This window comes from Falco rusticolus, chromosome 17 (genome assembly GCF_015220075.1).
Source record: "Falco rusticolus isolate bFalRus1 chromosome 17, bFalRus1.pri, whole genome shotgun sequence".
Lineage (NCBI taxonomy): Eukaryota > Metazoa > Chordata > Aves > Falconiformes > Falconidae > Falco > Falco rusticolus.
This window is the reverse complement of record NC_051203.1, coordinates 3436015-3553348: the sequence shown is the minus strand read 5'-3', so window position 1 is coordinate 3553348 and position 117334 is coordinate 3436015. Positions and strand designations below refer to the sequence as shown.

The 117334-nt window shown below is 55.8% G+C and overlaps 1 protein-coding gene across 3 annotated transcripts; it reads right to left on the bottom strand.

Moving 5' to 3' along the window:
* Nucleotides 1–3767: 3767 nt before the first annotated feature.
* FOXP4 (forkhead box P4) lies at nt 3768–65783 on the bottom strand. Of its 3 annotated transcripts, none has more exons than XM_037410614.1 (17): nt 65697–65783; nt 43313–43529; nt 34375–34464; nt 25926–26048; nt 23890–23976; nt 17897–18044; nt 17149–17353; nt 16780–16884; nt 14178–14265; nt 12064–12147; nt 11077–11278; nt 10897–10973; nt 10574–10675; nt 5998–6119; nt 5804–5870; nt 5511–5677; nt 3768–5281 (listed from the first exon to the last, which is right to left on the bottom strand). In XM_037410614.1, exons 2-17 carry the CDS (start codon nt 43511–43513, stop codon nt 5137–5139), a joined length of 2013 nt encoding a protein of 670 aa, XP_037266511.1. In that variant the 5' UTR covers nt 43514–43529; nt 65697–65783; the 3' UTR covers nt 3768–5136. The 3 variants fall into 3 exon arrangements, with proteins under 3 accessions (XP_037266511.1, XP_037266512.1, XP_037266513.1); XM_037410615.1 differs by lacking the exon at nt 65697–65783 and adding an exon at nt 64558–64745; XM_037410616.1 differs by lacking the exon at nt 34375–34464.
* Nucleotides 65784–117334: the final 51551 nt, after the last annotated feature.

Genomic DNA, 117334 nt, shown 5'->3' with positions numbered 1-117334 from the left:
TGCATTTTATAATGCCATTGTCCATACAGATTACATGCAGCTAGATCTACTGTACAAGGGTTTACCGTCTGCCAAAGCAGACACACGGAAGTTCAGAGTACAAATACACAGCAATGCTATTTCCTTTTATACAGCACGAGGGATGTGGCAGCGAAGGCGGCGGCGGGAGAGAAAGGGTCACTTTATACACATCCTCCCTCCCCTCCACCCTCCGGCCCCCTCTTGGAGCTCGTCCCACCTCATCCCACCTCCCCAGCATCACCTTCCCACCCAGCGCCAAAGAGGATGGGGGGGGGGAGGGCGGGGGGGGGGGGGAAAGGACAAGGTTGTGGCAGGGCTGGCACTTGCCTGGAGCAGCCAGGGGACAGGGATGCTCCCAGCCTGGGTACCCACCTGGGTTCCCCCCGGGCCATCACCTGGGAGCGGAGGGTCCCTGAGCCCCTGGCTCTGGCCTGTCCCTACCTTCCCCAGTGCTTCCAGGACAAAAACCTAGATCCAGGGAGAGCCTCCCGGGCAGTGGGGCTGGCCAGGCGTGTAAACAAAGCAAAGAAACCCTTTGGTTTAACGCAGGTTCGGCTGCTGCTCTCCCTTCGCCTCCGCTGGCCTCCCCAGCAGCTCCCAGTGCTCCCAGCACTCCTTCCCTTTGAGCACTGGTTTCTGATCCTCCCCAGCTCTACCTATTCTAGCTATTCAGGGAGAGGGGATCATTGAGGGGAATAAAAAAAAAAAAAAAAAAGAAAAACATGGAAAAATGAGTAATTCCTTCAGTGGGAGATACCCAGAAAAATGCCTTTACTTACAGAGAGGTGCCCACGCCTTCCCCTCACAGAACTGCCCCAGGGCAGAAAGAAACAAGAAATAAAAAATAATAAAAAAAACAAAAAAACAACCAGAAAACCCCCCAAAAGAACAATTTGTGTTGGTAGGTTTAAACCCAGTATATATATATCTCAATATATACAGACATACAATTCTGCCACACATCGCGTTTGGTCCTTTATCCTTCCTTCTCTCCCTTCCCCCCCGCCCCCGCCTCCGGCGTGTTTGAGGTAAATCCCGCAGAATTTTGTAACATTCAAACCAGCAAAAAATAAACCAGAGGGGCGAGAGGGGCAGGCGCAGGCGAGGCTGGGAGAGGACACAGTACCTGGGTTCGGATGGGACCCTGCAGAGGCAGCCGGGCCAGGCAGGGGGTAAGAGAATGAATTAAATTTACCCCTGAGTATCAAACCGGGCGCGTTTCCCGTGAAAACACCCACCAGGATTCCCGTTTCAGCAACAGCCGGGGAAGAGGCATCACCTGGAGCCACAGGACTTTCCAAACCTGTGCATTTGTTTAAAGAAAAAAAAAAACTCCTTTATATTTATATATTTATTTATATATATATATAATATATATAGAGAGTGCTCTTCGGAGCCAGGCTGGCGGCTAAAGACCTATAGGAATATACAGCGCGGAGGGGAAGGCGCCAGGTTGTCCTCGTGGGGGGTGGGGGTGATGGCATGATGGTGTACAGGGGTTTTGGCTGGACCCCTGGGGATCTGGAGGCATGCGGCTCACCCTGGCCCTGGGAAGCATTTCGGGGATGTCTGTACCTCTGGAAAAGCTTAAAAAAAACCCCAAAAAACATCACACCCCCTGCCCCGAGCAGGAACTGCAGCAGGCGCTGGAGGGCTTGCCAATGCCAGGGGCACTTCGTGCCTGGACCACCCTGGATTTTGCTGACCCATATGTGGAACTAGGGGGTTGCAGAGCTGCTAAAAACTGGAATTTGAAGAGCACAAGGAAGGCAAAGGGAAAGGACCCAGGAAAAGCAAACGAAGGGGAGCAGCTACTGAAACACCCCCCTGAAACAGCGAGGGGGGGGTCTGAACCCAGGCAGAGCTCATGGCCCTGTGGATGGGGGGAAGGACCCCCACGCAGAACACCTCCCGCAGTGGGGGGGAGCTGGGGCCAGCAGCACCCACCGCCCGCAGCCCTCCCCGCGCCCATGCAATAGTGGTGAATGCACCAGGCTGCAAAACCTCCCCCTCCTGAGGAAAAAACAAATTAAATCAGTACGAGGCCAGGTTATTCCCTCCTCAGGGACACTGGGCTGTCACAGACACGTTGGAGCAGCACAGGGATGACACCGGGTGCTGGCACTGCCCTAAGAGCCACAGTTGCCTCCCCCACCCCCCCCCGGCTGGGGAGATGCAAACCAAAAACCCAAAAGCCTGGAGGGAGGCAGGCGATCCCCTGCCAAGGGTGAACCGTGGTGGAGCAGCAGCGGAGGGGGTCCAGGGGCTGCACCCCAACATCCAGCCCCTCCATCCCTCCCTGGTCCTTCATACAAGTGAAGTAGCGACGTGTAATGCCAGCCTCCCTCCAGCAACACCCGCCTGCGGCAGCTGTAAACTTGTTTTAAATAATAACTTAAGATCAAAAAACTGAAAAAAAAAAATGAAAAAAAGAAAAGAAAGGGAAAAAAAAAAAGAAAAAATGAGAGAGGAAAAACAAAAGAAAAAAGAAGAAAAAAGAAAAACAAATCATGGAAAAATATGGGAAAATACGCAACACCTCTGGCCTTGCAGCTCCTTTGGAGATACATGGGGGGCCAGGGCTGCACCCACACTGCAAGAGATGGGGTTCAGTCCGCACCCCCCCAGCCCCAGCAGGGTCTTTGGTGTCTGGCGGAGCCAGCAGCGGCAGGGATGAGCCGGGAGAGGCCGGAGGACTTGGGGAAGGGGCTGGCAAACCTCCTGGCCAGGGTGTTTTGGCAGCAGCGAGGGAGCAAGCGAGGCTGCGGCGTGGAGAGAAACACGGGTCGAGTGGAGACACCTAGCGAAGGCCGGCACGGCACGGCACGGCACGGCACGGCACGGCACGGCCAGCACCCACGCAACTGCACGGGCACCCACGCCAGGGGCTGGCCAGGGTGGGTTTTGCAGGATTTTCAGGGTTTTTCAGAAGGTTCAAGGGCGCCTCTACAACACCCGCCGGGGGATGCTGCTGACCCCCATCAACAGCCCCCCCGGGCTGTGCCTCCCCCCGGGTGGCTGCTGCTTCCCGAGGGGCTCGGCATCCCCTGGATGGTGCCAGGGTGGCACTGGGAACAAGGCTGGGGGGGGCGCTCAGCCTCACCGATGGCTGCAGGGGGGAGCCAGGGCCAGCCCCCCGCCATCTCTGCAGCCACCTGGGTACCCAGGATGGACCAGGCAGCAAAGAAGATGATCTGAGGTACAGGCTTGCCCCAGGGACACATGCCACAGGGCCAAGAGCCCCTCTGCGATGTCACAGAGGTGATGGATGCATGGGGACACACGAGCACACATCCCCCTGACCCACAGCTGTGTGTTGCATTTTCAACCCAAACCACAGCTCCCGGCGTGCCGGCGCCAGGACCCCGCATGGGGCTGGGGGCCACGTGCTGGAGCAGCGATGCAGCCCCCACCGCCGAAGTCTCAACCCAGGGTACCAGGGACAGGGAGGGATGGAGCAGCGCTCGGCGTTGCTTCGGGAGAGCCCAGAGCTGGGCTCGAAAACGGGAGCAGCTCCACATCCATCACGGCAAATCCCCCAAGACCCTGCTGCATGCCAGGACAGCCAGTGCCAGCCCGGCCGTGCTGGGGAAGGTGCTGGTCCCCGAGAAAGGTGCTGGTCCCTGAGGCCAGCACAGGGCACCGAGGTGGCCGCAGCTGCCTGCCGGGAGGAGCCTGGCGCTGGGTACCCACATCACCACCACAGAAAGAAAGAGCAGTGAGAAGAGGGGTGTTTGGTTGTGTTGTTCTCGTTATTATTAATTTTTTTTTTTTTTTTGGCATTATTACCATCTGTTCACCTGAACTACGGACCTTCTGTCTCTAGAAATCTTTTGGTATCTTCCCATCTGGACGCACACGCACACAAAAGGATAACAAAAAGAGACGATGAAAGCGGGAGCGCCGGTGGCAGCAGGCTCGGCACACCGGCCACAGCCAGGTTTGCCCACCACCGGCTTTCACCGGGGGCCACGGCCAGGTTTGCCCACCACTGGTTTTCACCGGGGGCGGCTTTGCTGCCAGCGGCATGGCTGGGAGGCAGCTCAGCGCCGGGCTCTGCCCATGCCAGCCCCTCCGGAGGAGGCTCGGCGGTGGCGGGTGCTGCATCCCTGTGCCACTGCCCATCCTCGGAGTCCCTGCCCCGGCTTGGCAGGAGGAACCGGGTGCGCAAGGGGACGGGAGACGTTCCCCAACGGCGAGGTCGGGCCACTGGCCGTCCCTGCATGGGCTGGGAGAGGTGTCACCTGCTGCAGCCGGTGTCGAGAAGGAAGCAGGGAGCCGTGTCCTCGCTGCCCGGCGCTGGTGGCTGGCTGGGGATGGTCATCACCGCTGGGTGCCACCAGCCCCCCCACCAGTGGGGACAGGGGCCAACCCAGGGCGGCTGCTCTGCTCGCCGGGCAGTTTAGCAACCTGCCAGAGGTGACAAGGCAAAGGGGACACGGTCCCACCGACGCGCTGGTCCTCATCCTTCCCCAGCCACGAGCCAACGCTGCAAGCCCGACATCCAGACCACGGCAGGGGACTCGCCCCCGTTTCTGCCGTTTCTTCCCCCAAGGCCGGGTGGAGGCAGCACGTGGGCAGGGTCCACGGTCCCTCCTAGTGCAAAACCCACTGGGAGACGGAGAGATGACAGCGGGTTCCTGCCACCGCCTTCCCTCCCCAGGGTGGTCACTGGTGGAGGCTTGAGCATCACCGGGCAGAACACCGGAGGGGAAAAGGGGACGGAGGTGCCTTCCCTGTGCCCACCGTGCCCGGGGAAGGAAAAAGGGACCATTTCGGACAGAAACAACCTACCATCCTCGTTCACCAGTCACTAATCAAGGGAGGAGGGGAGAAAAAGTCCAGCTCTTGGGTTTTTGCTTCTCGTGTCATGGGATGTCCCCTGCGGCAGGGGTCGGTCAGTCACCGGGTCTGCAGCATGGGGCGGTGGGGAGCGTGAGGGACGAGCCATCAGCGACAGGTTGTTGCACCAAGGAAACCCTTTTGCTTTGTGGAAGTGCCTTTAAAAAACAGGTTAACGCCGAAGGTCACCTTGGGGAGGTGGGAGCCGTCGCTTGGTCTCCAGTCGGGAGGGTGGAAAGGGTTTGCCCCTCGGTGGGGAGGAGGCAGGGGTCCTTAGGACAAGTCTTCCACCGGCAGCTCCTCCTCCAGGTCCCTGTCGTCAGGAATCGTCACATTCTGGTTGGTGGTGGCCATCAGCGAGACAGGTCTGCTGTCATCTTCTGCCTCAGCTGGTTCCTCCTTCACGTGCACTGGATGGCTGCGGGGAGGGAAGCCTTCAGCCTCGGGGAGCTGGTCCCACTCGCCACAACCCCACGAAATTCCTGGTCCAACCCCTGCTCCTCATGCTGGGGGGGGGAAGGAGCCGTGGGAGGCAACAAGCAGCTCTGGGTGCCCCACGTGCCACCGTCCCTTAGCTCCAAAGCCTCCGCAGCCCAGTGACCCCCACCAGCCCTGTCCCTCACCCCCTCACCCTTGGCCGGGCTGACCTGTACTGCTGCGGGGACAGGCGCGGGCTGTTGCTGCCGTTGCTGTTGACCTGCTCCACGGTGCTGCTCACATCGTCGTGGCCCACGTGCAGCATGCCGCTGGCGGAGCTGGTGTTGATCATGGTGGGGCTGTTCAGCAGCGGGAAGCTGCTCTCCGCCAGCGCTGCCTGCAACAGAAAGCGGCAGCGGCTTGAGGCATGGAGGATGTGAGACCGTGACGGAAAACAGGACTACGGAGGGGTGATGGTTCAGTGCCCCCCGCATCCCTGCCGGGGACGAGACTGGGTCCTTACCTGGTAACTTGCATTAAGTGCTCCGTAACCGAGTCCTGAAATCATGTTTTTGACTAAAGTCGGACTCCTGCAGAAAGAGAAAAAGCAGAACAATGCATGGCTGAGCGCTCCCGGCGCGGCAACCAGGGCGCTGGCAGCAGGGGCAGGTGGGAGCGCGGGTGCTGGGCTGACCCCCATGGGCAAGAAGGACCCACCCTGTCATCTTTGGTGGCCTTCGCTTTTGGTACTCGTGCTCATCGACGGTCCAGACGGCTCCCTTGACGTTCTCCACGCGCACAAAGCACTTGTGCAGGCTCAGGTTGTGGCGGACGGCATTCTGCAGGCAGAGCGGGCAGGAGAGCTCAGTGGCACGGCCCCTCACCCCGCCGCCCGGAGCCCTCCTCTTCCTCGCCATTCTCCTCCTCGCCCAGCCCCTGCAGGTCCCCACATCGCCTGGCTGTCCTGGCCACGCTCGGCGTGTCTACAGCCAAACGCTCTGCAAAGCCACCCATGGGTGCTGCGAACACTCGCTCGCCCCGTCGGCACCGGGAGGGTTTAGGAGTTGAGCCCCGGAGCTGCACGTTGGACACGACTCCGTTTCACAGACCTTGGCCAGGTGCCGAGGAAGATGGGGACAGCGTGGGACAAGGAACAAGTCACACCAGCAAGAACCCAGGAGCTGAGCCACCCTCTCCACTGCAGCTCACTCAGGGAAGCTTGGCAAAGCCAGCTAATCTTTTTCATTCTTTTTCTTTCCCCCCACCCTCCCTTTTTGGTCCTTTCCCTCCCTTTCTTCTTTACATCGACCATCTTTACATTTCTAAATGTAAAATAAAGAGACACACACGTAGGCAGACAGCACAGCCCCGAGAGATACCAGCTCCCATTTCCCCTTCCAACTCCCTGCCATTTGCTACTGCCCCTATTTCATTACCAATTTTAATTTGCCTCTAATTAAATCCTGTGTATTTTTCCGACTCACTTGCTAATCCATGAGGGAGGCAGGAGGCTGGAGTGGAATCTCTCCGAGCTATAATTACAAAGGGCCTAATCACGCCGGGGCTCTGCCTTTGAATAAATTTCCTTGCATTAAGGTTCTCAGATTCTCTGCCTTGCAAATGAGAATGACCCCAATTTCAGGAAGTTGGCCTCGGAGGTTTTTTTTTTTCTTTTTTTTTTTTTTTATTTCGAGTCCTGATTCGTGATGAGAGACTAATTCGTTACGCTAAAACATTAACAGCAATTTAAAAGGTCGAACGGGGGCTGTATAAACAAAGAAGCTGGCCAACACAACAAGGCAAAAGGAGACACAAGGACTGAACCCCCCCACCCTGGAAAGTGTGAAGAGTTCCCAGAAACTCATCGAATTGCACTGTTGCCTCCTTCTTTTTAATTTAAGGACAAAAATAAACAAAGCTGGGCTCCTTCCCTGGTTATCCATCCATCCATCCATCCATCCATCCATCATCTGTCCATCCATTCATCCATCCTCTGGTCACTGCCCTGTGCCCACTGCTCACCGGCCACCCCAGTGTGCCCAGTGCTGCCGCAATGGCCCCAGTGGGAGCCAGGTGGCGGTGGTCCTGGGGACAGAGATTTGGGCAGTCAAGTGCTGTTTGATGTGATTTTTTGGAGGGAACCCCTGAGTCACACCAGGAACCAGCCCAGCTCCTCGTGCGATGCTGGGTGCGGTGCAGAGCCAGGTCCCTGGGTCCCAGCTCGGTGCCGTCGCCGCTCGCACCCAAGGGGATACGCTCCATTTGAGACATGCCCTGCCCCAGGGGCCTCAGCATCTCTCATCCTCAAACCCCGTGCTGGCATCACCCAGAGAGGAGGCTCGGGCTGCACTCAGCACCATGCAGACACCCTGGGGAGCTGGTAATCCCAGGGGGACCCCAGACATCACTGTGCTCCTGGACCAGCATGGCAGCAGGATGAACCGCGGCTCTGTCCTTGCACCGTCTCTGCGAATACCCTGCACCCTGCCTGCAACCAGGGGTCTGAGGTCTGGCCGGGGCCGGGTCCTGCTGCTGCCCTTGAGCCCCTTCCCCTGGCGAGCAAACACAGGACTTCCTCCCCTCGCTGGGGCCGGATCCTGCCCGTGCTCCCCTTCCTCCTTCCTGTGCACGCAGGGGACTCCTCATCCAAACAAAGCCCTGATTAAAGGCAAGAAGCGTGGCAAAGCCGAAACCTTTCCTGCACGTGGAGGCGCAGCCGCAGCCCAGCAGTGCCCATGTCCCCCCTCTCCCTCTGGTGACACCCCCCTGCGTCGAGGCACTGGCGGGTATGTGTTTGCAAAAGCCAAAATGGAAATAAAATAAATCCTGGCACTGGGCAGGATGCGATTCAGCATCACCGGAGCCTGGGATGCCCTGTTCCCTGTGCTGGGCGTCAGGCAGGGTGCTGGCCCCAGGACATGGAAGAGGTGCCAGGCGAGACCCCCGCCACGGGAATCCTCCCACCTCGTGTCGGGATGGGTCCCCTGCCTCATCCTAACGTGGCTGTTGTATTTCAGTCGAGTATTTGTTCAGTGCCAGACTTGGCTGCTCTGTTTGCTTCTCATCTTTGTCTTTTCTAATGATGTTTGCTTTACACCCCTGGCCCTGCCCCCCGTGCCGTGCCGTGCCGGGGGTCCCCCTGTGGGCCCCCACATCATGCCGGGGCTCTGCCCCCCTGTGGGGATGGGGTACCCACCTTGGCCCCCAGCACCCGTGCCCCATCCCATGGGGAAGCTGCAGCAGCAGATGAGGGAGAAGCTGCAGCAGAAACGGTGGCTTTCTGAAGGGTGGAAATACATTATTTTTTCCTGTGTATCCCGCTCCTTCAAAAGAAGCCTGGCCTTGGACACTGGAATTTGGGAAGGGAATCATCCCCCCCTGGTAGCTCTTTTTAATCCCCTGCCATCCCTTCTGGTGGTGGAATGGGAAAAAATAAAGAGCAGCAAGAAGGGAACCATGCCCTTGTCCAAGACATCAGCTCTGCCCTTGGATAACACGGGGTGCGAAGAAGCTGCAAAGCAAAAAACCCAAAATATTTACTCCTTTCAGCCAGTAAAAAGGCAAGAAAAAGGCATTTTCACCTGCTGCTGTCTCATTCCACAGATGGGAAAACTGTAAAAACGGGTGGAGTGCTGCCCTGGGGACAGCCCCTGCTCTGCCCTGGCCGGCGAGACACCGTCCTGGGAGCAGGGACGGCCACCGCGGGCTCTGCCCCAGTGCTCCCCATCACTGCCCACACTGTCCCCGCAGCTGGGGGTGTCCCCAGCTCGCGACAGCAGCGGCAGCGACCAGCGGTGGATGCTCCCCACGATGCTCCCCGGCTTGCAGTGCTGCGCGCGTGCCGTGAGGGGGACTCCAGCCTGACGCAGGGACACGGCCAGGACCAGAAATGGCCCAGGCACCTGGGACCCCTCCAGCCCCGCTCCTTCCCACTGCCACCCTCCCTGCTGGGGTGTGGGGATGCTCAGGGTGGGCTGTGCCCAAGCCAGCGGCCACCCATAGCGCTTTGGAGCCCAAACGCCCGTTAGTTCGCTGTTGGAATCTGCAGCAGCAACACACGGGGGCCCTGGGCTCCAGGAGAACCGATTCCTCCTTTAACCCTTTCAAAATGCACCGTCTCGCTTGTGCCTCGTTTATTCAAATTTTTTTTAAGTGTAACTTTCCCTCTGCCCCTTTATTTCTTGCTGCCCTAAGCAGGAGGATGCTGCGTCTCAGTAAACGCACGCAGCAGGAAACAAGAAATAAATCTTCCCCCGTCAGGGCAGTAACTGCTCCTTCTCACAACCACCCCATTCCTCCACAACACGTTTTCTCAGTTCTCCAGTTCTAAATAACCAAGGGGGGAGCAGCCCCAGCACCTGCGCGCTGCCCCAGAACTGATGCCCATCAGCCTAGTCCTGACAAACGGCTGCTCAGCACCAAAAACTGCGAGTACCTGCCTGTACAGCAACAAGCACCAAGCAGGGGCGCACCACGGGTGCTTCTGCTTGCCAGCCGTCCCCCCAGCCATCCCCACTCTCCCTCCAACCCCATGGACCATCCCCACTCTCCCTCCATACCCATGGACCAGCATCTGCACCCTACTGTGCCTCGCTGCCCTGCGTTACCGTTACCCTGATCTGCTGTTTCGAGGGTGTCTCGCTTTTATCTGCCCTTCTCTCATAGTGGGCAGCTCTGCTCCAGCCCCAGCTCCGCAAAAAGCCCCAGCTTTCTACAGTGCAGCCCTCTGCTGTATCCTACTGCATGGATGATGTGCTCCCAGAGACCAGGGATATGTTTTGGGGGGAGAAATGTGAGATTTGTCCACAAAATCACTTTCCTGCATCACCTCAGAGCTGTGCAATAAACCGGTCCTTTACCACAGCTGCCCATATAAGCTGGAGCATCCCCCGTGGCAGGTAGCTCTGGGTGGGATGGGATGAGCCTTTGGGGGGAGAAATGTGGGATTTATCCACAAAATCAGTTTTCCTGCACCATCTCAGAGCTGTGCCATAAACTGGTCCTTTACCACAGCTGCCCATATAAGCTGGAGCATCCCCTGTGGCAGGTAGCTCTGGGTGGGATGGGATGAGCCTTTGGGGGGAGAAATGTGGGATTTATCCACAAAATCAGTTTTCCTGCACCATCTCAGAGCTGTGCCATAAACTGGTCCTTTACCACAGGTGCCCATTTAAGCTGGAGCATCCCCCATGGCAGGCAGCTCTGGCTGGGACAGGGCGAGCCCTGGGTGGGATTGGGTGAGCCCTGGGTGGGATGGGGTGAGCCCCCCGGCGCTGAGCAGAGCTGCTCTCACCTTCCAGGTGGCCGTGTTCCTTCGGAAGTAGGCGAACATCCGCGTGAACCAGTTATAGATTTCGTTCAACGTTAGCTGCCTGTCGGGGGTCTCCAGGATGGCCTGGGAAACCAGAGAGGGGACAAGAGCATCACCCGTGATGCCCTGGTGGGGCTTGACACCCATCCCGTAGGGAGGCACCGGGGGGAGACATGGGGGTTCAGCGCGTGCAGGGGCTCCCCCAGGACTGAGATAAATGGGGGAGAGCGGGGCTTTGCCCAAGGTGCCCCACAGGCAGGTCTCGGGGTGCAGAGCTGAAGCCCACGGCACGGGGAGCCACTCACCTGCCGAATGAGCGAGGCGTACGTGAAGGGTGGCCGGACATCTGCGTTTTTGTAAAACTCGTGATTCTGTGCAAGTTCTGGAGAGGGGATAAGAAATTTGGAGGTGGGGGGGTGAAGGGATCAGCTTGGGGACCTGGGAACCGCGTGCTGGAGGGTGCTGAGCCCCATCCCAATGCTCACCTGAAGATATTGGGGTGCAGAACTTCTCCGAGTTTCTCCTGCGGATGGGCCCCACGTTGTGTAAAGTGGAAGAGCTGATGACGGAGGGGCCCTGCCGCAGGGGGGTGATGGGCGCCGTGGCGGAGGTGGGGGGATGAGGTAAGCCGTCGGGGAACGTGTCGGAAGTGCTCTTGGAGAGGGTGGCACTGGAGACCAGGTTCAGCTGCACGGACAGGCGGGAGGGAGGACGGGTGGTTGGGCACCGGCACGGGGAAGGACGGGTGGGGAGAGCCCCCCGGCACACTGGCAGCTCGGCACGGAAAAGCAGGCAGCAAAGGCATGCAACCACGGGATGGGGATGCAACCATGGGATGGGATGCAGCTGCAGAAGAGGTTGCAACCACGGGATGGGGATGCAGCCACGGGATGGGATGTGACTGCAGGAGAGGTTGCAGCCACTGGATGGGGATGCATCCACGGGATGGGATGCAGCTGCAGAAGAGGTTGCAGCCACGGGATGGGGATGCATCCACGGGATGGGATGCGACTGCAGGAGAGGTTGCAACCACAGGATGGGCATGCAACCACGGGATGGGATGCAGCTGCAGAAGAGGTTGCAGCCACAGGATGGGGATGCAACCACGGGATGGGATGCGACTGCAGGAGAGGTTGCAACCACAGGATGGGGATGCAACCACGGGATGGGATGCAGCTGCAGGAGAGGTTGCAGCCACAGGATGGGATGGGATTGGGATGCAACCATTACATGTCCAAACTGGCGGAACAGCACAACATTCTGACGCAGGTTGCATTTCACTCCTGCTTGATGCCTTGCACCAGCACAAGGGACCAGACTATGTGTGCCGGAGCACGGTCAAGGCATGGCCACCCCAAGAAGCCCGTCCAGCTGGGCCACGCAGGGCTGTGGTGACCGTGCACAGGACAGGGAGGGGATGGCAGCCAGCGGCTGCGGGGATGTACAAGGGCAGGAGGGGGACGCACGCTTACAGGCTGGCTGAAAGGCTTTGGCTCTGAAGGTCTCATGTGAAGATGGGCCATCATTGCTTGGAGACGCTCACTTTCCTTTGCCAGCTGCAGGAGGCAAGAAGCAGAAGGGAGATGGTCAGGCAGTGCCGGCAGCCACTGCAGAGGTGCCCCCAGCCCTGGCTCTGGGCAGGCAGCATCCTCCAGCATCCCCACAGGAGCCACCTCCTGCCTGACGCTGAGCCCTCCCAAGAGCACCAGCGGGGCCACGGCTCTGTGGCAGGCTGTGGCATGCATTGTGGGGGGCACAGGGGCTACTGCTGCTCCAGCTCCATGTGTGCAGTCAGGTGAAAAATGTAGGATGAAATGGAGTTGTTTCCCGTGCCTTCTGGCTGCCATCCAACAGCATGGCCCCGTCCCAGCCACCCACTGCAGCCTCACCCTCCTGCCCAGGTGCTCTTGTCCCTGTCCCCTTCGCCCTCCTCCAGCCTCTGCTGCCTCCCGCTCACCAGCAGCTCCCTGTCCGTCCACCCATCCCTCCGTCCGTCCATCCACCCATCCCTCTGTCCGTCCATCCACCCATCCCTCCGTCCATCCATCCATCCACCCGGACGCACAACATCGCTTTAATTGCGCGCTCTCGCCTGTTTACTCCCCCGAGTGCGGAGAAGGGTGAAATATTCACTGTGGCACCAGGAGAGATTTTGAGCCCGGCGGAGGCGATGGGATCTGACACCCTCTCTCTCCCCGTCACCTCCCCTTTCCACCGCGACCCCTCAAGCTCAGGGGTCGGCCACATTACCACGTGCTGCCAGCTCCCTGCCAGCCAAGCCCCCTCCCCAGGCAGGCTCTGGAGCCGGGAGTCAGGCGAGGAAGGAGTTAAAGGCAGGAGCCAGAGTAGAGTTTGCTGCAAGTTTGGAGCAGCTCAGATGCTTTCGTGCTGTCGTGGTGCTCATTAGAGCTGACAGGTCTCCCCTCGTGATGCAGGCGCTCTCCGCTGGCACAGCGGGAGCTCCGCGCTGAAAACTTTATAATTGGTAGCTCTGGTGGCAGGTTCTCCTCTCTGCACATGCAGCTTTCTGCTCGCCCTTCAGCTTTTTTTTCTTCCCCTTCCTTTCCCTCCCCTCTTCAAGCCCCAGTAATTGCTTTCAACCTCTCCCTTTAGCTGGGGCTGGGGAGCAGGATGCGCTCGCACGCCTTCGCCCAGGCGGCTTCGCAGCCTCCCCACCCGGGAAGGTTTTGCTGCATCCCCCCCCCGCCTCCACAGCCCCCATTATGGTAACTCTGGGCAGAGGCTCCCAAGGCTGCTGTCCCCCCCCGGGGCTGGTGTCCCCCGTGGTGACACCCACCGCCCCGCATGGCGATGGGCACAAACTGCCTTGAGCTGCTGCCAGCCCCCACCACACACCCGGGCACTGTCATGCCGTGGGGGGCTCGGTGAGCAACCCTCCGACAGAGACCACTGCCCTGTCTCAATTTCCTCCTCAACCACTTTTAAGTCCCAAGATGACAACCCTCCGCTTCCTCCCATTCCTCCCCCACCCCCACCCCTTTTCGATTAACCGAATTACGCACGACACATCGGGGAGTCGGAGACGCTGGGAAAGGCACTATTTAAAGAACTGGCTTTCCAAAAATAGCACCCCGAAGTTGGGCTCCAAAGACCGTGTTCAGCCACCAAAATAAGTGGCCTGATTTCCCAGGCACCCAGCAGCCCCGTGGCTCTCACTGCAGTGGCACGGCTGGGCACAAGGGCAGGGGCACAGCTCGTGTCTAGGGGCACGTACCCCCCCAGGCAGCATGTGTCTTCCAGGTCTGTGGCATCCCCTTGTACCCACAGGGACACTTTGGGCAGAAGGGATGACTTATCCCTTCTAATTGTGCAGGGATGCTGTTGTCAGAAGGGGAATTAGTTGGAGGGTCCCCCAGGCCTTGATCTCCATCAGGATGTGGCCCAGGGCCAGCACCCCTATTTGGGAAGGATGCTTAAAATGAGCCCCGGGGGTGGCTGGTTATCTCACTACCGTCCCCAACCTTGCTAACCCCCTCTTGCAGAGAGCAGCCAAGACACGGCGTGCAGAGTTGGAAAGGAAACAGCTTTTTAAACCTGTGTTCTTGGGGGCTGGGGTGGTACCCACCTGTATTTCCAGCTGCTGTACCACTTGCATCTGAACTCGACACTGGGCCGTGCTTCGGTCATCAAGTGCATGTTCTGTATTGAGGTGTCTGGGGAGGAGAACACGGGCGTTTATGCCCGGACGTGCCCAAAATGTGGCCCCTCCACCTGGGCCACACCTGGGATCAGCCCTGACCTGCAAACCGTCTGTACCGCAGCAACGCCCAAGGATGCCCGTGAGGCGCTGCCTGTGCTGGGGATGCTCTGGCACCGCTGCCCACAGCGTGACGAGCAGAAGGGAGACTGAGGCACGAAGGCACCAAGCAAACTGGGCTGGAGGGTGGCTGTAGACAACCAGCCCTGCCCGTGGCAGCGCTGGGGCAGCCCTGCAGTGCTTATGACCACCCACTGGTTGATGGAAAGTCCTGGAGAAGGCTGCTGGCAGCAGGTGCCCAGGAGGACCTGAGGAGCAGGTTTCCAGGACAAAGGTGGCATTATGGAGGTTTACTTACACCCTCTAAGGAAACCCCTGAAGGCAAAAGGTGACGTTTCCAGGGTGCTCCTCATTCTACCGCTTTCATGCCTGATGTTTATACGGCTACTTTATGTTTATAAAGCACGAGGCCGTTTGGTCCTTCCTGCCCTCCCTCCCTCATGGGGAAGGGAAGGGCTCCTGGCAGAGGCAAGCAGTCGATGATGGGGACGCCACTTGCCACAGAGCCAGGGATATCACCTTCTGGGGGTCCCTGCCCCCAGACCCAGCAAAGCAGCAGCTTGGGGACACATCCAGCACCAGAGATGTCACATAGCCAGGCCAATTCCTTGCTGGGGAGGGTGCAAACCCCGGGGTTCCTCACTGGAGGAGTGGGACAGGTTGGAGGGGGAGATGCTGGGCAGCAGGGCAAACTGTACCAGGGCCACCCCAGGAACACCCCAAAAGGTGGCATCTGACGCTGGGAAACACACAGGTGTCCCAGGGTTGGGGGCCAATGCTCTCCAGGACCGAGGCTGGGATATTTCTGCTGGGACATCCCAGGAGAAGGTGCCCCAGGACTATCTACCCTCAGTCCAGAGGCAGAAGACAGCAGGAGTCTCACCCGGCTCTTTGCGAGACTTCCAGCCCCAACTTGCAAAAACAAGTTAGGTAACTGGGACCGGCTGCCAAGCCTGTACGTGAGCAAACCCCACCGGTGTCCCAACCCCACTCCACAGGGCTGCAGCTGGACCGAGCCATCCGCTCCTCTCCCCACGCAGCAGACCGAGGGCACAGCTGTTTCCCCAGGGAAAAAGCTATCGAGAGCCAAAGCTGTGCTGGCCGGGAACAGATACGCCTCCCCCTGACCCTCACAGGTTTTTTATAAACCACTGCTCAAAGGATCTGCTGCCCCTTTCCACCCCCACTGCTGAGGCCTTCCGAGCTACTCCATGGAGGTGATGCTCAGAGGAGGCTTGAAGCTGGTGCCCAGACTCCAAGCAAGGTCCCTGCTGCAGGTGGGCTCAGCCTTTGGGAGCTGGAGGTCTTCGTTCCATCCATCCCTCACCCCGACATATGCTCATGTTGGCGGAGAGGGGACAGAAACACCTCACTAGTGCTGCCGGCGAGGCTGCCCCTCGGGGAGCTTGCTCCTGCAAGCCCTAGGTCTGCTTGGGGGGGCAGGCAGGTGGGACGGGGGAGTGCAAGGACCCTAGAGCCCTGGCTGGCACAGCAAGGCTCTCTCGGCACCACAGCCTAGCCCTGGCCAACCCCAGCTCCAGCTTCCAAAGCGGAGCTTGCTCATCTGCCCCGTGCCGTGTACACATGCCCCAGAGGTGGGAGGAGATGCCTCATCATTCACCCGCTCCGTCGCCACCAGGCAGGGCTCCCCCAGCATCCGCAGGCTGCCTTTGCACCTCCTCATCCTCCTTTGCAAGGCCTCCGCCCGGCTCCTTCCCTACCAACAAGGAGGCTGGTGTGGTCCAAGGGATGCTCCCAGTGGAGCCGGCCCTGAGTGCGTGGCAGCAGACAGGACAGGTCTGTAAAACCCCCAGATCTCCCTGATGGAGAGCAAAGCACGCGTCGGTGCGTCTCGGCCACCGCGCTGAGCAGACAGCCGGAGAGGCGGGGGGGGGGGGGGGGGGGGGGGGGGGGGGGGGGGGGGGCGGGTTGGAAGGAGCAAGCAAGCCCGTCAGTTCCTTCTGATGTCTTTGCTAAAAATCCCGGCTACAAAGAGATCTAATTGCAAATGAACTAATTAAGTAAACCTCTGACGAAGCGTGAAAACAATTTGTTTGACCCTGACGCTAGCAGAGGGCTCTTCGACAGCGGAGTTAATCAGTCAGCGCCGGAGCCCACAAGCAGTGTCAGCGGGTGCCGCGCTGCCATCTGCTCCCTCCCCTCCCCTCGCCCCCCAGGAGGGGAGCTGCAGACCCCTCGCCCGCTGCCTGGGCCTGCCCAGTTCTCCTCCAGCAGCAAACCCTGCTGGGTTTTTGCCTTTTGCACGGGGCCCCCCTATCTCTGGGCAGACAGATTTTAGGGGGTCCGGACCTATTTCTGGGGTCTCCCCCTCCAGCAGCACCATGCTGTTCCACCCTGAGCGCCTGGGCTCTCCCCTCCTCCAGGAAAACCTCCCCCCAAAGTCACTTACTTGACAAACTGTCCCAAGTCCTCACAGAGGGTTTCGCAGCCGGGCCACTTGCACTCTCCGTGGCCGTACAGTGGGTGGGAGCCGGGGGTCTCTTCGTGGGAAGAGCTGCAGAAGAGGGAAAGGGACCATCAGACGGGGCAGCTGTGATGCTCCAGCGTTCCCGTGCACGGGACCAGCCCTCGGGGACCCACGGGACACCCCGCAGCGGTGGTTCCCAGTCCTCCATGGGCACAGCAAAACAGGAGTAGGATTGTTTTGGGGGCAGGCAGAAAACCCCCGACCCTCCCAACCCTGCCGCCAGCCCTGTGGGTGATGGATCCCAGCCCCTTCCACCTCTCCAGGGGTAAAACCCAAATGCCAGGGCTGTACCTGTCCCTTCTCGGTGTGTGCATGGTGCTCTGTCCATTGGGCAGAGGGTGATGGGAAATGGGAGGCGAGACCTTGGCGGCCGAAAACGAGGTAGAGTTGGAGGTGTTGGTGGTGAGGTCGAGACCTTCTTGCTTAATGCTGTCCTCGACAGGCTGGGTGGCCGTGACCTCCTTCCAGAGCTGCTGGAGGTCCGAGGGGCACACAGCTGCGGCGCAGGGAGAAAGCACCCGCTGTCAGCGGGGAGGAGCAGCACCCACTGGCACCCATGCACCGGGCTGGCTCGGGACCCCTCGGATTCCCCCCTCTACCGGCACAGCTTGGCTCCCCAAAGCTCGGGCAGCCCAGCATGGACCATGCACCACCAAATCATCTCCTGAAGCCGGGCAGAGCCCCCTGTGCCGGTAGCTGTGCCGGGAGGCTGCACAGCACCCTCGGGAAGCCCAAAACGAGGTGCCCGCAGCACCCACGGAGCCCTGCAGAGCTGTGACCAGAGGAAAGGAGACCCCGGCCCCCCACACCCTGGCACCCCTCAGCAAGAGGAAGCTGGGGACCCAATCCTGCACCCAGCCCTGCTCAAACACTCCCAAAGCTGCTCCGGCCATGAATACAACCAGATCCCAAACTTTAAATGGGTACATTAGAAAAAGCAATGCCCCAGCCCCCTCCCCAGCCCTCCATCACTCGGAGCAGGGAGAAGCTGCAGCCACGGGGACTCCCCCCAACGCTCTGCCTGGGCGGGGGTCCTTACCTTGGGGCAGGGTCTGCAGGGGCACGGTGCCCTGCCCCGGTGGGAGGCTCACCAGCCCCTGGCGCTGCAGGTTTAACAGGTGCTGCTGCTGGAGCTGCTGCATCTGCAGGAGCTGCTGCTGGAAGGCCAGCTGCTTGTTCCCTAACGGCTGCCAGGAGACAAAAGGGAGAAATCAAAGCGTGTTATTTCCAGCCTTGCAGCAGAAGCCTCGCAGGGGCCCGGCGGCGGCCGTGAGGGATGCCCGCAGCCGTGGTGCCGCGGCCCTGTGTGCCTCCATCCTGCTGCTGGGCGCTGAGCCTGCTCAGCTGGTGGCTGAGCCGGACGGAGGCTTTGATCTGTCGGAAGAGGAGGAGAAGAAAGGGAAAGGGGAAGGGAAAAATAAAGCACCGAGAAGAGAGGGAGTGAGCAGAGCTGGGGTCTTGCTCAGAGCAGAGACCCAGCTCTGCCTGCGAGGTGGGCGAACCCGCAAACGAAAGCTGTGGGGTCCCACAGGGGAAGGCTCAGCTGCAGGGTGAGCTCCCACAGGCACCCAGCATCACCCAAAGGGGGCTCCCAGCACCCAAAAGGCACCCTGGCTGCACAGGACCCTCCTTGAAGCAGGGAAATGGTCCCTATTTGCCAAAAATGACCATTACAAGCCCCTTCTTGACAGGGGGCAGAAAACAACTGTCCGCAGGGGAGCTGGTGCCCTGTGCCAGGATGGGTGCCCCCACCATGGCCAGGAGCACCCCCCAGGTAGGCAACTCTCCCACCCACCCCCAGGAGCCCGCCGTGCTCTGACCAACCCAGCCAAGCCCTAAACTAGTTAGGCAGGATGGGTCCCTGGGGAGGCACCAAGAAATCCATGAGAATTAACTGAAGGGGAGAGAATTCAATTAGGGATGGGGACAGGCAGCTGCTAATCCGAGCCGGCCACGAAAGGGGAGCTGCCCTGGGCCTGCCCGGCCTCATTAGCGGGGCAGGCGTCTCCGTAACCCCTTGAACCCCTCGAACCCCTCTGTTTGTGCAGACATTGTTTGCAGGTTGCACGGAGCCGGGCTGCAGGCAGCCTGAGCCGGCTGTGCCGCGCCACCCAGCCCCAGCAGCAGCCCAGCCCCTCCATGGCAGCTCCGTTATCCTCGGCGAGAGAAGCATCGGGACCCCTCTCGGCAGAGCAAGCCCCCTCCTCGGCGGAGCACGGCCAAGGCACTTTGCAACCCCAAAAAGAAGTATTTCCACAGCCATGCTCTTACTGATGAGCGCAAGAGCTTTGCAAAAGGAAATATCCCTTTATCTTCTGGCTGGGTCTGAGCATCGTGGGGACTCAGGCTCCTGCTGCACTGGGGACTTCAGGGACCTGGCACAGCCGCACCTCCCTTGCTTGATGATCCCCGAGGCTGCATCCCGCTCTCTGCTCAACAGGGAACAGCAGATGCTCTCCACGGCAAACCCAGTTCAGAACCAGCGCACGCTGCTGTACCCGAAAGCACCCCTGGGATACAGGTGGTCCCCTGGAGATGCTTGGCCCTGGCTTTGTGAAATGAAGGGCGAGGATAGGGCTCCAGGCATGGTCCTGCAAATCCTCCACAGTCTGCAATGTCAGGCACGACTGTGAGTCCCGTCTAGGTCACAGAAAGAGTTTAAGTCTGGTTTCTCAGCCTCAGAGGGATGTGCAGACTCTTCCCTGTCCTGTCCACCTCTTGGCCATGGCAGGATTGACCCCCAGCGTCAGGTCCAGACCCTCTCTGGCTTTGCCTCAGTCCTGCACCTCTGATGCTTGAAGATAACAGCACAAATCAAAGTGATTTCTGCTCAGTGAAGAGAAATCTGTGCTTGCCCTGGCTCCTGAGCAAGGTGCTGAGCCAGGAGGGAGCAGGCCATGGACCGCAGGATCATGATGGAGGAAAAAAACCCCCAAGGACAAGGCTGCGCACCCGAGGGCCTTAACAGAGGCAGCACCGTCCCTGTCCCCTGCCAGGGGAAGCTCTGCCACCACGTGGGATGGACTTGCGTGCCCTCGCCTGCGTTAGAACAGCAGCTGGGATGGGTTGGGATGGGACTGGGATGGGATTGGGATGGGATGGGCGGCTTCTCCTCCTCTTCCCGTCTCTGCTGCTGCCCTCCCCAGGGACCCCAGGGCAAGCCCTGGCTCCGCATGAACACAGCCTCATTCATGTCACTTCCAGGCTGCAGGGCAGGAGGAAACTGGAGTGAATGAAGTCACGAGGATCCCCGGGGCACGTCACCTGCACCTCGTAGCCCAGCTGGGCTCTCCTGACCTGGCCTCACCGGAGCTGCGGCCGGTGGAGTCAGACCCCCCCTGCCCCACGGGACCGGGCAGCCCTGACCCATGCACGGGCTCTGGCAGGGACGATGCTGTCCACATTGAACCCGCACCTTCCCGTGCTTCGAATCCGCATGTGCATCCTTCCAGCTTCACCAGACCACCAACGTAAGGACCAGCCCTGGGAATACAAGTCCTGGTGCCTGGCGGATGCACAAATGCCTGGGCTGAGCCAGAACAAGGATCACTTCTCCCTGGGGAAGCCAACCTGCCAGTCCCCAGGGAGCAACTGCTGCACTGCGGAGCCAATAAACTGCACAGGCTCAAACCCACCCAGCGTGATGGGTGAGGATGCGCACCCACGTGCACACCCACCCACCAGCACCCACCAGCCCGGGGTCTTGCAGTCAAGTCTGCCCTGGAGAAGGCAGGGCGGCGAGAATCTGACTTTCAGCCCCAACCTTACAGAAAACCTCTTCCCTGCCATCGCTCTGTGCGTTTCGCTCGGCTCCTCTCCTCTCACCAAGCCCCAACCTGGCAAATGCTGGCTGAGCCCCTCCCGGAGGGGACCCCCCAGCACTCCTCGGAGAAGCTTGCTCTGTGTTAGGGTCAGATCCTGCCCCCCCCCCCTCCAGTCCTGCCTCCCATCCCAGCGCAGGGGCTTGGGGTCCAGAGCTGCGCCTGTGCTCGGCGTACATTAGACGCAGATGACTGGATGCAGCTACTGGGGTAAGAGCCGCCGTCACTTTGATTTATGAGCACATCAGGAGGAGTTTCGGCGTGACACGCGGGACTGACAGGAGCAGTTCATTAAGCTGACACCGAGGTTAGGCAGCAGGCAACCCCCCCCCCTGCGCCAGCCCCCTCCTCTGCCCCACCAGACTCGGGAGAGGGACAACCCACGTCCCCCCCCAGCAGCTTTAGGGGGACAGGGAGATCCACTGGCCTCGTCCCCAGGGGATACTGGGGTCTCTGCACCCGGACGCTGCTTGCAGGAGCAGGGCTTGGAGAGGCAAAGCAGCCAGGGAAAGAGCGGGATGGCAGCCACTGGCTTCACTGCCTCTTGCCATGAGGGCGAGGGGCTGCCCAGAGCCGTCCCAGCCCTGCGCCGCAGGTCCTTGCTCCCCCCGTGCCCAGGATGCTGCTGGGGGCCGGCGGTTCGCCCGTACACCCTAGCACAGGAAAAGGCTCCAGGAAGGGCTGGGAGCTGCTGCAGCTCAGCCCCATCCCGGCAAGACGTGTGGATGCACGGATCAGCCGTCTTCCTCAGCCCCTTCCTCGCACCCCCCGCCGCCACGCAGCTCCTTGCAGACCACGGACACAAAGCATCCCCCCCGCATCCTCTGGGACAGGATGCTGCCGACAGGCGCTTCCGACACGTTTCCATCCTCCGCGCTCCCTCTGTTCCTGTTCTCCCCTTCCCCGCACCCGCCAGGGGACCTCCAGCCACGCCGCTCCTCCTGGGGAGATCTGAGACGCTCCTCCATGGGATGCTGCTACCTGCTCCCGGCACCTTCCTCGGCGCGGTGGCGGTGGTGGTGGCGGCACAAAGCCTTTCCCACCTGCTGATCCTCCTCCGCGCTCGCAGACGAGCCGCTGACTTAACAATTACACCGAGGCGAGTCCTTGAAATCAAGCAGAGGGAAAGCAGAAGGCGCTCGGTTTACAAACCTTGCAGCGGGGCCGTAATTAAATACCGCTGTGGATTTCCATGAAGGAGCCGACGTCGGCCAAGAGCGGCTCTGCAGCGGCATCCCAGACACGCCAGCTATTCCCTGCGCCGTCGGGGGAAGCAACGGCACCGCCGCTGCCGGCAGGCACACGCCGCTGCCGAACGCATGCTTTATTAATAGCAGCTGCCCAAATTCACGGAATGAAGCTGACCCCACAAAGCCCGGCTAGGGGTTTGGGGAGTGGAAACACTACGATATCCATTCGTGGGGAACCCCTGGCTGGTTTTCCCAGCCATGGGGTGGTGATGCTGCCAGGAGCTGGACACACACCCCTATAGCAGCATCTAATGCCTCCTCCCCCCTGCCAGCCACTCAAGACTTTCTTAGCTGATAAATTTCTCGTCTCCTCTGTACCATTTAATTAAAAGTTAACATGCGCTTTTTGAAACCAGGAGCCCACTAAGCAAGCCCTTTGTTAGAGCTTAATTATATCCCCGTTCGTTGCTGCAATATAACATCACCACGGCCAAGAGGAAAGCCCTTGAGGAAGCTCAGATTTATGCCTCCCCCGTTCCTGGAGCACCAGCAGCTACTCCAGCTCCTGCAGATGGCTCTGATAAAGCCTGACCCCACGCACGCCGCGTAAATACGCCCACAGCCCGCAATGAAAGCCTGGGTCAAAGTCTATTGAAAGCTTGAGTGGGTGCCGGTGTGACCCCGAGCATTCCTGTTCCCCCAGCACCGGCATGTCCTTTGCCATCAAGCCCCCACCCCAATATGTAGCCTGGGCTTATATGCTTTCTTCCCCAAAAGCAAGCTGAATTTTTTAAGTGCTGAGAACAGGTGAGTGTAAATCAACGTGCTGGATTCCACGAAGGGGGATTGCAATGAATGGCCCCAGCACCCATTTCCCTGCTTGCTACTGATGCTCAGCCGGGGACAGGGACCAAATGGCTCAGCTCCATGTCCGTCTGGTGCTGGGAGCCCAAGGAAGGATGCCCGAGGGAGAGGGCAGTGATGCCAGGCATACAACAGCACATGCAACGCAAAATACCCCCCAATGGTACCAAGTGCACCGATCTAGGAAGAGAAAAGGGCAAAAATATGTAAGAAAAAGGAAGGGAGCAGTGCTACCTGCCCGCTGCCCGTCAGGGTCAACCCCCAGCATCCGTGCAACCGGCACATCCCCAAACCCGAGCATTGCTGATAAAGCTACAACGCCTTGGAGTGCATTACTCCGAAAAACGGCAGCAGAACCTGTTGTGTAAAGGGAGTTACACAAGACTGACGCAATCACACCAGCATAAACAATTCTCCCTCAGCCAACCACCTCCCCAGCAAAGGGCCCATCACTGCCAACCTGGTCCCTGGTCACGGGGGTGCTGACAGCATCCCCTACCTGAGCATCTCTCACTGGAAAAGCCCTTCGCCAGCATCACGGCTATTTCATGCAGTGCTTAGGTTTTGTGGAACCACCTTTCCTGGCAGGAAAAGCCTTGGTTTGGGCTCCCACCTGACCAGCCCTGCCTGCCTACTTGCCAGGGTGCTGCCATGCCAGCTCAACCAGGACTGGGCTGCCCGAGCCGTGCTGAGAGCCTGGCAGGGTCAGCGCATCGGGCAAGGGCTGAGCCCAGCCTCGCCTGCCCCCCTCCCACCAGGAGGATTTGGGGAGCCCTTGCTCTGTGCTGGGGGGGCAGCGACCCACCCCTCCTGCTGAGGGTCCAGCGGCTTCGCCAGAGCTGCCAGCCCGCACCCACTGACTTCACCGCTCCTCACACCCACCCCGGAGTTTCTAGATACACCGACAAGGATGCGGTGCCAAGAACGATGTAGCTCGGTGCATGTGCCAGATCGCGGCTAGGGAGGAGGAGGAGGAACTCCCAGCACCCGGACCGGCCACCCTGGCACCCCCCAGAGCAGGACACCCCGTGTCCATCCCTGCCAGCTCCTAGCCGGCTGCCCTGGGTGCTGGGATCCACGCACACCTTGTTTTGTGCTGGTCCCCCTTTTATTTGCTGCCAGATCTGATGGCCCAGAACCCATCTGCATGAGCTCACCTCTTTGGGTTGCTGCTTTCCGGCTTGCTGCTGTGTCAATAGCTGCAGGTGAAGCTGCTCCTGTTGCTTCTTGTAGTATTCCTGCAACTGGGAGGGAGGGAGGGACGGGAGGGGAGAGAGCAGCCTAGATTAGCAGCAGAAACACCTCGTTTGCATCTCCCTGCCTGGCGCTACCCCGTGCCCAGCGCTGGGCTTTGCCACAGCCATGCCAGCTCCTGGCACCGCGCCGTCAGGGCAGGCTCTTGGCTGCGGGTTAAGAGGAAAAGCACCCGCCGAAGGAGTCACGGCTGCAGAAGAAACCTTGAGCACACGCTCCTAAGGGCTCTGGATCTTCACAGCAAGCGAAAGCCCCAAACAACCCCAATGCCAAACCTGCTGTTCGTCTTAATGCCAACCGGCTGCCCTGGCTTTCTGCCACCGGCTGGTCCAGGTCCGCCTTGCCCGGCCCCGGGGAGGAGAGCCACAACCCCCCCCCCCCCTGCCCCGGCTCACTAAATTCTCTGTATCCTGGGGATTTTGTGGCTGTGCTGAGGGGGGATTTTGTTTGATGTGAAGATCTGGAATGCCAGGAGATGGGTGAACCCCTTTAAAGAAGCGAGCCCAGGCGCTCTGGCACATATTGCGATGTTTCAGCGGTGCAGAAACCCCACTTTCAGTACGGTGGGACCCCAAAACACCCCTGGGAAGTATTGTGAGAGCCGGTGGGCTCCCAGTTGGGAAGGGGCAAGGATCAGCCACAGCTCCTGGACTGACCGGTGCAACCGTGTGAGCACCAGGGGCTCAGACCTGCATCCCCCCCTCGCAAGCACCACGGACAAGTGCAGGCAACCCAGCTTCTCACTGGAGGAGCCCTTTGGTGGGCCAGTAAAAGACAGAAAAACAGCCCCAGCACCACCATGAGCCACTGGAGAGGGTCCCTGCCTGCAGGAGCCAGCCCCACGACCTGCTGGCGTTGATGCCAGCTCTCGCCCCAGCCCCTAAAATAAACTGTTGGTGATGGATTTGCTGCGCAGGAGGGGAGCAGAGGCACGGGGAGGTCAGCGAGACCCAGCAGCCCCCTCCCACCCAGCCCGTACCCCCGCACAGGGGCAACGGCAGCAGCTCAGGAATGCCCCTTTGGATGCCGGGAAGCCTTTATCAGCTCGGGGCTGACAGCGCTGACAGCAGCAACTTTGCTTTTTCTGTCGGCAAACAGGTTTGGAAAGCCTGGGTGTTTACCCGCAAGCCAGTCAAAGCCAGGTCTCTGCAGCATGGTCGAGCGCGGCTGCAGGAACATTGGGTCAGGGGTGAGAGGTGTGATGTTTGGTTTTCTTCTGGTGGAGAATGCGAGCTATTCCGGCCTGGGTTGTTTAATTTGCAGTCAAACGTGTTTCTTTATCCGGCTCCAAAGAGGCTTGTGGAAGGACCCACCCAGGGTAGTGTTTACCCTTTGTTCTTTCCCTGGGGCCAATCTTGAATCCTTATCAGCCTGTTTGGAGTAAACAGGTACGGAGGCAGGAGGAAGGGCGTGGAGGATGCTTGTGGCATTTCTCCTTCTCTCCCTCCCGCAGGCAGGAGGTGTTTACCCAAGCAGACCTGTTTTGTTTTGGAGTTGAGGTTTGTTTTTTTCTCTTCTCCTCCTTTTTCTTCCCTTCCCATTCATTTTACATTTGACAGAGCGCTCCGGAAAAGCCGAGTGGGGCCGTGAGAAACAAACCCATGCACTCAGGTCTGCAGCCAGACCCAGGCTCCTGCCCCAAAGCCCTGGCCATGGGGGTTCCATGTGGGGTCGGTGGAGCCAGGATCATCCACCCTGTCCCCAGCTGTCCCCAAGAGCTGGGCAGCCCCAAACCTGCACTGTTAGCACCTGCGGCTCTTTTCATCCCTTGGTGCTGGACACACTGGGAATCCCCAAGGAAATACGTGGGGAACGCAGGAGCCCCAGGAGGAAAGGACCAATTTGTCTGCCCTCAATAAGCTCCAGCACCCACGGACACCTGTGAGAAATGGCTTGGCCAGATCCAGCCCACGCACAGCCAGCCCAGCACCAGCGTTACCTGTTGCAGCATTATCGCCTGCTGCTGCTGCAGGAGGGCCTGGAGCTGGGGCGGCGAGAGGATCTGCTGCATTTGCTGTGGGGTGATCATCTGCGGGGACATCATGGCCACGGACACGGGGACCTGCGGAGAGCGAGGACACGTCACCACTCCCAATTCCAGCCCTGGAAAACCCTTCCCAAATGCCAACAGCCTGTGAGTGCCCCCCACCCCCAGGCTCTCCCGGGGCATCCTCCGTGTCCCCCCATCCCTGCATCACCTTGGGGGAAAGCCCTTGGCCACCAGTCTGTCCTGGCATGCCAAAGCCAGCACTGGGGACGTGGCGATGGCAGGGAGATGCCCTGTGGTGCAGCTGGCACCAGGGTGAAGCTTCCTACGCCACCAGCTGCCCCCCCCCACCCCCACGAGGGCAGGATGCTCTCTGCCCGCAGGGTCTTCTTTTAACGAAATTTAACCGGGGGAATCAGGCAGCAAGAGGAGGCAGCAGCACATGGGCAGTCAGCTCCAAACCACAGCTCCCTCCCCTCCTGCGAGCACGGGAAAGGTGCCGGGCACCGCTCCCTTCCTTGGGGTCCCGGAGGATGCAGGGAGGAGGGAAACGCCAAGGGAAGTGGGGAAGATACCGATCACCCAAATAATTTTGCAAAGCAGCGCACGGAGGAAGAGGTTACCAGGTTTTCCACAGACACATCAAAGCTTTACCTCCAGTTGACACCAGTAACTCACCTAATTACCGTGCCAAGTGGAGGGAGGGCTAAGAAAACCTGCCAACCCCCTGCCTTTGGTTATCATAACATGGGTCCACACCCCCGCGGCAAAGCGCCGGAGAAGGTGTTGGTGATGGAACCCAGCTCCGCTGGTTCTCCCAGGTGGAGCGACGCTGCCTTCCCAACCACAGCCGTCCAGTGCTGCCTGGTCCCAGCCCTCCGCGGATCCCACCAGCCCAAAGCCCATCCCAAGGCTCTGGGCAGGGTTAGGGCTCTGCTGTAATCCAATAACCCTTCCCAGATGCTCCCTTTTCCTAGGAAAGCAGATGGCTGCTGCTGGCTGGGAGCAGGAGAGCGGGTGAGCCAGCAGCAGCCTCGGGGTCTTTGAGGGGACCCCAGGAGGAGGCGACTCCTCGGCACGTGGGATGCGGCAGAGCCCCACCAGGCCGCCGGCGCAAGCCAAGGACCCCGGTTTGATCCAAAGTAGATGACTTCTCATGCCAGAGTCTCAGGAGCTCACAGACCAAGTGACAGAGAAACAAAGCAACCGGCTTCAGATCACCCAGACAACTCTAAATGAGAGCCCAGGACCCGCCAGTCCCTCCTGCTCAGGACCCCAGCGATGCCCAGACTCCCCAGTCTGGACCTGCTTCCCACCCTGGGGGCTGCCTCCCCTCTCCAGCCACCCCAGTGGGACACAGAGTGGGGCTGGGACCCCGGGGGCAGCCCCATGCAGTCCCGTCCCGTCCCCCGCCCCCGTCCATGGTGGGCAGCAGGCCGGGCTGGAGCGCGCTGACCTTCAAGGGAGATTGCGAAGGCTTATCTATTTACTCAGGCATTTTGCTGGAGGGAGGCGTTGCAAGTGGGCTGAGTTTCATTTGTCACCGGCAATCCCCCCCCCCCAGCCGCCTTCGTGTCAGAGTTATTAATTAATTGCTGCATGCTCACACCCAAGGGCTGGGGCGCCTCCGACTGCCCCGGCTCGGCTGGCGGTGGAGGGCTCGGGATGCAGGAGCATCCCCAGCAATGAGCTGCAATGCCCTGCGAGGGCTCTGGCACCTGTGGGAGAGCTGGGAGAACCCCTAGCATCCCCCCCCCCAGCACCAGGGAAGAGCTGCTGTTTCGGCAGACAGGTGCTGGCAGCCAGCTGTGCAAAGCCCTCGGTGAACATCTGGGAAGGAGGGAAGCTCGCGAGGACGGCAAGACGAGAGCGAGCAGGGTGCGCGCCCGCTCGCTGGGAGCTAAGCATCCTGCTAATTTCCCTTTGCCAATTCATCAGCTGGCAACGTGCTTGGAATGAGAGCCCCTAATTAATTGCTCATCCGCATCCCCCATCCGGGCGGCCTCCCCGCCCCCACCGCCGCTGTGCGGCCTCTCGTACACGTTTGCTGGCATTTTCAAATCGGAGGCATCCTAATTACCGGAGAGTTATAACACCTTCCATTTCTCGCCCAGCGGACTGACACCCTGTCAAGAGCAAAGAGAATTGCCAGAGGTTTTGACAACACTAATTGCCCCTATAATCTAAAAACACAAAGGAGAGGCGATTAGTCGAGAGGGCCCCAGCTCTCGATCCGACACGAGGTTTTCACAATGTTACAAGAAAACAAAAGTGACGCTTTTTAGAGTTTGATGGCTGCTAACAAAAGCAGAATTATATTTTCATACAACCTTTGTCTGCATTAAATGGCTTTTTCTTCCGTGCTGGGATGCAGAGCTGACACGGGGAAATGGCGTCGGCTTCGCCAGGGGGTGAGGTGCAAACGGGGCAAACTGGTGCTGGCTCCTGCAAGGAGCATCCAGGCTCCACCACCTTTCAGAGCCCTGACAGATGCCGAAGCCACAGGAATAATTCCCACCCGCAGCGTGGAAAACATCCCCCTGCTGGCTAAGGTTTCCAGGGAGGGCAGGAACTTTTGTTCGCAAAAGGAGAAATTCCCATTTACAGGAAGTTTTGCTCTCACCGTGGCCGTCCATCACCTACCGGTGCTGGGAGCCGGGACCTCAGCGCAGGGCAGCAAACCGTGGTGCTGCGCTTTTCTGCCCCGAGCTCCGGTGCCAGCCCCTGCTGCCTCTGTTGGGGACGGTGACAGCTGCTGCCCCAGCAAAACGAGATGGGGACGGCAACGTCCACCCCTGGTCTGGCCGAGAGCCCCACTGGGGTCTGATCTGCTAACGGGGAGGGGGACAGCACAGTGCAGCCCCTTCACCTGCAGCCCGGTGACCGCCGGCGTGTAAGCTTCCCGGTGGCAGGGGATGAGGCCAGCCCAGCACCTCTGGATAATGGGGGTCTTATGGCAACAGCTGCCTAAAAGCTGGGATCCAGGCGGTCACAGCAGCCAGTGACGCAAGCGAGAGCCAGCGGGCACTGAGCAGAGGGGCGCAGGGTGTCTGGGGTGTGCCCAGCTGCCTCCTCTCCATCCCACCCTCCCCAGGTACCGGAGTGGCCGGGGACCATCCTCGCCCGCAACGGTTGCACCGCACCCAGCATCCCTCGGGATGCAGGGCCCCGCAGGCAGCCCCACAGCAGCGGCTGGTCCCCGGCCGCCGTGTCACGAGCTGGCATCTGCCAGACACCGAGTCAGGAAGGGTTTGACTCACTCCTTGGCCGGCTGCCACGCCGCAAAACTGCTTACTAACAGCTCCGGCTGCCTCCCAGAAAGCCCCGGCGCTGCGGCTCCGAGCGGCGAGCGGGATCTCGAGGGGGTGGTTTTCCAGGCGGTCCTGGTTGTAATCCCTCCGTGCCAGAGGATGAGGTGGATGCAGATCATCAGGCAGCGGGTGGAAAATGAGACAGGTATTACAGAGGAAACTCGGCGCTCAGCGTTAAGCGTGGAGCAACTCCTGCCAAAGCCGGCGGAACGAAACAGGATTTGGCCGGGTGTAACGCAGCAGGATGGGGGAATGATGCTTTTATTTAAATTTTTCTGAGAATACTTTTTTTTTTTTTTTTTTTTTTTTTTACGGGAAGCAGATTGCAACTCCCAGCCACGAGGCAGAGCGGGGAAAGCCACAGCCCGACGGCCGGTGTTGGCTCTCAGCGCTGCGGGGCTGCCATCAGAGGGACAGCCGCCCTCCTGACCCCTGGGACAGTTGGCTTGGCACAGCACAAAGAGCCGGGACATCCCCCATCAGCCCGCGGGTGTGTGAGCAAGCCTGCGGTTTGCTCAGCCTCCAAGCATCCCTGCACCGACCTTCACCTCCCAGCCGCTCCGTCACCCACGTCGGGAGGCTGCCGCAGAAGCCACCGTGTCCCCGGGGAGCCGGGGGCAGCACGCCACCGCCGCTACGGGAAAGAGCATCTCCAGGTCCACACCTAAAACCACACATCCAAGCTCCCACGCCAGGGCAGGCACAGCCCAGACCTTGTCCCCCTCAGTCCCTGCGGACCCGGGATGGGGGGCTCTGGGGATGAGCAACCCACTCCCTGTGGTGGGTGCACACCAGCTACCTGGGGTGTTTGGTGCTCCCCACCGAGCCCACAGCACTGCACATCCTGGTCTCTGATCTAATCTCAGGTTTTAACTCCCAATTAGAAACAACAGCAAACGTGTTTGTGCCGTTTCATTTTTTTGTTTGTTGTTACTTTATTTTTTTTAAAAAACACCCTTTTCAAATCCAAAACCAACAGAAACAAACCAAAGAGGTCGGCGAGGGAGGCTGGGAGCCGGGAACAGAAGTGGGGAAACAACCACCACCAAGAGCAGCTTGAAGTCTGCTGTTTGTGGGGGCAGGGGATGAGCAACACCCCCCTCCAGAGCACCCACTTCTCGCTGCCACAGCTGGAGAAGAGCAAACCTCTCACTCCGAGCCCAGCCAAAGCACGCAGGCACATCCACACATCCCCTCCTGCGCGCAGCATCCCCGGGCAAGCTGCGAGATTCAGCTGGCTCAGACCATCTGCAAGAGCTTCCAGCGCCTGGGGCCAGGCAGTGATGCCGCTCACATCGCCGCCGTCACCCCAGCCATCCTTTCTGTACCCTGACGGATGGCACAGGGCCACCCAAACACTTCTCCACCCTGCCTCTGCTCGCACTGCGCTGCGTCTAGACCCTACCAAGGTGGGACAGAGACCCAAATCTACCCAGGGTCAGAGGAGAAAGCAAACCCAGGTCCGCAAAGGAGCTCCAGCTCCATGTGCCAGGCTGGAGTCTGAGGCTGCAGGGTTATCTGACGGACACATTGAACAGCCCTAGCACCAAAGGATTAATTGCCTTGGGGCGACAGGAGGAGGGCAGCAGAGCATGGCGAGCAGGTGAGGGGGCACCACTGTAGCTGCATGGAGAACCACCAGCCTCTGATGCTCAGCTGCACGCGACGGAAAGGAAGAATCAATCCCCTGCGTGTTCAACCCAACATGCATCCTCGTTAGCGCGGCGTGCCCCGCCGGGGAGGCACTAATCGCACGTAGCTGGGCTGTGAGCCACTGGAAGTTGAAAGGGAGCTGGCTGGGGGATGCTGGTGGTGACGGTGCACCGGAGCCTTGCAGCCTGGCAGCCCCTTCCTTGGCTCGCAGTGAGCTGCTGCCCCCGAGCATCACCCAGGCAGGGTCCCTGGGGGGCCACCTCTCCTCCAAGGGCACATCATGCTGATGAATCCACAGGGACTGAAGCAACTCCTTTGCTCCCCTGTTAATCCAAACTGCTGCTGCTGCGGTCACAGCATCAGGGACAGTGGAGCGGGATGGAGGGGGTGGCAGGGGCTCCGGGCTGGCAGAGCCAGGGGCTCCGGGGAGGAGGAGGGGGAGCAGGGATGAATGGCACTGCTGCAAGTTCAAATGGAAAAATCTAGCGCTGTGCGAGCCGAGACGGACGGGCTGCTGTATTTTTTCCTGGAGAGGGAACGCAGAAGGGCTGGTATTGATCTGTCTTCATTACCCATTTCACTCAAGTTTCAAATCAACAAAATACACTTTTCCGCTCTGCTGCCCTCCCTGCTGCAGCAGACAAAAGAAAAGCAATTTCCCGCAGTTTGCTCCAAACTCCTCTCCCCTTCCTCAGCGCCCTTCAGCCCCTCTCCCATTTCAGAGGCTCTTTAACCTCAGCAAGTTGCTCCTGTCGGAGGCTGGGAGACCCCTGGCTCCAGGGGCCAAGCTGGGGAAGGGACCCCAAAGAGGGTACTCTGTGATTCAGTGGTGCCTCTGAGCCAGAAACACCCCAGCACCGAAAACACGGGGTGTTGCCTTTCCAAACGTGCTCCAGCACCTCGTACCATGGGCTTTTACCAGACACCGGCAGCATCTCCCCGTGCCAACAAGATCCCGGGGAGGGGGGAACCACTGCTCCCACCCAGCCTTGCACAAGAGCAGAGCATCCTGCGGACCAGCTGCAGCAAAACTCCTCAAATGCAACACTTTGTCGGCATCTGCCAAGTTTCTAAGAGTTTTCAAGTTGCAAAGAAATAAAACCATTTTAAAATGTTTCAGGGGGTGGGTTGTTTTGGCAGTTTTTTTAGATGCAGCTGTACTTTTGAGTGTCAGCTGTGAGGCTTTCCACACATACCTCCAGGCATCTGGGGCGAGAGAGGGTTCATACTCCAAAAAAAAAAAGAAAAAAACAAAAAAAGAAAAAAACAACCCGAGATCCCTTTTAAGCCCAGCAACTCCTTGTTTTTAAGAGCACGCTGCTGCCGACTGACATTAATATTCCCGCTGACTTGGTGTCCCATAATCGTTCCGTCCCCATCAGCAAGGTGGCAGGGGGTGCTCGCTGCAAACACAAGGGCATGGTGATGGTGAGCACGGGGAATCCGCAGCGGTGCTGGGTGCTGGCTCCTGCTCTCTCTGCCCGACGCTGCGAACCCTCCTGCTCGCTTCATCCAAAATACCCACGCGATGTGGAAACCCAGCCCCCAGCTGTGGGGTCTGCGGGGCAGCAAAGCCCGCGGGGGCCCTGGTTGGCACACCCAGGGCACCCCGGTCCCCAAATGCTGCAGTGAACCCCCCAGTCCTGCCATGCTCCCTGCTCCCTGCCCAGCCAGGGGCTGCGGCACTGGGATCCAGCCTTCCTCCTCCTCCTCCCGCCGTCCTGGCCAGTCTCACCCACACCACTCTGCCGTTAGATAAACTTCCTTTCAAAGGAGTCTGCTTAATCCTCTATCTCCCCTCGGTCAGATCCCGCTCCAGCTGCCGGCCCGGCCGGAGGGGGAGGAAGAGGCCGCTCGCTGCTGAGTTATGAGCTATTTCTGACTCACGTCTACAACTTTCACAAGTCCTTTTGCAACACCAACAGGGAGGAGGGGAGAGGAAGGCAGATCCAGCTCACTCTGGCAAAGCCGCTGGCCAGATGGGCAGGGAGGGGAGGCGAGGGGAAGCTGCGGAGAAGGGGAGAACGGGCGAACGGGATGCTAAGCGAGCGGAGAAGAGGAGAATGGGATGCTAAGCGAGCGGCGAGCCAGCGAAGCATGCGTGCATCGCAGCCGAGGGACAGGCAGAGGAAGAAGTGCAGGCAGGAGTGCAGGCAGGAGCTCCGCAGGGACACGCACCCACGGAGGGGAGCGAGGCGCCGGTTACCGGAATCTGACTTCACCCTCGCTGCCTTTGTCCTTTGCAGACATTTTCCATGCAGTGACTGCATTTCCTTCCTGCAAGCACCGCTGGAAAAAGCCGCCTGTTTGTGCCGCAGAAGCCCTGACTAATTCCTGCTTCTCATACCCAGCTGCTGCTTCCCAACTCGGAGGGGCTCCAGGCTCCCCCGGCCCCTGCCAGCCCACCCTGGGACTGGCAGCACTGGGACTGGGACCTGCTGGTGCCACTCGCTGCTGGCTGAGGTTCAGCCATGCCCTGGCTCACCAAGCCGGGAGAGGAGCCGGGAATTGCCCATCCCAGCCCTGGCTCTCGCCGCCCTCCCGCTGCCGTGCTGGCTCAGCCTGGCATAGGCAGGACCTCCAGCTCTGAGAGCGTTTGTGCTAATTACTTTCCTTTGTTAATTAAACCCACGTGGCTCTAATAAGGTAACCTGCTGTTCTCCGATAAATTTAATTAGCCTGAAGGGATGGCCCCTCCGCACAGCTATTTAAATTGTCACTTCCCATCGCTTGGGCTTTGCTTCTTTCTGCCTCCCCCTCTCTCCGGGATCACACCCTCTTCTGCCCCTTTCCTTCCCAGTTTTTGCCCCTTTCCTTTGGCAGAGGAGGGCAGCAGGGGAGAAAAGGGGAGATCCTCAATCTCCTATGGGAACAGGATGCCACCCGAGGGTGCTGCGCCCACCCAAAGCCCCCTTTTCCTGCCAGTGCCACAAAGACCCCATCCCAGATGGGCCCGTGTCTCATGCCAGTGGCTGTCCCACACCAGAGGACTTGCCTTGGCTCCAGCCCCAAAGGACTGTCCCTTGTCCAGACCTTGCACCCTGCTCACAGCACCTGGCATCAATCCTGGGGTGCCCCGATCCTGGGAAACTCTGCACCTCCCTATCGGAAACGCTGTCCCAACGTATGGTGGCACACGGTGACCTTCTCTCCCCGGTCCTTACCCTGCCTGGAGCCAGCCCTTCCCTTGCATCGCCCTTTCCCACCATCAGCACACACCGGGGACCAACCCCCCACCCCCCAAAAAAATAACCCTAAGAAATTTCTGGAGGTTTACAGGGGATTTCCCTCTTCGAGGGCTCCTGGTGTTGCTCTAGCCACCCCAGAGATGGGGACGATGGGTGTTTGCACGTGCGCTTGCCCACAGCGTTAAGTTTGCAGCCGAGCCCTTCCTGAATAGGGAGGGATGGGGGGACACACACGTCCTGGGGGCTCACCTGCACCGCTGGCTGCTTGCCCTCATTGCTGCTGGGGGAGCTCAGCCCCGTGGCCTGCTGCAGCAGGAACTGGCGTGCCACCTGGAGAGCCTGCAAAAGAGACACAGCGGGGTGGGCAGGAGGAAGGATGCCTTCTTCCTCCTCCCTCCTCCGGGCACGCTCCCCCTCCAGGTCCCCAGAGCAGCGCCCAGACGCGGGGCCGGCCGGACTGGTTCTCCGCAGGTTTGATTCATGGGGTGCAAGTGATGCACGAGGAGGGCACGACCCCCCCGACGCTCCCTCCTGCCACACCAGTACAACCAGTATATCCCAACTGCTGTCCCTACCCTGTGGAGCCACAGAAGGCCATGGGGACAATCCGATCCTCTTCCAAAAACCCCCTGCCCCATCTTCAGCGAGTCACCAGGTCCCGCATCTTTGTGCCTCTGGCAGATTCTCACGCGCATCATCCGCAGCCTCCCCAAGTCCCAGCCCCGGCACAACCAGCACCTGATGGATTTATCCCACCCTTGCGGAGCCACCACTACCTTCCCGCTGCAGCTGACAACCTGTGTGTCAAAAGCGACTGTATATAGTTAATTTTACATCTGACTGTCAGGCTGGAGCAGCAAAAAGTCCCAGTCATCGCCCAGATTCGGGTCAGGCCGAGTGCAGGATTACACCCTGAATTAATAATCCACAAACACATCCACACGGAGTTTATGGTGACGCAGGAGTTTTCAGCAACTCGCACAAGTGACCAAGACAAAACCTGCTTATTTTTACGGGTGTTTGCCTAGAAAGAGCTACAGGTTTCCTTAACTTGTTTGCAGGGATGAAGGTGTCTCATTAGGGAGTTGCCCAACAGGCAAAAGAGGGAGAAGTCAATGTAAATCGATAAAAAACACTTGTGGAAACACATGCCGGCACAAACAACCATGAGCGAGCCATGCACGGCAGCGCTGGCAGTCGAAGAAAGTAGGTGAAATTAAGGAAAATCCTGCGAAGAGACAAGGAGGAGAGAGGAGCAAGTGCGAACCGGCAGAAGTCACAGGTGAGCACGGCCGAGGGTGAGCACCAGCGTGTGCCAGCCGAGAAAAGGCGCTTCATTCAGGAGCTGAGCACCAGGAGAGGGAATAAAGCTCTAAGGAAAACAACCCGGTGGTACCCGCTGCTGCTCCCAGACCTGCTTCCTCATACGCTCCTTATTTTTGCTTTTAAAGAATTTTTTTTTTTTCTCCTTTTTTTTTGGGGGGGGAGGTGTGTCCGTTTCTGAACAAGCAAGGCATTGTAGCCCTGCCTGCAGGACAGGTTTGCATTACAGCCCGGCACGGGGTCAGAGCCCGGCTCGGCGGTGCCACACGGGTTCCCCCGGCTGTCATCGCCCCGGCCGTAAATCACCGTCCCGGCTTCCAGCAGGCAGCTGTGCCCCCCGAGAAAGGGCTGCTTGTTAATTCTCTGTGTTTCCAGCTATAAAGAAGAAAGCCCCCAGCCCGTGCACCGCCTCTCCGTCCCTCCCTGCCAAAATCCACGTGCAACCCGGAGCAGCACTGCCCGTGGCTCCGCTCGCCTGTTTACTTCACCTCTAACTAAACCAAGGAGCACCCACCGCACCCTTCAATGGAGCACCCATACAGACCCACTACCTGCATTTCAGGCCCCCTTTCACACCCCTCTGCTAGAGGTTGCTTGGGAAGAGGGTACACAACAGATGTAAAGCAAAGGATGTCCGAGTTGTGCCGTATTTTTTTTTTGTTCGTGGATAAATCCATCCGACCCACTCCTTGCACACGGACAGGCGTCAGAAGTGCACTTGCGCAATGAGACATAATTTTAAAGTTGCTGCTGAACCTGGAAGCTGTGAGCAGAGGGTTTCGCAGATGCAGCCTTACTTATTTTATTAAAACCCATCACAATTTCAGCACAAGGGACCCAAACCCAACAACTGTGCTCCAGACGCGGCGCAGGGCACCCCCTGCCCTGCCTGGCTGTGTTTGTCTCCACGTGTATGAACCAAATAGCCTCGAGAAAGCCAAAAGCCCAGGAGTTTCAAAAGCAGACAGGATCCTAATGTCACGCTCCTACCATGAACTGCACCCCAGGGTGTAGCCAGGAGCCCGGCGTGCCCAGCGTGGGTGCAGCCAGAGCTGCCCCGTGCCCACCGCCTCTTCCCGAGCATCCCTGGCCGGCTGCTGGGAATGAACAAAAACCGCATGCCCACAAACCTGCAAACTCACTTTATCCAAATGATTAAAAACGTAAAATCCTTGAGGACAAACATGGCAATTTGCTGCCGGGAATGGCACGAGCCCGCGGTCCAACTCCCGGCGCCGATGCAGCCTCAGCACAAGGCACGTTTCTCCACGGGCATGTTATTTCCCTGTTATTAACAGTAATAGATGTGCATCGGTAATGTGAACACAAAAACCATGTGACAGTTATGACAGCTCAAGGTCTGATATTTTAATTACTTTTTGAAATGAAAACAGTAATTCCCGTTAAAAGCCAAGGGTGGAGGAATTCAATCGACGGCTGCTCAGCACCAGCACGCAGCAGGGCTGGCAGGTCCAAGGCACCTACCCAAGGATGGGTGCTGGACCACTGGCTGCATCCCGTGCGTATACCAGCTGCCTCAGCTTTATCTATTTTTCTGGGTGTCCGTTTGACAGAGGTTTGTATGGATCTGCTTTCTCCACCCCGTGTTTGTAAGCACCGTCTCAGAGGTGATCGGTGAGGCAAATCCCTGCCCCAGCCCAACAAAAATCAGCGCAGCAGGTATGGAAAATGCAACAAAGAGAGGAAAACAGAAGAGACGTAACGCCAGCACTCAGGAAAAGTGCTAGGCAGGACTTCTCCCAGAATCTCTCTTTCTAAACCCAAATCCTGGCTGGCCTGTGGGTGCCACTGAGCCCCCAGCACCCGGCTGGCTCAGCCCTGCTGCTGGCTGCCCACCCCGCGCCGCCTCTCAGGGGGGAATTTAATTCACTCCCTGCTGGCTCTCTCACTTTGTTGTGCTCTGAAGCACGAAATTACAAGATTTACAGGGGAAAAAAAAAAAAATATGACATGGCCTTACAATTGCACACAGGGGCCTCTCTGCCAGTGTCCCAGAGCTGCCCCCTCCCTCCTTCCCCACCACTCGGCAGCGATTTCTCCACTTCAGCCCAAGTTCAGCTCAGCCTGCAAACGAAGGATGCTCTGGCTGGCAGCACCTGGCTCCGCAAACCTGTTGCACAGCTGGAGGAGCCCTGAGAACTAGATGTTGGGATGCAGAGCCCTGCATTACCTGCATCTCTGCTACCCCCAGGGCAGAAGGACCAGCCCAGCTGCCCGTGGGATAAAGCCTTTCCCACGGGATGAGTGAGGAAGGTGCTGCCCACAACTTCTTAGAGCTGAGGAGATGTGAAAGCAGAAGGAAAAAGCCTCCCCTGAAGGAGCGGATGGGGTTCCACCTCCTGGCTCTGTGAACCAGAGGAAAACTGATTTCTTTTAAAAATTGTATCCTGCTGCATGGTGTTATTCAAGAGTCATTAGCACGTTACCCGTAATTAGGAACGAATGGGTTGTGTCAAATTCATCATGCTCCTGGATGGCTCCCTTTGATCAGCAAATTATCCCATAAAAAAAGTTCGACGTGGCTCAGACACTTTTACATCAGGAGCTGATGCTGTGTGGCTCTGCCCTCCCCAAGAGCAGCAGCAGCTGCATGGTGCTGGGCTGAGGAAGAGGAGGGTGACCCCGACTTTGCCGGGGGTGGCCCATAGCCACGGGCACGTAACACACCAGATTTTGGCAGGGAGAGACGAGAGAGATGCTGGAAGGTACGTGCTGGGATGGGGAAGGGGTCTATAAATAAACCGTGCCTGGAATGAATCCCACACCCTGCCAGGACCAGCTCCGAGCTGCTCCTGTGGCAGCTGAGGTTTCTCCACCATGGAAAGGGGCTCTGGGGGTACCCAGCCCACGGGGATGCTCGTCTCTCCCTGGAGACACCAAATCCCTCCAGTCTGCTGGATAAACCGAAGCTGGATCCTCCCTGACTTCAGGCAAAAGCACCTCATGCTCCAGCAGGGAAGCAGCCCGTTATCCCGGCTTCCACCCAACGTACCTGGGGATTATCAGTAATTCCTCCCCCAACGGCTCATGCTGGGGCCAGTGGGACTCCACACCTCCAGCCTGTACATGGTGGAGGCTCCCCAGGGCGGCAGGAGGGCCAGCTTTCGGCTGCCTTCCCACAGCAAACACCACAAACTCCCCCTTCTCCCACGGGAACACCAGGTCCCAGCTGGCCGCAGCAATGGAAGAGCCGGGAGAGAGGAGACGGCGACCCCCATCCCGTTCAGGGTGGCTGACACACACTTCAGCCCCCACCTTCACCCCTCATCCCTGCTTTTTTCTCCCCAAATCTTGCCTGGGCTGAGCCTCTCCGAGGCTTCCCGCTGCCTGGTCAAATTGGGAAGAAATAGGTCAAGAGGTTCAAAACAGTTTGGCGAGGATGGAGACACGGATGGCTCTTGCCAAAAGCACAAGCCCCAACTCCACCATCACCACCCATGTCCCCCCCTCCGAAAAAAAAAAAAATCAAACAGTGCAATGGAAAATCTTGCCCAGGGTATTTTTAAACTACCTTATTCTACCAGGTATTTCATTTTACGAGGGTGTAGTTTTTAATTACACCCAGTGGTGCCCGGATGCTCCAGCTGCCGGAGCCAAAAGCAGCGTGCCGGCTGCCTGCCGCGCAGGGGGGAGCGGGTTTGCCCGGCCTGCGATGGGAACCGCTGCCCAAAAATAGCCGAGGGATTTTCCACCTGGATGGGATCAAAGTTGTGCATGGGGTTTTAACCTCCGATGAGTGAAAAGCCACCCTAAAAATTTATCTTCAACCAAGAATTTTGCAAGGAAGGGCGCAGGAAGAACATCTATAAAGAGAGTCTTGTATCTTCCCTTCTCCCTCCTTTCCTTTTGGAGGGTAGAAATTGGGAAGGGATGAAAAAAACGTGTTTTTTTTTTTTAAAAAAGTAAAATTCTTACACTAACCTCATAAAAATGACATCGCCACATTCCAGAATTAGAGCCATTAAAACAACACACACACACGGATATTTTTAGATGGATATTAACGGTAAATGATGCCATATTGAGAAGCACTTCCACCCAGCCCAGCCCTGGTCTTGCTTAACCAGAACCAAATGGCTCAAAGAGATCAAAATTAACAAAAATGACACAATTCTTCACAGGGGAGGGGGGGGGGGGGGAAGTCCTTTTTACAAGCCGGCTCTGTGCCTCTCGCTCAGCCCCAGCTGTTCTCCCTTTCGCTGCACACGCTAATGCTCCTGGACTTTATTCCTCCGCTCTTGACTCCTCAGTCCTGGCAGGCGAGGGGTTAAACCCATTTCCACTAATGAAGAACACAAGGAACAAGCTCCCGACAATCCCACCCCATGGAGGAAAAAAATTATTAAAAAAAAAAAAAAAAAAAAAGGGGTGGGGGGCGGGGGGAAGGAGAGGAAAACCCCTCCTGCATTTGTACTCAGAAAAATATGAAATATAAATCAAGGAACCTAACAGAGATGAGTTTCACTTAAGTGCTCTGGTCTCGTTTTTATCTTAAATACCCTAATAATAGCGGATTACACAATATATTTGAGATGTGATCACATGTTTTATGGAATGGTATCTTTCCTATGGCAGAGAAGTGCCTCTCCTCCCCCCTCCACACCCTTCTTTAACTACCAAAAAAGTCTCATTTGCTGCTTCTTTTTCAAAAAAAAGTCTTATTTTTGTTTAATAACTTAACATTTCTTGGACATGTGTCTGCAATAAACTGCAAAATTTTTTTTCGATTTTTTTTTTTCGTCATAAAAAACCACCAAACAACGCTAGAGCAGCTGGATTTTCCAGATGGCTCCTTTTCCATGGAATTGCAAGTTGGAAAAAGCTACCGTGGGGCCACCGGGCTCGGGGACTTTCCCCATGACATCCCTGCTCCAAGCACCTCTGCGCTTTCACCCTGCCACCCCCTGCACCCCCAAGCTGCAACGACCCCCGAGACCCTGTCACTCCACACCCCACAGATTCAACCCCCAGCTCTGGGGTAAGACTTGGAGACCCGGAATTCTTCGCAGGAATTCAAGGAAACCCTGGAGGAACCCAAACCATCGGGGAGCAGCGCCCGCTCGGCACCCAGCCCTGTGCAATGCCCACCCGGGGGTCTCCCCGCACCCCCCTGCTCCCGTGGGGTGCAGCCCTGCACCCTGACAGCCAAACTGGGGCATCCCCCATCCTCCTCCCGCCGCCGGGATGGGACACCCCATCACCCCACTGCCCCCGTTTCCTGCCCAGTTTTCCTCCGCTGAGGATTACCGGGGAGGAGGGCTGGCGTGGCAGGGGGCGAGGGGCTGGCCCCCGCGTTAAAAACTCATTAATGCGCAAAGGCGGCGGGGCCCTTTGGAGCCCCGTTAGAGGATGTCAGTGCGCTGGAGGTCTCGCCACGTTCCCACAGCAACGGCGGTGGGAGACCCCGGCCGGCGGGCAGCCCTCCCATGCCCCGGGCCGACCTCTCCCCTCCGCCAACCCCGGCACAATGCAGGCGCGCGCTATTCAAGCTTTTCAGCCGAATCCTGCCATTGAAATCCAAGGATTTAACCTGCACACCATCCCCTGGGCTGGGGGGAGAGGGAAAGAGGGAGGGAAAGGAGGGGGATGCCCTTTCCCCACCCCATTCCACTCTCCCTCCGGATTCTCCGGACCATGGGATGCTCTGCATGGATTGGGGTGGGCAGGTGGACCAGGCACAGCCGAGGATGCGACAGAGAGCTGTGCTCCGTGCTGGAGCAGAGCCGGCACCGTGGCTGGCAGCCCCCATCTCGGCAAAGCCGGGCTGGTGCAATCAAACACCCACGTCCCCTTGCTCTGGGGACCCCCCAGCAGCTACAGAACAGCCCTGGGGGGGTCCCCAAGCACCCTCCCATACACACACCTCCCCTCAAGCTCCCACCCAGGGTACTCCCCTCCAGACAGCATCCTCAGAGAAGAGTTTTAACCTGAGAAGTCCCTGCCAACAAGCCCCAGGGCTGTCCGGGTTCACCCTTTCAAAAGGCTGGAAGCAGAGAGATGGCCCCCCAGAAGGTCAAAACCAGCTCGTTTTGCCAAAAACTGCAAAACCAGCCAAAAACGAGAGGGCACAGCACGTGTCCCCAGTGAGCTGCATCACCCAGGCAAACCCCAATGGACGTGGAGTTTTAATCCACCGACGGCCCTTCCAACCCAGGCTGGGTGGGTTTCCACCCCTCCAGGCTTCCTAAAATGTCTTGGGGATTCATACTGGTTAAATCAGGATGGAGTGCTGACATTTCGGGAGCTGCAGCGGAGCCGGGACGGAGGAGCTGTCAGACGGGAATAGCCTAGTGGTCCAAGAGCCTGCCTGTGACAAGGGGCGAACGCTGGATGCTCCCGAGGATGGTGTAAAGCCTTCATAAAGCACCTAATTGTGCAAAACTCTCTATATGGGGACATTTATTCCTGACCCCAGCTGGTGCTCAGCCTGCTCCCTGAAGCATGAAGATTGATAGTCCTCGGGATGGTTTCTTTCCCCCCCCCCCCTCCCGCCCCCAAAGTGCTGTCATTGCAGATGTCATTTGTTTTTGGAAGTTTACCAAATCCTCTGCCTTAATAATTCCACGTGCCGGTGAGTTTCCCAGTGTAATTACACCGGGAATCCGAAAGAAGAAATGCAAAAGGGTGGAAATAAACGTGGGCTGTGCTTTGGGCAGGGCAGGATTTACCGGGTGAGCACCATCCACAGGGACGAGCCTGCAGCAGCAGCGCTCCGCATTGCCCAAACCCCCCCTTTTCTTTTTTTTTTTTTCTTCCCCCCCTTTCTTTTCTGGAGGAAATAACCCCATTTCATCACAACCCTCCAACTCGCACTGTTTCGGCTGGGCAGGAACGAGCATCTCCTTCCCACCCCTGGCTCCAGCTGCCGCGTGCGGTGAAATTCGGGGCTGGGGAGGGGAGCGAGCGACGGCTCCTTCGGCAGGGGTGACTTGCAGCGGCATTACACGCATGATTAGCCTTCAGATCAGGGGAACAGGGGCTTAACTGCGTGAGAAACGGCTGTTATTCAGGTAATGGATTTACAGCACTCACTACTAAAGTATCAGACACAGCAATTTTTTACAGCTTTCACGCTGGAATTTATGGCTCAGGGAGGCGATCTCCATACGAGGCAGGGATCATTGCCTTATTTAGTATCCGAGAAGGAAAATTTATGTTTTTGCCAAAGTTTGTTTTGAAAGGTAACCTGCAGGCATGCACACACATCCCCCCCCCCTCCCCACAGCCGCCTGGGCGGGCACAGTGCAAGGGGAGGCGTGTGCCACGCAGCTCCCCAAGGTGCACACACGTGTGCTCAAGGGCAGAGCTGTTGCACGCACTTGTGGCGGTCACACGTGTTTCTGGCCACGCGTGTGAGGTTCGTGCTTCAGCTCAAGGCACCGGGAGCACCAGAGAAGGGGCGAGCACCCACCTGGATAACCAAACACAGACCCAGAGAAAACCTGCTCCTTATTTTATAGCCAGCAGGTCTGCACGCTGCTCTCTCAGCCCTCCTCCTTTTGCAGCACCATTTTCCCTGTACCGATGGGGAACCGAGCAGGCAGACCCCACCAGCACAGGCAGGACCTCCCACCAAAACGCAGCCCCCCCCCGCGGGGCAGCAGGCACCAGCCCACCAGCTGCACGGATGGGTGGACTCCATCTCCCGAGGGATGCGCACCCCAAAACAGAGGCACCTGCACCCCAGCTCCAACAGGGATGACCAAGCCTGGTGCAACCCACCTCCTGGCCCAGCCCTGGGGATGAAGGGAGGGTAAAATCCGGTGGTGCCCCCACCCCAAATCCTCAAAGGACCCAGTCCCGCGTTGCCTTGCGTAGGGTGGAAGCGGGGCATCCCTCCTACCTGCTGCTGCTGGAAGTGCAGGAGCTCCACGGGGCTCATCTCGCCGTTGGTCTCCCCGCTCGCAGCTCCTTCGCGCCCGCCGCCCCCTCCGCCGCCGCCTGCGCCGCCCCCGCCACCATCGGGCTGGTTGCTGAGGCTGCTGACCCCGTTTTGGCTGGAGGGAGTGGACCGTATCGTCTCCGAGGCAGATTCAACCATCATGACTTGCTAGCAGGACCTGAGGAGGAGGAGAGAACAGAGGCTGAGAAGACAGTCTGAACCCCCCGGCTGGCCATCCCCCACTCCGCTGCCCCGTCCCCCAGCCTCGCCGTGCCCTGCCTCCGATCCCCGCAAGGTCTGGTGGCAAGATGCAGGGATGGGATGTCAAACCCCGGCCAGTTTTACCTGCGTCCAATTTATTCCAAAAAAATAAATGTGCAGCAGCAGCAGAAGCTGCCATGAATGCGCCGCCAGCCCTATAAAGCACTGGGGCAAAGCAAGTCCAAGCTGTCCCTTAGGAAAACACCACATTTTCAGCTTGCTCCCAGCCTTGTACAAGACACAAACCCCCAGGAATCCGGGTGTTTTTCAGAGAATTCCAAAATATTTCATTTTGAGACGGCGGAGACGGCAAAGCTGAAGCTTCAGCGAGGCTACACACCAAGCACGTGGAGCCTGTGCCATGCATTTCACCACAAAAATCTCAACAAAGTTGTCACGTTTCCACAAAGCACTTCAACTCCCAACAAACCAGCCCTTCCCAGCAGGAAAAAACACCCAGCAGAAAGTTTGCCACCAGGCGAAGGAAGCCCAAAGGTACCGTGGAGCTGGGATGCAACGAAACGAGAGCAGGGTAGCACTCCAGAAAACATGGGTCGGAAAATCCTCCCAGATGCTGCCGAGCATCCCGCCCTCCTGCTGTACCCCTTGGATCCCCTCGAAGGACCAAGCTGGGCGCTTCGCCCTCCACCACAAAGCGCAGGGGCGACAACACCCACCACATTCCCAGCCCCGCATGAGCCCCAGCTCTTGCACTTCACCTCCTGCAACCACAGGTTTCCCTCTCACCAGGCAACAGCGCGATGCTTTACCCCCATGGATGGGTTTTATCCCTGGAAACTCATCCCGTGACACCCGGGGCACGAGGGCAGAACGCCCGAAGCTCCCGGCTCTTCCCCGGCTGCAGGGCTCGCCGTGGCAAGGGAGCCTGCGGCAATGCCGGGAGCCGAGCCGTGGGATGCGGGCAGCTCAGGGCATCCATCCGCAGCTCTGCTCAGCAAATCCAGGCTCCTGAGCCACGGAGCCGAGCTGGGGGAAACCACCGGGCTAGTCACAGGCTGCAAAAGCCGCCTGCACCCCAACACACAGCCGGGTGCTGGGTGCTAAGTGCATCCCTTCCCCCCCAGCTCTTAAATGCTGTATAAATTAAGGCAAAGGGGCTACGGAGGTGGGACATGACCCCCAGGAGTTACAGGGCTTGGCTTCGAAGAGTCTTGGCTCGTCTGGGTGTGATTAGCGGGCAGGTCGTTAGCTATGAACCCGAGGGTTCCCTTTTCTAGGAGAAACTCCTGGATCCGGGCTGGCACTAGAGGAAAACACCACCGCCGCATCCAGCACCAAACCCTGCAGCCCTGCCACAGGCACGGGAGCCCCGCTGGAGCCCGAGGGCTCTCCCTCTCCTTCCCAACACACGCTTTGCTCCGTGGAAAAGCAGAGGACGCAGTTTTCCCTCCTTCAGTCCCACTCCTTCCCCACTGGTGGGTGCCGGAGCGGGATTCAGCATCCACCCACCGTCGCTCGCAGCCGGCCGGCGAGTTTGAAACAGGAGGGGAATAAAGAAAGAGGGATGGGGAGAAGAAATACTGTTTCTCTCTTTTTCTTCTCTTTTTTTTTCCTCATCTCCCCCTGCCCCAGCCCCAAAAGACAGAAAGACAAACCGTGAACAACATAATTGCTGAAATGTGGCGTGTAATAATAGCTATTCAGAAGCTGATCATTCATATTAAACAGGGTGAAGCAAGCTTCTCATTTGCATGTTTGAGATTATATGCATTTCAAAAGTCATTTCCGCAGGGTATATGACTGACATTAATTCCCATGTGGAGCTGCTGGCTCCCTCCCGCCGTCCCGGTGCTACCAAACCTGGGCAGGGTGACACACCGGTGGCTGTGGGAGAGTTCAAGGTTAACGGGATTACCGGGCTTTGGTTTTGTTTGAAGCACAGGAGCTGGGATGCCGGGGCGAGAGCGTGGCACGCTCCCAGCAGCTTCCCCAGGAAGGATCGGGAAAGGCTGGGATGCTCACCTACAGATGCTGCATTAGGAGCAAAAAAAGCTGGAAGACAGAAAACACCTTTTGCCCTCGAAAAGGACGTTTGCTCCTTTCCCCTCCCAAACGCCAAATAAGAGACTGCAGGAATATTAAATTATTGCTGTTTCTTTTCTCATTTTCCTTCTGAAATCCGCTGCCTGCTCCGTGTTTCAACCAGGCAAGTGGCCCCACGGGGAAAGCCAGGCTCTGCCCGTGTCCGGCAGTCACAAGGCATCACCATGGCCAGAAACTCGGCAGGACTCAAAAAGGGATTTGACTTTTATACGGAGAACAAGAATATCCAGAGTTACAACAGGAAGTATTAAAAAAGGAAAAAAAAAAAAAAAGTTTTTGGAAAGGATATAAAACTTTCCTGGCTTCGGGGCATAAATTGAAGCTTAACTATTGGGAATTAGGAGGAAATTTCTGCTGGTGGAGGAGCTGTAACCGTGGGCTTGCTCTGTCATCCCTGGTCCCTGCCAGAGGCGGTATGCTGGAGCCGATGAACCGGCGCTGGGGTCCAGCCGGGTGATTCCCGAAGCCCGGGACACCAGGCCAGTTGGGTTCCCTCTCCAAGTCTAGTAAAACTCAACTTCCCGTTCACAAACCCTACTGGGATGCTGGTGCGTCTGGGTTCCCAACACTGCAAGGGAAGTAATAAAGAAAGTAATAATAATAATGAAAATATTTCCATTCATATAAAAGTTTTACAAAACCTTAAAGAAAAAAAAAAAATGAAGCCAGTGTCTGCAACGTTATGAAGTTGATTTAAATTAGGAACGAGCATTTTTCCAGCCAGGACTGATCCTGGACGATTGAAGCCGTGTTGGGAAGAGCAAAACCCGGCTGCAGGACCGGCTGTGAGCGCCGAAGCACACGTGCATCCCCGCACACAGACGGGAAGGCTCTGCAGCATCCCAGCTCCTGCTTTTCATCTCTTTTACTTCAAACGCAACCAATATTTTAGGGATTCTCCACACACTGCTATCCAGAGGGTCTAATCAGGATCAGACCTTCCCCCAGGCAGAAAGGCAGGGACCCTGTCCAGACAGTCATCACCGAAGATACAACACCCAGATAAAGTAGAAAAGGATGGTTTTACTTAAAAGGGGAGGGGAGGAGACCCCTCTAATGGCAAGGAGCACCAGAAGCTGCGCAAATGGATTGCTAATTACCATTTCAGACTCAAAATCACTTCACTGAATAAGCACTCTGCCTCTTTATTATTTTTCCCCCCCCCTCCTTTTACTTAAACACGCACCTTTCGCAGGACAAAGAAAAGGAAACAGAGAATTACAACTGGAGTAAAGAATCCCCCTGCCTTTAGCAGTACCATATGGCAATGAGAGTATATTAATTACCGTTGATTTTTAATTAACAATTGCTTCATCTGAGCAGTAACATTTCCTTGACATCCCCTGACTTGCTGCTAACCTGTAAAGTGCACGCGCCATGCCAAGTCATCAATTCAATTTTATTGACATTCCCCCCCACCCCGCCCTGCAAACAGGCACGATACCAGGGTTTTCCAATTAACACCTCCACACTCTCTAATTAGCACAATTAACAGACTGATGGATGCCCAGAGCTTCCCTGCAAGGGAGGGTACAGATCAGCTGGCCGGGCTGTTGGACACGGAGCTGTGTGTGTGCCCAACACGCGTGTGCCACGCTGCCTGGGATCTCATGGGAGCATCACGTGTGCACCACGCTCCCGGGGTCCCACGGGAGCACCACATGTGTGCATGCCACGGAGCCCAGCATCCCCACGGATCCCCGCATCCCCACCAGACAGAGGAGGCTCAACGCGGAGACGAGCGAGCCAGCGGACTCAAAGCAAAGATCTGCACCAAAGGACGTGGGGGCAGGAAGAGATGAAGCATTAACAAAGTGGTTTCTTCCCAAAAAGCTCCCAACAAATTTTGGGGCACCCAGACCCAACTGAAGCATGGCCACTTCTCCACTTGATTCAGCTCCACGGACGTGAAAATTAAACCGGCGCTTCTCAGCCCACGGGACCGGCAGGAACAGGTACAGCCAAGACCACAAGCTCCTCAGAAACAACTGCCTGAACACTTATTTTAGCAGCTTCTCCTATTTTTAAGTATCCTCAATACCGCAGCCATCAGGGGCTCTCTAACTTTGGGCTGCCCTTCGCGGGCTGCCGGCAGGACCAGGGCTGCGTACGGCCCCAGCCCCGTGGCCAGCGGGTCCCCGTCCTCGAGCTGTCCCCATCCTCGCTCTGTCTCCCCAGATGCAAACCCAGAAAGCTCAAACCCACCACCTGGGAGGGATGAGGATGAACAGTGGGAAACACTGGTGGGAAAAGGCTCCTCGCCACATCTCGGTGACCCCAGCACATTGCTGGTGCTGCACCGCATTTTGCAAGGGACGGCACAGGTGGTACCACACATTTACAAGTGGCCTGCTACTGTGATGCTCCGGAGGCTTTTTCCACCCTTTCTGCCACTTCCCAGCTCCAAAGCGGTTTTCCAGACCTTTCCTCCTTGCTCCAGCCTTGCCAGCACCCGGAATGGAGCAGGGGCTGCCCCACGGCACCGCGAGGGCTCTCGCTCCGGCACGCCAGCTGCCCCTTCGGCAGGAGCATGGACCAAGCAAATACTCATTGCCAAGTCCTGCAGGATGCTCCTCGGCACGGATGGGAAGAGATGAGGATGAGGGCTCGATCCCAGGCACCGGATCTGCTCTGAGCTCTGGAAAGTTGAGCAACCTGCCCATCCGGATCCAGCACCGCCGAGGCTTTAGGAAGTGGCTCGCTAATCTTGAAAGGCTTTGGCTTAAAGAGAAGCAGCAGCCAGGATTGCTTGGAGAGTGGCTTTTTACCCTTTAATTAACACATAAACACATGGAAATGTGGAAAGGGGATTAAAATAAAAGTCTGGGGGAGCTGAAACGAATCTAGAGCATTACTGTAAATTAGAAGAGATTTAAGGAACCAAGGACTGGCTAAGCCCGGGCACCGCTTTAATGGGATCTCACCTCTGGGCACTTTCATCTCCCACTTTCATCTCGCTCCCAGCAACTTCTTTGGGAAGAACCAACCTCTGGGCGCTTGCCCTGGCTGACGGGCAGACCTTCATCCCCTGCCACTCTCCCTGCCTGCCCGCCCTGGTGCCATCGCTGCCCCGGTGACCGTCAGGCAGCGGAATCCAGCAAGAACGACCACAGGAAAGTTTTTCTCCCCAAAAAGGTGGGTCATCTCACTTGGAGAGCCGGAAGTGTGAGCATCGCTATCCGGGGAAGCCCCCGGGACCGTGCCACACCGGTCAGCGGGATGTGGCACAACTCCTGCTGAATCGTAGCGAGCCCACCTGCCTCCAAAACACGTCTCCCTCGGAGCATCCTTTGCTCTCCGGAGCTTGCACCCACCAGCTCTCCAGCAGCGAGGACACCCTGACCGCAGCCGGGAGACCCTCCACCCAGTGCCCACCACAGCGAGCCATCCCGCACGGGGATACGGGGCATCCCCGGAGACACCGACTGGCTGGCTGGCACATCTCCCATTCCCTGCCAGGCTTCAAGGAAAATAAAATCCCATCCATGGCGGATGCGGGGCTGGCTGGACCAGTGCCGGGCAGCTCCGGTGCTGGGCACGTGCCGGGCGCTGGGGATGCTGCTCCATCCTGCGCTTCCCTTGCTGTGCTCTTGAAAAGATTAAAAAAAAAAAAAAAAAAAAAAAAGAGCCCCACTCCATCTCATTAAGAAAGTAAACACAAGAGCCGTCTAAGTGTCTAATTAAGCTTCTAATTAGTCCCTGCTTGTTACTAATGCAAATTAGATTATGCCGCTTAACTACAGCATGTCCACAACACCCTTGTTAATTGCGGCCTTTTGAAATTAAATTACTCCCTAATTAGCATATCAAAGCCATTGATTCGGAGCCAGGAAAGATGAGGGCAGGAGGAAGCCGAACGCCAAGTTTTGTTAATCAGGGACGTCTAATTAAATAGTGACGTGGTGCACGGGGGCTCCTGCCTCGCTGCTCAGGAGCCACATGTGTGGGCCCAGGGGGACCCCGAGCGGGGCAGGACCCTCGGTGGGTGCCAGCTGGGTGGGTGCCGGTGCCCTGCACCCAGCGTGAGTCACCACTGCCATGCCGGAGCATCCCGGCAGGTTGGGATGCTGGCCGGTACCTGCATCCCGGCGGGTTGGGATGCTGCCCGGTACCTGCATTCTGGCAGATGCATGCATGCGAGCGAGGCTTGGGGGCAAAGGCCAAGCTTCAGGATCCCCCCCTGGAGCCAGGATCTGGCCCTGGCAGCAGGGAGGGAGGTTAAAGCACCCCCTGATTTCTCATTCCGCCAAAACACTTGCTTTCTTTCTGCCCAATACGTTCCAAATGGGAATTCAAAGGATAAACACCCCGAAGCGCAGACACCACCCTGCAGCCCCCTATGCCATGGGGACAGAGCACCCCCGAAATCCTCAGCAACCAACACAGAGCACCCCCAAGCGAGGACAGGCAGGGCTGGCAACAGGCAACGGCATTTCTCACCAGAGGACCCCAAATCCAGCTTGGCACAACATCCCCTCACCACGATGGGATGGAACAGCGCATGGCACAGGGGGGATGCGCACACTGGGGGCCCTGGCACCAAATCACCCCTCGCCCAGGGCACCGGACCAGGGGGGCACATGCCCTCAGCAGCCATGGGGAGCCCGTGAGGAAAACATCCCCCACCCCCGCATCCCACAGCACTTCGGAGAAAACAAGAGCACCTCCCCAGCCCCAAGCTGGGATGCCCTGGGCACTCACTGGAGTTAGCACCAAACTCCCCCAAAACCCCCAGCCCCAAATTCACAACGGGACATAAATAACCAGGGAAGAGTGAATCTATAAGTAACCAGATAGATTCACCCCAAGGAGAGCACAAATGAAGCGAACGCCTATTTTTTTAACTTACTTCAATAACTTCCTGAATGACCCACTTCTTTAAATTTTGTAACTTTTCCTCTCTCTCTTTTTTTTTTTTTTTTGTCTAAAGAGGTGGGAAGGGGAAAAAAAATAAAGGGATGAAGATTGGAAAAGTTTAATAGAGGGAGAAAAAGTCTATTAAAAAAAAAATGCAGGCAGCCTGTCTCCGGGGAAGAGTTGAAATGTTGAAGAAAGGAAAATCGCTTCTCCGGCTGCCGAGACAGAGGAGGAGAATAGAGCGGCTTTAAGAGAAGGAGCTGTGCACTTTTAATTGAAAAGAGGGAGATTCAAATGAAATATCCAATATCCACCGTTAAAGAAAGGAAGAAAGATGGACCCTGGCCGCTTTACTATGCCGAGAAATTGCTAAAGCCCCAACTTTCTTTCTTTCCCCCTGCCTCGGAAGTTATAGGAAAGAGGGATGAGAGAAAGGAAGGGAAAAAAAAAAAAAAAAAAAAAAAAAAGGGTCTTTCATACAAGAGGAACTCAAGGGAATGGGGGAGGAAGGCGGGAAGAGAGAGCAAGTTTTATTCATTTATTTTATTTTATGAGATGAGTAAAAATAATATATATTTTAAAAAAAGGCAGAGTTTTATAATGTCACTGTTTGGAAGCAGCAGCAGAAGGGAGAAGAGAGGGGGGGAAAGCAACTAAGAACAGAAGGGCCAGCTCCAACCACCCGCCGTACAAGCCTCTCTCCCAACGAGATTCAATTAATTGATAACAAGAGGCATCAAATTAATTTTTCAAGGATGTTAGATTTTGATGAAGGAAAAAATCTCTCTGATTTTAATCGGGGCGGTGTTTAAAAGGCATAAATGAATATCCCTTTCTAATCATCTGAGGCGCTGAGGAAGCACCAAGCGGTTAACGTGAAAATTCAAATCGTTTAATTAGGGGGGGCCGAGGGGAGGTGGCCGTGGTGGGGGAAGGGGACCTGGCTTTTTCTTTTTAAAGAGCTTTATGAAGAAATTATTTTGAAAATTATTTCTTTCAAGCATCTTCTCTCCTCCCCCTCCCCTGAAATGCACACACACACACTTGGAGAAACATCTCTCAGTGGTTCTTCTTTTGAATAGAGACCATTCCCCAGCACAATCTAATTAACAAAAATTATAATGAATAGGGTGGGGAAAAAATTCATGGGGAACAAAAAAAAAATATATTCCAAACTACTAGGAAAAAAAAAAAACCAACCCCAAAACCAAACCCCAAAACACACACTGGGCAGGTGATTTCCCAACATGCACAACTTGCTGTCGAGAAACGCTCTGCACTTCCACATGGGATGAGGGGTTTCAAATACGGGGTATTTTCCACGCAAACACCTTCTCCCCCCCCCAAACCTATTACAATAATTAAAACCACCTCCCATCGCCAGTGTGACATGGGATGCACCTGCAGCCAGAGCGGAGCCCCAGCCCAACGGCAGCGGCTGCAGGGGCATCAGCGCAGAATACGGTGCACGTTGGTGCACGCACACGCGTGTGCACACACACTCGTGCAACCACACTCTCGTGCTCACGAAGTTGCTCCCCAGCATCGCTCCGCAGCCTGCTCCATCCCCACCAGTCGCCGGGACACAGCCAGCTTCACACCAGCGTTTTGGAGAGGCACCTCCAGCATCTCCCCGCAAACCCCGGCTCGGGTTTAAGCCTCTGCCCACACGCCTAGCTCACACCATTATTTTTATTATTATTTATTATTTTTTTAATTTATTTATTATTCTTGCCCCATCGGTGACACGCAGCCATGGTGTGCATCTCCCCCAGCCTTTCTGCTGCAGCACCCCGCAAGCCCAGCCGGGGCACACGCAACACCCCACGCACACACAACACGCCTTGCACAGGCAACATGCCCTGCACATGCAAAATCACCTCCATCCCTCTCGCTCACCGAACGTGGTCCTGCGCTCGCGGGTGTCCCCATCGAGGCACCTGCCTACCAGGGCTCTTCCTCTGGGATAGAGCCACGAAGGACATCGCCCCCCATGAGCCGAGGAAGAGGAGGGCCATGGGGAAGCATCCTGACTTGCCAGAGGCACAGGACCACAGCCCTGGGAACGGCGAGCTCAGCGCCGGGTGGAGGAAGGCTCCCAGCAAGGGTGGAAGCTCTTCCACAAAAATAAAAATCAAGCCACGGGGGCTCCCCCCGCCCCATCTCTTCAGGGGAGGCTGCAAAGGGCAAGGGCAGAGCCAGGGAGGAAGAAAATGACCTGGAGCAGGTGAGGGACAAACTGGACCAGGGCGAGGAGCGATGGCAGGGCCACTGGCGCGAGGGACCTGGCGCTGGGACACGAGCTGCCATATCAGACCCCCAAGCGAAATTTTCCAGCTGAGTTTGTGTGAAGTCAGACTGGACGTTGCTAAAAGTCTCTTCTGGCCTTTAAATAATCCAGAGGGGAGGAAAAAAAAGTCATGGTGCCTATCGAGCAGGAGGGAGGAACTCGGACGCTGCAAGTTTTCCCAGACTTCGTCATGTATGTGCAAAAATTCATCCAGAAAACGCTCTATTTAATGCGCTCCCTGCTGCACACTGATGCTTTCCATGGCAAATCCCATTTCTATGCAGGAAGAGGCCTGGTCTCCATCCAGAAATTATGCTGCTCACGAGGAGGGAGAAGAAAAAAGGCAGTGGGGGGGAGAACTATCCTTGGGCATTTTCAAACTCCTGGTCTGAAGTCCATTTTTTTTGCGTCCAAATCAGAGGCAAGCATCACCCGAGGCCGGCTCAGTCTCGCAGCCACTGCCAGAGCCGGTCTCAGCAATTTCAAAAAAAACCTTCCTGATTTTATTTCTGCACAGCTCGGCTCCATCTTGCACGGCCTCAACTTCTGGTCTGCCCGGGCGCCCAGCACCCCCCACGGCAGCCTCAGCACCATCCCGGAGCAAACGGCAGCCACGGCGAGCGACACGGCTGCCGACAGCCCTGACACCTCTGCTCAGAGCAGCGACTGGAAGAACACGAGCGATTTCTCCAGTGCTTTCTGAAAAGCTGGGATGCGGCGTGCTCAGCAGAGGCTGGGCCGTCCCAGGGTCTCACACCGGGAATGGTGATGGGCGGCCGCGAGGCCACACCACCCACGGAAGGGATCGGGAAGGTGCATTTCATGTTTTGGGTGCTGAGGAAGAGAGCAAGGCTGAGCGGAAAGGCATGGAGCATCCCGCTGGCCGGGGGAAGCGTTTCCCCATGCAGACCCTGTGCTGAAGCCAAAAGATCGCCAAGGTTCCCCGTGCTCCTTCTCTGTGTCACCTGGATAAGCCACATTCAGCTGCCATGTCCTCTTCCCTGGGTGAGCATCCCCGCTCCAGCACCCTTCACTGGGGAATCCAGGAGGGTGACGCTTTGCCCAGCGCACCCACGGCCGCGAATGCATCCAGAGTTTCTCCCCTCTGTTCCCGGAGGGATGCCGGCACACCTCCACAGCTTCAGCATCCCTCTGGACTGCTGCCAGGCCGGTGACACAGGAAGGCGATCTGGTCCCACAGCACCACTTTGGTGTCACCCACAGCATTCCCAGGCGATGCCAATCCATCCAGGCTCTCACGCCCTGTGCATCCCAAGCTCAGCCCTTACCAGACTGGGACACACAGCATCTTCCCAAATATGGGCAGCGCATCCCTGCTTTACGGATTGGGACAGAGCTCTGGAAGGACAAAGTGAATTGAGGTGATCTGCACCTCCCGAATCCCTGCTCGTCCCAGGCAGTGGGCGATGCTTCCCTCCTGAGAACAGCCAGATCCCTGAATAAGCCCAGCTTTGGGATGAGATGACACCCAAGGGCAGCACGCCGGTGGCCACTGATGCTCCGGGCCAGATATGGCCGTGCTGCAGCAGCCATGGAAGCCACTGGCACAGGACAGAAGCACCATGCAAATCCGGGGGATTATTACCATTAACGAGGTGTTAGATACATCCTTACTACAAAGCACACTTAAAAAAATAAGAGGTTTTTTTCCTCCCTCCACCCTTCCTAAAAATAATCCTCATTCTTTAAAATATTAGTTTATGATTCACCAATTGCAAGCTGTGACACCCTGCACCTCGCCCTGGCCCGCAGCTCTCAGCTGCCAAATTCCAGGGGCCCCGTGAGCACCCATGGGTGCTGGGGCAGAGAACGGGGCTCAAGGTGGCCAGTGCCCGGCTGGCTCCTGATGTGCCCTCCCTGCCTGGGGAGGACTCACCACCGGCTGCTGAGAACCACAACAAGGCACCCCAGCAGCAGCTCGGGCATCACAAACTCCTTGTTTTAATGGGAGACCGAGAAAACCCCAGCCCAGGGCACCACGTAGCTGCAGGCATGCGTGGGCTCTTGCAGGGGGTCGCAGGCGAGGGTGCCCCCCTCGAGCTGGGTGCACGCAGGGGTGGCTTCGGCATGAGCCCCACAGCAGCAGCACCGTGGCTCTGGGCTCCCCGCCGGCACCGCTCCTCCACAACCGGGTCACAACATCTTTCTGCATCTCCTGCTGAGACAGGGTCACAGCCAAGCCCTGTCCCCAAAGCACATGCCCCTGGGTGGGAAGCAAGCGCTCCATCATCACCAACTGTAGGGCACAGTGCCACCAGGTCTGTCACCAGCCGCCCCAGGCAGGGCACCACCCCAGGGGATGTCCCCCTTCCTCCCCAGACCAAAAATCACCGCGACACCAGCACAAAGCATCAGGCAAGACACGAAGTGGACACAGTCTCGGTCACCAGCTCCCTGAGGGACACGACCCACCTCCCTGTGTCGGCCACCCTGGTCCCACGCCCCCAGCCAGCCCCAGCACAGACCACGGCTCCTGCCCACTGCCAGGAATTTTACAACATCAATTATTCTAACCCCCCTGGCAAAATCCAGTGACCCCCTGCTCGCTCCCAGGGCAGTTCCTGGAGCGTTTGTATCTGCAACAGTGAGGACCAGCAGACACCTCTGCTACGGTCAGAAAGGACCGATCCTGTGATGACAGAGACGCTCATCCCCCCTGAGGGGTCTGTCCCTCTCCCAGACAGCCGGGCACGGCCACCAGCTCCTCCTGCAGCAACCCAAATCTATGGCTGCAAATTCAGGTGGTCCCCACTGCAGCATCGCTGCTCCGGTATGGTGGGGACACAAGTGACCAGGTGGCACCGTCCTCCCCCAGAACCAGCACCAACGCCCAAACGAGCTCCCTCACCTGTTAAACCTCCCCTCATTGTATCTCTAAATGGACTGGCCTCATCAGGGAGTATTTTAAACCCACCAGCTCTGCAACCTGGGGGAAAATTGCTCCGGCACTGCTTTTGCCAGCGATGCCGGTGTCGGCACCGGTGCGATCCCTGCGTGGTACGGGGTAACGCGGTGTTCCATCTGTGGATGGGGCTGCTCCAACAGCCCTGACAGAGCAAGATTTGAAGCTGCGGCTCCACTTCCCAAGGAAAAGGACATTTATCCTGGGCTCGAGCCCACCAGCATCCAGGGAAAGGCTTCAAGGGATTTCAGAACGGCCCCTAAGAGGCGGCTCTGCCACGCTAGGTATAAATAAAATCCCGGTTCCAAGTGAGAAGGATGAATAACCCGAATGGAGCCGTGCTGATCCCAACCTGCCCGCTGCACTCAGAGGGTCCTGAGCGCCTTCAGGGCAGGCAGAGCCCAGCCCCAGGATCCATTCCCAGGATCTGTCCCATTAAAAGGGCCGGGCTGGTCCCACAGCACTGCAGACGCTGCCTGGGTGAGCGGAGGAGCTGGGAAACCCAGACCCGAAGTGCAGCACAGACCTTCCACCTGTTGCTTCGGCAAACGAGGGATGAAGAGGACCCGCTGCCACCCCACGAGCGCGGAGCCTGGCCAGAAATCCCTTCCTGGGGCTCCTCACCCCCACTGGCATAATTTTAGGATGTTTTCCTTTACTTGTTTCTCTTGGGAGTGCATTGACCGGGCATCCCCCTCCCCAACATGCACAACAAACCCCAAATCTGGGGAGATTTTCCCCGAGCCTGTGCAGATGCCTCCACAGGCTGGACGAGCCCCCAAAGGGCAGCCGGGGGGTGGCACCTGCTCGCGCACCCTGTACCCAACAGTGATGTCCCAGGCTCTGCAGCCCCCACGTCCCTGCCCTGGTGGACCCTGCACCCAGTGCACGTAAGGGACCCGCCGGCGTGCGGGAAGCAACCACCTTCCCCTGCCCTTTTCCCAGGAGGTGATGTGGAGCCCAGCTCCCAGGGCCAGTGCCATCGAGGAGGGGCACAGCGACTTTTGGCGTTTTTACGCCCATCCACTTGCAGCCAGGAAAGCGCTGAGCCCAGCCAGGGCTGCACGGGTGCAGGATGTGGCCCCACGCACAGCCTGCCCGCTCCTCTCCTCCACCTGCACCCGCACGGGGCAGCAAGGGCTCTGCTGTCAGACCCAGACCCCCCTCCACAAGCTGCACCCTACAAACCCACCCCAGCGCTGAGGGGGTCAGAGGGACGGGAATGGGACCCGCTGCGGGGGCAGGAGCAAGGCACGAGCACTCAGGACCGCGGGTGCTGAGAGCCCGAGCCAAATCGGGAGCGATGGGATGCACAGCAGCACCTTCCTCCTCCTCCTCCTGGCCCCTGATGTACCTGCACAGCAGGGGACATACGCCCCTTTTGTTTTCCAAATCAGAAATCATGTTGATTTTGAGGTTTTAATTTATAAGCAGCTAACATCTGTGCCAGGCAGAGCAGTTGCAGCCCGGCCCCCACAAACCCTGCTCCCAGCAGAGCCGGAGCCGAAGCCGAGCGCTGGGCACAGCAGCACCAGCAGGAGATGGGGAGGGGGAGACCCTCCCCATGCCCATAAACCAAACCACATCCCACCGCGATCCGGCCGCAGAAATGCGGGATGAAAGTGTCACCGCTCTGGTCAGGGAAGAGAGTTCACCGCAGGGAAAGCAGGTGGGGGAGCAGAGGCAGAAAGAGCAAATAACTTTGGGAACAAAGCTGGAGACGGCACTTTAGAAAAGCACAGACTCGCTCCCCCCCCCCCCCCGCCCCAAACCCACCTCAGCAAAATCGGCGTTTTTTGCAGCTATGCCTGGCACAGCACATTTTCCAAATCCACATTTTCCAAATCCACATTTCCTGCCACAAAAGTTACGGGACACGCTCCCCCTGCACCTTTATTTTCTCTTCCATTTTTTCATAGGCCTGACGATGCCGTATTTATATTCCAGATCCGAATTACCCTGCACTTCGGGGAATTTCCCTCCTGCCGTCAGCTGCATCCAGGAGGGATGGGCTGGGGGACTTTGGACTCCGGAGGAAGGACCCAGCCCGCTGGGTGACGGCCACCCACCGGGAATCCCTCTTGGTGGCACAACACATCTCACCACCGCCTCCTGCCTCTCTCCCAGCTTGGAGCCGGGGCAGGGATGCGGGGCCACGGGATGCTCAGCAGCACTAGCCCCTCACCGGCTGCATGGAGCGCCCCTGGGAGAAAAAGGAGATGTCCAAAAAATAAAAAAATTCGCAAGTTATTAAAGGCTGTTTTGGTTTTGTTCAAGGCACTGAGATTTCCATGCTGCTTCCACACCGTGCTTAAAAGCAGTGAGGTTTGGGGGGCGCTTCTCCAGCAGCCAGTGCAGCCCTTGCCCCCGGTGCCACACAGCTCCCTGGCAAAGCAGCTGCCAGGGCACAGCCTGATAAGTGGCACCCAGAGGGGACACACCACCACGTGGGAAGCCCTAGGTCCCAGCAGAAGGTTTTTCCCTCCCCAGTACAAGGTCTCTGCCCACCACTCCTGCCCAAAATCTGGTCCAGTTCAGGCAAAAACTCCCGATGCTGAACAAGAAACTTCATCCCTGCCAGGTATTTCTTGCCAGAAGTTGTCCCCTCAGCCCAGAGGGTGGCTCCTTCAACACTCTCGTGACCATCCCGAGCCTCAAAGGCTTTTGCCAACGCAGCAATGGGGCACCTTCCCCCCCCACCCCGGGAGGTGGCAAGATGTCCCTGGCCACCCCCAGCCATGCACCTCCTTCCCCTGGGAGCTGGGGGTGAAGCCATGAGCCGAGGTGCCCCCGAAGCCCCACGTCCCCACAGGATTTGGGGACAGTCCCGCAGCCAGGAGCATCCTCCCAGCGGCACCCAGGACAACACGGCCAAAGCAGGACTGCCCATGATGGAAACCCCATCCCACAGGGGCAACCCCAGGGATGCGGCGTGATCCCGGCACACGATGGGTGCCTCGCAGCCGAGCCATGAGCCCACCGCAGGCTCCAGCACACCAGCGAGCCGGCCCCTGGGCCAAGGAACGCTGGCAGAGGGTCACCGGGCAAGTGCAGTCCCACGAACGGGCCACACTGGACCACTTAGAGACAGCAAACTAAAGCGGAGGGGCCACCAAAAGGAGATGCTCCTGGGTAGATGGGATCCCAGCGCGTCCTTCGCTCCCAAGCACAGGTTCTGGCCTTCTATTTTGCATTAAGCAACCAACCTCGAGCCTCCCTCCGCTGTCCCTCTCTCCCAAGGCTGAAGGCATCTCTCACCAAGCCCATGACAGCTTCTCGTAGGTGGTCCCCGTCCCAATCTCCCCACAGGCGAGCAAATACACGACAGTCCCCTGCTTGCAGATTCACAGTAAGCAGGCAAAAAAAAAAAAAAAAAAAAAAAAAAAAAAAAAAATCACTCACCTAAGAACCTACAGGTTGCGGAATAAAGCCGGACTCTGAGGCAGCAGCGAACAGCTGGAGGGTTTGGGGTCAGAGCTTCGGCAGCTCCTGGCTCCCCAGGCAAGCCCGTGGGGTGATGCTCGGCTAGCCCTGCCCAAGCACATCCGAGGCGCTCGCTGCCCCCAACGGCACCGGTGATGTTTTATGCCTTTATTAGCCCTCAGTACAGTTAAATCCCACCAGATAAACCCCAGCTCCGCCAGTGACCTGGCAAAGGTGTGTTGAAATCGGTCGTTTCAACACCACCCGCTCCAGCCGAGCGGCTCATCCCGGCTGATCCCAGCCGCAGCCCCCCTGTTCGTTTAAACAGGGGCATTCGTTCCCCAGCAAAACCACTCCGGGGGACGGCATCTCCCGGAGGCTGGGAGCTGCCCAACAGCCCGCACAACGCACGCAGAGCACATACCCATCACATGGAGACCTTCCTCCTCCTCCTCCTCCTCCCTGGGGGGCTGTGGCTCCCCTGCTCCCAGTCAGCCTCACGGCCCAGCCCAGTGCTTCCCAGCTTTCCCAGCTCTGGCTGCCCAGTGCCAGCACCCAGCCGAAGCCGGTCACGTGGAGAAGGTTTGCCAATGAGGCACAATAAACAGCTTCCAAACCACCCGTGGGATTTCCTTCCCCCTCTAGCACCCTAAAAAGAAATTTTTTTTTTTTTTTTGCACCTTTCCACGGTTTTGCAAGTAATCTTCCAAAGAAAAGTTTCAGCCTTTTCCTTCCGATAAACACACCCAGGAGCCGCCAGCAGAGTCGGGACCAGGTGAAATTTCCTCCCACAGCCACCCACCACTCCCTATTTTGCTAAAAAACCGGCATGTTTGTGCTGCTAATCCGGACCCGGCACGCAGGAGGAGGTTTCCGCCGGAACACGCCACAGACTTTTCGCCAACTTGCCAGGGCACGAGCGCCGGGCAGCAATACCACCTCACTTTACCCAAGAGTGGATTGCAAACACAGGCTTTTTTTTCTCCCTAAAAAAAAAAAAAAAATTAAAAAAACCAAACCAAAAAAAAACCCAAACCAGAAGAGAGGATCCCGACTCCCTGTGCCAAGTGCTTCGCGCATGCCGGGCTCACTTGCCCCAGTATCCAGGTACCGTTACTGCCAGCCCCATGCCCACGTCTGCGCTGCCGGCGCAAGGCATCGTAATCCCTTAATGACTTCCCTCCAGCTCCGTCCCCAGATCTAATCTCTCCTCCAGCAGGATCTTTATAAAATAATAACGTGGCGGACGGACGGGTTGCCTTTTCCTCCGCAGCATCGCGCTGCCGACCTCTGAAGGGAGCAGCTCTCCTCCGCCGCCGCTTCTGCCTCGTAATTCTTCCCTTTCCCTGATGCCGTTCCACTCGCAAACACCTTTTTGTCACGGGCAGTCTGATTACCAGCAACATGTTTTATCACAGGGGCTCGCCTCTGCGATTGCCAAAAGGGGTTTATATTAGGAAAAATTGGAAAAAAAATCCCAAACCCCAGCACAAACACAACCCTCGAGTGGTGTCTTCACTGTATTTTACACACTTGCAGCAGAGGAAAAAGAAAAATTAGGAAGTTTTTCAAGCTGCACCCAGCCCCATCTTGATCTACAAGTTATATTTGACTTTAAAAGGTGCAGCACCGTGAGCAGGGGGAGGGGGAAGGTTTTGTAAGATGATAAAATGGGTGCGAGCCCTTCCCCACACCGCTCGCCCATCAGCTGGCCGAGGAGGGAGCTGTAGTGGCCGAAGCCCCCGCGGCTGCTTGGAGGGGCCGGCAGGGACCAGCCCGACAGGGTCACAAGCCACAGGGCAACTCACTGCAAACGTGACGGCACAGCCCCCCGTTTTATTGCCAAGTGTGTAGCTACCCCCTCGTCTCTCTCAGGTGCACCGGGGGGCTCCCGAAGTGGCACACTGAGGATTTTTACACCTTCGGAGGCAAACGTATGGGTTTCCAAGCTTCGAGCGCATTTGTGGATTTATTTCCCCCCTTTTCCCTTCCCTCTCCTGCTAACACAGCGCTTGACCCTCCGTGGGGAGGATGCCCACAGCACGACCCCGCCGGGGCAGTACCCCCCAGCCCCCCGTAACCCCCGCGGCCGCGCCGGAGGAAGGAGCTGGAAATCAAAGAGGACGGGACAGGAAATTTCAAGTTTCCACTTCCAGAAGTGGCAGGTGATGCCGAGGCAGCAGCAGGGTCATTCCGGGAGCCCCGGTGCTGAGCGGAGGATAAAGCCAGGATGGCCCCCAGGGAGGAGGTGGGAGCCCCCCACGCAGCCGGGGAGATGCTGGGGTGTGAGCAGTGGGGAGCATCCCCACCAGACCCGCACAAACCCGCCAGCCACAACCTGGGGCGGGGGAAGGGGGGGGGTCTCCCACGCTTCGAAACCACCGTGGGCAAGGGGGACGAAGGACGAAAACCACCCCAGTTCTCCCTTCCATAAATAAAGAGAATTCCTCCAAATTCCCGAACGCCACGCAAAGAGCCACAAACGCGTATTACTTTTAAACGAGCAAAAGAAAAGCCGGGGGGCTGCGGGCTCTCCCGCCTTCCTCCCGTCGGAAGAATGAGCCCCGTTCCCGGCCGGGGGCACAGCTCACCCCCCACCTTGTCGCTACAAAGGCGAACCCAGCGTTGCACCTCTCCTCCTCCGGCCTCGCTCCCCCCTTCCAGACCAACAAGAAAAGAGGAAAGAGGGGGGGAAAAGAAAAATAAAATAAAAGAAGAAACCCCCCTGAAAGCCAGAGCTTTGCCACCCCCCTTTCCCCCCAGCCCCACAGCGAGACACAAACATCAGCAGACTCAAAGCATCCCCCTCTCCAGCGGCGGAGAAGAAAAGCTCCCGGGCTCTCCGGGCAGCAACTTCACAACTGAGTGCACTCGCATTCCTGCCGGGTTATTAGGAGAGAAAGGGCGAGGGCCCGGAGTAGATATTTTAGTGTCACTTGATTTTATACATTGCACAGATTTATATATTTTTTTTTTTCAACCCACCCTGCTCTTCCCTTCTCAAAGGAGGACGGAAAACCTACAGTCACCCGTCTTCCAGGGAGGCGACTAGGGCTGGACACGGCGTTTACAGAGACTTTTTACATTATTTTTCTTTTCCAAAGTATCAGCCCCCTCCCCGCCTCCCCCCAGCAGCAACTTTAATCTGTTTTATTTCATTTCGCTCTGTTTGCTCAGCCTCCTGCCCCCCCCTCCAGCACAGTCCCAGCCCTCCCCTCGCTTTCTCCACCGCCACCTCCTTCGGGGGGCACCTACCGCTCCCCCTGACCCCTCCGGGCAACGCAGGTTAAGGAGGGGGGGGTCCGTGCTCATCCCCTTCTCTCACATACACCCCCCCCACACTCCCCCTGATGAGTCCCAGCTTCGCACCAGCCAGTTTCTGGGCGCGCTTTGGCTTTTATCACTGGAGCGATGCTCGACCCGGGTATCCCCATCCCCACGCCAAACACCCCAGCACAAGGAGCTGGGGCAGGATAGGGGTGGGGGGAGGAAACCCACAACAAAACGCCCACAACAACTAATACATACAAATTAAAAAAATAATAAAAAAATAGGGAGCATCTCGAACCAGTAGGTCCCGACCATTATTTTGAAGCAGAAGGGCTGGGGAAGGCTCTTCCCCGCCTCGACCCCAGCCCCAGCACCACAAAGGGCAGAAGAAAAGCAGGAGCCGGAGCCACCGAGGGCTCCGCAGCCCTGACAAAAGCTCCCCAGCTCAGCACAAGACATTCCGTCCCTTCTCCCTCACATATCCCCCCTTCCCAGTTTGATTTCAGTGACCTGGAGTGGGGGGAAAAAAGAAAGAAAAAAAGAAAAAAGGGGGGAAGGGGGTAATTCTCTCAGATCTCTTTTCTCCATCCACCCACTCCTGGGGTCTCGTTGGATTTATTTTTTTTTTTTTTTATGGACTTGAAGGTGGGGTGGAAATTACAACCAAAAAATAGATCGTAATAAATTAAGAGTTAGATTTCACAAGAGCCTGAGACTTCGCTACATTTAATTGCGAATACCGGGAGGCACGAAAGGGAACACAACACGTCTCTGCGAACACACAAGGACCAGGGTCACACCGCCTGCGCGAGACACATGTTGGCTTGATTTAACATCAAATGCCTGTTCCTCCAGCATAACATATTTCTCGTGTAAATTTTTAACACACAAGAAGAAATTTGTAAAAGTAAATCCTACTTCTGGTTTGGGTTAAAAACAACCCAACCTTTTCATACAGAAACTAATAACATTTTTATTGTATGCCCCACAGCTTTACAATGCTTGCGGAAAAGTGAGGTCTTAATCCGACGCTAAGTTGGTTCTGAGTGTGGTAAAAGGCAAATCCCTGGGAATCGCGGTCTCCCAGCCAGACCGATGGCGATGGAAGAGCTGCCCGAAGCCGACGAGCGATCCCAGGGAGGAATTCAGACACAAATTCCTCTAGGACTATATTAAGAGCAGCAAAAAAAAAAAATCCCAGCGCAAGTTTTCAAAGCGGGCGCTTCCCAACCACTACTCCGAGCAAAGTGGAGTTTGCAGATGCCTGTGAATTATTCCTGCTTTCTCCTACGCACATTTTTCATTTGTATTAAAAAGTGCACAGGAAGGGAAAGAGGGAGAGAGACAACCCTCCGCTTATATTTTTATTTTTCAAAAGGGGAAAGGAAAAGAAAAAAAAAAAAATCACTCCCAAATGGAAAAAGAAAAACCAATTACACTCCACTTGTTCTCTCCTATACACACCTTCGAAACGCGCCTGCCAACTCAAAACAGATTTCCTACCACCAAAAGAAATATTCCGAACAAATCTGCTGCTCAGGCAGCACTTTCTGAAGTGCCTTTTCTTTTTTAGCGGGAGAGAGGGGGAGAGGGGAGAAGAGACAGAGGCGCGTTTGTTTATCCCACAGCCGGGAGAGATGGATCAGGGAAGAATAGAAGGATCTGAACTTTGCCAGGGTTGGGAGAGCATCTCGCAACGAAGGCGGACACCGGGGTGGGAATGGGATGAAAGAGGCTGCTCCAGGCGACCCGCCGCCAGCCTCGCCAAACCGTGCGTGCCCGGGAATTTCTGAATTTCCAGAAGCCAAGTCCATCATCCCAACTCTTTCCAAGCACATGCTTAGCGCCGACAGCACGAGTAGCCGCTGCCCGGCGGGGTCCCAGCCAGCTCGCCGGGACCTCCCGCAGGCAGCCGGCATCGTGTCCAGTTATAAAGACCCCCCTAAATCCTTGGAAAAACCACCCCCACCCTCGCTCCCTGTTCCAACAAAGCCACACCGAAGCTCCTCAAACTTTGCAACCGGGTGGAACACAAGCACGGGTGAAACGCGGGGCAGCGCTGCACCGCGCAGCCGGTGCCCTCAACCCCCGCCCCCCCCCCCTCGCCGGAGTCCAAACCTGCGGGAATTGCTCGGGAATATTCTCCAGCTCCATCCGAAGCCAGCCATTTGTCCTCCTCGCCCCTCACCTCGCCGGCCGGGTTAGGATGTGGGAGGCGGCGGATTCCCGGAGCGGTGGCCGGGCTGGCGGCAGGTTGACGGGAACGGCGGCTGCTCCCAGGAATTGCAAAACTTGGGGCTGGCTGATCCCCCCCCCAGGGAGGCAAATCCACGGGGGGGGGAGGGCTGGGGGGGACTGAGTTAAAATGCAACGGGACGGGGGATGGGGAGAAAAAAAAAAAAAGGGGGGGTGGGGGGGAAACCCACCCAAGCCTCTCAAGCAGCCGGGATTAAAAGCAAACGGGAGAGAAAAGGAGGATGAGGGGGGAAATGGGATGGAACGACAAAGCGAGCCCCTGGGGCGGCCGGCGGGGCAGGGGCGGCCGGGTCCCCCCCCCTACCCCCGGCTCAAAGCCGCCCGGCGCGAAGCCCCCCCCGGGGGTGCGGGACCCCCAGGCGCCGCAGCAGCGGCAGCTCCGGCCCCGGCAGCGCGGCTCTCCCGGCGGCAGCGCAAGTTTCCCGGTGCTCGACCCCCCCCGCCCCCTTCCCCCGAGGGGGCTGCCCCCCCTCCCCCCTTCCCTCCACCGGCCGCCGAAACGCCTCGGGGGGGCGGCTGAGACCCCCGCGCCCGCCGCCGGCGGGGCTGCCCCGGGGGCGCAGCGAGGACACCCCCCCTCCCCAAAACAACGGGACCCTCCGCCCCCCCCGCCTCCCCCAGCCCCCGGCCCCGCTCCCTTTGTCCGGCAACAAACTTCCGAGCGCGGGGGGACGGCGCCGCCGCGCTCCGCGGGAGGGGGGGGACATGCAGGGCGGCCCCCCCCCGCCCCACACCTGCTGGCGGGGACCTGGGGGACACCCCCCCACCCCGACACGACACCCCCCCCGCCACCACCAGGCGCGGTGGGGCGGAGGCACCGCGCACCCCCGTGGGGCCACCCGCGGGGCACGGACCCCCCCCGGCCGCGCTCCGCTCTCACCCACCTGGTCGCGCCGAGCGCCGGGGTCCGCGGCGAGGGGAGGGGGGGCGCCCCCCCCAACACCCCCCACCCCACCCCCCCGCAGCCCGCCCACCCACTCCACCCCCCCCAGCCCCCGCACCTTCCCCAAACTTCGACGGGGCGGCCGCGGCGGGGCTGCGAGCACTAGGAGCGGCGCGGCATGGCGGGGGGCTGCGGGCACCGGCGCCGCCGCCCCTGCCCCGCTGCGGCTCTGGGCGCGCCGGGCCGTGCAGCGCGGGCAGCCCGGGGCCGGGCCGGGGCCGTGCGCGCCGCGCTCAGGTCCGGCTCGGCGCGGCGGCGGCGCGGCGGCAGCGCGGGGGCCGCCCTACCATAGTTCCTCTAAAGCAGGTGCAGCCGCTTTCCCCGCCCGCACCACCCCCCGCACCCCCCCCCCCGCTCTCTCCCTCCTCCCCCAACCGGCGGAGGGTGGGTGGGTGTGCGTGCCCCCCCGCTCGCGCTTTTGAGGAGGGGGGAGATGCCCCCACCCCAGTGCGACGTGCCCCAGTCTCTGCCCCTCCGCGTTTTTCCTCATTAACGCCTGCGCTAATTGGTTTCTGCTGCTTTTGGTGTCCCCCTCCCCGAGCGCGGCGATGCCCCAGGGCTGGGTTGCGACGGGGAAACTGAGGCAGGGGGCAGCGGGGAGCTGGGCGGTGCCGGGGGGGCACACCTCGACCCACAGCGTGAACGGGGACACAGGCGCTGACCCCAAATTACAGCTGGAACAGTGAGGGGCTGAGCCTGTGACCCCCACAGCCCCCAGCCCGGCTCTGTCACACCCCAACATCCCGTCCCACCAGCACAGATCCGGTCCCCAGAGCCCCCAGGGGAGCAGAGTCCGTGCCAGGGTGCTGGACCCAAACCATCACCCAGGTGCTGGACCCAAACATCTTCTGGATGGAGGCTCCAAACCTCCGTGAGGATGCTGGACCCAAACCATTAGCCAGGTGCTGCACCCAAACCATCTCCTGGGTGCCAGATCTAAACGATTGCTCGGGTGCTGGACCCAAACCATTGCTCAGGCACTTGGGTGCTGGACCGAAACCACCACCTGGGTGCTGGACCCAAACATCTTCTGGGTGCTGGACCCAAACCACTTTCTGGGTGCTGGACCCAAACCATTAGCCAGGTGCTGCACCCAAACCATCTCCTGGGTGCCAGATCTAAACGATTGCTCGGGTGCTGGACCCAAACCATTGCTCAGGCACTGGGTGCAGGACCGAAACCACCACCTGGGTGCTGGACCCAAAGCATCTCCTGGGTGCTGGACCCAAACCATCACCCAGGCGCTGGGTGCTGGACCCAAACGACCACCTGAGTGCTGGATCCAAACCATTGCCCAGGCACTGGGTGCTGGACCCAAAACCATCACCCAGGCGCTGGGTGCTGGACCCAAACCATCACCCAGGTGCTGGACCCAAAGCATCTCCTGGGTGCTGGACCCAAACCATCACCCAGGTGCTGCACACAAACGGGCACTGGGGCCACCACCAAGCAGATCGGGGGAATGCAGCCAGCTGTGGAGGGGGGCTCGGGGCCCTGGCCTTGCCGCTGAGGCTGGCTCGGAGCAGCAGGCTGGGGGGTGCCATTCCCCCCACCCGCAGCCATCCATGTGGGTTGGGGGTGGATGGTCCAAATCTCGCAGAGAAGGAGTGAAACAAAGTTTTCCACGACATGTCAAAGCCGGTATATTTCAACAGCACCAATGTGGGACCACTCTATGTTCTTCTTTTTTTACTTCAAAAGTAGCTTTTTTTGAAATTTCCATTTTATGGACAGATAAAATAGTTTTAAAAGGTGAAATTGGAATGAAAGGTATTTCAACCCACCTGGATTTTTTTCCCCCTATAATTTAATTTTTTACAGGAAAGCTGTTGTTAAAAAAAAAATAATCTGTTCTTGAATTGAAAGCCTGTAGCTGGGAATTTCTGTGGGGTGGAAAAGCTGGTTTCCCCCCCTCCCAGGCTACAAGCTCTGGTGGCCCCAGCATCAGTTTTGCCCCCTTGAAGATCATCCCTCAGAGGACGAGCAGGATGAGCAGGATGAGCTGTTTGGAGGCCTGGGATTTTCCAGAGGGCTCAGCTGGTTTTCAGGCAGCTCCCAGGCTCCAGAGGAGTGTTTGCTGCACACCCACTTCTGCAGAACCAGGTCCTGGTGGCAGGAGCCCGGCTTTCTTGGAAGAGGCCCCCCAGGACCCGTTTCTCGGAAGCGCTGTGCACTGGCGCTGTGTACAAGGTGGGGGCTCTGCTTCCTGCCAGTGCGTTTTCTCGCGGGGAGAGACAGCTTTCCCCTCTCCCTTGCAATGAAAAGAACCGAAAAAACCTCCAGCCAGCCCCCTCCATGCTCCCGGGCAGCTCCTCGGACCCACGGCCGCGGTGGCCGGGCTCTGCATCCCTCAGCATCACCCATGGGACCTCCTGCGGGAACTGGCCTGCCACCTCCCGGGACCCCGCAGCACCCTTGTCGGGGCATTTTCCCCTTGATTTTGCTATTAATTTGCTCAAAAGGGACATTTTAAAGAATCATAGAAAGTGGGGGGAGACACTCAACACTTCTCCATCCTTTCCGCGGTCCAGCTGGAGCAGTATGGGACACCCGGACCCGTTTCAGGGCTGGGTACCACAGGGCAAGAGGGGCAGCTTCGCTCCCCCCCAAGCTTGGACCAGATCCCTCCTGGCACATCACAAACCCACGGGGCGCTGGCAGCTCGAGCCCAGGGCGATGTCTTTGCTCCCCACAAACAGAGGGGCAGCCCCCCGCAGAAATTCACTGCCCTCTCCTGCCCCACCATCATTCTGGGATGTAGCCTTGACCCACAACAGCAAAATGGAGACACCGCAAGTTGCGGCCTGCCCCTGGCTCGGCCGAGACAATTCTCTTCAGGCATTTTTTTTGTGGGTTCAAGGAGTTTTGTTTCCCTCCCAGATACACAAAAAAGCTGTTTTCTCCTTCCCCTCCCCAAGTTTACACCCTAATACCCAGTGTTCTGTCTTTATGAGTTATTCACCCAAATATCAGCCTATGAAAAACAGAATATTTTTTTTTTTTAATCCCAAACTGGCACTTTTCCGAGTGAAAAATAGCTTTGAGTGACGAGCCTCGTCAAACCTGCGCTTGCCCTCTTTTCTCAACATAAGAATAGCCCCTTTGAAGACATCAAATAGCATCTGAGCGGGAAGGATTTGCACAAAAAGACACGGGCAGCCTTCCACCAAGGGGAGTTTGTGAATTGAGCGTGGCCCAAAGATCCCTCTTTGTTCATCTGTGTCAGCCAGGAAAAAAAAAAAACCTAGGAGTGAGCAGGAATCTGGGTGAGGAGATGTGGCTTGACCAGGCTTCAGCCAGGGTTTTGTATGGCACCTTGCCCGGTGGGATTCGGTCCCCGAGGGACCACCTTGCCTCCGCCACAGCTGATGGCTGCAGGGACAGCAGGGATGCTGCAAAGGTGGCCGGGAGGTTCCTGGGAAGGTGACAACAGGAGAGACCATGGGGGATTGTGATACAGTGCTGAACTCCCCAAAGAGAGAGAGAGAGTGAAAAAAAAGGGAAAAACTTCCTTTTGTTCTGCAACAGGCAAAGCACCTTCAGGAGGGGATGGGGCAGCAGGATTTATAGCTCTTAGGTTAAACGTTTTGCATCATGTCTGGTTAGAAAGCACCGAGACACGTGGCTGTAGGACCAGGAGTTGGTGTGGGGCAAGTGACGGCTCTTAGGAACATCCCACGTTCCACCTCTTCCAAGCTCACCCTCACTCCTATGCTTCTGCGATCGATCCCCAAACTCTTACCTGTGGGAAATCGCTTTTCCTGGCAAAGTTGTTTGGGGTTTTTTTCTCCTTCAGAAAGCGTCTGCTCTTCCAACCAGAATGCTGAAAACCTTTGAAAAGTGAAAAATTTCAACCGAAGGTTCTCGCTCCTGAGCTTGCCTGGGATGGAAACATTCTCAGCTTGCTGTAAGGTTGACAGAAAGCTGAAATCTTCCGTGGAAAAGGTCAGTTTAGGTTTGTCTTAAGTCCTACTCAAGACAAAGCAGCTCTGAACCAGGCAGTACCCTCATCCTTCCAGGAGAGTCCTCTCCAAGCCGAAACCCAAAGCCACTTGCCACAGGTTATGGGTTGGCCATTTCTGCCAAATGGGTGGTGCAGAACATCTCATTTGTTTTCTAATTTTTGTTCTATGGGAAGGGTAACTTTGAAAGGAAAACCTGACTTTTTAAAAGATGCTTATATAAAAAAATCTGTATTTGATGATGCAAACAAGTCCCCTGAACCCTCCTCTGCTTCCTGCCTTGTCTCGGGTTCTCTCCCTCCCTCTTCCAAGGCAAAATAAAGAAAAAAGCATATGGGATGAAGAAAAAGAAGACAATTGGGAATGGGAAAATAGGGATAATGAGGGAAGAAAGTTACTTTTTCCCTTCCAGAGTAGTGTTTTGAAGAGGGAGCAGTGCATTGACACAGCTAAGCCCCAAATTCCCATCCCTTCCAGGGTGGAAATTTCAATAGATGAGCAAAAAAGCTGTTTTTCCACCCAAATTCCACCAGCCACTTTCATGCAGTTCTTGCAGCACCCTGTGACACCGCGGTGCCAGGCAGCACCCTGAGCCCAGCCCCTGCACCCTCACCTCCCCCGGGGTCCGGGTATGAACCACCTCGGGGTTCATCTCAGCATCACGGCAGGATGCACAGACCCACGGTGAAGGGTGCAGGATCAGTCCCCCAGGGCAAGCCCACAGCTCCAGCTGCTGCATCCGCAGCCAGCACAGGGCTGGCAGAGCCGGGGGTCCCAAGGAGACCCCCAGGGCCCCCGAGGGAGGGTGCTGGCGTGGCCACATGCCTTGCTCAGCCCGTGCTCGCTGGCTGCTGAGCACCCGGAGGAATCCGGCTTTGCCCGGACGTGCTGGCAGGGCCGTGGCCACGCTGAGCTCTTGGACCCCACTCGCCTCTTGCGTAAGGCAAAGAAATGATGCACCGAGTTACTGTAAGTGATGAGAGGCTCCTGGCTCCCTTTTAAAGCGACAGGCTGCTGTCTGTCCGGGCTCTGGCATCACTCCCCCCTGCTCTGCCAGCGTGTCCCCCATCACCCTTGGCCAGAAAACCCCTCGGAGTTTCCTGGGAGAGCAGCCCCCTGGGACGGGGGATCCCGACACCTGCTCCAGAGCTGTCTGCAGAGCAGGGATGTGAAGGGAAATGGGGTGCAGCAACCCAAGCACAGCCAGAGAGCCCAGGCAGGGGCTTTGAAGGCCCTCTGGCTTGCAGCTGTACCGTGCCTCAGTTTCCCCTACTTGCACAGAGAGAGGAAGGTCAGAGAGAGCGGGCTCAGGGGGCTTTAGTGAGCTGAAGCAGCTGGTTAAAGGAGAGACAGCGGAGAGGCAAAACCACCAGCGCCTGCGTGTGCTGCTCCCACACGCAGAGGAGGGGACGTGGTGTGGGGGGCTCCAGGCAGTGACCCGTTTCCCCTCGTGCCTGCAAAGTCTCAGTGCCCGAGAGGAAGGAGCCCGTGAGCGGAGGGGCCACAGATCCCCCCGCTGCAGGGTCCGTGGCACCCCCACGGAGCCGTACCCCCTGCTCGGGAGCTGCCGTGCCATGCCGTGCCATGCCACGAGCACACTGAGACACAGGGACACAGGACACATGGCTTCCCTCTCCCCACCAGCACACACCGAGGGTTTTTTGGTTGGGTTTTTTTTCCCCCGCTTTCCTCTCTTCTCTCTTTTTTTTTTTTTATTTATCTGCTTTTCAAATAACATTACTCATCCAGAGCAGGACGTCTGCATGCACCACTCACCGTGTTTGTCTGCATTGTTTCCTTCGGGGAGATGCTTACCCGCACGTGGTGACTACTTGTCTGAGCCGTCACGGTGCCGAGCGGCGGGGATTACTCATGGTGTAAGGTTTGAGAAAGGAGGGGGGAGGCCAGATTCGGCGCTTTGTCTGCAGTTGTTCATTTCTTACTCTTTGATATTTTTTTCCCTCCTCTCTTTCTTCTTCTGCCAATGCTCTCTACCCTGGCTCTCCGAGCTCCCTCTTCCTTGCTCTTACACCGGGGCCGTAGCATCCCTGCGGGATATAAAATGGCCTTTGCTGTGCTGCCCCATGGGTGCAAAGGGGTCCTGCGTCCCCTCGTACCCCACCAGGAGAACCAGTCCCTCACTTTGGGACGCCCCTGTTCCCACTCTGCCCATCGCCACCGCTCTGCCTGCTCCCATTTCTGTTCACACTTGGCCCAGCTTTGCCCCCTCTCTGCCACCACGTCCGCACCCGGTGCCCGGCCATGCGGCACAAGCTGCTCTGCCCAAGCTGATGCCCAAGACATCCCTCCGTTGCCTCCTCCCAGGGAGACCCAGAGCGGGTGTGTAAATCCTCAGCCCTCCTTAGGCATAACAGCCTGATAGAGGTGGGGAAAAAAAACCATTTCTGGAAAGCCCTGGATCCTTGCTCCAGCCCAGGGGCTCCCTGAAGGGTGCCTGCCAAGGGCTGATGTGTGAATTACCGTGTTTGTGATGCTGGGGCACAACCCGCTGTTTTAAGTGCGTGCTTGGGAAGACTCAACAGAAAAGCATTTGGGACACGGTCCTTCCCTTTCTCCATGCAAAACCGCGGCAGATCAATGAATATTTTAACAAAGAAATATTTCATTAAAAGAGTTGATTGCTTAATGAACTGTCCCTGTGAGCCATCAAAATGCAATGGTGTTTTTTTTTTCCTCCCTTTAACGAAGGCGAAGATTCATATCACGAAGAACTGGCTTATCAAATTACCGTAATAGCCTGTGTAGACCAAGCTCATGGAGCGGTGCGGGGAGGCTGGGGGCTGCCTCACGCCCGGGATGCGACTCCATGGAGTCCACGGGTGTGTTTAGACCATTCCGAACAAGATGGGACCAGACCAGGGTCCCTGGGCACTACTGCAATATGATCCGTAAGTAACAGTGGTTGGGATGGTGTGAGGCAGGTCTGGTTTCCTTTGGGCTGCCAATATTTGAAGGGAAAGAAAGTTATCCACCTTTTTTTCCCCATCCCAAGAATCCCCCATCACCACAGATAATGGGACAGCACCTGGTTCATTAAAACCCAGTTCTGATGTGTGGGTCCAGGAATTCAGCAAAGCTCTGCTGGATCTGCACCGGTGCTCCAGCCTCGTTTACCTGGCTCTCATCTTGGGTGACTCAAACAGAAAGGCATCCAAAAATATATTCGTCTCTCTCTTTATCAGCACTGTTTGCTTGCTTGTGTGCCCTGATGAAAACAGCTGAGTGCTTCCCATCGCTCCTGCTGCTTCCCCTGGGGCTGCCGGGCAGGACATCAGCTCATCTTCCTTGCGCCTTTTTCAAGTTTCCATTGCGTTGCCCTTTCAAAGTTTATTAATGAAAATATTCCTCTTTATTTCAGGTTTTGTAAGAGCTCTGTTTAGGGCAAGAGCCGCCGGAGCTGCTGCGTGGGGCAGCCGTGATGCTCGCCAGGCTCCTGGGCCAGGCATGGCTGGCAGGAGAGGAGTCATTAGCGGACGGGAAATGAACAATAACCTGACAAGAAACGACCAATTTTCCATCAATTAGAGCGAAGCCTCTTTTTGTCTTTTTGTAAAATTAAGTTTTGCTGACTGGTGATTACTTTGGTCTGATGACAATTCATTAAAATTTACACGGGGAGGATGCTAACAACGTGGCTGGGAGGAAGAGGAGGAGAGGGGAAGATGGCAAAGCAGCCGGTCCTGGGGTTGCAATGCACTCGCATCAAAATGTGGGGTTAGGGGAAGGCTCTGGAGGTCAGGATCTGGCCTATTTAATGCTCCAGCAGCAGGACAGGACACCGAAGACGAGGGAAACAGCCCCCAAAAGCTGGGCAGCAGGAAGCCATCCCTGCTCGCCCTCCGGCGGGAGCACAAAAGCGCTTTGTTTGGGGCTGGAGTTCGGCTTCTGGCACTGCTTCCCACACCAAGGGCTCCGCCGCCGCCTCACTCTAACAATACTGCAGCATCCCCAGGTCCGACGCCAGCCCGGGATCCTGGCTGGGGCCACAGAGCAGCTCCCGTGAGCTTGGGGACAACAGGGACACGTGCCACGAGCCCTCGTGCAGCCCGTGCTGGTGCTCGCCATGCCCTGGGGCCGGGTCCCCAGCCCCTGCAGAGGTGCCACGGGTGGGGACAGGATGGCAGCAGGGCACTGAATTCACCACGCACAGGACGGCAGTGGCAGGAGGGAGCTGCTCCTGCAAGACCAGACGGGGAAGAAGCCACCAGCACCTTGAGCAACCACCCAAACCAGGTGCCATCGAGGCCAAACTTCTGTTAAAGAGCGAGGGGAAAATACGCACCGAGTTTTGCATTTGCAGATGTGTGTGTGTACGCACACAGGCGCGGAAGCCTTTACAAATCAAGTCCCACCATGAATCGGAGCTGCCTTGGCCGCAGGATCAGGCCTCCTGCTCCCCCAGCTCATTCCAAAATCCAAAGACCTGAGTTTCCCAGGTGGCTGCTCCATTCGCACACACCTGACAATCGGATGCATCTGTGCCTGAGCGGGCATCGCAGGGCCATAATCCCACAGGAGACCCCTTCAGCTATCCTTTGCGCTCTGGAAAACTTTCCTGGGCGAGCCTGACCCCAAACTTTCACATCTATTTACTTATTTGTGCAAGTTTCCTAAGGATTCCGAATCGGGCACTCATCTGCACTGGTTTTCTGCAGAAGGGAGCTGCTCCTGCAATCCTTTCCCAGGGAAAGGGGCAGGGATTAGATCATCCATGGCGATTGTGAAAGCTAAGTGAGTATTTACTGTAAGAGGGCTTTGATTCAGCAAGGCGGCTGTTTAAGTGCTAAGTCAATGGGATGGGAGCATGTGCAGGGCTGAATCAGAGGCGCAGCCCAAGCCCTCCCTGCTCTCCCCCCCCTCCCCGAGCTCCCTTGGGACATACACCCAAATCCCAGTCCTGCAGGAAGGCTGCAATGGCCAGGTTTGAAGTATGCAAAGTTTTAGCAGGAAAAAAAGTCAGGTTCTCTCCAGGTTCTTTTTTTTTTCCTTCCCAAAAATCACTGCAAGTTCAGAAAGGGTGAAATCTGCAGTTGGTTCAAACTGGATTTTTTAACTGCACCCAGTTGGGCATAATGGATAAATACAGGGATGATTTGCTCCATGCAATTTTTTGTCACTTTGTTTACGGCTTTATTGGGGAGGGGATTTCCACAAAAAGCCATAAAAACTGGGGTTTCCCATTGAAAAGCTTTTCATGTTCTTTCATGACCTTTGTTCAACAATGACCTAATTTCACTCAAACTCTGGCACAGACTATTCCTGAGGTGGGAGGAGAAGTGCCATTCAAAATTGGGTCAGTTTTCATTAAAAATGCTTCCGTTTACTAATAGTTTTTCATTTGTTGGAAGGACTCGGCACCGCTCAAAACGCCGCTCGGCGCAGAGGGGACGGCTGCCGTTCTCGACTTGAGAAATGGGTTAATCTTCATGGGAAATCACTTGTCACCGCTGCCGATGCTCAAGGACTTTCTGGCTCTTAGCTAAGACCTTTCTCCCCTGGAAGGCTCAGATGGACGCGGTGCCTCCGTGCTACGCAGTGCCTGCGGTGACTGCACCTTCCCCAGGGTCCTGGGTGCAAGGACCGGGGAGGGACGGGGGCTGCTCGAAGCTGGGCCGTGGTGGTTGTGCCCGTCTCACGTGTGTAACTTGCCCTTTGGTTCACATGCACGAGCTGCGCGTTGGCCAGGGAGCCTCCAGTTCCACTGTGCCCCGGGAAAGATGCAGGATGGAAAGACAAAAGCAACTGGGAGGCTGAAACATCCCATACCCTGACCTAATTCAGAGCCTAATCCAAAGCCTGCCCTAATCAGGGGGGATCTGAATCTTAAAGTCTGATCCCCCCCAGTAAAGCAAATGGGAAAACTGGGGAGGCGGGGGCCAGCTGCCGTGCATCTACACACGCTCCTCCCTGGGGCTCCCGGGAAGGGACCAGGGCTCTGGGTGTGGGAAAGGACCGTGGCCTCAGGTCTGGTCCCCAGGGAGGGGAGAGCTGCAAATCTTCACTTTTTGGAGCCGTTCAAGACGGGACAGGAGGGCAGATGCATTCCGCGAGCCGCAGAACCCATGGGCCCTGCGGTTAAACCCTGTGAGAGACACAGGGAGGGCGAAAGCAAGCGATAAAACCGGCTAAAAACGATGGAGGTGGAGAAGGAAGCAAAGCACCCAGCTCTCAGCCCCGCTCTTGCTGCAGCTCCTCCAATGTGCAAATTATGCAGCCGTTTCACGGGACACTTAGGAGTCAATTTGCAAGGTGGCTCAGGGGGGAAATTGGGCACATAATTCCCCTGAACAATAACCGGGAGCAGCCTGCTTAATTGAACTCGGAGCCTGCACCTAGTTAGCGCTTGCCGAAGGGAGGATGCTGCGGGTGCCGGCGCCACGTGCCTGCATCCCGCTGGACCGCAGCGCGGGTGGCGATGCCACGAGGGGCGGCGGGGTGAGCAGCAGGCGAGGCCTGGCGTGTCACACGCCGGCTCGCACGCTCGCACGCGCGCTGTGCACCAGCGGGCTCCGGCAGCCCGGAGCACAGTGGCAGCAGGCTGTTCTCATTACAGCCCAATGAGGCTGTTTACTCACCCAGCTGGAGACAGTTAGAGAGTGATAAATAATGAAAGAGAAAACATGATTTTCCCCTCTGTGGTTTCTATTTGTGTAACCATATGTCACAGCTCAATACAGCAGCATTTTTTTCTGCTTTATTCAGGAAAGAGTTGATTTTTTCCATAGAGCGGCTATTTTTTTCCCAACTTTTTTTTTTTTTTTTTTTTTCCTGGTGCAGTGACAAAAGTAATTCTGTTTGTTTGCCTGTGAAACTCACTCATATTCAGTCTCCTTAAAGTCTGGCTTGTCCCAATAACTGTGAAGGTTTGATAGGACTATTCTCAGCTTCTTTTCAAATACCTGTCACGGGGCTACAGGGAGAAGAAACAGCTGAAAACAGGCTGGCGAAGGAACACCACCCTGAGCGAGGTCTGCGAGAAGAGCTGAGCCTGCGTGTCTCGCGGGCTGCAACAACCTTGTACGGGAGGATAAAACCTTTGGAGTTTTCCCTGGCAAAGGAAAGGAGGGCTAGGTGAGCGATAACTGGGACATTTTTGCAAGCAAGGCTCTCTGAGCGCTTTGCAAGGGTGACAGAGCATCGCTCCTGCTGGTTTGCAGCTGGGGAAACTGAGGCACGATGTGTTGCAGAGGTTTCCTCCAGGCAGCGAACATGCAGCGGCAGAGCCAAGCACCCTGGGCACCCGCACCGATCCGTTCCAGAGTGGCAGAAGCGGAGTTTTAACTGGGGGAGAAGGAGCTGGTGAGGGGAAGGAGGCGGCCTGGCAGGCAAAGGAGATCTCCGATGAGCACAGCTCCTTCCCCGAGGAAAAGCTCTTGCAGCGCCCTGCGCAGCCGGGGCTGGTGATGGGGAGAGCTCGGTGCGTGCACCCCGCTCTGCCCGCCCGCTGCGTGTGCCCTGGGGAGGGCAGGTCCCTGCAGGACCCCTCTCCCTCCCCGCCAGGTACCCCACATCTTCCTCCTGCAATTATCCCCCTGGCTTCCCCCAGCGCTGCATCTCGCCTGCCGGTGTCTCTTCTCCTGCCATGCCCCCGGAGCCGGCAGCCTGTTGTTCGGAGGTCTTGGCATGCTCTGCCGATGAGTTTCCCCTCGGAGCACTCTTGGCCAGGGGCGTGCAGTGTATTTTTTTGCCCTAGCAAGTTCTCCGGCTTCATAACATCCTCTTCCCGCAAGATACATCGTTTCGGGAGAGCAATTATCCAAGTGACCTCATCCATGTCTGCGGCATGAGGTCACCAACGTTCGGGGAGGTGCACACCTAGCCCAGGCCAAACGGGGTGTGCCGGGGAGCTCGGCTCATCCCGATCCCGCACTTGGGCTCTCTCCAGAGCCCAATCCCAACACCAAGGAAACAGGCAATTAATTGTGGTGTAAATCCCAGAAGCCGAATCAGGTACCTGGGTGCAGATGCAGCAGTGGTTGGGTGGGTGTAAGAGCCCGAGTGGTGCCGATTCCCAGCGTCCCTGCCCGATGCACTGCCCTGGGCTTTGGGGGTGCTGTGCCAGCGCTGAATGTGCCCCTTCATCCTGAAATCGCACCCAGTATCATATCTCCCTCACACAGACCTCCTGAAACAAGACCCACTGACCCATCGCTCCGCCTGCCTTCGACGGGGTCCAGGTCCTGTTACGGAGTGTGTAATCACGGCGTGTACACGATGTTAGCTATGATACCTAATCTCTACAACCAGAATCCCAAAGCCCTTCGCTGTGTTTGAATTACCGCAATTAAATTTAGCAAATACACCTCCTCATACGGCCGATTACTTTTGAAAACGTACGAAAACCATTTCTGCAGAGGTTTTGTGTGTAATAATCCCGGCGTGCCTGAAAGGGAGAGAATCATCCTCTGCTCCCCCAGCCCTGCACACGCACACACGTGCAATTGCGTGACACAGGCGTTTGCACGGCACTTTGCTTCGCTGGTTGCTGCGTGTGCTCTAGTGATACACGGAAGCAGCTGGTTTGGGGGGAGGCTGGCACGTCACTGGCTGCACCAGCATCCTCCAGGTCTCGGAGGTGAGGTCCCGCCAGCCAGATTGTTGTCAAAACTGTGCTCAAATTCACCCAAATGCTGAAAAGTGACCCAGAATGGAGCCACCACAGTCCCAGAAAAAATACCGCAGCTCCATGCCCGAACTGTACACCGAGTGTTTGAACACACGTCGTATTGATGGAGTTGTCCTTTTTTAAAGCAATTTAACTGAGTAAAAATCAGTATTTTCTCAGTTCAGGTCACAGCGAGCTCTCATTGTGGGGCTTGAGCTGGAGATGGGGGGAAGATGGACCCCACTGGTCCCCCCGACCCCCTTCCTGCCCCAGCTATTTTTACAGCCTTCCACAAGCAGCTCAAACCCACTCCTCAGGCCTCCAGGTCCTGCTCCTCTCTCCCCGCAAGCATAAAAAAATAAGGGCTGGGAATTTGTTGCAGGTTAATTGGGGTTATTTCATATTAAAACCCCTTTGCCTCTGTAAACTGAACCTTTGCTGCGCAGCGCTGGTGGTTTCGACATGCCTTGTTACACCTCTCTTGGCGCAGAGGGGGCTTGTGCTCTGCAAAGGAGATGCAGATGCTTCCCCCAGCAGCTCCTGCAGCCCCAGGTGGCTTGTCCTGGCCAACGTGGGACGTGCCACCTCCTCACCTGCGTCACCTCCTGCTGCAGGTCACATCAGCCAGGAGATGATGACCCCAAATCCTCTTGCCTCCTGTTGAACACCGCTGCAGATGCTATCCTGGAGACCACCTAGATGGCATCTGGAAGGGGTCTGCAGCCTCTGGAGAAGATGTCCATCAGCTGGGAACTGGATCTAATGCAATTGCATGGGAACATCAAACCATCTCCCCCCGGGTAACGTTCCTACCCACAGATCTCACGTCTCCAGGCTTCCAGCCCCCACCTCCGCAGCTATGCCGGACGGCGGCCGTGCCAGGAAGCATAAAGGCTCTCCATGGCTTTTTCCACTCCTGGCTGTGCAAACACCCGGCCCCTGCTCCTGCCGGCTTCGTTCGCCTCCGCACCCCGCCTCCGCCTCCCCTTGCTCCTGTCGCCCGGCACCGCCTGGGTTAACGGGAGGCAGTTGGATGGAAAAGGCCCTTTTTTATTGTAACAGCAGATACGGAGAAGAAAAAGCGCTAGAATCATTTATCTGGCTCACAGTTTCGCTAATGCCCTCGGCTTTAGGCCAACGTGAGATATTATGAGGTAAATCGGCCAAGTCATGCTATACAAACATTTCAAAAAAGAAAGATATTTTCAGGCTCTTGCAGGAATCCAGCCCTCCCCCCGACCCGCGTCGGGTTACTGCAGGATTCGGCTGCGTTCGTAGCCCACTTTACGTTCATCTGCGGGTGTTCAAAAAGCAGGAGAACTTGAACCGAAAGATAGCGCTGGGATTTGGCACGGGGCTCGCTCAGCGATGCAACCGCCTTGGCACCAGCCGGGCAGCTGGTGGAGCATCCCCAGGGCACCACGGCAGCCAGGCTCAGCCGTGTGCCCAAACCGGCCGGGATGCTCTGCCCGCGGGGAGCCGGGAAGAGCAGAGGGCAGGGCAGTGAGGGGAATTTCCCAGGGGAGAAAATGCCTGAATGGTCCTGGATAGACAGTTCTTGCCTCTTTACCACCCTGGCACTTGCTGTGTGGCACCGCAGCGCTCAAAGAGGAGCTGCTGGGCTGCTCCAAAGAGTCTCTGCTCAGTCGCGAGGGACCAACCCTCGTGCTGGTCTGTCCTGCCCTGGGGACCTCAGAGCCTCCAGCATCACGCACTGCCAACCCCAAAAGTAAAACTGTTCTTGCCTGGCTAATGGACATAGCTTAATAACGGATTTTAACTTCACAGGAACTATGTATGTTCAACAACGTATACATGGGTTTTATTGCTTACAATGTTTAAATGGATGAGTTCTTTGTTATTTATTAAAGGGCCATCGAAAACATCTTTCCATTCTTGTTCCTGTGTCTTGAGCAGTTCATTAAAATGCCCACCTTTCCTGTCATAAACCCCACGTACGCAGGGTAATAAAATCCAAACATGTACTATTAAAGTCCCCACATACAGAATAAAAAAAAACAACCCACCCACAGCCTATATTGCAAGTGCCCACATAAAACACAGTAAAAGCTTTATGCCACTGCACCAACACCCGCTCAGATGCGTGTGCAGCAACGGCGATTAAAGTACGGAGAGAAGGTGCCAGTGCCTGGGGGTGTCCCAGCTGCCCCAGGGGGGTTTAGCAGGGGGACAGACCCTCCCCATAGGCATCAGCAGTGGGGCAGACCCTACCCTGACCCTGTAACTGAGCTTTGCCCCTCTTTTCCAGCTTGAGCATCCTAAAGACACCGCTCAGTTCCTTACTGCAATGCACAAGTTGAAGTTGGGGTATCCTGGGGGCTTACAACATCAGGGGTACTGGGGGCTGCCAGTCTCAGTCCCACCCCACCACTTCCCTGCTGGAAGCTGATGGGGGGTGGGGAAGGGGCTGCAGAGCCTGAGGGTGAGTGTGAGAAATCCTCATCTCTCCCAAAGCCAAGGGGGATGCCTACTGGGGAGTTTGCAGTTCGGCTTGGCCAGTTTTTATTGAGGAAACCTGCCTGAAGGGGAAGCCTGTGACTCGCAGTCATGGAACAATCTCAGCATTCCACCTGCACAGAGGCAGAGGTGTTTGGATCCGGGATTTGGTGCCGCCCAGGCTCCGGAGGCGCAGAGGCAGAAATCCCCCAAACGCTGCAGCAATCCAGACCCTGTGCTGTTGCTGCAGCTGGACGTAGCTGAGCAAGAAGATTTCAGCCTAAAGACTTTTTTTCCCCCCTCTTTTCCTTCCCCCCTCTTGGAGGGTCAAAGGTGGGCTTCGCCCAGGTCTCTGCACCATCACCAGGAGCATCTGCTCCCAGCATCACACAAACAGGGGAGCTCATTGCACCTGTCCCTCTGGATGCAGGGCTGAGAGACCCCCTCCAGGGAGACCCCTTTGCTCTCCTGCAGTCTATCCCCACCCCAGCTAGGTCATGGGCTTGCTCACACCGAGGCTGGCTGCATGTGTGGGCTAGCAGAAAGGCAGACAGGCTCCTTCAGAGCCACTCTCCCGCAGCAGCCCCTGGCCCGGTGACGTGTCTATCACTGAGCATTTACAGCATCCGATCGATGGCGGGTTGGGCAAACTACTCCAGTGCATCATTATTTTAACAACCTGACAGCAAAATTGGTATATGCCATCCTGTGGTGATGGTTTCATTTTCCCCACTGGGCACTGGCACCAGCACCCTTTCCTTGCCCATCCTTTGCTTTTGGCAGCTCCCCCCGCCTCGAGATGGCCAGAGCCCACAGCCACCACACACCAGCCCCGAGCCCCCGTGCTGGAGCATCCACCAGCAAAGCATCACAACCCCGTCCCCCCTCTCCTGTGTCTTCCCTGGGGAACCCCGGCGCTTTGCTGGAGGGCACGGAGTGAATCATCCAGTAACACAGAAATCTCGGAGTCCTCTTTAGATGTCCCAGGAGGAGGCAGATCTGAGGGAAGGCAGCAGAGAAGACGCCTGCAGCAATGTCAGTGCTAGAACAGCCGGGCTGACAGGATTCAGAATGGGGATTAAGGTTGGGATCAGGGATGCGGGGAAAATGAAAAAAGACTCCGGCTTCCAGGCGTGCCTCTGCTGTGTTTGTCTTCTTGTTTGCTTGGGCGAGGGACAGGCTCCTGGCTGTAAAAGGCCCCCCAGTCGCCTTCCTGAAGGGGCTGGGGTACACCTCGGTGCTTCATACAGTGACATTTGTGAGGGCAGCGAGGATGCAGCAGGCACGTTCCTGGTGCAGCTGGACCAGCGGCAGCAGGGAGAGGCTGGGCAGACCCAACAGCATCCCATGGGAGGATGCAATGAGCAGCACCGAGCAGCGGTGGGTACCTGGGGATTACTCACCTTTTCACAGGGGTTTCTAAAATTTCATCGTTTCGCTTCCTGATTAAACTGTTCCCATTTCTATTCTCCACAAGCACTTCTCGGCCAAGATGTCCCTGCCTTCCAGGCCGCATAAGCAGGCACACCTGGGGTGGTGACAACTTTCTTACCAGCTGTAAATCCTTTTGCTCTAAGGTGGCATTTTGTTACGCATGGGAATGCCGAGCAGTCGCCTTTCCCCATGCTCCAGCCCTTGCTAAAAGCAGGACCGCGGGTCATGGGAACCTCAAGGAGAGCAGGAAAGGAAGAGGGAAAGCCAGGTGAGCTGTGGAGCTCATTTTGGTGCAGGCAACTGGGACCCACCGCAGGCAGGGAGCCCCTCACTGCCCACCCCTGCTGCCTGGCCCCTGCTCGCTTTCCACCACGTCACCGAGACCCAGCCACGTGCCACACTCAATGTCACAACTTTGCTCTGCTTCCCTCAGCCTGTCCCCAAGGTGTGTTTGCACCCTGGCAAGCAGGGCTGGAGGTCCACCTTCCCAAAGGCTGCCCCAAGGTCCTCCTGCCCCAGCTGCAGTCCTGCGAAAGGGCACGGAGCAGCCCCTGCCGCGTTTCCCCTGGGTGAGCTGGGGAAGAGAGGAGACAGCGCAAGTTTGATGCTAGGGAAAGGAAAACATCCCTAAAATTGCATTTCCAAGAAGAAAAAGTCCCACCCGCTTCTGACCCAGGCGGAGCAGGCTGAGTGTCCCCGGCTGGACTCAGCCCCCCAGCACTCCCCACAGCTGAGCGATCCCAGGCGCTGGAGCAGGGTCCCCCTTCGCGCCCCCAGCTCTTATCTCTGGGGGAGGGAGGGGGCTGCAGGGTCCCTCTGTGCTGCGCAGCCGGAGGAGGTGGCAGGCCCCAAACACTCTCCAGAGCACTGGCAGGGCTGCTTTAATCCGCGGGCTCTGCAACCATCCGCATCCAGGCGATATTTTCAGTCAAAGCAAATCTGGACTCTCTTCCCTTCAGCCTATTTCTCTCCTTTCTTGCCTTCCCCCCCCCCCCCCCCCCCCGGGCCCCTCTGTTTCCTTCTCTCTTATCTTCACATAGACCATTAACTTTCCCCCCATCCTGCCCACCCTCCTCCCTCCCCTCCTTGGGGCTCCTTTGCAGCTTTTTGTCGTGGTTTACACCAACGTCCCCGCACATACCCCTTGCTCGCACAGTGACTCAAGGATGCAGAGCCCCACGCAGCTGCTCGCGAGACTCCCGTATAGTTTATAGACTCAAACATCCTTCTCCGCTTCACCATTCCAACTCTCATTTCGAAGCTCCCTCTTGTTTCCCTGTCAAGACACAAACCCCACCAAGTTTTTCCTTCACATTCCCCTTGATTCACAGTATCCAACCCTCTGTTTTCAAGGGGTTTGGTTTTGGTTTTTTTTCCCCCCCTTTTTCCTTCTTTCCTATCCCTCTCCCCCCTTTTTTTTTTTTAATTTAAGTTTTTCTTTTAACTTTCAAGGTCAACACGGACAGACAATGCCACCAGTGCCTGTTTGATATGTGAGCGCTATTGGCGTCCATTGCCACGGTTTCCGTGGTAACACAGTAACCATTAATTTTCAATTAAAGTAGACAAAAAGCCCGATGACAGCTCCAGGTCTGCTGAAGATGTCAAGAATCCGTATTAATATACAGCAAGAGAGCATAATTGTGTGTCCATCTTCCCGAGCAACGAAAATGGAGGGATAATTACCAGCTAGAAAGCCACTCTGTAATTTTGTTCTTACTGTCACCACAACCCTACATATTAGCATAAATTAAAAGCAGGGTTTATTGTTACCAAAGTGCATTGATATTTCCAGCCTATTTTCTTCCTTTTAACTGTTTGTTGTTGATGAGTGACTCCTGGACACATGGTGGGTGAGCCCACAGGAGCAATCGAGATGCCAGAAAGTAACGGATGAAGCCTTGCGATGCCACCCAGGTGGAAGGAAGGGAAGATCACAATGATGCATGGAGGTGGCAGAGAAAGCCCAGGTTGCTCTGTGATCCTCTTCCGTCCTCTGGATCCACGATGAGCTCCCATCCTCAGCGTGGTCCATCCCAGCTCAGCCCCTCCATGGGGGATGCGGTGGGGGCTCTGCCACATGTCCCCATCACCACCTCCTCAGGCTTCCCCCTGGAGCTGGAAGGGGTGTAAGTCCCGGATCGCTGCACACTTGGTGACAGCCACTGAATTCATGAATTTAAGTGAATGGAAAAAAGCGGGTTCCTTGTATCATATCCAGAGAAAGCTGTCCTTCAAAAGGAAATTTAGTGTAATTACCCTTAAGGGAGCGATCCTCACTCAGTCAGTCACAACACTGACCTGCCGCTAGGATCTGACAGGGAAATTACAGGCTGTGTACTCAACAAAAGGGGCTTCCTTCCTTCTTAGAGGAAAGATGAAATATCGAGGTTTGAAAAGAAAAGTGTTGGCTTCTGGGTTTTAAATCACTATCTCACACAGGGCTTTCCTTTGCACAGAAATTAAAAGGGGGTGGAGGAGAACCAAGCCAGGGTGGGGACTGGGCGTTTTATGGGCTGGAAAAAGAACCAAGTAGCTCCAAATTCCCACTGAGCGGAGAAAGTGGTTTCTCAGGGTTTGCTTTTGTGAGACACAGTGAGATGACGGGCATGGCAAAGAGCAGAAGCGAGTTGGCCTTGTGAAGAGGTCTGCTGCGAGGGAGGCTGGCACATCTCCATCCCTCGGCAGGAGCAATGCCCTCGCACCAAAGCCCAGCCAAGCCCTGGGCCCCTGCCCCAGCATCTGCCCTGGCAGCTCTTCACGCAGGACCCCCAGGCTGGGGCAGGGGGAGGCACAAACTCCCCCCTCAGATGCTGTCACCACTCCAAGTGAGGCCGGGCTTGGAGAAACCTCGGTGGTCCCCACTCGTACACAAGGAGGGACTAAAGCCCTCTCTGATCCATTGGTTTGTGTCTATAGGAAGTCAGATGTTAAATTCCCGGAGGACTGGGAAAGGCAATCATAACATCTATGATTAAAGGGGGTGGGGATTAGTCAGAATAAATTGATACTCAGAAAAATACACAAATAGATTATTAAGCAATCAATTTGTAAGGAGTTAGAAGATAATGGCGAGGAGATGGGTTTGTCTAGAATACTGCGTCAAGGCAATTTCTTTCTTCGCCCAGGCAGCCAGCCTGGCTGAAACGAGGAGAGCAGCAGGCACAGCAGGCTGGCTGCAGGAAGGCTTTGGTGCAGCCTCCCCAGTATTCTCATAAGTAAAGGTAACACGGTCTCACGATGAAATCACCATCCCAAAGGCACAGCTGGGTGGGAAACCATGCTAGGAGTTATCAGCAACCTGCTATCGAACAGAAAGGACTTCAAGGCTGGGGCAGGAGGCATAGTCTTCAGCTCAGGCTGGGTTTTTTGGTGGTGAGTTAAGCTGCACACAGAGAGGACACGTATAATGTCTGTGAGAACACCCCAGAGAGGGGCTGCCACCTGGGGGGACAGGACTGGAGCTCAAAACCTTCTCAATAAAAAGAATGAATGACCTAATGAGCTGCAGCCAGGCCAAAGGGACAGGGAATAAGAAGCAGAAAGCCGAACTATAACTTTTTCATGAAAGGCTGGCAAGGCAGCCGCGCAACGAGGAGTGAGATTTATATCTGATCACCAACTCAATACGAGCCAACAATTGCCTAGTGCAGCCAGGGTGAGGGAGCCTGCACGGGGGGATGCTGCGGGGCTCAGCCAGGTACCCAGCCCACGTTGCCTGGCAGGGGGGACATCGGCGAGCTAGAGGGAGTTCAAAGACGAGCAGAAAAGAAATGATAAGAGGTTTGGAAAACACAAGCCACAAGGAGAGATTGAGGGAGCTGGGTGTGTTTAGTCTAGCTTGGGGAAGGGCAAGGAGGGCCGATGATAACAGCCTTACGGTATAAAAGGTTGCTGTGATGAGGACAGGGATCAACTGCTCTCCGTAACAGCACGGGAGGAGCAGAAAGGGGCTTCGCTTGCAGTTTTAGGACAGGGAAAACTTGGTACGAAGGTTCTGCAATATGGGCCAAGGAAGGTCACAATATTTTTCGTAACAAGACTTAAAAGAAGAGGCTAGTGGAAGGTGTCGATGCCGCCTGCGAGGAAGACCTGACCCTCTGAGCCTCCCTGCCTTGCTGGGAACCGCGGGCTCCAGACTGGCAGCACAGTGCTGGGCGCCCACCCCAAGCTGCTCTTGAATGTTAATGTTTGCGGTGGGACTAAAATGAAGATTTCCGTAACAAACTTTGAGATGCTTCAATAGCCAGGCGATCCAAACAGGCAGTTCAGCGAGTAATGAGGGTAAATACAAAAAAAATATTGCTGGTTTGGGCCAAACTGAAATATTTCAAAAGCAGGTCAGCTTCAGCAGCCTCCTCAGAGCAGAAATAAGGAAACAGGAGCAGGCTGAGAGCAGTTCAGAAATGGGGGAAGAGGTGTGTGTGGGGGGCAGTTTTGAACAGGTTTGTTTAGAGAACGTTTAGTGCCTCTAACACTTAAAAATATGACAACTGTTTTAAAAGCTCAAAACAGGATCACCTGATTTTCTGTAAACAAAACCCTCAGTCAGTTGAAGGTTGGGGGTTTTCTTCCAAGCTTCAGTTCATGCTAATTAAAAAAAAAAGTTTCTTTTCTGTTCATGGATAGAGTTTTCTTTTTAAGTTGTGGGACTTGCACTGATTATGAATCTATATGATGCCTGCAAGAGCTTGGGGCCCCAACAGCTTGAACACTCAAAACACAGCAGGCTAGGAGAGCAGTTTATGTAATTTCTGGCTATAAAACATCACATGCAATTGGACTTGTTACCCAAGTCAAGACTCACCTTGCAGAGCAAATGCTCCTGTGATAGGCACACAAACCTCATCCATCACACAAGGAGTTACAGATCACAGAGCCAGCACACTGCCCTGGAGGGTGTAAACACCACTGCAAGGAGAGAGGCTCCATCCTTCCAGAGGAGCACAGCATTAAGACTGAGCCCCTTTTATTCAGGTGCCCCTGGGCTGCCTGTGGTGGAAGCTGCAAGCATTGGCTGGGTTTTAAAACACCCTGGGCCAAATCAGCCGGTGTAAATTGGTGCTACTCCACCAGCACCACTGTTCAGATGTTGATTTAAACCAGCTGAGCTCTTAGCTCCCAGGGTTTCCTTTCCACCTGACAGTTGGCCGTTTGCAGCATTTTCCCTTCACTTCTCATGTCCAGCAGGTATGCAGGACACCCTGATCCTGACTTCAGGATCTGTCCTAGAAGTGGCAGAAGGAGCACTGAGTGCACCTGGAAGATTTGTATGTGCTGTTGGGATCCCTCAGGATGAGGGAAGATGCTATAAGCGTTATTCACGTGCCCGGCTCAGCTGATGGATATTGCATACCCTCCCAGTCCAGGAAACAGGCCAAATTCTGCTTCTTGTTACACAAGGGTAAATCTAGAGCAAGTCCCTTCTGACTGCACCTCCTTCCCAGAGACAGGCTGCTAAGCATCCACGTTTTGTTTAGTTTAGGGGGGAAAAAGCCATCCAGATGATTTACAGGGACAGGTCTGAAAGGGAAGGTGACAGAACCGGCTTGTCTCCAGGAAAGTCTCCATTGCCTTCTTTGCTGGGGCGTTCTCCCGGCCAGGCAGGCGAGGGCAGACTGACCCCCCCAAACCTCTCCCATGCAGGAGGGGCCCCGGCGCAGGACCCCACAGGTGCTGAGCTGTGGTGCTCGGCGTGTGTGTGGCTAGGACGGACTGCTGGCAGAGCTGGCTCTCGGACCCGGCTGGAGACAGCCACGACTGAAAGCAAGAAGCGAGGCAGGCACCTCCCCAGCCTGGCACCTCTGGGGCTGCGCAAGAGCCCTCCACCCCCTCGGTTCTGCCAGCACGGTCCCGTCCCTGGGACCACCGCGGTGGGGACGTGCCAGCGCGCTGCTAACCGCCTCTAGCCCCACGGCTCTGCAGCCAACGTCACTTGAAATCCAACACACCTTCATTCAACTCGCCTTCTGCCAAGCTGCCGAAAGGCCATTTCCAGCTGCGGCTGAAGGCGCAGAGCGGGGCTCGGGCGATGACTTTGAGCTCCCGAGTCAGCCCCAGGCTGCTGCACGGCCAAGGGCCATCTGGGCTGAGCTTTGCCCGTCTGCTTCCCGGGGCTGCGCATCCTTCCTTCCTCCCCTTCCCTGCGTGGGGCTTATTTAGCTTCCAGGCTGCTCAGGGCGGGGGGAATCCCTCACCAGACATTTATCTACCCCGTGCCTGGCACGGGGATCTCAGCCAGGACCTCTGCACAGCACAGCAATGCTGACTCTGCCCCAAACCCCCTCGCCCGCCCTCACACACCTGCCTGGCTTTGTCCCCAGCTCCAGCCCAGGGTCCTGCGTGACCCCCAGCCCAGCCCCCCCAGCTCTCCAAACACTCCAGTTCACGCAGCCGTAGCCACCAAAGGGTCAAAAAGATCCCAGCCCTCCTTTCCCCCCCCTTGATATAAATACCAGCCTACCAGTCGACACAGAGTACATACATCTTAAACAAACACTTGGCCGGGCTGTTTATCTCCACAGCCTTTAAACAAACTCTTTCAAAGGTTTCTGCTGATATGAGAGATTTACAGAAAACCATTCGCCCTTCTTAAAAGCCTCTCAGTTTATGCTGCTATGGGTGAAACGAATAGTGTTTTAGCCTGGAGTTTTCTGTCTTCTGACCGCATGTTTATCCTAGGGGCCACTGCTGGCTTTGATACGAGAGCAGCACGGACACAAATCTTTACGAGGGAAAATATAAAATAAACCCAGAAACTTTGTATGTGCGTGTGGGTGCGCGCGCGCGGGTGCGTGGCATGGGTGGGGGGGTCCAGGCAAGGAGTAAATGAAAAGTTTCGACCTTGTTAGTGTCATGCTCAGCTTCTCCGGTCCGTGGCTCCAGCATCCCACGTTGTTATCCCATGGCGTACATTATTCCCATGAAATTTTTCATCCCAGCAATCGGTGTGGGTCTCTCTGAGATGAAGCATTTCTAGCAGCTCTCAGCAGCACCCGTGACAGACAGCTCAGCACCTCCACGGGGCACGCCGCCGTCACGCCGCCCGGTTCACAGAGCAGGTTTCATTAAACCACCGGCAAAAAACGAAAGACATCAGAGTTACTGCCAGAGCAGCGAGGGTGTCTGTACAGCCTGAAGCACTTTATATTGTCTCGGTGCGTTTTCAGCCCCATTTCACAGGTGGGGAACCTGAGGGAGAGGGAAATGATGTGCTCAAGGACACTTGGGAAGCAAATGGCAGGAATTGGACCTGAGTTTAAATACTAGATGGTCCTGCTTCGAGGAAGGCTGATCGGCTGCTTCTGACTCCAACATGAAGAAATGGGAAAAGGCAGATTGAAAGTGCTTCTGGAGGAGCTGAACCATTTTAGTGGGAAGAGCATTTGCCCACAGTGCTTAGAAATCACACCTGGATTTTAACTGGGGCCTTTTGCATCTTGCCCATGGCTCTGCAGTGACGGCTCTGGGTTTCAACCAGCTCCAGAGCCCCTCACACGGGCTGTGAGGGTTTGTCAAGCTGGTCTGCGACGGGCAGAGCTGAGGCCTCCTGAGCGCTGGCAGCATCAGCCAGGGATCACCCCTGGAATGGTTTCATGCCTGGGAGCCCCTGGTCCTCCCACCCCCTCTGCAAGCAGCAGAACAGCCCATGCTACGCAGGGAGAAAAGCAGCACGTGGGGGCACAGGGCTGCCCCCCGGGGTCCTGGGAAGGGCTGGCAGCATTGGAGCAGGAAGGCTGGATGCTGCAGGGCTGCTCGGAGGTGCCTGGGGAAGGGGGGAGCATCCCTGGCAGCCTGCGTGCTGGCTCCCAGCACCATGCCTGGGGCAGCTGGCAGGAGAAGGGGCATTTTCTGTCCCCACTTGTACCCATGTATATCCAGGAGAGCTGCCTCAGTGAGGCTTTTTCTGCAGGCTTTGGCTTTCTGCTGAAGCCCAGACTAATTTCACCAAAGCCATGGGTTTTCCTGGCACCCACAACAGTGTAATTAGGAGATTCTGGCACCGCTGTAATTACCACTCATTGGATGCAGCACAGGAGAGGATGCGGCGAGGCATGATCTGGGCTCCTGCCACGGCCCCAGGTATAGGGGGGACCTTGGCCAGCTGGCTTGGGTGTCCTGGATCACTGTCCATGTGCCAACAGCTACGGCGCGGGGGCTGCTCCGAGGGGATTTTGCACAAGGTGCCTGTGCCCAGGGCAGTGCCGTCTGGCCGGCTGCACCATGCCCACGTGGAGCTGTCTCGACAGCCCTGCCACAATGCCCCTGTGTGCTGGGCAAACTCTGAATAAAGACAGTCCCTGCCCCAGAGACCCTGCAATCTAGCTGCAGGGTTCAATGTTCTTTCTCCTTTTTTTTTTTCAAGCAGTTTATGTCATTTTCTCCAGTGTTTTCCAAGGAGATGACCGAGCCCTCAATTTGGTTCTGCTGCAACGTGCCGTGCAGAGGAGGAATCTGTTCCCTTGTTTCCAGCAGCTCAGGGCTTTGCAGCATTACGTGTCATTTCTTATTTACTGTCCTCCCTCGCTTATGACACACTCAGGTAGAGACCTGTTTGTTGTCAGTATGACACCCACGTTGGTAAACAAGGCAAGTTTACTCAGTCATCAATCAGGGAGTTATCGATAGCAGGCACTGCTTCCCAATGGCAAGAACAACCTCAGGGTGGGTGAGAGATCTAAGCCAGGCAGGTGATGCTCTGTCATCCAGTATCCTTGGGGTCTCTGCCACACAGAGGACGAGGGGCTGTTCTTGCACCACTGAAAATCAGCAACCTGCGCTGCAGGCGCCGCAGGGAGGAGGTTGCAATCAGGCCTGGGCTCCTAAAGGTTCTATTTTCTTTTATTGCTATATGAATATTTTTTTCTCCTCTGTGGCTCTCCAGCTCCCTGGATCTCCCAGCGTTTTAGCAAGCCGGAGGGAACAAAGCCACATGACGGGTTTCAGAGTAAACACTGGCTACGATGAAACTCCTGATACAATTGCAAAAGCTCTGGTCACCCAGCCACCCTTGGAGATATGACCTCACTAGCGCAGCAGGCCAGGAAAGCAGAAGGCAAATAAAGAAAACCCCAAGAAATTTATCGGGGATAGCCATTACAGCATCATGGCACGGGTTTTCAGCCTATTTCAGAATAAGCTGGAGGCCTCACATGGGATTTGTGAATGCTGGCATTGATGGTACTGCTTTTCCATCCCTTCTCCGGCCCCTCAGCTCCAGGCAGGAGAAGCTCAGATGCTTCTGGGTCTCCCGTGAGCCCAAGGTCCGAGGCTGTTGGGGAGGGAGGAGGATGAAGAAGACAGTTCCCAGATGTCTCTCTGCACCACCACGCACACAGAGACACGGAGATAGGGTGGTTCGGGCTTCTCGGGGGATAAAAGGCGGTTTTGTATGCTCTGCATTTAGGAGAAACCCGGCAAAAGAGCAAAGGTCAGCAGAGAAATGCTGCTATTTATTTATACAGGAGAACTTTGTGAACAACATGTATTTGGGAGCCTTTCGAAACAACATAACTCACCCTACAGAGCTGCTAAACCAGTTTGGTAGCGACACTCCTGCACAGGCAGAGGCGCGGGCAGCGCGAGGGACACCCGGCAGCGCGTGTGCAAGGGCAGCAGGAAAAGCAGCCGTCAGGGGTTGTACAGCTCAGCCCAAACCCCGGGGGCTCAGGGCAGCCCCCTCTTCACTGGGACCCCCCCAGCCCTGTTTTGTGCAGGGGGGAGCCCCGTTTCTGGGTGCTGGTTAACCTGAGCTGAGCAAAGGCCAAGCAACATGGCCTGACGCTGGGGTGAGGGGCAGGATAAGCTTAGTTTTAGAAGGAAACCAAGGGAAAAAAGCAGAAAGCTGCTTTCCCAGAGGGGAAACCTCCAAGCGTTGCCCCCCGGGCTTTTCCGACCCTGGATTTATGGCATTTGCTTTAATGGGGCGGGTAGATGGGAATTCATGAGCTTTGGGATCTCCTCACAGAACCCTGACTGTGCCCAGTCCCCAGATCAGTAGCCGCTTTTGAAAACTGGTGGCCATAGCATGAAGCAGCACTTGTGCCATTGATGCAGGTCTGAAAGCAGAGCCTGGAATGGGTCCAGGTGGCAGGGGGGGCCCTCAGCTGACAGCAACCACCCTCCTCCTTCAGATGGAAACTTTCCCTTATTTTACCACTGTTTTACCCTTATTTTATCGCCCTTTTACTGCTTCGACGCAGCGCGCAGGGAATGCTGCAAAGCGCAGCTGGGCAAAGGGAGGGACACAAGATGCTGCAAACTCGGCTGCGCTGATGGTTCTGGAAGCTCAAAGGGAAGTCGGTCATTAAAAAAAGGGCTTTCTCTGAAGCCTCTCACTGCTTTGGTCCTCTCCTGCGCTGGTCCTGCAGGAGGATGGGATGTGCACCCATCCTGAGGGGTCTGCCCAGCAGCACTTTGGTGAGCAGGGCTCATTGCAGGCAGCTGGAGCTCGGTGCTGCCTGGGCATCGGCTCCTGCGCCAGCCCCGCTCTCTTTGCTGTTTGCCCTGGCTCCTGGGATGGCAAAACCACACCGGTGGGGGCTCGGCGTGTTTCTGGGCACTGTGGGAACAAACAAAAGCAGTAATGGCAGCATGGTCAGTGATCTTTCCTGAACCGGGTCTATAAAAGCTCAGACTTGCCTTTCCTATCCCTTTTTTTTGGCGGGTAACCTGCCTGCCCAAGGAATGGCCAACACCCCAACATCTCAGCCACAGCCAGACCTTCAGAGGAAAAAAAACCATAAATGCAGGCAAAATCTTTGGCCAAAACATGGTGAGGCTGACTTGGAAGCGCTCCCACGGTGCCGCTTGGGATCAGTAGCTGAATTATTTTTTTTTTGCACACCCCTGCCCTCCCCATCAGCCTGCACGCCTCAATGGGCAGCTCAGCCCTGAACACATCCTTGCCCCTGTCGCACCGTCACCAGTGCCTCACGGCCGGCAAGGAGCAAGACCCCGTGGGCAACCTGTCCCCTGTGGGTAGTGGCAAGGTGGCCGTGACGGTCCCCGCGTGGGGCAGCCACGGTGTGAGCGTGACAGAGCCCCGCTGCCGGCGAAATGTGGGTAGCACAGACGGGCCCTTGAGCATAGACCGAAGAGAAGACTTTTTGTTCACATGTGTTGGCTCAGCTCAAATAACTCATCAGGGACCTGAGCTGCAGGCTGGAAAGGGAAGAAACTCTCTCCAGATGAAAGGATGTCAGAAAATTGTATTTAGTCAACTGCGTGTGTGTGTTAGAAAGGGGCGGAGGGAGGAAGGGGCCGCGGAGGCTGTTACTGTGACTGACTTTCTGACTTCTTAACTTGTCAGCATATCCTAAAGTTAAAAATGCACATGCACACAGGACTGCAGCCAAAGAGGCTGTCTAGCCGCAAATCCAGATGTGGGGGCCACTGCGCAGCCAGCCAGCCCCGCTCTCCCTGAAACGACTTTCAGACTAAACAATTGTGACTTGGCTGTGAGAGGCAGCGCAATTCCAGATGCTGCTTTCCTTTCACGTTGTTTTAATTGGGCTGGCAGGCGCAAGGGCTCTTTCAGTGAGAGCAAAGCTTCCCCACGGGACCACAATGTTTTGGCAAAGCTCCCATGCTGCTACCTTAAGAGAGAGAGGGAGGGAAGGAGAGGGAGAGGAGGGGAGGCAGGGAGGTGATGGTGGGGAGAAAAATTGAGAGCGACTTTCCAAGGTGTTTACTGCTGCGAATGGCTGCCGCTTTGCATTTTTATCTGCTGAAATTCTCACCCTTTTTTTTTTTCTTTCTTTTTTTTGGGTTCCGTTTGCTTAACATCACCTTGGAAAAACCCACAAAACGCACAGGACATGGAGCCATGCTGGGGAGCGGGGACTTGTCCCACTGCAGCCTGGGGTGTACCCGGTGGCACGGCCAGCCAGGTCCAGCTGTAATCCCAGGATAGCCCAGCTGTGCCGGGAAGGGGTTACCCAGGCTCTGTGCCTCGGCCAAGGGCAGCACCTGAGAGCCACAGTGGGCTCCTGCACTGCCCACCCTCATGCCTCATCCCATAGGGATGCTTCCCTATCCCTTCCCAGATGTTTGCAGGCACAACAGCCCTGGCACTGATCGGGGGAGCCAGCGGGTTTGCCCTTCACCTTGCACTGACAGAGTGGGAAGCAATAAGGGCTGTTAAAAGTTGCCACAAATCTAGCCCTAAGTAATGTAGGTGCTGACATCCAGAACGTGCTCCAAGGGGGAAAATCCCCATGTTTGGGTGGTGAACACCCTCATTTTGTCCTGCCCTAACTCCCCCAGCAGTGAACCCATGCTAGATGGCATCAAGGGCTTAAATCAACCCATTTCGGTACTCCCCCATACCATCCATGCTGCTCCCCTACTTAGCCCCCTTTGCCCGCCTAACACCTAAGGGAGAGGGCTTCCCCCCGCGGGCAGCAGGGCTCTGCCTTCGCAGGGTTAAAGCAGCGTGGTCCTTCTGCCGTGGGGTGAGACCCCAAATGCTCTTTTAACTGCCTTGAAGTGGCGTGCCGGCCTCGCAGCCCGCTGCCAGCGGGTGAGTCAATAGCACAATTTTAGCTTGGGCCGGGCTCCTCTCCCAGAGCCAGGCTGAGCCAAGGGAGGCACAGCTGCCGCCGAGATGGGATTTTAAGGTGGACTCTGGAAAAAAACCTGGGAGCCCCGTGGGGAGCACCGGAGGCAGGAGGGGAGCATGGAGCGGGAGTGCCATTCCCACCGGAGCAGCCGTAGTGGTGGGGTAACGCTGCTCTGGGCAGCACCCAGCCACTTGCAGAACAGGCAGCATGGCAGAGATGCAAAAATCCAGATTTGCTATTTTTTGGGGGGGATGCTAAAACCCTGGGGAACACTGCCCGGCCATGGGGAAGGGGCTGGCAACCTCCTCCTCCCTTCGGCAGTGCCACCGGACGGCTGCCCCGTGGCCGTGCAGCTCCATGGGCACGGTCCTCGCCACCTTCCCCTGGCTTGTTTTGCTTAAAATTGGGAGGTCTGAATTCCTGCTGGATGCTGGGTTTGAGATTCAGGAAAGGCTGGTCATCGGTCTCTCCATCCAGCGCTTCCAGGAGCGACAGGTACTTCCGATTCACGAAATGCGAGGCGGAAAAAAAAAATGCTTCAGGGGTCGGGGGGCTCTGACAATGCTAACAGAGCGAGGAACTGAAATTGCTGTCCCAAACCCAGCCTGGCTTCTGGGCCAAGTGAGCTGGGAATGTTAAAAAATAATCAGGAAGGTTTTCTAGACAGGAAAAAAAAAAAGTCCCAAACACATCCTTAGCCTGCGCCCTTACAAGTCCCTTAACTCTCCCCGCCTGCTCCCCCCCTTCCCCAAATGGGGAGGGAAATAATGTGTTTTTTTGCTTTGGTTTGTTTGGGGGGGTTGTTTGTTTTGTTTGTTTTAAAACCTTGGCCTCATTAATTTCCAAAAAAAATTTCCCCCCAATAAAAGGAAAACATGGAAAGAAAAACAAACTATTAGAAAAGAGAGGAGGGAGGAAATGTTATTTAAAAGGTTACCAGACCACATCATTTTCCAATGATATTATATACTCCCTGCAGTATCCAAAATATATATGGGCCTTACGCCAAGTATGTGAAAAAAAAGAAGAAGAAGAAGAAGAAAAAAAAGAAAAAAAAAACACCCAGCGTAGACACAACATCTGGACAGAGGCTGAACAAAACCTCCATTTATCACACTTAATCCTGCAATGAAGCAGTCAACAGTTTACTTCTGTTTTGCTAATTTAGCTGCTTTCATGCTTCCAAAGTGGAAAAGCCAAAGTAAAAGCTTTGAATTAAGTGTCACTTTGTGAAGCTACTTCTCCTTTTTCTCTTTTTCAGAAAACTTTCTTCTCTGCTCTTTTTTTTAATCCCATTCTTTTATTAATTCCACCTTCCTTACCCCCTCCTGCTTTTTCTTTTGCTTTTTTTTTTTTTTTTTTTGGCTAGGATCAGTTAGAAAATCTAGTGGCACAGCCCATACGGACAAAGCCGGTGGCTGCTGGTACCCACAGATGTACAAGCAAACCCACCGAATCCTGCCCCGGTGCCCACCCCGTGGGGTTCGGTGCCCAGGAAGGGTACAGCGCCGGTGGGATTGATGGTGCTTCGGTTCCTCCAAAAGTCAGGGTCCCGGTTTAGCTGCCCAAATCCAGATGTGTGTGCCCCGAGCCAGCTCCCCAGGTTGGAAAAATGGGAGCCGTGCAGTTCGTATGGCCCAGGAGGTGTGTGGGCATAAACCTGCTCTCAGCCAGAAACCGCCTCGGAGGGGGTTTTCAATGGACAATTTGTTTTCTCCCATGCCAGTATGGGTGGCAAGGGCTTCTGGGGGTGAAATGTGCCTTTTACCCCAGGAATGGTTCAACTTTTCATTGAAAACCAAATCATACCAGGGCCAGGGCCCCCCTGCCCCTTCCAAAAAGGCAGTGACCACCCTGGGAAAGTCAGAGACCAGGGACCGGGCGCATCCCCCCACTCTCTTCCCGCTGCCGCGTTTTGGGGTGGCTCTGAGACCAATTTCTCTTCTCCCCTGAAAAAAAGCTCACATTTTCAGTAGAGAAAACCCTCATTTCCTGACCTACTGTGGTGCAAATATGAGTACGTACATATGTCTGCCTGCTATCTTCCACACCCACCGCTCCTAGAATTAATTACAGAGGCAGATTTTGCTGTGCTCGGAGAAGAGACTCTTCCTTCCAATGAGCTATAAAGTACCCGACACCCTGTTTGGGGGGTTGGTGATGACAACAACCACCACAGCATTAACCACAGCACATCTCCATCCCCCCAGGGGTTACGGACTCCCGAGGATTCTTGTTCAGCTGCTTAAAAATGGATTTGTGAGCCCAAATTCAGGCTCTTGAGCTGGAAAAATTTTGCCCGCTCAAGCTGTGTTGCCCAAAGGGTGAGTGGTTTGGGGCTCTCGGAGCAGAGGTTGGTTTGTTTCATCCCAGCGTTTAAAGTTAAGGAGCAAAAGCCAGTTTCTGTCAAAAATTCAGCTGTTTCCATCACTGGAACAGCATTACACAGGGTGCAGCCGAGCCAGTGCCGGGCACAGCCTTTGCAAGAGAGGAGGACGAAACATCCCTATATCTCCAGCTGGATGAAGGTATTTGCACATATCTGGTAAACACAGTTATTTGTCTGCTTTTGTAGCTTCTTCAGATTATTTTTGTTGTGTCAAGAGCAAAAAATACAACAAATATCCATCCTCAGAGGCTTAATTAATATTTGTTAAGGCCAAAATAATAGCCTACATCTCAGGAACTGCAGGGTGTCCTGCCTCTTTCGAGCTGAACATTATTAGGCAACGCTTCGTGCAGCACGGGGAATTAGGTTTATTTTGGGGGCTGTCTGGTTCTCTGCTATTGTTATACGTATGGTATTGCCATCATTTCCCTCGACTTGATGCGGTTTCATGTGTGTGTCAAAGGCTGGCTTGTCTCTATAGACACTACTTATTACTGTTTTATAAACTGGAAGAATAATGAACTAACTAACTAAGCGAGTGCTTTAAGATCTGCAAAGAAAAAGTCTTGTGTGGTGTGAAATGCAAAAATATTAATAGCTTATCCAGAGTAGCTTGCTGGTCCTGAATGACGGTATTCAGAAGTGACACATGCTGCATACCTTGTCTAACAGACACATCAATACAAGATTAGATAAGGAACAGCACATTTAGGCTGTCTAGAGCAGAAAAAAATGTACCTAGCTTTGAAAAACAGGAGTGGAAAATTGCCAGCACGCATGATATTGTTATGGCCTCCATCCCTGCTTCAATGGACTAATTTTATGAAAACACACATCGGTCTGAAACTAAGCAACAAGTCACCCTTCCATGTCTGACTTAACAAGAACCATGGGATTCCCTGTGCCCTTTGGGGGCAGATGTGCCATATGCAGAGCTAGTGTCCGCAGATATTTAGCACTTAACACATAATAACGCGGGGCCCGTAATATTAATACGATGAATTTTGTCTGCCTGTAGGAGGGCAAAGCGATACAACTGAGCGAAGGGGTTTTGAAATGGGAGTTGCAAGTGGTAAAAGCCAAGCTTTTTCTTTTTGGAGGTGCCAGTTGCTGTTCACAGGGTGGCAGGCTGTGGGCTCCCTCCCATAAGTGGAGTTTAGCCCTCACTTCTGATTTCTGGACCCAAAAGGGAGGTAAATCTGCCTGTGCTGGTCAGTGTGGCTTGGCTTCCCTTGGTGCGCGGTGTGATCATGCCACCAACATGTCACCCCCTGCATGCAACCCCCCAGGCTCCTGCCACCTTCAGAGCACAGCAACGTACATCTGCTTTGGGTGCAAACGGTAAAAAATTGCTCAGAGGCCTCTGGGCTCCTGGAACAGCCCTCTTAAAACTCACAAAGCAATATTAAAGTGTCACAGAATGAGCCCTTATTTGTTGCTTTCTGGACCGGCCCGTCAGCTTGAAGAACAGGCACTTCCCATTTTGCTCCATCCCAGCAAACTTTTGCAAGGCTTTGAGCGATTTCCCTGCAGGGATTTTTCCCATTTCTTTCCAGAAGCTTGTCTTAGATGGAAACAAGAGAGCCATACTGCTGTGCAAAAGTTGTTCCCTTACATATCCCGCCCAATTCTGCCAGCTATAGACGCTGAAGGATATTTTGATATAACTTAGCGAATGCATCTTAGCATCCTGCCGCAAGCTTAGCCATTGTCAACTCCATCCATCCTAGCCAGCTGCTGATAATAAATAATCACATTATCTTTTCCTGCTTGCAAAGACAAGGTCTGCGCGCGTTTGCTGCCCAGGGCATGGCCGGACTGGGGACCCCCCAGCCCCGACTCGTGGAGGCCACGGCTGCGCCCGTGGTCCCTGAGGCTGTGCTGTCTCCCCGGCGTGACGTAACCACCGCCGCATTCCCACGGCTCTCCAGTGCACAGACAGACTATTTCAACCCTAGCATGTCGCTGCGGGGTCATCCGTTCATGTTTACTGTAGGGGAAGGAGGCCGCTGCAAACATTCCTCCTTGGTGCCTCACCCGGGCGGGAGCTCTCCCACCGCGTCGGGCAGTCCCGGTGCCCTGGGAAAGGCTGCCGGACGCAGAGCCGGCTCTGCCCGCCTCGCGCAGGTGCAGCCGGTGGGGAAAGGGCCCCCCTCTCAGAGGCCCTTTTGTTGCAATGAGGCTGGTGGCGTTCAGGATCAGACCCCTGAGCCTTCAGATGAAGGGCCTGACGATGCTGGTTCCTTCCTACGATGGAGCAGGCTGCATTTCCCCGGAGGCATGGCCATGCCAAGACCTCAGCCCCAATCCTTTTGCATCCTCACACTCAAGGTCTACTGCAACATCAGCACTAGGCAGGGAGTTATGGCCCTCAGCTCCATGCCCAAACCAGCGGGCAAATCCCCTCCTGGGGCCTTTCTCCCTGCTTGGTACCCCAGTGTGGTTAATAAATGATAGTCCAGTGAGCACTGTGAGCTGCAGCACCACTACCCAGCCGTTAGCATCTCTTCTCCAGGGTGACGAAGGCCCCCCTGAAGCTTTCTGGCAGGGAAACCCCCCCACACCTGGCAGGAGCCACCCTCCATCCCCGCTGCCCCCCTGCCGTGCCACGGAGGAGCTGCCAAGGGAGAGCAGGAGGTGGACAGGAGAGGTCAGCGGGGAGAGCAACCACCCCAGCTGTGCTCATTGGGAGCAAATTTGGCCCTAGCTGGGAGAGGAGCTCAGCCCCTGAGCCAGGCTGGGACCATGGCTCCTTGGGCTGGTGCAACCGGGATGCTGGGCTGACACTTGGTAACCCCCTGACACGGAGAACAAATAGCCCAGTTGCCAAATCCATCCATTCCCCTCCATACACAGAAAGCATCAGCGCCCCAGAGACAGGGACTGTCAAATTTCCCCCCCCCAAAAAAAATCCCTCTTCCTTCTCCTGTGCCGGGAGGAAAATTGCTTCCCCTCCTGCCCAGGCAGGACTCCTGGTGGGAGAGGGACCTCCGGAGCGTCCGGCTGCTGCATGGTTGGTATTTACAGAGGCAGCGCGGGGCTGCTGGGGCGAACGCTGTGCAAACAGGCTCCAGGAGGATCCCCCCGCCCTGGAGAGCCTATGGACTAATTGGAACAAAGGAAACCTTCCCAGAGGGGGAAAGGGGACAAAGAGCCGCCAAGTGCCTTTCCCAAGGCCACCTGTGGCAGGGATGGAGCTGAGGGGACATTTCCAGACCCAGTTGCTGGCGCTTCATGGTGGGCTCGGGGCCACCTTCCCCCCAGCAGCCTGGTGACACGGCGGAGAGTTAGCAGCCCTTGGCTGAGCGAGGTCTGGCGAGATGTTCAGTGAGCAGAGGGCACAAACAGGGGGGAAACGGGGAGCTAGTTTCTCCATGTGCCTGTTTTTTCCCGGATCCCCCCCCTTCCCTTGGCTGTGCTGTGCTAGTCCATGCAGACGCACCGCTCCGAACTTTCTGGCCTCTCTTATAAAACATCTCAGCTGGGGGAGATGCTGCTGAGCCCGGCTGCCAGCCGCCAGCCCAGCCTCATCCAGCAAAGCCCCCCACAAAGAGTCCGAGCAAGGCACCCCCCAGTTCCTGCTCCTCTGCCACCTTACACGTCCCCATGTATGCCGAGAAACCCCAGTTTTGCTGCTTTCTGCTAAGAAAAGTGAGGCTCTGGTTCAGACAGTTTTGTGGCATCAAACACTTCGGCCCAAAGGGACAACTTGCAGCCAGAACATCTCCTCCACCGGCAAACGCCAGCCGGGGGTCCCTGGAGAAACACCTCCTTTACCCGGCCCAAGCCACCGGCTTCACCTCCGCATCTGCTGACGCCTTAGCGCAGCCTCTTTAAGGTTGTTGTCTCATGCAGTTTTCTTTTTTCATATTTAATATTAATAGTAATGACTGTGGCAGTAAGATAATAAGCTTCAGTCAGATTAGAAGGGGGTCAGCTCTTATCTGTGACTGTTGAAGACGCATGTCTTTCACCTGCTCCTTTAATATCCCCCATCTTTCATTCCTACCGCTGAGCCCCCTCCCACTGTCCTAGAACAAAAGGGGTATTATTGTCCAGGGTCTTTTCAGGCTGGAGCCAGGAAGACCTCCTCCTCCCCCAGCCGCTCCCCGAATGTGCAGCAGTTTGAAATGAGCCTTTTTCCTTCCCCGGCAGGAGATTAGCTCGGTTTGACAAGGCGGTGAACTTTAGGCAGGGTGAAATAGGGTCTCCTTGGGGAGTGGAGGCAGTTCAGCCCTGACTAATTCTGACAAAGAGAGGCACCAAAAAAAAAAAAATCTCTGCAAAAAAAAAAATTAAAATAAGAAAAACAACTGAGCTGGAGAGGAGGCAGGGAGGGGGAGGCTGGGGGGAAGGAGGGAGCGTGGAGGCCGCGGGGAGGAAGGAGGGATGGGAGGCCAGAGGGCACGTTCCCGAGCGGGGCTGGGCTGGAGCTCCTGGGTTTGCTTCCTTGGGTCTGGCTTGGAGGAGGGAATCGCCTCCCTGTGCCTCCCCGGCCACCCTGCCACTGCACGGATTCACCAGGATTCACCGGGATCCTGCTGCTCGGGGTTCACTTTCTCCTGAAATCCCTTTTCTTTATATTTGTAAAAGTTCTTTGGAAACCCTCTGAAATTAACACAGTGGAAGCGGTACCCAAGACTCGCAGCTTTTGTTTAAAATGCAAAAAGAAGCATCAAGCTGCTGTGGCCAAGGTAGATGGTTTAAACAAACAAAAAAAACCCCACACCCCAAACCCCACAAAATGAAAATCAGGATTTGAATGGAAAGAAACCAAACTGATTTCATTTCAAAATGCTGTTTGTGCGTCAGAGGCCTGAGTTTGTGCAGAGACTTGTGATCGTGACGTGCCCAGGGTGGGGAGGGTGTGGATGGAGACGGGGAGTGACGTAGGTAAGGGATTAAAGGAGAGAGGTTGGCAGAGGAGAAAGCAAAGCGTCTCACGCTGCAGTATCTAGTCCAGGGGTGCCTTCCATCACAAACAGGCTTTAAAGTGATGCAGGAAAGGGTCACAAGAACTGAAAGAAGGGAACGTACCCTGCAGGGTTTGGAAAGTGGTGGGGGCTGGCAGAACACTGAGGTACTTTATGTCTCAAGGCTCAGGGCAGAGAAAAGGGAAGATTTTTCTGTGGCCTTACACTGGCACAGCGATGGTACCCTGTGCCAGTGGAGCCTCACATAGTGGTTCTTATAAATATGGATGGAGAATCAACTTGGAAATATCCTGGAGTGTTTTCCTGGGTCAGCAAGGCGTGGGGAAGGCACTGTGTTCATCTGCAGCTGAGAAACTTTGCCATTTAACCAGGCTTTTAAGGTGCAAATGTTTGCAGATGAAAAGTTCTATGTCAGTCTTCCCCAGTCTGCATGTGGATACACACAAATACTCCGTACGCATCTATATGTGCACTCTTGCGCACATGTGCACGTACATCTGCCCTAACTAGGATAAGCAGGCACATGACACGAGGTCTTGGCACTCTGAAACCCCCCATCAAAGAGGGAAAGAGGAGGAAGGGGCTGTGTAGACAAGCTCGTGCGCAGGAGAGGTCTGATCCAGCAGCGGAGACCAGGACAGACCTCAGGTTCTGGGTGAACTCATCTCTCAAAGTGCCTTTTGAGCCCGACAGAAAAAGGACCCAAATGCCAACTTGTCCCCGAACACTCCAGCAAATTGTCACTCGGGATGTTCCAGTCTGAGCTCTGGGTTTGGATTCAGGACCTAGACAGCAAACCAGGGCTGCTGTCATCAGTTCTTGCCCGTGTCCTGGCCCATTTGTGCGCTAAGGTGCTTTCCTTGGTCAGCACCAGCCCTCCTCCCAGCCTGCTGCTGGCTCCCTTCGCTGGCACCCACCTCCAGACCTGTAGCACCGGTGTGTCTCGCTGCTGCAGGCTGCAGGGGGAGGTAAGGACCCCCAGCAGTGCGCCCCGGCAGGCATCACTCCTCCGCCCTTCCCTTTGCTCCCGGTGTCCCAGCCCCTGTCCTGCAGGGCACGCCGCATTGTGCAGGACATTTCCTGCCAGTGGCTCGGCAAACCCCTGAAATCTCCCCGTCCTGCCAGGAGATTCCTCCCTAATACTCATTAAGCCGCTTGCAAATCCCTGGCTGAACATGGCTGCACAAGTTTAATAAAGCAAAAGACAGATGCCATCAATCATGTGGGTCCGCCACACATCTGGGGGAAATCCAGGGCCATTACTCTCCTTTCTTCTCCCCACCTTCACGTCCCAGCAGTCAATACCCCCAGAGTTAACGCAGGACAGGTCTGCTCCCCTCCCTGGGCTTGCTGCACCCTCTCCGCTCCTCCACCCCCCGGGTCCTTTCCCTGCCACCGCTCCCCATCACCTGAGCCCCAAACCCTGCACAAGTGCTAAAGGGGCTTTACACGCTGCATAAGCTGTTTTCCTCTGGGCAGTGGGATTTCCAACTTGCCGTCAAATTTTTGCTCTTTAAAATGACCAGGGAAATCCCCACGAAGGGACCTCAACACCCCGTTTTGGTTGTGCAAAGCAAGACGGGGGCCAGAGGGAGGAGGAGAACGGGGAAAAGGCACAGGGGGCAGGGGAAGAGAGCAGAGGCTGGTGCTTTACCCTTGTACCTCCGCATTGCACGCTTTCTCCCATTTTCAGCATTGCCTCCTGCGTGGAAGCGGTGGGAGTGGGGAGGAAGACGATCCCTTCAGCAGGGCTCAACACGTAGGTTTTTGGTTTGAATTCAGACGATGGCACCTATGCTCCCCATCTGGAACAAATCCACACCTTGACTCAACTGCTTCCATCAGGTGGGAGACAACATTTATTGAGCAGATGTTCACTTTGGAGGAGTCAGGACCTTGCTGGTGTGTCTGAGCAATGCACCGTCTGAGTATGCACTTCATTTGGGAAACGTGGCTTGCTTTTAGCACAGCAACCCTCTGCTCTGCCTCAGAGACAGGTTCACTAAGAAGAGCTCCTATTTATTTGTTTTACAAGTTCCTGCCTTTCTAAAATCCTTATTTAAAAACACAATTTGCAGCTAACCAACTCATCACGGTGCAACGGAGCTCACCCTCACACCAGTCCTCCAAAGGACTCTGGTTTCTTTCTGCGTTTTTGCAGCCCCGATAGTAAGGTGAGAGGCAGGTGAGAAAAGCTGATGGGTGGATTGATTGATCGATCTGCCCTGCTTTCTTTCTAGGCGATCAGAGATAACTTGTCATCTGAGGGTGACAAGGCTGCACGCCCTGTGAATGTTGCAGTGTTGGTGTGTGCACACGTGTGGATCTGGGGTTTGCAGGAGGCTTTGTCTCGGTGGTGGAGGATTAGTGAAGGGCCAGTGGTCACTTGGTTTTGGATTGGTACTCACAGCTGTGCTTATTTCCCTACATCTCCAGGTTGAGCTGGTGTCACCAGGAGGACACGGCCTCCTCGAGGTCTTTCCTATTTCCAAGTGTGGGTGGTAGCACAGTTTAGGTGAGGAAAAGCTGCCTGGGATGGAGAATAGCGGAGCAAAGGGGCATTTCAAGATCCTTATTAGCCTAAAATCAGGCCAAGCCACATGGTCAGGCAGACACAACTTCCAGAGAGCCTCGAGGCCACGACGAGGGTGGCAATTAGCACTGCAGGACAACGGACATGTCCTGCTTCTGCCTCAAACCTGCCGGAAAGCGAGGATTATACCTCTCCTCTCGCCTCATCCCTGGGCTGCGACGGGAAATTCCTGTCTATTTGCTTGGTGTTGAGACCACAGGGAAGCCAGGAAAATAGCCCAGCAGGAACCACTGCTTAACTAAAGCTATCTGTTAAATAAAGTGGTCTTTAAAGGTTTAGCGAGGCTCTTCCCCCACCAAGTCTCCAGGGCTCGTGCTGTCAGCCGTCCCCTGGGTGCCGGCAGCGTTGCCTTGACTGGCAGCTCCAAGTGATAGACAAATAGATCTGGCAGGCAGGACGGCGCTTTGGCTCCCGCACAAAGTTCTGCCAACTGCCAAACACGCTTCTCATTTCTATTTTGCAAAAGCCTCAATGTGTATTTATTAAAAAAAAAAAAAAAAACAAAAACCACCACCACACACAACAGAGGGATGGAAGGATTTGATGATCTGATCTTTTTATGCATGCCCGTGCTTATGAACGAGGATGTGTTATTGACTAATACAGCGTCATGGGACTGGAATAATGTGTGGGGTTTACTTCATTTTTGTCTCCATCAGCGACAGAGGGATCCAAACATGTTAGAGCCGAACAGTTTAGTGCATCCAGCTGGGATGTCAGGGCTCCCGGGTCCCTTTCCCAGATTGGGGAGGGTGAATCTGTGTGTGGATACAGGGCGTGCAAAAGCCAAACTCTTCCCTCAGCCCTGTGAATGGCTCAGGGTGGCAACTGGGACAAGTCACCCCAAGGTGTGCAGTGCTCTTTCCCCAGCAGTTGATGGGGAGGGTGGTAGCTGTTTCCCAACAGGCTGATGTTGAAGTGGAAAACATTACCTAAAGGTATTGAGATGAGCAAAGGCCGGCTTCATGACATCCTTCAGCCCAGCACAGGGATTTATGATGGTTAGATGTGCTCGTGGCTTGTCCTCTCTTGTCCTCCTCGTGGTGACCCTTCCTCCCCACAGGCTTCCACCTCCCTCCTTTGGCTCAGACCACACCGACAAACCGGGTACAAGAGGATGCAGAGCAGAGAAGCCCCAGATGGCCCGTTTCATCCCCAGTGCTGCTCTCCACCGGCACAGGGAGGGAAGCGGCTGGGCCGGAGCCTGTAAGGAGCCCGGCTGATTCCAGCAGGAGCCGCACAGTCCGGCCGGGCTCCGGCGTGGGACACCCGCCAAGTCACACATGTGGGATAGATTAGCCACAGTGGCTTAGAGGGGCTTCTCTCGCTGCCACTCACCTATCCGCCCGTGTGGCAGAGGGGATGGCAGAAAGGTTTTCACAGCTGGAATAAATTGCAGGGAGGAGGAGGAGGAGGGGTTTGGGAGAGACAAAAAACAACATTGAACTCAAGATGGAAGAAAGACAGTATTAGCGGAGGTAATGGAGAAAATATGTGTGTGTGTGAGAGAGAGGGTATTTTATTTACAGTCTGTTTGTTTGGTGTTGCCCACACACGGTGAAAGCTGGGCAGTGGCTGGACTCCAAAATCCCAGCAGGCGCTTTGGCTTGGAGAGGTAAGGAGAAGTAGAAAGAGGGAAAAAGAAGGGAGGAGAGAAATACAGAAAAAAGGAGAAAGAGATGGGATTAGGAAAGGAAACGATCGAGCAGCCCTTGTTTGGACAGTGAAGGCATTTAGTGGATGGGGTGATGGCAGATCGCAGGGACTGCGTCTGCCTCTGCTTGTGGTGGAGATGACCCGACAGGGAGATCCCTGGATGTTTCCTTGCCCGCTCTGGCAAAATGTTGCAGTTGGTGCAGTCTTCCTCAAGGGATTTCAGTGCCAAAAAGCACTCTCCATCCTTCCAGAGCTGAGCCAGCCATGGTTCCTGGGCACAGGGTGCCTCACCCACGCTGCTGCCTGGCACGTGAGCAGAGGTCTGGGGGATGCTGCCGCAGCCCAGTAACACCAGGGTGCCCTGCAGCACCGTGAGCACTGCCGCAGGCATGCAGAGCCAATAGCCCAGCCCTCAGAGCTTGGGTTAGGGGCAGCCAGAGCTAAGCATCAACAAGAAAACTGGGTGCAAGCTTTGCCCTTCCCAGGAGATCCCTGGATCCAGCCACGGCTTCTCCCAGCACAGTGGAAGTTGCTTCTTCCCAAGTCCTCTCTATCTGCTCCCCATTGATGGTGGCACAAACTTTAAATGACTGGTCACTAGTCAAAGGGCTGGTAATTTACCCAGCCATCCCCTCTGAACTCGTTGCACTTCAGATGTGGAGAGCCACCCTGGGACTGCACCTCCCACCAGGACCCTCGACGTCTGCCTTGGCACAAGGGGAGGGCAGAGGAGGAGGGGAAGATGCATTTGGTGACAGTGGCATTGCTACCCAAGGAGCCCCAGCAGCCTTCACTGACCGCTCTGCGCATCCCTGGGGAGGGATAAGACAACGCAGAACTCCCCAGCGAAAGGTTTTATTCTTCACCCTCTCCCCCCGCCCCATCTCATGAAATATTGGAATTAATATAATAACACACCTTAATAATATTATCTCTTGTCGAGTCCATAAAAGTCCCCTCTTGCATTACGGCATTTGAGAGACTATTAAGTTTTAAGGCCACGAGACCTCCGTGAAGGAGAGAAGTCATTTCCATTTTTTTCTCTCTTTCGAGGGTGCTGGGGTTTATGGGGCAGTCAGCAACTGGGATCGACGAGGCTTCTGCATGGCAGCACTGGGGCCACCACACTCGCTGGGGAGGGCAGGGCCCAGGGCAGCAGTGGTGTGGGTCCTGGTACGTCCCCAAGGATGGGGTTTGCAATAACGCGGGCTGGAGTGGTTGATTTTTTTTATTTTTTGCACTTGGTTCTTCCCAAATCCCAGGCTTTCTTGCAGAGACAGGTGTTTAGGGGAAAACTAGGCAATGGCTTTGACACCCAACAGTGTGAGGACGTGGGATGAAAGAGGCAATGGGCTTGAGATCCTGTTGTGCATTTTTATCCCCCTACATGTCTAAGCATGCAAATATCCCAGCTGAGCGCAAAGTAACTGGACAACTGAAGCATCCCATCCCTTGCTCCAGAGCAGACCTGTTTGTTATTTATTCTGTATCTCTCCAGCACTACAGCGAGAAACGTGGTAAATATTTTCACTTCTATCCCACAGGAAAATAACTCACCTGTCCTGTCTGCCTGTGCTGGTTCTGAGCTCATGCAAGCGCAGAAATAACACCCTGGTCACCTGAACAGTCCTGCATGGGCTGGGCAAAATGACCTTGTCCTTGGGGAGGCTTGGTGCACACGCACAGATTGCAGAGACAGGCGGAGCGGGGAGACTGCTTGGGTTTTTTTTGTTCCAAAACTCAGTCCAGAAGTGATCTGAGAATTCATTCCCCAAAATCCAGAGCTCGAGGGATGCTGGATGTCGGGTCACTGCTGCTGGCTAGGATCTGGGGGCTATTTGGCTCAAATCACTTACTGCTCAGCCAGGAGGTGCAGAGCTGGGGCTATTTGCAAGCAGGTACTTTGGCATGCTCATGGCCTCGCTGACAAGTGGATACCTCTGTTTATGCGGCCCAGAATTGCATTTGGATTTAGATTTAGCAAAGCACTTTGTCTCAAGTGCTTCTCGCTAAGCAGGGATGGACTTCACCCTGCTCTCCGAGTTAAGCAGGTGCTTGTGCACGTCGCTGAATTGGAGGCACCGCAACTGTAGTGGCTACAGAGCAAACACAGCCACTCGCTGCTGAGTTTTCCTGAAGGCAGGATGGTGCCCTCCTGCCAGCCCCAGGACACGAGTTGCCATCCAGGCAGGCTGGCAGTGTCCGCCAGCTCCCACCGTGGTGAGCAGGAGCCGGGCCGTGCTTGCAGCGGTGTGTGACTGCAGGTGAGGGGAACGAAATGCAGCCCTGCGGCGTGATGGAAGTGAACGCTCCCCCTTTGAGGCAGGTCTTGCAAAAATGCAGAGGGTGGAAAATTCAGCATTTTGCATCAAAACGGGTGCAGTGACTGCACCCAGCACAGCCTGAGATGCCTTCTGCTGAGAGCGAGCGGGCAAGATACAGGGGGGGTGTTGTGCGCTCTCCCTTTCGTTTCTTCTCCCCCTCATTTGAGAGTAAAACATCAACAGGATGAAAATGCTAAGACCTGATGCTTGTGGAGGGCAGTGCAGAAGCTGTAGATGACAGTGGTGGTGACACAAAGGTGGTTTGTGTTACCTGGGGCCGCACCTCTTCAGAGAGAGGCACTCAGCCCATGTGTGCCAGGAGAGAAAGGGTTTTGCAGAATTTACGGTTAATCGTGTGCTAGTGTTTGGGGGTTTCCTTCACAATTTTTATGCGTTGTAAGGATTTCACAAGCTGTCCCCAAAGAGAAGCAAGGGTTTGCAGCCCAAATTTGACAGTGCAGTGGGAAGACAGGAGGACCTTCACTGAAAGGCAAAGCGGATAAAAAACAAAGTGAGAGGCTCACATCAGTAATAATGGTCCCTCAGTGAGCGAAAGCAAGAGGAAAACCAAAGTGAATGATGAAAGGAAAGGACAATGTAAAAAATTCTTCCCTTTTAGCAGGAGTATCATACTGGTTTTAAGCAGCTGGTTAGATTCAGAGAACTATTTACTCCAGACTTCTGCCTCTGCTGAAGGCGACAGAGCTGTTTGTGATTTACCCCCCAGGTTAAGGAGCACCGATGCGAAGGATTCAACCTGCCGTTTCCCGGGCTGCTCCCCCAGCCTGCGCCACACAGGGAGCTCAGCATCGGCACTGGGATCGCAGAGTTTCGGTTTTCTCGCTTCTGTTTGCTGTGTTGCCAAAGAAGGGGCTCATGAGAAATGTACGGGTTTTTCCTAAAGCATAATTTCACAATGATACAGCATTACAGATAAACCTCCACCTTCACTAAAAAAACAAATAAAACATCCTTCCGATTGCCAAGAAGAGTTTGACAATGTGACCACTGCAGGCTCAAAAAACCAGAAGGCCAATTAAAAAAAAAACCCTTTCACATTTATTATTATGTAAAATCTCATGCTCTTTAGGGCAATCTCATGATTATGAAGGGGTCAGGGGAACTGATTTATGATTAGAGAGCTCTTGGCATCGGCAATATTGTATATGTTTTAATTTTGAACCTTAATAATCCATCCAATATGCAGCACTTGATCATGACACTCATTTCTCACATATAATTTTCCAAGACTCTACACATCCACCTTCACCTTCTCTCTAACATATACACCCGCCTGCGCCGCACCGAGTAGCTGTTAAACCTGCTCCCTGCGCCAAAGTCAAACGCAATCCAACTTTTCCGTTTTGAATCAACCCTCCCCAAAAAAGCCCAGCAGGACACGGTGCCGATGCTATGCCGCACAGCCCCGGCGTGGCTGTGAGCAGCGTTTCACTCCCCTTTCAAGGACCAAAAAGAGCTGCTTTCTGCAGCAGTGCTAAAGCAGCCAGTGCTTCTCACCAAGTGGATGTTTCTACCTAGATGAAGGGAAAGCTAGGCATTTGTCTGGATTATTTTTGGTGAATTCTTCTCCTGAAAGAGAAAAAGAAATCCTGACTTTCTAAAATCTTGTATTTGTAAAGATACGTTGCTTTTGCTTGCTAATGTTGGTCGTGAGATGCCTTGTGCCTTGCACAGAAGCATCAAATAAATACTGCCAAGAGAGTGTCTTGGGCCACGGTGCCTCAACATGAATCACATTAAGACCCGTGTCCACTGGGGTGAAAGAAGGGGAAATCAGGGCTGGTGGATTAATACCAGGCTGAGGAAGAGACCCCACTACCCTGGAAACTCTGGTCAAGGAGAACACACGAGCCTGTTGGCGTATAGCTGGACGGAGGCGGCTCGAGGTCTGTCCTGCTCTGATTTAACAGGATTCCCTTTCAAACAAACCCAAGACGCAACTTCCCTGCCCAGGATGCCCTCCTCGCCTCCACGGCCGTCTCCCCTCTCCTTCTCCCATTCGAGATGTTTATTTAATTGTTTTCCCGACTCCTCAGTGGCAGCGCTTCCCTGCCATTAAACCCTGCCATCCGCGTTCTGACTGTGTAATTTAAAGCTATAGTTAAATTATGACTTCTCTGAACCTGTTGTGGCACTGACGCATAACCCTAATTAAATGATCGCATCCATTCTAAAGCCAGTCTTTTCTCCCCTCAAACGTTAATTACAACATAAGAGGCTTTAATGGCTCGCCTCACCTCCAGCTCCTCGAAAGAAAGGTCATGCGATTAATTTTCGTCATTAATCTTTTCCCAATGTGGACATTGTGCTGTCACTGGAGCCTATTAAACCCCCTTTGTCCCCCTCCCCTTCTTCTCCCTTCTCCCCCCTTCATTCCTCCCCCCAACCTCTAAGTGAATGAGAGAACAAAAATATTTAAGCTCCACTTTGCCTCTGGTGCTTTCTTGGGGTGAGCGGGGCTTGGGACGGCGGCGGTGGAAGATGTGCTGGGAAATGTCCCACATCCCACCATTGACCAGAGAGCGGGCTGAGGGTGCGGAGGCTGCTCTGCTGCCCAGGAGATAATTTGGGGGTGTCGGGCCCCCCTTGAGAGCTGCACAGGGCCCTGGAGTGGCAACGTGAGGGCATGGCCACCTCCTTGGTGATGGAGGCTGCTGAGGCTTTGGTGGGGGCAACTGCCAGACAGACCTCCAGCTAGCAATACACGGAGGGTTTCAGGCAAGGGGGCACAGGGCAGTGGGAGGGATGCAAAGAGGCTGCGGAGCCCATCCATGCCCAGCCGAGGTGGGCCAGGTACTGGGAGCAGAGCTCGCCGCCGCGGGAGGGTCCCTGGGGCACTGCAGCTGCTGCAGGCGCTGCTGCTGGTGGGGCCTGTTTCAAGACCCTTTTTTTCTTCTTCTTCTTCTTCTTCTTCTCTTTTTTTTTTTTTTCTTTTTTTTTTTCCAAAGGAAATGGGCGTTTTTCTAAACTCCACAAAATCGGTTTCAGTGACTTAATCCCTTGAACCTTGGAGCAGGTCTTACTTCAACCTGCACCAGGCAGGTCTTGCTTCTTGGAAGATGGGCGGGTGGGGGGCGGGAGGGGAGCGGAGCACACGTTTAGCTAATTTGCAGTATTGTTTCAGCTGAAACGAGGGTCTGAATAATTCCCTTTTATGCAGGGTGACGTAATCGGGGAACAAGTTGCTGCACGGTGGGGGCTGGCAACTCACATGGCACCGTTTGAAATGGCTGCTTTAGGCAAAAAAAAAAAGCCCCAGGATCCGTTGTGCAGCCGAGTCCAAACAGCGCCGTGTCCCCGGACTCGCGGCATGCCCCAGTTTGGAGGGGCTGAGAGCGCTCCTGAAGGGTATGACCCACTTCCCAGTCCTCCCTCCAGCTCGCTGACATCCTTTCTTCCCATTCCCAAGGGTGACGACTCATGGGGGAAAATCCTGGAGTATTTTAATAAAGAGGAGACAGATGGTAGTCACCTCGCTGGGTAAATATGTTAGTGGGAAGTGGTCCAATACCACGGTGATGAAAATAGAATAGGAGAGAGATGAGATTATCCTATTTTGACCAGGATCCTTCCTTCAGCGTACCGCTACATGGCTCCTTCACGTCCTCAAGGGTCTCTCTCTGGATTTAGACACCTCCCGGCGCACGTGCTGGATCCAAATCCCTCTCCCGGCAAAGGGCAGGGCGCTCGCAGCCCAGCCAGCTCGCCGCACCTCTCCGCCAGGCTGTGAGCTCCTCCTGCGCTCCGGGTTTGCCTGTGGCTGGTCCCCGTCTCATACTGCAGGCCTGGGGCGAGCCAGGCGAGGAAACCCAGGCATGCTTTAAGCAGGGGATTTGTTGATAGCAAGGGCAGGGTAAACAGCTCGGGGTGGGGCTGGCAAAATCCATCTCAATTTGGGAATTTGACCAGGCACTCCTTGGAAGGGCAGAGGCTCGGGTGCCCAGCCTGTCTGGGGTGTCTGTGGGATGCAGCCACATAAATAGAAATCTCTGCTCCTTGTGAGCCCTTTGGGCTTCTTCCCATGCACATTAGAGATGGTGAAATTCCCAGAAATGGGTGGTGAGTAGTCTCGGGAATGAGCAGACACAGCCATACTCCCGGAGTCCCGTCACATGGAAACCCGCAGTGAGGGGACCTCGGTGCCTCCCACATGGTGAATTCAGCTGGTAAATACCTGATGTTGTGGGAAGGAGTTCAGTGTGTGGCTCTGGGGCTAAAATCAGCTCCATGAACTGCCAGAGGATCCTTTCCACTGAAAGAAGCCTGGAAAGAGCCCATGTGGAAATGCAGAGAAATCAGGAAAGCATCTGGATGCACGGCCCGGGGCTTCGCCAGTGTCTCTGCACAGCCTGGGATGGACAATGGAGTTACAGGGGAAAGAGGGAATGGCAAGCGTGAAAGCAGCATCCCAAGCTGGTGCAAATGACTCCAGTTCTGCCGAGATCAACAGACCTGAGCTGATTTTCACTCACTGGGCCCTTCTCACCTTGAAGGATGCTAAATTGCTTGATAAGAGAACGGCAGCCAAAATATGATTCCTGCGCAAGCCTCAGACACTATAATAATAATTGATACATTTCCGACTACCACTTTATTTTTAGAAAATAAACAGCTGATGGATAAAAGCCTTCCCATAAGCTCCTGTGCACTAGAGCACAGGAACATTGCAGTGTGTGTCCATGCACCGACGTTAAATTTCGGATCAACTACAGAATATAACTGTGGTCTCCATACAAAGAGGTGAAAAAAGGGATTTTTATCCCAAGACTAATTTTGGTTGCAGTTTCTTTCTGTGCATTTCTCTCACATGAGTGAGACAGGGAGCGAAAGGGCAGCTGGAGATGTGTCAGCAAGCACAAGTCCTCTTTCAAGACATGTTGCAGTCATGGACACGGCTGGTTAGGTGGTGGCCTGTGGACTGGTGTTGGTCCAACTGGACCTGAACTGGGTGACGTGGCTGTGATTTAGCTTGGCGAGTGCTCGCTCCATAAATACAGGTGGAGGCAGCTCCGGGCTCGGGAAAGGCTGGGCAATTTCTGGCTTGTTCAAGGGAAGTCTTTTTAGTCTCTGATGTAGGTGTGTTTCTTCTCCCCCTTAACCAGCCATCAAGGGGAAAAGCAAAATCCCTCAAAAGAGATTTGAGACTGCAGATTTTTTTTCAGGAAATTAACAACTGAGTCACTGTCAAAAGTTGGGATAAATTTCTTCATGGCTGGACAAAACTAGCCAGCTGAACCAAAGGGAGATATAACTGCAACAGGGTTAATAATGCTAGTATCAACAGCGTAGAGGTGCTACGTTGGTGTGGGGGCTCTCTGTGCCAGCAACAGAAGCAGAAATCACTGCTCCCCCCAATCTTTATGTTGCAAAATGACAGCCTGGAGACCCGTGCCCCTCTTTCTGCAGAGATAGGTTTGCCACTATAAAATCCACATCAGGATTTCTGACACCCCAGGTGCTGAGGCGATCCGGTACTTGCAGCTTAGATGATCATAATGGTTCTTCCTAGCTTTAAAAGCCAGTGACTAGGAAAATTCAGCTCTGAAGCCGGGTCTGGTTTCTAGCCCCTTGGAGGTAGCGCTGCAGAGCCCAACCCAGCTCAGCTGGGAGCGGTGGGACCCACGTGCAGGTCTGAGCCTCTCCGGACATCGAGGAACAACGATATATTTGCGCTCATCTCTAAACATTAACCAAAGTTAGGGGGATAAAGGCAGGCAGCAAGGCGACCTGGGTTTTATGTTGTGTTTTCTACCCCAAAAAACACCCTTGACCCAAACCACTGGCAGGAGCTGGCAGCGGGGCAGCGCGCACCAAGGCACACCAGAAGCAAAGCAAGCTGCTGAGACGGAGACCCTGGCTGGCAGCAGATGCCTGCCAAGGCTCCTGCCAAAACACTCTCGCACCGCAGACAATGGCAAAACCCCTCTCGCTTCACACCACCGGCTGCCAGGAGCCTGCCCTGGCTCGGACACCCTGCTTTTTTTTTTTTTCTCTTTGTCCCAAGGACATTGGGGACATCACGTCCGCAGTGCTCTGTGTAGCAGGATAATAATAATTAATAACCATTAGCAACAATAAGGATAATACCAGCGCCAGGCCGGACTGACTGTGCAGAAGAGACACTTTTTTTTTCCACTTTAATGAAAACAATGATTTGACTTTGAAGAAAGTGACTTTTTTTTTTTTTAAGTGAAAGCTGAATCCGCTCCCCTGCCCCCCCGCACACTCCTTCTTCGCCCCCTCCCTCTTTTTTTTTTTTTTTAACTCTCCTTTTTTCTTTTTCTTTTAATACTCTGCGTTCTATCATGCAAATCCCCTTTCAAATTATGAGAGTATTAGAGCCATCAGCGGTAATGTCACCGCCACAAAATGAGAGCAGGGACTTAAGCACCTAACGAACAATGAAATGTGCGAGCCCTGGGACAGGACAATTAAGAACTGGGCTTAGCCAGCCAGGGAAATTTATTGCTATCAAATCCATATTTCTATTTTCCCCCTGAACAGTAACCTATTTGAATATGATTAAAGGGTTTCATTAGAGCTGAGAGAAAGGCCCGTGTCCCGCCGTTCCCTGTGAGCTCACAAACACGCGCTCTGCAGACCACGCTTTGGGGAGGAGGAGGATGGGGAAGGAGGGGAGGAAGGAGAGGAGACACGCGTGGGACGGATGTCCGGGGTCACTGGTTCCAGAGAGGGACGAGGGTGCTTGCTGGGAGCTGGACCACTGGCACGGGCCTTTCCAAGAGCAGCAGCATCCAGAGATGGCTCTTGCTGTGCTGCTGGCATCCCTGAAGGTGCTCGAGCGGTGAGGGGAGCAGAGCTCGTGGGAGGCTGTGGTGCTGGGGAGAGAGGGAGGCAAGAAAGGAGCCACGGGGCAGGCAGGAGCCGGCACCCGCTGCCCACTGGAGGGGCCCGGCATCTCAGGGTGCTGATGAAAAATGGATACATCAGGGATTTCGGTGGGAGCCAGCAGGGTGACCCCCCCATCCCCACACACCCGCTCAGTGCATCCTCGGTGGTACGGGCTGAGCCGTGCCCATTCTTGTGGGCACAGCACGTCACCAGCAGCTGGGTGACTTGGGGACGAGGCACAGTGCAGACATGTCCGGGTGTGCGGACAGACACCCCCTCCTCCCTTCCCCACACTCAGGGTCTGTCTGAACAGTTGTTCAGGAGGTGAAGGAGAAGAGAATAAGGTTTGGCCAGACACAAATGAGCAGTGAGGAACACCTGAAACCCCAGACTATTTCACAGTTGTTTTCCTGTCCCTCAAAGGAGGCTATTTGTGTCCCGGGCAAACCCATATCACCATGCAAAACCCTAAAAGCACAATCACAAGAGCTCTGCAGTCTAATCACCTATCCTGCCTTTTAGCTGGAGCCCACTGTTATCATCAGCTCTGGAGTTTTCCATCACTTCAAAGCTTTAACACCCCTAATGTTCACTATTTTTGCTGTGAGGAATCCTGTCCTCTGCTATACTATTTATTTACTCACTATTTCCACACTACAGTATGCTTATCACAAGAGCCAAGTCCCAGTTCACTAAATCTTTTTTCAACTGAACATTACTTTCTGGCATTTGCAAGCTCGATCGAGTCATTCATTTTTTGCAACGAATGCTTTTTGGTCTTGCTGTAGAGCCCATGTCACCCAAACGGACACGGGAGCTGGGATGGACAGAACTGAGACTGAGGGAGCAAAGGGGAAGGTGTACTGATTTCTTCAGCTTTGGAAAATAAAGTACAGAACTTTTTTTTTTTTTTGGGGGGGGGGTTAGTGGGTGAGAAAGAAAGAAAGAGAAAGAGAAGCGAAAAAGAAAGAAAGAAAGAAGGAAAGAAAGAAAGAAAGAAAAAGAAAAAAGAAAAAAGAAAGAAAAAGAAAAAAAAGAAAAAAGAAAGAAAAAGAAAGAAAGAAAGAAAAAGAAAAAGAAAGAAAGAAAGAAAGAAAGAAAAGGAAGAAAGGAAGACTAGGTCTGTCCCCTTGTGTACCAGCTTGAATCATTCAATACATTTGCTCTCTGCCATTGACACTTTGCTTGTAATTCATCCAGAAGGCAACAACAACACAAGGGTTTGTGATGCTGTTTTCCTGCTGTTATTTCTGGAAGAGTTTGGCCGATAAGAGTGCATTTCCCACCTTTCCAAGGCAGTTGATCCCCAAGTCACTGTTCTGCCAAGGCCCCCTGAAATCCCTGGCTGCCTCCTTCCCCTGTGCCTGGAGAACTGTCAATTTTAACACATAGTATTTAATTCCAGACTATTGAGTGATCTGAATTGCCAGCATCACTTTCCATCTGTTTCTATCATGTGCTTTTAAAAGAAGAGAGAGGATTTGAACTCAGATTTGAATTTCTCTCTCTCTGCCTCTTTTTTGAGCAAATGTGGATTAATTTCTCCCTGGTATTTCTCACCCAACCCCTCCTGCCTGTGCAAATCACAGCGGGTGTTTGGAGGCAGGGCTGGCATGGAGTGGATGACCCCATTCTCTTGTTTTGGATGTCCTGGGGGAGCCCTGATGGCAGCATGGGGCTGAGGATGACAAGCAGGGACACGTTCCCCTGTGCCTTCAGCCCATCCGGCCTCTGGGAGGACAATCCTGCCCTTACAAAGGTGCCGTTGTGCTGCTGTCACAGGGTCCCTCTCCTCTGACCCGGGCGCTGCATGTGCTGCAAGGCTGGAAACTGCAGGAAGATGCTGCGGATCTCTTGAACGAGAGATGGCTGCATGTTGCCCTGG

What these genes read in the sequence shown, in the direction of transcription:
- FOXP4 (XM_037410614.1), bottom strand. Translation starts at nt 43,513, where the DNA reads ATGATGGTTGAATCTGCCTCGGAGACGATACGGTCCACTCCCTCCAGC. An exon ending in GGAACACGGCCACCTGGAAG is followed by an intron (nt 6,120 to 10,573) that starts GTGAGAGCAGCT and finishes CTCTGCCTGCAG; the next exon opens with AATGCCGTCCGCCACAACCT. An exon ending in CACTTAATGCAAGTTACCAG is followed by an intron (nt 5,678 to 5,803) that starts GTAAGGACCCAG and finishes TTTCTGTTGCAG; the next exon opens with GCAGCGCTGGCGGAGAGCAG.